The sequence below is a fragment of the Scomber scombrus genome, chromosome 17, assembly GCF_963691925.1.
Source record: "Scomber scombrus chromosome 17, fScoSco1.1, whole genome shotgun sequence".
Lineage (NCBI taxonomy): Eukaryota > Metazoa > Chordata > Actinopteri > Scombriformes > Scombridae > Scomber > Scomber scombrus.
This window is the reverse complement of record NC_084986.1, coordinates 7,165,739-7,287,634: the sequence shown is the minus strand read 5'-3', so window position 1 is coordinate 7,287,634 and position 121,896 is coordinate 7,165,739. Positions and strand designations below refer to the sequence as shown.

At 38.9% G+C, this 121,896-nt stretch overlaps 5 protein-coding genes and 1 long non-coding RNA gene across 6 annotated transcripts; 5 read left to right on the top strand and 1 right to left on the bottom strand.

Moving 5' to 3' along the window:
- Nucleotides 1–6,697: 6,697 nt before the first annotated feature.
- Nucleotides 6,698–8,655, top strand: lft1 (lefty1). Its single transcript, XM_062437634.1, has 4 exons — nucleotides 6,698–6,962; nucleotides 7,193–7,439; nucleotides 7,627–7,866; nucleotides 8,331–8,655. Exons 1-4 carry the CDS (start codon nucleotides 6,698–6,700, stop codon nucleotides 8,653–8,655), a joined length of 1,077 nt encoding a protein of 358 aa, XP_062293618.1.
- A 2,894-nt stretch (nucleotides 8,656–11,549) lies between these two features.
- hnrnpub (heterogeneous nuclear ribonucleoprotein Ub) lies at nucleotides 11,550–22,526 on the bottom strand. The gene is made up of 14 exons (XM_062437084.1): nucleotides 21,885–22,526; nucleotides 20,344–20,458; nucleotides 18,147–18,226; nucleotides 17,637–17,776; nucleotides 17,433–17,532; nucleotides 16,420–16,532; nucleotides 15,933–16,196; nucleotides 15,719–15,838; nucleotides 15,484–15,612; nucleotides 15,223–15,391; nucleotides 14,791–15,072; nucleotides 14,403–14,680; nucleotides 14,076–14,216; nucleotides 11,550–13,846 (listed from the first exon to the last, which is right to left on the bottom strand). The coding sequence occupies exons 1-14, from the start codon at nucleotides 22,387–22,389 to the stop codon at nucleotides 13,796–13,798; spliced, it is 2,487 nt and encodes an 828-aa protein (XP_062293068.1). The 5' UTR covers nucleotides 22,390–22,526; the 3' UTR covers nucleotides 11,550–13,795.
- A 2,998-nt stretch (nucleotides 22,527–25,524) lies between these two features.
- kif26bb (kinesin family member 26Bb) lies at nucleotides 25,525–53,725 on the top strand. Its single transcript, XM_062437781.1, has 15 exons — nucleotides 25,525–25,584; nucleotides 25,798–26,157; nucleotides 28,615–29,106; nucleotides 30,843–30,964; nucleotides 31,165–31,336; nucleotides 39,072–39,281; nucleotides 39,724–39,817; nucleotides 41,511–41,782; nucleotides 42,247–42,424; nucleotides 42,578–42,728; nucleotides 43,243–43,402; nucleotides 43,584–46,761; nucleotides 49,312–49,481; nucleotides 52,377–52,527; nucleotides 53,526–53,725. Exons 1-15 carry the CDS (start codon nucleotides 25,525–25,527, stop codon nucleotides 53,723–53,725), a joined length of 5,970 nt encoding a protein of 1,989 aa, XP_062293765.1.
- A 17,718-nt stretch (nucleotides 53,726–71,443) lies between these two features.
- LOC133997133 (uncharacterized) lies at nucleotides 71,444–72,987 on the top strand. The gene is made up of 4 exons (XR_009927263.1): nucleotides 71,444–71,479; nucleotides 72,348–72,369; nucleotides 72,454–72,523; nucleotides 72,972–72,987. It is a non-coding gene; the product is annotated as an uncharacterized LOC133997133 (long non-coding RNA).
- A 31-nt stretch (nucleotides 72,988–73,018) lies between these two features.
- cnstb (consortin, connexin sorting protein b) lies at nucleotides 73,019–77,481 on the top strand. The gene is made up of 4 exons (XM_062437780.1): nucleotides 73,019–73,070; nucleotides 73,125–73,243; nucleotides 76,996–77,140; nucleotides 77,273–77,481. Exons 1-4 carry the CDS (start codon nucleotides 73,019–73,021, stop codon nucleotides 77,479–77,481), a joined length of 525 nt encoding a protein of 174 aa, XP_062293764.1.
- A 3,804-nt stretch (nucleotides 77,482–81,285) lies between these two features.
- sccpdhb (saccharopine dehydrogenase b) lies at nucleotides 81,286–90,452 on the top strand. The gene is made up of 12 exons (XM_062437586.1): nucleotides 81,286–81,512; nucleotides 82,402–82,514; nucleotides 82,606–82,686; nucleotides 82,880–83,009; nucleotides 84,064–84,113; nucleotides 85,180–85,310; nucleotides 85,977–86,094; nucleotides 87,738–87,857; nucleotides 88,296–88,352; nucleotides 88,741–88,852; nucleotides 89,514–89,595; nucleotides 89,743–90,452. Exons 1-12 carry the CDS (start codon nucleotides 81,323–81,325, stop codon nucleotides 89,840–89,842), a joined length of 1,284 nt encoding a protein of 427 aa, XP_062293570.1. The 5' UTR covers nucleotides 81,286–81,322; the 3' UTR covers nucleotides 89,843–90,452.
- The last annotated feature ends 31,444 nt before the right edge of the window (nucleotides 90,453–121,896 follow it).

Sequence of the window (121,896 nt, the reverse complement as noted above, 5' to 3'; positions counted from 1 at the left end):
ATCTTTGCACAGAAGGAGGACTGTGGATTGGATTTTGCCCTGCATCACTTACATCATAAGTGCATTATGAACTTATGGTTAGCATGAACAGTAGAAATGATTACAGCAAGAAAAAACATGTTTTATTGTTCATGTGGGCTCCTGACTGTTGTCTCTGTAAACCTATATACTTTAAGAGTGCATAGGTTGCCTGCATGTTTCACAATGGCATATTGTAAATGCATAAACCTGGTATTTTATGGCAGGTTATATGTATTTATTGTACATGAGCAAAGTAAAGTACATGAAGGCAGGGACTGACTTTATCGTCCACATGGCAGCATAGTTTATACACCTTCATGGATGACATCATAGACGATAACGATGTGTAGGCGTTTAATTGTCATTCAGCGTTTAATTGTCAAGTTATTCAAACATAATAAAACACAACTACTGTCGTACTTTTCCACCTCACAAAGCTCTCTGGAAGGTCAACATCAAGGTGTGTCAAGTTTGTCCGGGATTTTCTGTCTCTTGGACTCTTGTTCTCACGGGTGAGGGCGGGTGAGGGCGGCTTAATGCTGCGAGCAAACTAACCAAGGTAAACAGGCCTGTGGGCAAGAGAGAGGATTTTGGAGGTCTGATGTGTTACTGCTGGCCGAGTGAGTCAGACGTTTCATATGTGCTGATCACCAGATGAGAATTAAACATAGATCAGGAGAGTGTGAGTGAATCACGCAGGGAGCATTTTTCAGTGAATCAAACTACTATGTCTTACAACACAAAGCACCTGATCAGCATGTTAGCTTTTATTCACAGTGTGCCACTCTGAGCTGACTTATCATATTTGGTTTGAAAAGGTCCCATCTCTTTGAAGTGAGGCGCTTATCACCGTTCAAAGTACATCTGTTCAACAGCCTACATAACTGCTGAATGTCAGAGGGTAGGATGGCAAAGATAGAAGTGTGTGTGTGTGTGTGTGTGTGTGTGTGTGTGTGTGTGTGTGTGTGTGTGTGTGTGTGTGTGTGTGTGTGTGTGTGTGTGTGTGTGTGTGTGTGTGTGTGTGTGTGTGTGTGTGTGTGTGTGTGTGTGTGTGTGTGTGTGTGTGTGTGCATGTGTGCGTGTGTATGTGTTACCTTACACTAAAATAATATAATACACTTCTATATTTCAGAAATATTCAAATTGATTCTTCCTGCAATCCTTTTTCGTGCCAGGGAAGAGGGGGAGGCACAAAGAGGCACTGTAGTGGAATACACACACACAAAACCTACACATATATACACACACACACATATATATACACACACACAGAGAACAACTTAGCATGCAAGATGTATCCAATAAAATTGATTTTTGATGGTGACCTAGTGTAATTTGAAACATACTGTCTTGGCATGACTGTTTATGAAAAACAGTCAAAAAGCAGTTCATACATGCTTCGACGTAACCACGATGAGATGATTGATTATTTGGGTTGAGAAAATGTATTCTGTGTGCTGCAATGTAGTAACAACATCATAAAAATAGTAAAGAAGGGGGGGGGGGGGGGGGGAATTGTACTTATTCTCTGACTATCTTTCACAACGTTTTACGACTCCATCGTGCATGGCCACGCAAAACCAGGCCAGCTTATTAAAGGGGAATGCACTCTAAAATTGAATTGACATACATTACATCTGTTATAATGTGCAGCACAGTTGTAATTTGTGAATGTCAATGAGGCTCTTTTACTACTATAATCATATTTATTTAATGTTTCCTCTACTTCGTAACTATTTTGGACATTGTTTTGATACTTTTGACATGTATTTATATATATATTATATATATATATATATATATATATATATATATATATATATATATATATATATATATATATATATATATATATTTAATGCATCATTATACCTGTTGTTCTGTTCTTTGGTAATAATGTAATTTGATTGGGTTTCACTGGGTAATTATTGAACTGACAGTTGTTTTCAGATGTTTATCACCCTGGTTGGATTGGATGGTTAATGATTATCAAGGAGCCTTTCAGCCTGTTAGTATATAATCGTACATATAGGTGTGGCGGCCATTTATTTTTGAAACACTTTGCCCTGAGGAAGATCTGACTGCGATTGAAATGTTACCCTTTAATACACATATGAGGTTTAGAGTCTGTGTGCAAGTGTTACTTTTCATCAATTATTCACAAATTAAACTCCAGAGACAACAATGTTGATGATGTAATGACAGTAAATCACGGAAAGCACCACTAATGGCAACAATGGGGATTTTAATGGGATATAATGGCCTGTTCCAGCTGGAAGCCTTACATTGAAGAAAAGTGTAAAATCTCAAAATATTCAATGAGACTTAGAAAAGTGAGACAATGTTTTATTTATTGAGAACCTTTCAGGCACAGAGGAAATTCAAAGAGCTTTACATAAGACAAATAAATGTATAAGAACTACATTTAAAAACCCAATAAAAAAGGAAAAAAGAAAATATTACATTTTCGTGTTAAACATCAGATAAATTAAATACTTTATATAACAGCATGTTTGAACTGAGGACGTCTTCAATTTAAGTCTCAATTCTGGTTTTTAGTAATAAAATTGTGTCCAAATTTGCATGACTAGCAGTGTTTAAATGCTGTTTTTAGTGTGAATTTTCCCTTTAAAGCCTCCATGTGGTTGTTCAGTGTTACCATAGCGACCTCTAGTGGACAAACTACCTTCCCACAGCTGTTAAACTGGTGTATTTATACATTTCTGTAGCTGTTTGCATTTCTTGCTTGGTCTTTTTTTCGTCAGATTTTCACTAATTTAACATTTAAATCATGTTCAGGTTGATTTGTGAACACAAATGCACATAAACAATGAACCATAGCCAATATATATGTGGTTCAAGCCTATAGATTTTGTTTTAATGGTGTCTTTGTGTCCATCTGCTTTACAACAACACACGTCCTGCACACTTGAAAGTCTAACCCTTCCTCCTGAACATCAATTAAAAGTTAATGAAAATATTAATTGTTTGTCCTATCTAATCATGTCTGATCCCATTTGGTTAAGTCTACACTGCTGGGATTAGCCCTCCATGTCTGCACTGATTGACGCGTCATTAGCTGCGTGAAATGCAATTAGACTGTCCTGTACTTTGTCTAGATGTGGAGGCCATCGAGCAATAATCGTATTGTCCTGGCTCCTTGCACAGGTCTAGCGCTTTCTCCTCTGACAGACTGATCGATGATTATTGGCAGACAGCTCCACGCATTGATCCAGACTCTGTAGTGTATCTATGGACTTTTGCGCTTTAAAAAAGAAGTCGTTTGTGTGTGTGTGTGTGTGTGTGTGTGTGTGTGTGTGTGTGTGTGTGTGTGTGTGTGTGTGTGTGTGTGTGTGTGTGTGTGTGTGTGTGTGTGTGTGTGTGCGGGGACCATTAAGGTGCAAACTAGTGCGGTCCATTTCCCCAAATATTTGATGTTAAGATAAAGCAAGGCAATAGTAGATCAGGAAGTCGGTGACAATACCTACAGCCATGTGAATAATGAGGAATTTGCGCTGACCACCAACACAAGTTCAATATTGACTTTCTGGAGCAGCACCGCCTTGTTGTCACGCAGGGAGACGTTTCTAATGAGATGCCTTGCTTTGCTTTAATGTAATGTGTAAACCACACTGCACCCACTTCTTCCTCCTCCTTAAAGGCGTCATCTTTTTTTTTTTCTTTTTTTTTTTTGCACTGTCTCCACAGCATCTAAACTTCCCCAAACAGCAGTTCTAGCAAGCAAAGGGGATTTCATGTTTCACAAATGGAAGGGAATGACCTATAAATTGGACTGCTTTTGAATGCAAATGGATGGATGTTAATTAACACCTGTGTTGTTGATTGAAGGAGCTTGTTGGCCTTTGATTGAAAAGAAATGGCACCTAGGAGTATCAGAAGTAGCTTTGAACTAGGAAACCTGTCTTTGATTGACATGGGAAGGAAGAAAGACTGAGAAATATCACACAAAGGGCATCTTAATTTCCCGAATTAGGGGTTGTAATGTGAGGGAGAGGGGATACCATATGTATTTTAGGCTCTGGAGAAGAGGAATTTAGACTGGCCTTTGGCTGGACTGGACTATAGATCTGCTGTGAATTTACATGTCTGCACTGTTGTTTCTGTCATCAGACAATCTGATTGACCAGTTTGTACCTCACTTTGTAGGCCTTTGATGGAGATGAGTCTGAGTTATAGACCTTATACTGTTCATATTCAACACTCATATCTTAAATAACCCCTGTGGAATTAAGTTTTTGGAAATAAAGGTTGCCTTTTTTTCATTTGCCAATACTTTAAAGATATAATATTGTGATTATGTCCTCAAAAACATGACACAACTGTATGCCACTGTACTATTATTTTATGATGGATGTGTGCTGCGTTATTTTGTGCATATTTATAATTCTGTGTGTATGACTTTTACAACATATGTAGTTTTATTCTATGTTTAAGGTTTTAACATCTGTCAAGGGACAATGATTAACAATTCTGGATCATTAGAAGCTTTCTCTGTTGATCAATGAGCAGTGTTCATGTCAGATTAACTAATTAAGTAAAAAAAAAAAATCAAGGTTTAATTTTCCATTATTTTGTGATTTGGATGAGTAAAATAAATGTTTTTTTAAATGACAAATGTCCCACTTTAGAATGAAACATTACTAATAAGATATATTGTTATATTATGCACAATACAAACTTTACATTACTGTTGTGCACGTGCACATTTTATACCAAAAGTTGCAAACAAAAAGATGCAAAAGGAGCAAATTTAATCAAACAAGCATCATATTTCCAGTAAAATTGCAATGAATCAAGTTTAAAGGCAAAAACAACAACTTCATTTAATAAAAAATATAATAAAGTAGGTATTATGTCTGTAATAAGAGCAGTGTGATATAAACTGCTGGTCTTAACTCTACACACATGCACATACCTGTCTTTGCACACATACAATTGGATTGTTTTTTAAAATGTTTTTCCAATTCAGTGAAATATTTGACTAACGCATGCTGTGATTGTACTAAACATGAGTCGTGTCATATGGTATCATGTCTACAGCACTAATTAATATTTCTGGCACTGTAAACTGGAGTGAGCGGGTCTGGCAGTCATCTGTCATTTGCTCTTCCTGTGTGCTCCTTCAGTCTGTCTGACATCTCTGAGCAAACACAGCCCAATACACAACCACAGGCAGGGCCTTCTGGGCAGCCAGTGAGAGCACCCCTCTTCTAATGTTTGTGTGACAAAAAAGGCAAGGCAAATCCTCGCAATGGAATCAGATAATCACCAACCTGTGAAGAGCCTGCCCCAATCCACATCCACGCCGGCCCCCCGGCCCCTGGATTAACTGTCTGTTTGGCTAATAATTTTAATCTGCTGGAGAGGGCCAAGAATGGGTGACAGGGCTTGGAATAAACATCTAATCCTATACTCCCCTCCTCCCATCTCTCGGAGGCCTGCGTCCCCCCCCCCCCCTTTTTTTTTTGTTTGGTACACCAAATGAACAAATTGGATGGCCTTCTGGTTTTTAAGCAGGTCCTCCTGCTCTCAGTCCATCTTTGCTGGACGAAAATGCTTTTACAGCCACCCAGACAGAAATAAGCCTGCTGTGTGACAGACTGTTGCCAGACTGCCCCGGCCTGACATCGTCCAGAGGAATGTACACGTCAGAGCGTGGGGTGTGTGTATAGACAAGGGTGCTACAGAAGAGAGGGCACTACAGGTTCACAGGGTCAAGAGATGTCTGTCTGGGTCTCATGTGTGGCAGCAGAGGACACACTACGGGTGGTACGGAGGGGAAAGTTTTCAAATTATGGAGAAGTAAAAGTGCCAAGACAAAGATAAAACCAAAACAATTTGTTAAAATAAAGGAAATAATCACCACTTATAATTGTCCCATTAACCTCTCCCTGATTTACTGGAAATAAGAGCAGCAAGTCACCTAAAATCCAGATGAATGTCAAACTCATTGGTGATGAGTTAACCAATAATTAGGGCTGATCGGATGCAGGTTTTTGAATCACAATGCTGATATTTGTAGTCAATTATATTTTTTGTTAAAAGTCATTTTAAGTTCGATATATTTCTGGACAAATTAATGCACAAAATAGTTGTTTCTGCTGCAATCTTATTCATTTTAGGAGAGAAAATCTGAATCTGAAATAACAAGTAGACCAAACCATGCACCAATTTAAATATTGTGATGCCTGATTTGGCCTTTAAAAATATATCTTAAGAATTATATAAATACATCAAATGCACACATAAAACCTCAATTTGATGCTCGGATTTTGCCAATTCAAGATCAATCTAAATGAACGTGTTTATTTACACTATAAAGATCAGATTTTAGACCCTCATTCTGGCTTCAAATGCAACACAGACATCAAGCATAGTTTTAGTGGAGCTATGGTGAAATTACACCCACACAATAAGGATGGCACTCGAGTCTAATTGTTGCTGTTTGAAGTATGGCCACTTAGATATCCTGTTTAGGATGGGGCTGTATTGTCGCACCTTTGTTCTGATAAGGGTCCCTGCCCCCATCGACAAAGTGCGAACGGCTGGGAGGGCCGCAACAATATAAGGGGCCGGAGAAGTGTCAGGGGGCCACTGTCTATCTCTGGGTGACTTGTGCTACCGTGCTGCTGTCGATCACACTGAAGTTTTCCTCATGGATTTCCTCCGCGCTTGTGTCCTGTGCACCGTATTCTTCGGTCTCAACGAGGCTTTTACGCATCAGGATATGAAGGACGCTCTGCTGCAGAAACTGGGCTTGGATGAAGTTCCTAAGATCCATAAAAGGGATTTGGAGAACCTGGTTATTCCGGCGCATATCAGAAATAAGTACACTTCCATGCTGAAGATGCACCACAGCAGGAGACGCAGGTCTTTGCCGAGCCTGGCGGGCATCCTGAGGGGAATCCCTGGCAATGCTGGTAAGGACCTTCCCCATTATTAAAATATATAACATGTAATTATGTAGCAATTAATAGGAAAGTGGCTTTGGCACCGATGCCAGTTCAAGTAAACAGTTATTTCTGTGCGTAATTGTGACAATTGATGCGTAAAGACAGTTTTACGCACCGAATTACCTTTACCAAATAGAAATTTCTGGATAATTAAAAAAAAGAATGTCACCTAATTTCTTAAATGCTTTGTGCTTTAGATATTTCTGGAGAGTATGTGTACTCTGACACCACCCGGAATCGCATGGTGTTCGACATGGAGGCGAGAATCCCGGAAAACAGCGAGGTGACCATGGCGGAGCTGAAGCTCTACCAGAGGGCTTCTTACCAAAAACGCTTCGCTGTGGAGAGGAAGAACCACCGGCCCGTTAACAACGCCCGGGTCAGCATCTACTGGGTGGAGGTGCTGCCTAACGGCTCCAACCGGACATCGCTGGTAGATTCACGGTAAGAGATGTTTTTTCGCTCTTATGACGTGTTGTAAAAATATATTCACTGTACTGCAATTAAGAGGCGACATCATTACGCCTATAATTAAATGTTATTCATCCTCTCAGTGGTTGCCAAACAGACAATCGGATCAGGAAATATCAGTTTTACCTTCTTCTAATTAATTGTCTCTCGTGTTTCACAGGTTGATCCCCATTCACGAGACTGGCTGGAAGAGCTTTGATGTGACACAGGCGGTGCACTATTGGTCCAAAACCCAGCAGAAGACACCTATGCACCTGGAGGTGTGGATCGAGGGCGAGAGACCTGGCAGCTACGCGGCAGAGATGGCCAAGAGTGTGCGCTTTACCACCCAGGAGCAGACGGACAACACCTTGGGAAAGCCCGAGCTCATCCTCTACACACTCAACCTCGAAGAGTACGGGTAAGGGCGCGAGCGTTTGATATACAGGATATTGTATCAGTGTGACAATTAGCCCATATCCTCCTTCTTTTTTTTTGGTACCTGTCAGCATTTGCATTCGTTATTAGAGTTGTAGCAGGGTGGCACAGGGGCGTTAGTTTACTCATTCTCATTGTTTGGAGAAAGTTAACAACACATTACTGACTGGCATCAATAAACAACCTGCACGTGCTCTAATTTGTATTTTGTCATCCTGATCTTTCTTAAAAAACTTTTTTCAAAGTTAAGACTTCTACATAGATATATTTTAGATCTGATCTGAACAGATTAACCAACTAAAAAAAACACATAAATCATAATTGGATAAAATCTTCGCAGGGGTGTAGCTAAGAGATTCTGGGCCCCCTTGATGAAATGCTTTGGCACCCCCCACCCCCCTCTTAAATGAACAATTTATCTAACTGTCTTTATCTTTTCTTCTGCAGCTCTCGTGGCGACTGCGATTCCAACCAAAACAAAGACACCTGCTGCAGGGAGCAGTACTTCATCAACTTCCGTGCGCTCACCTGGACACAGTATTGGATCATCGAGCCGGCGGGTTACCAGGCCTTCAGGTGCACCGGAGGCTGCAAGCAACCCAAGCGCAACTACGGATACGGGGAGAGGAGGTGCACGGTGTCTGAGAGCGCTCCGTTGCCCATCATGTACCTGGTGAAGAAGGGGGACTACACAGAGATAGAAGTGGCAGAGTTTCCCAATATGATCGTAGAGAGGTGTGCGTGCACAATGGACAATGTTTCCATAGTATGAAGTTAAGCTGATGAAAAACTGCTATAATAACTCTATAATGACTGAGAAGTGTTATAGTTTCATTGGGGAATTGACATATTTAATGGTTTTTAACAACACGTCTAGTACTTTCTATTTAAATAGACATTTATCGGGAGTTTCACACACAACACTAAACTCCATTTCCTTTCACAAGCACTTTTATATATTTTGTAAATTTTTGATATCCTTTTTTATTTTTATTCGAATTTGTATGAGTTGCGTCGAATAAATCATTCAAATTCTGTCTGATATGTTATATTTTCAAGCTGTACATAATATGGATGAGTTTATGTTTGGAAAATAAAATATTTTGTTTCACTTAAAGCTTCTGGTCGTCTTCTTCTTCTTCCCTGCTGTCTGTCTGCAACTCAAGCCCCCTTTTCACATTCATGACGGCATTCACATGCAGTTACATACAGCTGCCGGGCTCCTCTTTCACCTCTGTATTTACACTTATAGGAAATTGTGGAGCAGAGCAAATAATTTGCCTAATGACTTATAACACTTGTTACACTGAGGGCACGCTGTCGACGACAATGAGGGTCGAACCTGCCTGTAATGCTTTATTTGCAGTGGGAAGAAGCTACACGGCCACATACAGAGATACATGGAGTCAATTCACATTAAGCGAGAATGGGGGTCCTTGTGTGTTTACATCAGGCTTAGACCGGGCCAAACGTTGGTAATCAGGGCCAATGCCTAATGCGCTGTTTGCTGTCTGAGTGGGGGGTCTTGTCATTCACTAATATGCTGCTGATGGAGGTAAACATGCAGGCCAGCCGAAGACAAGCAGCTGTGTGTTTCGGAGGGAAGTGGATTCCCATCATGCACCTCCGGCAACACCATGACGCACGTGAATAGAGGGAACGCAGGTGGCGTTGTAAAGAAACATGAATGTCAAAAAAGATCATACATACTGCTTTTAGATAAACATACACTCTCTATCAAAAGTCCTCACGCCTTTTTCTTTTAACATTCAATCAAAGTAGGTTTAATGAAGCTTTTTAACATTGAAAAACTAAACTTAATATCAATGTGAAAACAGATCTATACAAGTATTCCCCTCACCTTTAAATCAACACGTCACTGATGCAGCTGAGTCGTTTTAGAAAGTCATAATTATTTAATTAGAGAGTCAAGTGCTTTCAATTGATTGTAGTATAAATATTCTGCAAGGCCAGTAAAATGGGATCAGAGGAAAACTTAAACCATTAAAGGAAAGGAATAATCCAAGCGACTCAAGTGAAAGGATGAAAGAACATTTCCAACATCCTTTAGAGTGCTGTTAAATCAGTTATTAGGAAATGGAAAGAGAACAGCTGTAAATCTGCTCTGAGGAGCTGAGCTGAAAAACTGAGACAGTGCATGAAAAGGTGGACAAAGAGAGACCTGTGAAGGAGTTCAAAGCTCCAGAGGCTCATATTTTAGGGACTGTGGAGGGATAACATCAGTTGAGTAGATGCTTCACCAGTCAAAGATTGGTGGGATATTCTAAAGTTAGCAGGAAGAAGTGTTTTATAGTTTGATGGGAGCAAAAATGTAGCTTCCTGGCCATCAGAATAAATGTAGTGTTACACTGCAGGCAGCGTTACGTGATTTAATTACAAAATAAATGTAACTGTAATCCGTTACTGAGAAAAAAATGTGTAATTAAATTACAGTTACTTATGAAAATGGTTGGTTTTCCAGCAGTCACCAAAAAAATGTCACTCATGAAAATGTGGATGATTACAAAGGGGGTTACATCTGAAGTCAGACCTTTAAGATTTTGCTCAGGAGGGTTTTTTTCTTCATTTTTAAAATATTTAACATGTTACTGAATAAATATATTGCTGTTTTTAATTCTTTGAAATCAACATTTTTTATTTTTTGTTAATAAATCATGATGTGGGCTTATTTGGAGCACACTTGGGCTTAAATGGTGTCACAGTACCAATTAAGCCCATGCCAGACTTTAGACTTTTTTCATCAAATATTTTTATTTTATATTCCAAAATGTACATGAACTAATGAATACATTTTCAAATGAAAGATAAATCTTGCTTTATAAGAAATGATCTCCCTTATAAATCATGTCAGTATCCATGAAAAACACCTGAGCTTAGATTTAGGTGCTTAATGGATACACTTACCCTAACAGCTGAAAACATGTGTTAGAAAATTAGAAAAGTATTCAAATGTAATAAGTTACATTACTTTGATTAAGTACCTAAAACAAGATATATTATTTATTATATTTTAAATAGAGTAACTAGTAATCTGTAACCTATTACATTTCCAAAGTAACCTTCCCAACCCTGGTGGAGTGTATTTGTAAAATAAAGACATAGAATGAATGAATACAAAACGACAAATCCTATTGTCTCCAACTAGAATATCACGAGAATCTGCTCTCCAGCGACCTGCTGCACCAACACCACAACAAAGAACAAGCTGCTGAAAACCAGAGACGGGCCAGGGGACCATCACAGCTTCTCTGCAGCAGGCTTTGGGAGGTGATGAATGTAATGAAATGAATGCAGGGAATTTCAGATAAACTATTGAAAAGTGACATATAGTCTGGCTGAAAGTTGCAATCTTTGAATTTGTTTTTATAAAGAAAGACAATGAGCAAAAGTATAAAAGAACAATGTTATGTTATCCAGATCTTTATCCATACCAGACAGCAGTTTTGCAAATAATAGGAAAGGGATGCAACTATTGTAGCTAAATACTAACATGGAGAGTATATTTGATCAATTTGTAGGGATGTTTTCACTTGGACAATAAAGCCACATTAAATCTACTTTAACACTTTTAAGGCAATAAAAGGTTGTAAAAACAAAACTCCTCCAATGACAACTTTTCATATACACTGTAACAAACAACAAAGCCACTGTGTACCAGCTTCTTTAACTTTAATAGAGTTGAGACAAATTTTAAAAGAAAAAATACAATCCCAGATTTTTGAAAAAACACAAATATCAAAAAACTGTCCGATAGAAAAAGACAACAAATCTCAAAGCTTTTGCACTGTTGGTTTAATAATAAAAGACCTGATATACAACCTGCAACATAAAGCGATTAAAAAATATAGTGTCTGTTGTTTTTTTTTGCTTTTCTTCTTCTTATAGATATTAGACTGTAAACTCAAAAGCTCGCATTCTGCTAGATTTGTATGTATCCAGTACAATTAAAACAAGAGGGCAGAAACTCTCCAGACATTTAAATATAGTTCATCACACAGCAGTACTCGGGCAAACTAACACTTTCTTCATCACAACACAGTTATTACTTGGAAGTCAATTAATGTACATTCGTGCATGGTTTGAAATAGTGGTGAAGTATTTACATGTTTAAATATCAGCATGGGCAGGAAATAAATCTTAAAAAAGACAAAATAAACCAAAATTTAAAAAAAAAAAAACAACCAAGTGGACAGAAACCAGTGTATATTCTGTATTAATGGTCTGTTTTCCAGCTCGGATGTTGAAACACGAGCTGGGTGTCCTCTGCCAGGATAATGTGGTGTGGCACATTATGCGAGTTGTTAAATGAGGAGCTGCCATTCATTGCCGGGCCACACAGTTACCAACATGTTAACTCTTAAGAATGCCTTGAAAAACCATTTAGCAATACCTTTTTAATAAAAAAAAGGTGTGGAAAAAGAAATAAGTTGATCTGCTTCTTTTCCTTCAGCCTGAAAAAGGATTTAATGAACAGTTTGGTGGTTTCGATCGCGGGTGTGTTGCGACACTGTGTAGCCCTTCGTTTTTTTTGGTTTGCTGGTGAAAAAAATGGGCGACCTCTGCCTGCCTTCAACCACTTTTTGTGCTGAGCTAGCATCAGAAATGTACTTTGTTGAAATAGTGGTGTTAATTTAAATTTGAAATAAAAGCAAAAACTTTTAAATAAATTTGTGGTTCTGAGTTTTAATTGATCAGTGCTTGCTGTTTTCAGAAGTTTCTGCACTTAAAAAAAAAAGGAACCGTTAATAAAAGACAAATCTAGGAAGAACCCCACTTTCTCCTGAAAATCAAGTGTAGTCAGTGCCCTAATTTTAAGAAATATAAATTAAAACAATTCTTTTTAAAATAAATGTATTACAAAAAAAAAAAAAATGGCTTACTTATATCCTTAAAATGGCTTGGCCAAATTACTTTCCCAAAGCAATGTACATTAGAATAGCTGGAGTGGAGGTGACGTATCAAAGACAGGACCACTTAGAGGAATACTTTCCTAATGAGGTGTCGACTGGGGCCGGTAGCAGGGCTGATGTCCTTATTGTTTGAAGTAGCAAACCAGGCCATCGCCCATTCAAAGGTCTTTTACACACCTTTGAACTGAATCAAAAGTCATAAGCCAGGAAGAGATGTAAAAAAGCCAACGAGTTGTTTATTGTAGGTCTATGGAGTTTAGGTTACAGGTTTGATGATGGGAACAGAAGACAAAAAAAAAAGAAACTGTAATTAATTTGTTTCATTTCAACTGTTTGACAGTCGAGTCTATTGACAGTCTAACAATAGTATCCAGCTAACCGTGCTGCTTCTCGCTAAGAAGACACGGTTCCTTTCAAAAAATCATTACTGTTTCTTAAACTTCTCATACAAACTACGCAAACACAAATATTTACAATTTGTAATTAAAAAAAAAAAAAAAAAAAAAAGCACAGATAAAATGCACAACCCTGAAAAAAAGGAGAAAAAAAAAAAATCTGAACATTTAGCCAGACTGGCAAAAATGTTTCTGGTTCCTGATATTACAAACATTAGATTTTTTTTTTTTTAAAAGCACATCATTTAAAAGTGGTGAAAAAAGGATAATATACAACAAAGAGAAAAAAACCAAAAACAGATGATTGAATGACACTGAACCCACGTTGTACATGTGTGTACAGTTATATAAAGATCAATTACACTCGGGATACAGCCTGGTCTCCTCTCTGATGTGGAATGTTGTTTCTCCAGATCGCTTTAAGTCTTTGTAGGTTTAGTTGGTGGGTTTTAAATTTGTTTGTTTTTTTTAAAAAGTGGGCTTTAGAAGAACAAAAAAAAATAATAATCAAACAGCGGGGTGGAGGGATGTTCCGTGGCTAGTGGTGGGTCTCAGTGTCGGCCACCAGTCCGTTAGAACAAGTGTCTTAATAATATCCAGGCTGATACTGCTGGCTCCACGGCTTCTGGTTCCAAAACTGCACAGGACACACAAGACATGCAAAAGTTTACTAATATGACACAATTTCACATTATCTACCTTCAGTTTTCTATATTTCATTGCCTTTAGTTAAGTTTGGTGCTGCACTTCTGACACTGCAAAAGTCAGAGTTTAAAGCCTATAAACGCGTACTGTGAAAGTCGATACTTTAACTGCATGTTAGGAGAGATTTTAGAGACTTTTTAAAAGCAGTCGAAATTACTTACCCCTTGCTGCCAACTCTGGTTGAAGGCCTGAGCCTTGTCCATGCCGTTCCTGTTGCCGCCAAAGTTGCCGCTATTCCTGTTGTTACCGAAGTTGCCGTTCTTGTTGCCAAAGTTGCCACGGTTGCCTCCCCTCTGCTGGAACTGTAGGGGTAAAAAGAAAAATATGTCAGTTGAGTATAGAGATTATTGAAAGAGTGACTGCATATGTTTTTAAAGCTGAAAAAAGATTGATTGCATGTTCACATCTTAAAATATTTGAATGCTACAGACGACTGAAATCGTCTCAAACTGGACCACAGGAAGTACAGGTGTCACTGTCTAACCCACCTGGCCGGGATGTCCCCTGTTTCCACCGCGGTTCATGTTGCCTCCACCTCCTCTGCTCATGTTCCCCCCCCTGTTCATTGGGCCACCTCTGTTCATGTGACCTCCCCTGGGGCCCATGTTACCACCCCTCATTGGTCCACCTCTGGGGGATCCACCCAGGCTGGGAATGGGACCGCCACCTCGGTTGAAGTTGCCACGGTTGGGGAAACCTCCTCTGAACGCTGGTGGAGGCAGGAAGCCGCGAGGGGGGCGACTGAAGCCACCGCGGGGGCCGGGGGCTGCAAACAGAACAGAAATAGGAGAAATTAGATTGAATGGCCCTTTACTGCAGGCAAGCTTTAACACCAACGTGGCACTCTGAGCTGTAATCATGTGTTCCCAATCCTACCTCCTCTAAAGTTGCCTCTATTCTGGAAACCTCCTCGGCCACCACCTCTCTGGCCAAGTCCACCGCCACGGCCAAACTGGTTCTTGCCTCCCCTGCCGCCACCACGGATGCCGCCACCTCTCTTTGGCGTTGTGCTTCCCTGGTTGGGTTTCTTCTCAGCGGGCAGAGCCGTCTTGCTTTCCTCTTTGTACTGTTCCAGCAGCTTGGCACCGTCCTCCTTCTGAGTCTCAGCAAAGACGACCTCATTGAAACTCTCTCCTTCCTCGGGCAGAGAGAAGAAACCTGAAAGAGATGGAAAAGAGGGATGAAAACACACATAACCACATCTGGAAAAGAAAACCAACCAAGAGACACCAAGAAGAGGTTTTAACTACATACAGCTACACTTAAATTCTTTGTCACATCTTTAAAAGATTTTTTTTTTTTTTTTACCTTTCATTTTGAGGACAGCGTGCTCGGGAACTTCTTTGCCGTCACTCTCAACCTTCTTCTGGACTCTCTCCTTGAAGTCGTCGTCAGAGGGCAGGACCACCACAGCCTTACGCTGGAAGCCTGCGAACAAGCACATCTTCCTCTTCTGGCCTGGGGCAGACAAGTTAGTCTGGAGAAGAGGAGAAAGATGCTCAGTTATAATGTGATTATCATACAATTTATTTCACAGTCATATCTGTATCATGCTGGTGAGTCACTTACATGATCCAGGATGTAGTTTCTCTTCTTGCGGGCGGCGATCTCGATGAACTTGCCCAAGAAGAGCGGTGCTCGCTGGGAGATGGCGGTCAGTTTTGTGATGTCCTTTGACTGACGTTTCAGGCTGTTGATCTGTAAAACGAGTGAAATATGGTGAGAAGAATAGCAGGAAAGAGGTTGTATGTCAAGATTGCACTGTGTTACTGAGTAAAGAAGCTACTATTATATCACAACTGACCATCATCTTGTCCACAATGGTGTCACTGCCCAAGATGTAGTATTTGCCGGGGTTCTCCTGGACATGGTTCTTCACCCATGTAGTCTTTCCTGAGCCTGGCAGGCCGACCATCACGATGATCTATGCATGAAAAGAAAAGAAAAGTCAAGATACTTGAAAAAGTTAAATTTGCTACAAAACACAGAAGTGCATGACTGATAATGACTGTGCTGACCTCGCAGTCGGCCTTGGTCTGTGGCCCCTTGAGCCCTCGGACTCTGTCGTCCACTGCGATCTGCTGCAGGAAGGTGTAGCCCTGAGGCTGAGGGAAGTAGGGAGTCTCCATCTGGCCAAAGTTAAACTCCACGGCGCAGTTGTGGCAGATGACGTGGGGGAAAAGAGCCTGGCCGTTCAGGCTGTCCTTGCTGACCTGGAATGCGACAGCTGGCTCTCCGCCGTTCTTGGAGAAGGACAACACCAGCTCATCACCCTCAAAGTCCTGAAGAAGGAGAAAAGATGGTTTATTTGTGCACTGGAAAGACACTGAAAAAACATTTATATCTACTAATTTTCAATATAAGAAAAGGCTGCGGTTGTTATTGCTCTTATCTTACAGAGAGAATGACTAGTTCTTCATATTTCAATTTTCTCTGAATGCATACTTTAAGTATATTTTAATTCTAAGCTAAATACAAATAGCAGTTGATCCAACTGTGTCTTACAATAAGGCAGCAGACGACATCATTCTCCTCATAGGTTTCTCCAAAGTCCTCTGTCACACAGTTGGTCGTCTTCTTGCCCTTCCCAGAGTATGCGTAAGAATGCTCCTCCTCACCTAAAACGTAATGGGAGAATATATTCAGTGACAGTTAGCAGAAGCCATGATATTTCTTAATTACGACACCACTTCTCAGTCACTGGGACTCAAATGGTGTGTGAATCATCCGTGCTGGCAGTAGGCCAGTCACCATAGCCACGATGCGGCCAGAACTGAGGCCATTTCACATTAATGTGTCATGCTGCTTATTAACCACTAGAGGGATCTCAGGACAAGACCGGGATTCAAAAGAGGACACCAGCCTCATTGTTCAATGTGAAGTAAGCCAATTTATCTACACACCCAGTGCAGTTTGATTTGGCCAAGTTTTAACTTTTAATACAAGGTTTACTTTGTTGCTGACATTAAATGAATAAAATGCACCATTAAAGCAAGATAGTGTGCAGGATTTGGAATGAGTGAATGATAGCAGATGGCTTCATTGATTTGGACATCTTAAAAAAAAAAAAAAAGCCTATTATGTTTCAGTCCTTAGACAGTCGAAACATCTCTTGCACACAAAGACTTGAGTAGTTTACCGTGTATTGAAAATAAGAAGGGACACCCACACAGTGTCTTCACTTGCTCAATAAAGACAGTTTAATGTTGTATATATTAGACTACCTTTTCTAAGCAAGTGAAGACAGTGTGTGGATAATCCCTTCTTTTAGTCCTTACAGGCAAAAAGGAAGCTAAAAACACCCACATATTCTTTAACAGCTAACATCTGCATGTGTTATGTGACCAAGTATGAATCATTCTGGCAGTGAGTTAAACAAAATGTTGCCATGGGTGGATGGAAAGTGTATGACATACCACTTACATACCCAAGATACTGAATGCATGAATGACACTGCCAACAGTACGCTTGGAGAGAGGGTGAAACTGTAGAGCTAAAGTGAGAGTAGAGACACTAACCGAGCAGCAGTGTGCCGGTAGCCAGGGACCAGCCGACCTGAACGTCATGGATGTCCATGTTCTTACTGGAAATGTGCTTCACTGGAATCTTCTCTGTAATCTGTTGACAATAAGCAGGAAACACATGTTGTGAAGTAATGAATTCTTTGAGAATGATGAACAGGTTACCTCAAGTCCCACCCAGTGAATCTATTAGAGCTGTACCTTCATCTCAAAACAGGCTTTGCCTTTGTTCACTCCATAGGTAGCCTTGCCTCCGGACCAGAGATAAGCAAAACTTTCCATTGTGAGAGATGAGGCGCTGTAACGGTCCCGTGACACCTTAAAGTGCAGGTCGCAATTGTCTAAAGAAAGAGAGAAAAGACATTCAATATCTGTATCTATGACAGTAAGACGTGTTTTATAACAACCTTTAGTATCCATATTTATTTTTTAGACATTACATATGGTTTCTTATCTTGCTATTGGCTTTATTTTACTGTACATTGCTTTATTACTTTTATGCTTACATTGAGCTGCTGGAAACCTGAATTTCCCATTGGGATCAATAAAGTGACTATATTTCTCTATCTGAATATCAATATGTACTGCAAGTGTAATTAATGTTCAAGTTAGTTATCATTAATTATTGGACATGTTTACATATAGAATCTGCATACATTGGAGAAAAAAAAATGCATTGGTGTAGTCATGTTATATTTAAGAATCACTTACAGGTATCCAGGCAGACTTTTGTGTCGTCAAACTCCTCATCCTCTTCCTCCAGGGGCGGCACAGGAGACTTAAATGAGGCCCTGAAAAGAGACCACATGCAGTCAATTGGAGGATTCGCAATCATTTCAGCTGCATGGGTACCATTGCTGAAAAAATATAAGTGGAGGGGAAAGAAGTAAGAAGACTAGTGTAAACAATACAAAAAAAAACACAAGATAAAAAACTGTAAATTGGGCAGGCGAGCCTCCAAACTTTCTCTTTTGGGATTGTCAGCTGTAGTGAGGGCTTTGTCAAACAACACTTACCTTGCAGTATCCAGTGAAATCTAAAATGTGAGAGATACACAGAGAGACAGCACCTCCGCTAGCCTTAGCATGCAAGGCTATCCCATTGATTTAAAAAAAAAAAAAGTGATTATCAGACAGACTTCCCCCCCCTTTTCACATCAAAGTGTGTTTATGGTCTCCAGCACTGCTAGTGGGGTCAGTCAGATAGTGATAGTGATTTAAAGTTATATTTAACTTCCAGTATGTGGAATCCTAAATGAAAAGGTCATGACTATCTCACACTGTGCTGTGTAGCTATATAAATGATGCAGTTGTCATGTTTAGCTAGTCTGAAATGAGCATTCATTATACATAGAGCTACAGCAACTTACCAACTCTGTAGCTTGAGAGATTAGATACTTAAAATCTCTAGTTTAATAAAAAAAGGGGGAAAAAAAGGAGCTAGTGAAAATGTTAAAAAAAGGAAAAAAAAGTCATGCTTAAGCATTTTGCCACCTGAGGCAGTCCAGCAGCAGTAGCAGTTGCAGTACTAGTAGAGAGATTATTTAGGATTTTGGGGGTTCATCATCCCATTCTCATCTGCAGCAGTCAAAAGGACATCTGCCATGATATTTGTCCTCTAACAGCCTCGAGTGCTGTTACAAATGGCTGCTATGGGGAGATTTATGGTAGCTCTGGAGGACATTCTGTCTTAACTGGAGCATATGGTCAGTGCAGCCAGCCAGCGGGTCACACATACTGGCTGCATGTGTGTGGCTGCCCAGGGGCCTACGATTTCACATAACGTAGATTGATACACTACAGTATTATAAGGGGAAAAATACGGTAATGGGAAAATGAGGAGACTGGACTTTGACTTGGAAGTGAAAGGCATCTTTGAATTATATAAAAAAATTCTTGGCTTTCAGGAGGAGAAAAAAAAACATTTGTAGAGGCAGCAATATTCGTGAAGAGTCCCAGGCGTTTCCAAAAAGAAAATGTTTTTTTTTTAAAAAAAGGAAAAAAGTGATCCCATTTCCTGCCAGCTGATCCTCAAACGGTTAACAGCGCAATGAAAACAAAACACTGACCAAGAAGTAGGTACATGTATGCACACACACAAACACTCACATACACGCCATGCATGATGTCACCTGCACAAGGGGTAGAAAAAGAGCCTCGTAAAACACACACACTCACCAATGATGACATACACACAAGACATGAACCATGAGACAGAAATAGCATTTTGACGTCATACAACCAGTGAAATTAAAAACAAAAAACGAAAATAATAATTAAAAATAAAAAAATAGACCATTGCGAGGCAAAACGATGGACGGTCAATAGCGAGTTCCTCCGTGGACGTATCCAAAACACTTTGGGAATTTGTTTTTTTTGTTGGTGCTACCCTGCAGCAAATGGACCCCTCCTTCCACGCCTCTCAGCTATTCCTTCCCCAACCCTCCCTCCCTCCCATTGAAAAGTGCACATCTGCTACTTTCCTCTGGGTTCTCTTTGAGCAGCCTTGATTCACCTTGAGGACACAACCGGCTTTTTTTTTCTCTTTTCTTCAAAACAATAATAAAGTGGCATGAGGAACAGATGTGGAAAATTCATAAGAGACTTGATAGATGCACTTCTGCTACAGAATGCAGTCCTTTATATAAAAAGACAATGTGAGTGGGCACTGTAAAAGGGTAAATGGTAAGGTTCTTTTTTAAAAAGTAGACAGGGATGACCCTCAAGACATATGTGTGAAAGTAGGGTTATTAATAGATGTATAATACTTGAAAAATGAGGGTTTTCCTCTTGCTAGTTATATATAAATATATATGCGCATTGGCACTTAAAGCCAATACAGTTCAACAAAGCTATGGATGGCACTTCAGGGATGCTGAAGGCCATTTTTTGCTCTGTCCCATCCTTACCAGCTGTATTTGTTCTCTTCAATAAATTCAAAGTAGCCCCTTCCATGTTCCTCCCGGCGTCTCTTAACACCCTTCTTATTCTTCTGATCAGCATTCGTGTCTTTGTCCGCATCCCCTTTGAAAATAGAACAAACATATAGAATGAGGTGCTCCTTTTTGTGTGAGAGAGAGGTCGGACTGGCAGTGGGGTTCTGGCCCACAAAGCCCGTTCATTAGTTACATAGAGTCGACCATAATTAATCAATAATAATGATAATAATAATAATAGTAGTATGAAAAGAGGTAACTAAGAGGCAATACCTCAGGATTACACAAATACAGTCATACTCAACAAGCTTTAAATGACCAGATAGTAATTACAATGCAAGCTGGTCCAAAAATGAACAGTGTGAACAAGTGTTTGCTGGGGATGTGGGGGTAGAGAGGAGAAAACAAGTCTCTGCAAAAGAAAATAATGGGGACATTATATTAACCCAGCAATATAGGGCTTAAAATGTATAAATATATATATACACACTGTTGTCAATAAGCTTCTCAAATAAGCTTTAATTGTGGGTCAAAGTGTACTTGTTTGCTGGGACAAATGCATCATGCAAAGGTAATGGAGAAACCTATACCCCCCCCCTCCCATCCTACCCTGAATAACTTTAGATGCCTCATAGTAAAACGTTGTGCATATATATTTCTTTATATTTCTCACCTAACAAACATGAAGGGGTTTTGTAATCAAACCGCAGACAGACTCAACCACGTGTTAGCTAGACAAGCAGCTCCAATGCCTGAATGTGAGCTGACTCAGGGGTTCCCAACCCTTAAAAAAAAAAATCAACGTGTAGACACTTTAACCCCCTTAAAAATCTTGGAAATGTGGCTTTAATGTTGTAAAAGTTGCCCAAATCTCTGCAGTAGCTATTTTCACACATTTCATTGCTATGCCACGTTTAATATGACTAACCTACACTGTAATTAAAAAAAAAAGTAGGTCACTTTCTTAGCTAATCTCTTCCAACATGGGGAACCACTGACTGAACTAGCCGACCAGCTAAGCTATTAGCACCACAAGACAAAGAAAGAAAAAATGACGTTAGCCTTGCCAAAGCTAACATGCTAACCAACAGCGGGGGCGCAACGCAAAAACCCCCAAAAAACTTTAATTAATTTGTGATAATTAATTTTTACTCTACTTCGGCTCATGCAAAAATGTAGTAGCAACATCCACTAATGTAATAAATGCTCTTATATTAACGCTATTCGGCTGAATTGTCTCATTTTAATGTTATAAAAAGATGCTAACCCGGTGCTAATGCTAAGGCTAATGTTAGCTGGTCGGCTAACTAGTGCTAGCATGGAATGGTTAGTAAGGTCACGCCATTTGTGTACCAAAAAGATCTCGGAGCGGAGGGGTTTTGGCGTTTTCAATCACGCAATTTTAACGCTATCGACATATTTAAAACCGACTCCCGTTTGCGTTTAATATAAAAAAAACCGACACCCAGCCACAGTCCATCCAGCCAGTCACATTTTCTTTCCAGTCGACTCACCCTCAGCAGCAGGCTCCCCGGGCTCACCGTCCTCCGTGTCTATCTTCTCCATGTCATCCACGTCTCCCTTGAGCATAGGATCCATGTCGTCCTCCTCCTCTTCTTCCTCTTCTTCCCCTTCACCCATCTCCTCGTCTTCTGCAGCAGTAACAGGAGCAGCAGCAGCAGCGACATCGCCCTCACCGTCACCACCATTCTCAGGCTGTTGCTCCTCTTCTTCTTCCTCCTCCTCTTCTTCTTCTTCCTCATCGTTGTTGGCCTCCATGCTTTCTTCAATAGGGCCCTCGCCTTCTTCCTCCTCGCCCATGCCTTCTTGGTCGCCGGCTCCGTCCGCAGCAGCCGCCTCCGGGTCCAGTGGGGAGTCTCCGGCCAGGGCCTCCTCATCCAGCGCGGCCTGCAGGCGGTCCATCAGCTCGGCCTTCAGCCCCTTGTCCGACAGATCGCGCTTCTTCAGCTCGTCCTTCAGCTCGTTCACTTTCAGCTTTTTCACGTTGATTGAGCTCATTGTGACTGTGTTTGTGTGTTCTTTTGACGACAAAATAGATTTTAAATAAAAGTCACAAAAAAACACGACGACAAATAAATAACTGGGCGCCCCTTTTGTTAAACGGATGAAGCTCAAAACTGCGCCAAATGGCACCCGCTGTCCGACCAATGTTTTACCGGCAGAAGAGCCTGCGGTGTGGGGGAGGAGGATGACGTGCGCTACCGTAGTCACTGGGAGAGCGGCGCAAGCGTGTTTATATAGCCCGCTGACCATCTGTCACTACCGTAAATACACTAAACAAATCCTCTGTTGTGGGGGAAAAAAAGTCTTCAATATTATGCTCTATGCGCTTTAAAGCAGGGGCGATTGTAGGATGAGACCTTTAGGGGGGCTCAGCTCAGCTCCTAATGAGAATTTGACATACAATGCAAGTATTTAAAAAAAAATACAGTAGTAATTTATTCATTTTTAGGGGTGCTGAGATCAAATTTAGGGGTGCTAGAGCGCCCCTGCTTTAAAGATTCCTGCAGTTTATAGTTTTAAAGGGTTACTTGGGTTCATTCCACCCAAATATTGCTTTCTGTCTAACTACTTACAGTTTTAAAGGTTCATTCCACTCAAATATTGCTTTTTGTCTAACTATTTCTAGTTTTAAAGATTCATTCCACCCAAATATTAATTTTGTCTAACTACTTATAGTTTTAAAGGTTCATTCCACCCAATTATTAATTTTGTCTACCTACTTATAGTTTTAAAGGTTCATTACACCCAAATATTGCTTTCGGTCTATCTACTTATAGTTTTAAAGGTTCATTCCAAACAAATATTTCTTTCTGTCTAACTACTTATAGTTTTAAAGGTTCATTCCATCCAAATATTGCTTTTTGTCTAACTATTTCTAGTTTTAAAGATTCATTCCACCCAAATATTAATTTTGTCTAACTACTTATAGTTTTAAAGGTTCATTCCACCCAAATATTATTTTCTGTCTAACTACTTATAGTTTTAAAGGTTCATTCCACCCAATTATTCATTTTGTCTACCTACTTATAGTTTTAAAGATTCATTCCAAACAAATATTTCTTTCTGTCTAACTACTTATAGTTTTAAAGGTTCTTTCCATCCAAATATTGCTTTCTGTCTAACTACTTAAACTAATAGTTTTAAAGGTTTACCTCACCCAACAACTAGCCTAAACGTATTAACAGGGTTGGGATGGTTACATTGGCAATGTAAAATGTAAAAGTTAATTGTTTTTTGTTGTTTTTTTTTTTAATGTATTCTGCTGTTTGTTAATTTAATTAGCTCTGTCTTTTGTGTCTGTGCGTGTGTTTATGCCTGCGATGCCTGTCTGTTTTAGTATGTGAATATAATTTGATGGGTGAAGATAATAAAATTCCTATGACAAATGATTGAGATTGTATGGAAGTTAAAGGTCAAGCGAATTAAAGCAGATCAAATTATGTAATTTAATTTCTGTAAGGAATGACAAATATGTCGAAAAGTTATGTTTGTATCCCTGCTCACTCCAATAAAAAAAATATGGGAAATGTAATAAGTTACAGAATACTAGTTGCCCTATTTAAAATGTAATGTAACTATTTGAATTACTTTATTACATTTGATTACTCTTCTAATGTTCTAACAAATGTTTTTAGCTTTTAGCACCAAAATCTAAGTTCAGGTGTTTTTCATGGATACTGACATGATTTATAAGGGAGATCATTTCTTATAAATCAAGATCTATCTCTCATTTGAAAATGTAGATTTTGGAATATAAACCCTAACCCTAACCCTTAATTGGTACTGTGACACCATTTAAGCCCATGTGTGCTCCAAATAAGCCCATGTCATGATTTATTTACAAAATATAAAGAAATATATTGATTTCAAAGACTTAAAAACAGCAATATATGTATTCAGTAACATGTTAGATATTTAAAAATGAGGAAAAAACCCTCATGAGAAAAATCTTAAAGGTCTGACTTCAGTTGTAACCCTCATTTTCATAAGTAACTGTAATTTAATTACACGTTTTTTCTTAGTAACTGTAACAGATTACAATTACATTTATTTTTTAATAAAATTACGTAACGCTGTTACATGTAACTTGTTACCTCCCAACTGCGTATCAATCATAAAGAAAATATAAGATCACTTTTTTTGTTTGCAAGAAAAGTCACATATGTCTGCATGTATGTATAGTCTCGGGAAAGCCTGCATATTTTCACATTTATTGCTAATTTATTTACACAAAGACTACTTACTATATATAATATTTAATACTACTACTGTGTCAATTTGAAATTTTTCCAAAAGGTGGCTCAATAAAAATACATCTTATCTTATCTTAAAGAACAATAGACCTATGTTATACAGCATAGTCAAGAGCTTGACCCATACTAAGGGATTAAAAGTCATGATTACTTGGCCTCTGTTGCAACAATTTTGACCTTTGAGGTTTTGAGTCCCCTAACTTTATGGAGGTGAAATACCTAACTGTTGAAGTGCTCCTTTAAGCTTGAACTATCCCCCTCCCCTATTATTCCTTCCTTGAGTTATAATTATAAAATAAAAATGCTGTATATGTGCAGACTTTTCCCATGTTTTGCATAGCTCAGCAGGCACATGATAAGGAATATATTGATGTAAAATGTAACCATGATGGCTCCTGGATTAATACTGAAGGCTGTTACAGGAATTGCATGTCTCCATTTACATAGCCTGGTTTATATGAGTATTCATTTGCAAGAAGGTGCACAACAAAACCCATTACATAACCATACAGTATGAGCAACTTGTGTACAAGAGAGCAATCATACCGCTGAAATTACAACTATTGACTGTTCAGCGCCTGATCCAATTGAATGTTAGTCTGAATACTTGCTCCTTACCGCCTCCCTGAGGAGCTTCTAATAATCACCCAAGTAAATCCAAGCGCGTCCTCCCGTGCGCTCACTCTCTCTCCACTGTGCCACTGTCATCACTCCACCTCTTGACACAGTGTCTCCAGCCTCTTACTTTATTATATTCTTCATTTAAGCCTGTCATGAGTGAAGTATTTTTGCTTTTTGAGGATGGAGCTTCGGCTAAATTAAATAAAAGTGCGCCCTGCCTTTGTTCGGATATCCTTTTAAATATTAACAAGTTGTCATGTCATCTCTGACTCGGAGAGGAGACAGATTTCCTGGCTCGGTCAGAGGAACACAGTGGGTAAGTCAGATTTATTCATTTTAAGAAGAATTTTGTAACATTTCTAAAAGATTACATTACTCTATAAAGACTTTTAAATGAGAACAATATTGTTGCACTGCTTGAAAAAAAAAAACCCCATTGGGTGTGGTTACAGTTGTCCACGTCGATTGATATCTAATTTCCCGCTGCCAAAGCCCACTTACATCCTTCTTAAAATGATTTCTTTCTCAGAGCTCAGAAGTGCCGCATCACATTGAGCCCACCGGCTTTTCAGCAAGTATTAAAGGGAAAGGCTCCGGCTGCCATCCCAAGGAGCGCCCCACTCCTGAGGGTGCCGGAGGGTCCAGGGGCGACCCAAATCGGAATATGTGCCAAAGAGCAGACGCTGTCCCGTCCTACAAGTCTCTCCCTGGATCCGTAGGAGCCCGCATCATGTCCTTAGGCAGTGGCACTCTGTGTAGAGGCACTATGAATCCTGGCTTTGGGAGGTCTGATCGGAAAGTTGCGTGTTGTGAGAAGTGCTCAGCGACCCTTGTTGCTCTGAAGAAGCAAGCTCTGAGTCTGGCTGTGCACCATCACTTCTCTTGCAAGGTCAGTAACCACGATGTCGTGATGGGAGAGGAGCTGGTCAGGCATGTAGTGCAACCAAGCCCAGTCTGCTCACTTTTAAGCTGATGCAAATCTGTACGGAGGAACATTTCATTGTTAAAATGTGGCTTGGTCTCCAGTGTTGGCACAGAGAGAAATCATTCAGGCAAAACAAAAAAAAACATCTCAGAGATTTTCAGCAGGTGGTAGTGTTGTGTAATAGGTGACAATATAATAAAAAATACATTGTGATACCACTGCATACTCTTTATCTTCATGTGATGTAAGATTTTATTTTAAACACCCAAAATAACTGGATTCACAAGCATGTTCGATAATTGTTCAATATAAAAACATGAACACTAGCTACTATACTTCAGAATATATATACAGTGTATAATCTAGATAAAATTAGTCATTTAAAAAAGAAAAGAAAAAAGTAATTTAATTAAGCAAAAATGCACCAAATTTGGGTTCTGACATGTGACTATTTGCAGTTTTTCTTAGTCTGCTATGTGAACTGAAAAGGAAAGGAAAATCTTTGTGGTTTGCAGTGCTGATCAGATAAAACATACAACATGATAAGTCTTCTATTTTCTTATATTTTACAGAACAAATGATTATAATAGAAAGAATGTATTGATAATGAAAATAATTACTAGTTGCAACCTTAATATAATCATGCACATGTAGACTTTCTTGATGAAAGTAATACTTTTTGCACATTTTCTGACAATAAAACATGCGTTAGTGTGAATGTGGGCACATAGTGCTATCTCTGAGAGGACTGCACTTGTGTACTTTCCTCCCCCTGTACATTTGTCACCACTAACATTCATCAAACACACTCCAATCGACAAAGTAAACCAGTGCCATTCCTGTGCGAGTGGTTTAAAATGGCCATGAATATTTCATTTTGACATCCCTGTGTCGTCTCCGAGGTCCCGTCCATTGAGGAAAGACTATTTATTTTTGTCCCCTTAAGTGGGGATGGGGCGCAGCTATAGCGTCATGTTTTTAGAGAGACCACAGGGCCAGCACAGCACACACAGTGCAGGCAGGAGAGAGATGGGATCTTGTGGCCACAGACGGTCAGTAGAAATCTGATAACTCAGCCAGCTCTTTGCACGTTTATCGATCTGAGCGCAATTTCTCAAAAGCATCAAGGCGCTATAATGTCATCTTTTTATATGGGGTTGCAATCTGGTTAAGATGGCAGGTCCTCATATGCCCATTTGGCTAGTTCAGCACATTGCTTCTTCTATATACTTGTTATAATTTCTCTTAATGGAAAAGCTATTCATCAAATCCTGAAAGCTGCAGGCGATAGAATTTGCAGTTTGTTTTGCATATTTCATGTTTTAAAAAAAAGGAAAGAAAAAAAACAGGACGTACTTGTCAATGAATTTGATTTCACACATACATTTATTCTGAAGCTCTTTTGGAGTTTGACTGGTTTTACATAAGATCTGAGAGCTCCTACAGTACTCCTCTGGGGGAATATGGGTCACTGGTAATGTGCTGGCAGTTTGCAGGATGGATGGGGAAAGGGCAGGGAGGGAGGGATGGAGGGAGGAAGGGAGTGTGTTGGATGTTAGCAGGTGTCAAGGGCAGACCAAACAGGATGTGACACGAGAGTGTCTTTGTCAGGATGAAACGTGATGTGAAAAGTGATGGGCTGATTTCATTTTGTTGCATTTGACAGTGCGAGTTTGGAGGTTGAACTCAGATGTCAGAAATGTTTGTCTGTTTTTTGTCAAAGTTGTCAAAGTTTTCTTAACTCAATTTGATTAGCTGCAGTTTATACAACAACTGTCTACAACACTGAGGCCTATCTTTAAATCATCATGACAAAATGATAACAGGGAATGACTGCCCAGCCGTTCACAGAAAATAAAAATCACACCAATCATTCTCTTGTTTATGAAGTGTTTTACAGTACCTAAGCCAAATATAATGTTTCTTGAATAATTTCTGCTTGATAGCATGTTCTTCTCCAATATTGTTTATAACATGACGTGGAGATTCATGACATGTTTCACTTATATTAAAGGTGCAGTTAGGGTTTTTTTGCTTACCACACTAATAAATATAACAGGGGTGGTATTAATCAATACAACAGACTCCATTATTACTTTGCTAAGTGCTAAGATTGCTTGCAGTGTCTCCCCACGACTCAGTTTTCATATGCTCAGTAATCATTCATGTAATTCTCAAGGCAGAAATCAAACAAAGCAAATTAGCTTCATTATTGTGTCCTCACAGGAAGTTTGTGATGGAAGTTTTTGCTTTGATTAGGTTTGTCTGATTTGTTGAAAATGGAGCAAATGTCAATTACAGGGAAGTGTAAATCGTGCAGGAGTAAATACTGTAAGTGAGTACTTCCAACACTATCTGGCATGTCAGTCTCCAGCTTGTAAATGTAAAATTATTCCTGCTGCCTTTTCTCAAATTCAGGAGGATTCAGGTGACCTGTGTGCGTTCCTTCATGAGAACCTCCGCATCCATACCCGGTCCACCACAGAGGCCAGGGACAGAGAAAGGGAGCAGGGAGAGTGTGGAGTCTGCGGCACAAATGTGATCCAGCTCAAGCAAGAAGCTGTCCACCTGGCTCTGAGCAGGGGTCAGTCATTAGCTAACCCTCCCTTTGAACTCGGCCTCAGCGCTGGCACACTGCTGGGACAAAGTGAGACAAAACATGGAGACAGAGCTCCAAGAGAAGCTGCCATGGCTGTGCACCAACCACGCAGTCGGACCGACAGCCCTCACAGTCCCCGGACGCCTCGGAGCCCCAGGACGCCTCAAAGGACCCCTCAAACCCTCAGACGGAGGGGACCCAAGCCCCCCAGCCACGATATGGACCGCTGGGTAGAGCAGCAGCAGCAGCTGATCTCTTCTACCACTAAAGCTGTGTCCAATACTGATGCTGTCACCATCTACCCTAACCATCAGGTACCCTAAAAGCCTTCTCTTAGCACTAAATCACACATAACACATCCCCAAGTGTGTATCCCCCTTGTAATTAGCTATACGGGTAAAGTACATCTTTACGGGTGCACATGTCAGCAAGCCAATGATTCATAGTGCCTAATCAGAGCCTATTTAGATCCCATGGCTGAGGACGTTGTTTAAAAGTACTTTTGCTAATGGAATGGAATTGGGTCATGATTTACCCTTGTCATAAAAGCCAGCCAGTCAGAATGCACTTGTGATCAATAGTAGTGGGAGGGGAGGGGCGGGTAGTCATATTTAACAGGACGACTGGTGAAATATGCATTACTGTGATGGAAGTCATGCAACATCGAGACCCTCCCACCTCCCCCAAATCCACAATAATAAAAGGTTCAAAACCTGCACAAGGAGAGTTTTAGATGTTTTATATGATATTTGTGGCTCAGCTTTGGTGGATTTTTTTTTTTTACAAATCTGTTGAGTACATAGGATAAAAATATCATATTGAAAGCATTATTGTCTTAATCTGCTGTTCCTAATTGACGTGTATAATCAAATTCTACACTAACAGAATAACAGATAACAATACAGCATCATGTGAGCGCATTGTTACAAACTGCATAAGAAATTAGCCAGGCCAGTCCAGTATGAGAGCGGATCAATATGGGTTCGTGCGGCTGAGGCGGAATAATGCGAGAGGAGTGAAAGTGGAGAGGAGATAGGAAAGAGGAGACAAAAAGCAGGGCAGAGGGAAAATGGACAGTAGAGAAGAAGAGAAAGGGGAATAAAGTGTTTAAGATTGGAGGCAAGGAGGAAGGACTGGAGGGAGAGGATGATATAAAGAGGAGTGGGAGGACGGAGGAAGGAGTGGAAAGGATAAAGATGAGAGTAAATACAGAAAGAAAGCAGAGTAGTGAGAAGGTAAAAAAAAAGAAAAAATCCAGAAGATGTGCGTCAAAAAGAAAAGTGGAGGGGTGGGGAAGTCCAGTATCTTCACATATTACCTATGGCTATTCATATTGCTCCAAGTCTCCTTCCAAACCAACTATTACTGTAGGTCTTCTGCTGCACTAATTGGCAGTTCATGGTTGGACGCTATCAGAGGAAAAAAAAGAAGAAAAAAAAAAGCCTGACGTTGTTATCTTGCCCTAAAAAGCTGAGACACTGATGAGACATGGAGCTTGAGAGCGGTATATGAGAGCACTGTAATACTAAGATGTTGGCTTCCTGGCCTGCGGCGAGACGCTGTGAATCCATTTTGGGCAGCTGCAGACGCATGCTGAAAAGGTCATGAAGAGTCCGTGTTGCATGCACACACACACACACACACAAAGACAGTCGTATCAGCTATAAATGAGTGCTAAACACACACCTTGGAGCTACCACTGCATGAGTTAGGAGTTGCTTTACATAATACTGCTTGACTGAGGGTGTGTGTGTGTGTGTGTGTGTGTGTGTCAGAGGCAGTGACAGTATGTTTACCGCATCTCCTCTGAGTCATGTTTTAAACTCAGACAGCAGTCACTACAACCATCACAAACTATTCCTCACACTCCACATGCAGCTAGCAGCTAGTGTGTTTAACCCAGTGAGCTCACAGCGTGGATGCCCTACTTAGGCTAACACACTCCACGCTCCTCCCCTGAGTAATTCCTGTGATAATAGCCCCTTTTGGAGTGGGTGCAGGATGGCAATTACAGATTTGGATTTTTATAATGAGCGTTCTCTCCTTGCAGGCTGCAGATGATGCCACATTAAGCCTTGGTGATGCTGGGATCGTACAGACAAGCTCCAAAATGCCTCACATCTCCAGGGTGGTGAACATCGCCAACACTGCTGCCATGTCCTTTTTGGCCAAGTAAAGCTACTTTTATCTATATAAAATCACTTCCTGTTCTCTTGACAATACTTTTTCAGTTAAGTGTTAAATGAACATTTTTAAAATCAATGTCGGTTTTTCATTTTTTCTCGCCTGTTTTCTCTGCAACATTTCCATATTGGTTACACAGTAGGCTAAGTTTCAGTAGTGTGACATGCCACCTCCCTCCTTCCCTGCAGGGCAGCTGAGAAGCTCAACCTGACATCGAGGAAAAAAGGCCAGGCTTCTGATCCGGCTCCTGCTCATTTCTCCACCTGCTTCAGGGAGATGGTCCAGAAAAACCCACCGCCCGTCCCCTCCTGCCTGCTCCAAGCTGCCACCAGAACCAAAGACTCGCCCAATGTTGGCAAGGTAGACCTCCGAGCTTCACATACTTGTACATGTAGATGCAGATCGCATTTGGTTTGGTTGAAATTAGGTTATAGTTCCATCTGCTATTAATCTACCCTGATTTTAATTCACATTGGAGTATAATGATAGGCTACATCTACTGATTGGTTGACTGAAGGCGGTTAAATCACAAGTCAGCATTATAGCCCCTAAAAACTTGATTTCACAATATTAACATTAAATATGAATGAGTGAATAAAGAACAATAAAAGAAACCCCAAAACATCCTTAATGTTAAAGGTCATATGCATCAAAATGCCGCCAGTGCATATCAATATAATGAAACACTTGTGCTCTAGCTGCTCTCCAATCAATATACATACAGTATATAGTTACACAGTTTTATATCCAGTATACAGTAAGTGGCTGCCTGCTCCTAATTGCAGACTATTGTAAAGTTGTATTGCCTGAGGATAAAATCGGGACTTTTGAAAAACTTTTTACTTTTAGGTATTTTATGCCTTTATTTGAAAGCAACAGCCAAGAGATGACAGGCAATGACATGTAACAAAGGTTCCTGGCCAGACACAAAGCAGGGAAGTTGCATCACCTCTAGGCGCCTTGCATAGTTTGATCAGATTTGATTGACAGTTCTGACAACATATGCAAAGAGATCAACAACTGTCATCACATTTTGAATTCAATGTTACTAAAAATCCTGAATTGGTGCACAAGTGACAAAACCTTTTTCTTCTGAGCCTTGCCCATTTTAAACCAGTGAGAAAAGCAACGGCTTCAGCACAGACAGAAATCTGTCATGTGAAAAAAACTAAATTGTTCTACATTTGGCTGAAAGCTGTGTATTCATGTATGAACAGATGCTCATAGTAAGTTTTTGGGGGCTTTTAAATATTTTACCAATCCATATTTGCAATATTTAAAGTTTGGTTGCTTCTGATGGATTGAACATAAACCTTCATACGCAGCCTAAAACTGTATTCACTTTATATTTATATTGTGGTTGGAAAACAAGGCTCTCTCATTAAAGGGGATCTAATATGCTTTTCCTTATTTTCAGTCATATATATATAATGTTACAATGTTGAATGTTCATATTAAACATGACCAATGTATCAAATAACGAGGTAAACATATGTAGAAGTTATCCCTGTGAGCAAAAAGCACCGGTTTCAGACTGCTCTTAACGCTCAGTTTCCAACAGTTTTTTCTACTTTCACCCCAAAATGACATCAGCGTGTGACAGATGTCTTTATATGGTTATTTGCTCCACACATAGCGCATCATTTCATGTCTTCCCTGCACACATATTTTTCCGTTGTCTTGGGGGGGTAGTCATGCCAAACTGTGAGTCAAGTCGAGCTGGCCCAGGTGTTGGAGGTGTGCTGGTTCATCTGCAGCTCTTCATCGTACGTCATCCTCACTGTGGCTGTTCCTCCCTGCACTATTTCTAATTGATCTACTCAACAAAGAACTCCAAATATGTCTATATGTTGTTGTTTTGACCGTTTTTTAGTGCCGCTAACAAAGCTCTGCTAATTTGGTAAGGAACATGTTTAATTTCCTGTAAATTGTTCACAATAAAAATGTTAGTCCTCTCATCAAATTGCAAATACTTAATGTTAATATAGCTTTTTACAAGTTTCAGTCTAACCAATGATGATCTGTCCCATTTGCCACGTGACTTTAACAAAGACCTTTAGGCTAAAATGTGAATTATGTGCTTATATCACTACTTTTTGCAACTTCATGTGACGTTGGTAGTTTGGTCTCAATACCATCACAATTTATTATTGTTAATTTAGGATTTCAGAAATGCATGTTAACTTATGATCTATCTTTAATCTAGACATGTATGTACTGTATACTCATCTTAGCTGAAATTGCTTATCTTTGAAAATTGTGTCTATCAGAGGAAAATTACAGTCACATGATCAAGCCCCCAAGGTATTTAGTTCACTTTGTATCTTTTATTGTAATGGTCTAGTTTGGTGGGACCATCCTCACCCACAAACACCATCATCGAAGTGTTTTTTTTTACCACCCATACTGCAGAGTAAAGACATCACAGTCAATTTAGAGGAGATCCTATATCAGCCCTCCTTTATGATACACTGTAATGTGGTGCTAATGCCTCCATCTTGTTACTCCACCTCCCCACCCCTCACCTCCTCTGGGAGAAACGGGGTAGATCAATATGACTGCCTGCTCTCCCCCTATATCTCACAGATGGACTCTTGGGTTTAGTCTAGAGTTACAGATAAGGGCTCAGATAGACCCGATTGCCGGCCACACCTGCCCGAGCACTCAGCAGTGTGAGCCTCTGTGAGCATGCAAAGAATATATGTGTGTGAGAGCTGAAGAGGATTTTCTCTGCTTGTAAAAGCGTCTGTTGAATAATTTAACCCTCATAAATAGAGTTTGACACATGTTCAATAGGGTTAGGGAGCCACTTCTTGCATAAGATATTAAAATTATGAGGAGGGGGAGCTCCCTGGTAGCTGAATGGCTACTGCGCATGTCACATAACTGCAACATCTAGCCAGTGACCTGTGTTGCATGACATACCCATCTGTCACCACTTGTTTCCCTTGTTTCCTCTTTTCTACCCTGTATCCAAAAAAGGTACAAAAAAAAAATCTATAAAAATAAATATGAGGAGGGGAGAGAAAAAAAATCCTTCACAGGCGCTGGGAAGTTATCACGTGACAGATGGAATATGGCTTTCAGATTTTCATACTCTCTGTGACGGATGATGTCATTGTGGTGTAATGCAGTCCTGCGCTATTTCAAGTAAACCACATTTGACAGGCACACAGTAGTGCTTGCAATCTTACAGACCTGAATCCTTATTATGAATAATTTTAGAATCCATTTTCTAACCTTAATACATCTCATTGTGTATTGTGAGGTATATGTTGCCTCGTCTTCCTGGAGGAGCAGAATAGACGAGGCTTGTTAAAATGCCTGTCAGAGTCAGGATCTAACTGAATTTAAGACCTCAATGCCCCTTCCTGTAGAGTGCATTAAGGAATTAATGTCATGACATGCAGAAATATAGCAGGAGGTATGCATCGCCATGCAGCTGTTACCTCATGTATAGTTTCTGTATCTGCGCTAACTAAATCAACTGGCTGTTCAGTGCTGCCTAAAAGACATATGTTTGCCTCTCAGCCAAATGTTTTTCTTCTCGACTGTCAGCCCAATGAAATTTTTATACTGTATGTGTTTGCAAATTATTTGTTGGTATGAATCAAGCGGACAGATTGTCAAATGTATTAAAAGGTATTAAATGGCCTCCCTGGGTGTTCCACTTGTGAACCTTCACAAAAGCAAAGTACACCCTCCTAAGTTCACCGTCCACCGTGCTCAGTCCTGATCCTTCCTGACATTTACCACTTTGTTTTTCCAAGTGTGGACTCTTAGAAGATTAGCCAATGGGCTAAAAGGGATCCAAATAAATCAAATCAAAGGTTCCCCTTTTCCATCCGAGGTTTCTCAAAAGCTCCCTCCCACGGCTGAGCAGCAGGGGCTCAGAGCTGAAGTCAGACTTTTTTATTTCTCCCTCTGATGATTACATTTGAAGTTTGGCTCCTGAGTTTAAACCCCTGTTTTGTAAATGTAAAGGCTTAAACTACTTTTCAGAAGAAATGTGTAAATTGAAGTAAACTGAAGTAAAAATCACCCTAGCAGTCAGCTTTAAGCATCAATTTTTGTGGCATAAAAACAGATTCATTACAGAGTTTTCTCAGTCTACAAGGTGTTTTTCGGATATCTTGGATATTATGGTTTTTTTTGGGACACGAAGACTGTGTTGGCTCAAACTTGCTGAATTTATTATGAGGATATTTTTGAACCGTGCTGTTCTGAAACTCATAAGTTTTTTATGAGTTTCCGTTTGTGACACATTGCTGCTGGTCTTTGTTTTGAAAAGTTAAAGTTGATGCCGTTCATTTCTTAGCTGAAGGGGTCACAGGCTTCTCCTGAAATCACTTACGTTGCTAAGTAAAAGCAGAAGACCTCACTGCTCACATTTAATAAATAATGACATTTTCTTTAAAGGTGTTTCAGAGTACTTCAAAGTGTTTAGCCTTTACCTGCATACTGTATATGTATACAGTAGGGATGTGCATCTCCATCACTGAGGCCGATGTGATACGCATCCCGATATGCATTGCCAACGATCCCATACATTAAAGATACATACGAAGCAAACACCAATACAATATGATACAATTCACTTCTACTGGGATGCAGTGCAATGTGACGTAATTTGATTCAACACCATGAGATTTAATGCGATGCAAAAGAACGATGCTATGCTATTCAGTATGGTTCATAGAATTTGATTTTAATTTCGTAAGCTTACAAAAAAATCATGAATTAACTTAAAAAGTGCTATTTTTACCTCACACCTCACCTCACCTGCTGTTTCTTTAAGACCTCTAAAAGAACACTTGGACCACAATAACTGTAATTAAAACTATACGAGTTAAAGTTCTGCATTATACTCATTAAGGAAAGGATTTTTACATTTTCAGAATGAGTGAAGGAATCAGGGGAGCGGAGTATCTCAGGATGTAATGTGTGGTGTTAAAAGAAAAACAATGAGAAACTAAAGAAGATGCACTTGACTCAAGCAAGTCAAATTTCACATTGGACAAGCAAATGTATTAATTCACTTGCCAATTAGGCAAGCGGTAAACAAAGCAACAACAACACAACAAACCCTAACCCAACATTATGCTATAAGAAAAAATAAGAGAAGTTAACTCCAGATGCACCAAACGTTCTTAACCACCCAAATCTGCTCTTATCCAGTTGTGATGAAAGATGAATCGTATTTGAGGTTAAATTGGAAACATGCGGCTGATTGTGTTATTAGCATAGGTAATAATGCCCTCTAAACACTAGCCTATATAAGTGTAGGTGTTGTGCTGCGTGCAAAAGATGCCACCAAAGAAAGGCAGCAAGAAGAATATGAACCTTAGCAGTAATGAAATTGACATATGGTTAAATAAACTTAAACATTATAGTCCTAGTTGGGATCAATTGGCCAATAGTATTTCTAGCTCACAATTTTAATAATCCTATTATTATATCATTATTCATGTGTTTTTTTATGTTCCTCAAATTCAAATCTTTCCTTTTGTTGGACAAACCATTTTTGAACTGTGAAAACAAGATGTTTTCTAATCTTGGTATGAGTGCTCTCGACCACTCGTAAAATCTTCTCATAGCTAAGATAAGAGCATAAGAAAACATCGGTGAATCCCGGAAATCAGTGGGCACTAAAAAAATAAGAATAAAATGTAGATATGAACGAAAATAAGAGAAATATGTTCGTAAATGGCTTTGTGCATGAGGCCCATTGTACCATAAATGATGTTCCCGTTCTCTAGCCCCCTCCCCTTTGTGCGCGTCGGATAATATTGGCGTGAGCCGTTGTCCAATCAAGAATTGAGTAGGCTAGTAGTGTGATGCGTGAAACAAAAATCCCTCAGGATTATGTGAACACTGTCAAATAAAGGAATCAGTGGAGCGTGTACATTTTCACTGCCATAAGCGAGAGAAAAAGAAACACTAAGGAGGGAAATCAAGAAGCTTCGACTGGAAGAAATTAGTGTAAAGAATGTATTTGCCATCGGGTTTGGACGTCTATTCCATTATTTTACAGAAACTGGGCTGATCAAAAGAATTTAGTGTTAAGTGAAATATAGGGGACGGGTCGTAACACTTTCGATATGTAAGAGTGTTTGCTGCTTAGCGTTCATAACACTCAGTGACCTTCAACTATTTTATTTACTTAAACAAAGATTCAACATGACATTTAACTTTAGTCTTTGTTGTTATTTGATAACCGCTAATAAATAAAACAATGTGTATAGGGGCAAGTAGAAATTGACTTCGGGCAAGTAGATTTGGAAGTGGAAAAAACACATTAAGGTTGAAACCTGTCAGGTGTCAGATGATGGAGATCATTTTTTTAGTTTTTAGTAATGAAGAGAAGTTTTTAAGGTTTCCCAAATAACAAAAGTCAAAGCACAAGACTGAAACTCAGGATATAAAAGCAAAGGTTTTCTTAAGCCATTCAAAGGCTGTTGACCTCAGTAACTGCACCTTAACGTAACAGGTGAGACACCAACCAAGAAAAAAAAAAATGTCAGTGTAAATATCTTAATACTTTGGAGGCTATTTTCCCATTCCTGACAAAAAAGCATATTTGGGAACAACTCATACGTGTTGGCTCAGTGGATGTTTCTTATTGTTTTAAACCTTGAAAGATGTGCTGACTAGAAGTAGAAGTAGCAGTAAAGTACAATATATATCATAAAAAATCCAAATAATCATTCATTTTGGTTCAGTAGACGTATAAAGAATCGTACAAGTCTCCATTTAAGAACAATTATACTATAAATTATGTTGGTGTTTGGTGTTTTAACATCTTATTCCATGTGCTCATTCTTTAACTTTGAGAATCTACCCCTCTAAAGGTCTCTCTATGACCCTGATTGTGTTTTTCCCAAATTTTATCCGCTGCACTCTTTTTTAAATCGAGGCAATTGCATCCTTAACGGTCATGCCAGTGAACCGTATGTGAGGCGCATATAAAATAGTTGTGCTCACTCCTCCTTCAGCAACACTTTAATGTCTCAGCCTGTAGCTGCTGACTAGCTGACTGTTGGCTGGATGCATTCGTATGACAGTAATAGGATAGTATAAATATTAGCCTAGTTAGACTGGAAAGTGTTTAATGTCATGGTAATCCATTCAATAGCTGTTGATAAAACAAAAGCCTCATGGTGGTTCGACAAGAGAGTGAGGGGATCACCCAAGCCAGTAGAATTCATACTTTTAACACCATGCCTACATACTGTAAACATACGGGTCAATGACAGGGTTTTTTGTGTCCATGTGGTTTAGTCAAATTTAAGGTATTAATATTTTAGAATAAACGTATGAAAACCTGGCATACATTCTTTTTTTTGTGGACTCAGCAAAAAATGTTCTGCTTTTAATCCATTTTGAGAGAATATATTAGATGATTATAGCAAAAATGTCTAAGTGGTGTAACCATAAAAACGTTGTACCAAATAATTAAACTTGCTTAAAACACTAAATTCTCAATAAAACACCATATCAACTAGTTTGGCATGATCTTACATTATAACTTTTTATATTAAATAAAGTTAATGGAATACAATTAAATAATATTAAATTTAATCTGGAGAATCATGTTAATCAGGAACCATTTTAATGTTTCTAAATGGAGTAATCATTTTTATAAGTACACTTAAATACACTGTAGGTGGATCACATATTTAATATTTTTCATTCTTTTGTGGTTGCACAATTTGACATATTCAGGAGCATTCAGTATTTTGGTAAAAAAAAATGGGGCAAATGTAATTTCAAATAATATAAAACCAACAAAAATACAAAATGTACATTTTAACAAACCTGATGCTGCTTTTAAGATATTTTTGAATCGCTCACCTCACCACCATTATTTGTCACTGACCCATACATAGCAATACATCCAATAATTGTTGAGATATTTCTGTGATATTTAAGTGGTCGACCAACTGACTGACATTGCCATCCCTAGAACCATACAGTCATTTTAGCTAAAAAGCAGCAAATAATAATGATTATATGAGTCTAATTTAATCAGATTAAAAGATTTTTACTGGGTATTCAACAGTTTTCAATGTGCTTCTCTCCTTTTTTCTCACAGGTCAAAGTTGTGCTTAGGGTGAGTCCAACACTGTCACAGGGCCAAGGCCAGCCACCTGTTCTCCGAGTCGACCAGTCCAAGAAAAGGGTCACCATAATGGAACCAGTCGGCCCAAGCCAACCACACATGACGATGACACTCGGCAGGGATGGCAAAAATCCTCTGAAGATTGTAAACTTTGATGCCACCTATCCTCCAGAGTCCAGCCAGGTTTGGTTTTTCGTTATGATTCCAGCTGAGTGTCATTTTGAATATTTCTATTTGTGCTTGCTTGATACTGATCTGTCTTGATGGTTTTACACTGACAGATATAGCACATTGATAATGTAACATGAGTTTAGGGCATTTTCTGTTTTCTCAATTATTCAACATACTTTTTTTCCCTCCTCTGTACACTACACACCACCGTTGGTTTGCTCTTCTCTAACTGATGACCTGAAAGCTGATAGGGCCTGGATAGCCCCCACAATTACACAGTCCATCAATTATATTCAACTTTCTTCAAGCTCCGCTTACAGTATTTGAGCCCAAGGGAATCTGCAGAATCAGTATGCAGCCCTCCTCTGCTTCGATTCTTTCGTTTCATTGGATGTACTCTTTCAGTGCGGAGATGAATCATAAGATGCTCGCTGTCCTTTGTTCTCCTGGCCAGGCCGAAGTGTGTGCAGGCGTCCTGGCTGATGTCATCCGTTGTGTACTCAGCGGCAGCGATGGATGTGTTCTGGGTTTGGGCTTTGCTGATGTGGGTGAGTAATCGGTCACAGTGAGGGGCCATGGGTTAAAATCTTAAAATGAGAGTGGGACGCTTTTATCTGTGCTTAAGAGCCATCCATCCCCCTATTCCGCTGCACCCCCTGTCCCACTGCTGCTATCATTCACCCTTTCTTTATCACTTAAACTCCCCTCTCCATTTTCTCTCTCAGTCCTCTTATCAATCTTGATATCCATCTCCAGCTCTCTTGTTCTTTTGCTTTCACTCGGGCCCTATTTGTCTGTTTTCCTTTCCTTTTTCCAAGAAAAGTCCCGCCACTTCAGCTCTCTCCTTTTTAGTCATTTATCTTTCACCTGTTACTTTGTAAATAAAAGGTTACTCATCAATTATAGAGGACATATTCTTTTTTAAAAGCTTCCCATAGCTTGATAGACATTCAAGCATACTGCCCCGAAAAGACACAAATATTTTATTTTGCTGAAGGTCTGAGCTCAGCAGGGACTGTAAACAAAATGGACTGTAATATGCTGCTATTAGAGAGATGGAACCCTGCACTTAGCGTCGCTGAAGGGTTTAATAGATTTGCGGCAGACACACACACACATACACACACATATGGGGCGGGGGTAAGGACAGGTTCTCCTTGGAGCAGCTTTTTCACATGACGCCATTCTCCGTAAATCTGATTGAATTAGTCGGCCAATACAGACTACATGTGGCCCACAGCCAGGGGACATCAATCTCCTCCACAGAATACTATCCTGTCTGACTAACGGCAGGCAGCTCGGCCTTTAATTGGAGTAAACCAATTCTCTTATCCTCATTCAATTAGGGTTTGGATAAGACTAGAGAGGGTAAAACAGGCCTATAACTCAAAACTAATGTGGGGCAAAAGTGCAAAAGGAGGTACAGTATGGCAGGAGTCCATAAGAAAATCTAAATGTGTTTTTGGGCTGTCTTCATTCGTGCATTCTTGTGAGTTTACGTATTGTGCTTTGTGTAAGCCATTGCACCACTCTTATTATACATACTTACCTATTTATTCATTTATCTGGGTCTGTGTGTCTGTGCATCCATGTTTCTATGCTGTCATACTGCACTTTGGTCCTTCACTTCCACCCCCCACTGTGCAGATGCCCTAATCTAATTGTAGTTTGAGTTTCCAGTACAGTCAAAAAAGACAGGAACCCTCAAGGGCTCCCCACCTGCGACCGAGGCCAGTTGTGTTATCTCCAGATAAGCTGGAGATACCGCTAACAGGATTCAAAACCCCAGATATTTCAGATATTGTCATGGTGGATGGGAACTTGCACCACCTTGCTTCCTAAAACCCACCTTATTTTCTGTCTGATCTGATGATACTACAGGAATACTCAGTGGTGGCCTTTAGTTTCGCCCCTGCTAAATACATGTTCAAGTAATGAAAAAAAGTTGCTTGTGTTGAGTCTGAGTGTGTGAGCCGCCAAAACACCTGCTGTGATTGACTACTTGTGATAAAGAGCCATTATGCTTGATTGTGCTCTATCACAATTTTCCAAAACAGACCATTAAATACACACTGTTGCACTAAAAGCATTGTACAGAGATCGTGGTTCTGAAAGTGTATTATTCTTTGTGATATTGGAGTGCAAATGTGTATATAGGACATTATGTGCATGTATGTATATGTACACATATTGTTTGTATGCATATCTATATATATCTGTGTGATCTGTTGTCTGCCTCAGGGTCTTGGTCCAGCATGGTTGGGAGTGATGAGAGCATCTGGAGGCTCGGGCTGATTCCCTGTGCCATCTCGTGGTTGTACAGCGCAATCGAGCGGCGGAGGGAGAAGACCTGGACAGATCTGACTGTGTCGGTCTCAGCTATAGAGCTCTGCTGCGGAGAGGAGGACACACTGAGGGATCTGCTCGGGGAGGTCGTCCCCTCATTAGGCAATATCCAGGACAGCCCAACAGCCCATATTAGACTCCAAGAGGACCCTGTTTATGGAATACAGGTAGAAGGAAAATTGGTTGATTTAGGGAAAAATATGCTTGTTAAATGACAGGAATAATTTAGAGCATTTGTTGTTTTCTGATAACAGCTGCATGAACACGACCAAACATACATGTTTTTAAATATTTGAGTTATTATTATTGGCAGAACAGTCAAACCAGTCTTTGTAAACATAAGCCAGAAAGTCCCAAATCTGGAGACCAAGCGGGCCAAGGCTATACTTGTTGCTGCTGATAAGTGATGTATGTCTTGGCTCTGCTTCACTGGCAATGCTTCAAACACTCAATTTGGGACTTTACACAAAAATGAGTGGCATTTTTATAGCTGTTCTAACAGTTGTGAACAAGGAAAATGTGTTCATATTCTTAGAAACCCCTTCCTTCCCTTCCCTGTAAGTTAGATTTATGTCAATGTGTATTTAGATCGTAAATTAATTGACTTTATGATTATCTCTTGCTCTTCCAGCTACGTAACCACAACCGGGTAAAGGCCCCCACTGCTGAGCGGGCTGCTTCTCTACTGGACGCCGCCATTGCAGCGCGTCGACACACAGATTTCACTACTTTCTTGTCCGACAGCTCCATAATGTTCTTCACTCTCCACATCCAGCCCCCTCGTACAGAAAGCAGCACCATTGGGAAAGGTACTAAGGAAATATTTAGTAACCAGGGAGGCTTGTCTCCCCATGAGTTATTTTCCATGGCTACCCTAACCCTAAGCTCACTGCTTATTCAATTCAGTTCAATATTGCTCTGTGATATTATTTTACACTCTCCTCTCTGATTTCCTTCCTTAGGATCACGTGGCCCCACGAAGCTGACCCTGATAGACGTTTGTAGTGGTATGAGGGGAGGTGGACACAACAATAGCAAGCATAAACTGCCTCATTCAGAACTGGGCCCTGTTGTTTTGTCTCTACTAAGTGGAAATAAAACCATCACCAAAAAGTAAGAATTAAGCTATGAAATAGTATTGGTGTTAAACATTTTAGTGTGCATTAGTGTACAGTCATCTTTATGGGGCACTCAGGGTTATTTTGGTTTGGTTTTAGAAACTTGAGATTTATAAAACTATGTAAGAAACTGGGGGTGTGGAGATTGGAATAAGTGCCCATTTAATAATCTAATAAAATATGTAATACAGTTGCATTACGGGAAGTGTAGGATTTAGTGTTTTTGAGGTTGGTAATAAGAGATCTAAAGCCTGGATTTTTCTGACTCTGAGGTCCAATACTCAATGAAGTACTGCACTCATATTCTGACTGTGCATTGAAGTTATAAATGATTGCTGGTTTTATAATTTGGTTTCCAAAAAATATCAGATTATTCCTTTTAATCCCAATTTATACTTTTTTAGCAACCAAGAAGAATTAAGAAATTGATAGTTTATGCTGCTTTGATGTCTAAATGATGGATGCATCCTTTGAGTTAATGTCTGCAAATTTGCTCTAACTCTGTACAGGACTAGTAAGTTGACTCTGCTCCTTCAAGAGTCCTTGGGTCATGTAAATTGTCACACTACAGTGGTTGCTGAGGTGGCTGATTCACTGACACACCTACAAGAATCCTTATCCACCATCCAGCTGGCTTCTCGCATCCGCAGGACACAGAAGAGGGCGAAGGTACTATACACGTCCTACAAAGTCATTTTGTTCATAACTTACAAACCTGGTTTATATATGTATCGTTTTACCATGTGATTGTTTCCATTGCACCTCTGTAATTTCTTTACTGATTGATATTTTGGAGCTTAACCATAGTCCATTCCTAAAATTAACACCACAGTTTATCTTCATTCAACAGCAGTCCACCTCATGTTCTCCTTGTGGGAGGAGTTTAACTAAAGAAAAGAGAGGGCCACAGTCTCTATCCCTGCGGGCGTTCCACTCCACCGAAGAGGTAGATGTTGACATCCGTCATTTCCGTCTGCGTGGCGAGCTAGATGAACGCTCCAGTAGTGACCAGTCCTGTGACACAGTCATCCAAATAGACTCAGATGGCTTGGTCCAATCCAAGGCGGCCCCAAGGTTTGCACAACCGGAATTTGTGCCCATCATACCCTCCTTGCATCCAAACAAGACTGACATGGATGACCCAGAGTTTACCGCTCTGCTCCAAGAGCTCCTCAGAATTCCTCAGCTACAGGGGGAGAAGAAGAAAGATGAAGCTGTTCAAGGGCATATTGAAGTGCTGAAAGCAGAAGCTAAGCAGCCGGAGAGGGACTGTCTTAAATGTGACACGTTTGCTGAACTTCAAGAGCGCTTGGGCTGCATCGACGGAAGTGAGATAACAATGGATGTGCTCAAGTCTTGCTCAAAAGATCTTTCTGTCACCAATGTCACAACCAAAGCACAACCCCAGAAAGAAACAGGAAAACAGACAGACACTGAATCCTCGGAGGCACCACCGACGTTGATTCGGGGGTTAGGCTGTAATCCAACTGCTGTCGGAGAAAAGCAGACAGATGGTGCCTTCCCTGGAGACAGCTTTCAGCGAGAGGATTCAGGTCTATATGACTGTGAGGAGTGCAGTGCAACCAGTTCAAGTGAGGAGCTTCTGAATCAAACTCTCAGTCTTAACATGACTTGTCGCTCTGAGTTGCCCAACCCTGGAGCTGTTAAGTCAGGTGATAAACTCTCTTCTCAGGACTTTGGTGTGGATGCTCAGGGCCTAGCTGCTAACAGTTCCCTTGCCTTTCCACTTGAGCCTACAAGTAAACAGGAGAACCATGAAGCTGCTGATTGGTTCAAACCAGACAAAAGGACCTCACCAGTTGGCAAGAGTTCCCCCATATCTCCTTCCTCTACCTGCTCCTCTTCAAACTCCTTGGCTACCAGTGTTATAATTGGGGACAGCTTACCTATTCGCCCCAAAGAGGATGTCAAGGAAATGAAGGCCACTATCACTGTAACTGTTCAACAACCACTGGACCTAAAGGGTCAAGATGAACTCGTCTTCTCTATGGTAGAGGAAGTGACCATCAGTGGAGCCTTAAACAGAGGGAGGACAGGCGGGAACATTATTTGTATCAGAGACAATGCCCATTCACCGGCACATGCACAGTGCTCTGCAAGCTCTCAACCAATCAGGATTATCAGCAATGTCAGCGAAGAATCTGCAGCTGCAGGTTCTTCTAATACAGCCAAAAGTGCTGTCATTGAGCCTGTAGTCACAGAGGCTAGCATTGAAAAGCCACAACATCAGCTCAGACGGGAAAATAGGTGCCTACCTTCATTTATAAATCCCACACTGATCGATACAGATATGGATTGTGATTTGGATGGTGTGAAAGAAAAAGAAAATCCAAATGACACTCTCACAGGAGTCAAGACACAGTCGGAGCTCAGAGGGAATAACGCCAAATGTCAAGAAGACGCAATGACTTTTGAGAAGAACGGTGGCGCTATTGCTTCTAAGACATATTTCAAAAAGCCTGCCAAGATATGTGACTCACCTTTAAGCCAAATTTCCTATGACTCAATGGTCTTTGAAGATTCAGCTTTCTGTGATGAAACTGCAGAAAACAAAACAGGTGGAAAGAGACCAAGAAATAAAGATAAGAACCACCCTAGAGACAGGGAACATGTTTATTCCACTAACACTCCAAGGGGCTTGCTGGGGGGAGAGCTCATTTGCAGACATGTTGGGAATACCCCTAGGGGAGTTGGTGTTTCACCTGGTTGCCAAGAAACCGCCCTGGCTTCCTTTCAAACAGGTAGTCTACCCAGACGCTTGCAAAGTGCTACCCACCAGGACAGCTACCATGGCAGTCACGTGGCAGACAACCACAGAGACCCAAGGGGGGTGACATCATCCACTCCGTGCAGCCCAGGGGTAACTCTCGAGAGGAGGCAGGGCAGACAGTGCTCCCCAGCTAATCACAGCCTCTATGCCTCCTCTTCTCTAAAATATGGAACAGAATATAAACAGGAAGCTAGTTTCCCTCCCAGAAAGGGTGTTGGATCATTGTTTGAGACCTCCAGCGTAAGCATGAAACATGATAATATGAGTGGGAGGCAGAAGTCACCCAGTGAGGACAGTGGCAGGCTTTTCAGTGCCAAACTGGAGCAGCTATCTTGCAGGACTAATTCCCTTGAAAGGACCCCAAGAGACTTCCCGACTTTGGATAGAGGCAGTAATAACAGCTCTATGAGCTCTAAGGGAAGTTCAAAGGGAAGAAGTGAAGGGGCTTGTAAGGGAGGTTATAAAGAAAGTAGTGAGAGAGATTGTACCTTACCAAGGGCTAGCAGGAGCCCCAGGAAGAACCCCCGGTCTGACCATAGTCATCATTTCTTCCCTTCTGAAAACTCTGTAAATCAATCTGCTAGGCAAAATCATTCCAAGCTCTCTGCTGTGGGGAAACTCAAGATGGCTAGCCCCAAAGTCCGTCGGCTATCTGCCCCCAGCATCAAGAACCTCAGTCTCCCCCACAAAAGCCTGCGACAGTCCATCAACCGAAGTGCCAGTCTTTCCCCGGATGGTAAGACTGCTGGCTTTGAGCGAACGTCTTCCTTCCTTTCCTCTTCCCCTCCACGGTCTTATCAATCTATCAGTCGGACTCCAAGCCAGAGCTCCACATGCTCATCCACAAAATCTGCCATCCAGGGGTTTGTCAGTGGCCGGATCTCTGACCTCCTTAAGGAAAGGTCCACCAGCCCCACTTCAGGAGGGATGGACGAAATGCTCTCACTTCCTTCACCATACAGCCGGGTGACTGAACCCCGTGTGCCCAGTCACATGAGCGGGCATGCCAGTGACACCACCAGTGTGTTGAGTGGTGATTTGCCACCTGCTATGGGAAAGACCTCCCTGCATTTCTCTAACCGGAATAGCATGGTGAGCAGCGGCTATGACAGCATGGTGAGGGACAGTGAAGCCACAGGCAGCAGTACCTCTAACAGAGATTCTGTCAGCGACAGGAGCGGCTCTGTCCTCAGTGTGGCTTGCAGCAGCAGATCATCCCGGAGAAGAGGCAACACAGGTAAAATAAGAGAAATAATAGACCTGAATTGAATGACTTTTTGTTCTGGATGGATCAAAACCTGTAATCAAAGTTCAGAGTGCTCATCGTGTGTTGTTGTTAGGTGTTAGTTTTGAGGTCTGGTGTAAAAAAAATAATCTTACCGAATTGACCATTTTAGATTGACTAATGCATCCTTCATCGTAACCATTGCTTTACATTAATTCCAGTACAATGTGACCGTCATTTGAGCAAACAGCATGTCTTCTTTTACTTGTCACCATTTTATCTGTAAATCATTTTTTAAATTCTTGAAACGTAATGGAGCTAGTTAAACGAGTCACAGACTTAATAAAAACTGATGGTTTGGTACTACGATGACCCAATGGTGTGCAGACGCATTCATTACAGGTGTTTGTGGGAAGGAAGGAAAAATAGATTAATTACTGTGATATTTTGCAACACAACAGTTCAATTAACTGTAAAATTATCAATCATATTTCCTTTGAAGGAGGAAAAGAAAATTACTTTAACCCTTACATACTCTTTGGGTTCAAATTTGACCCAATTTTACATTTCTTTGACCTGGACTTCTCACTAAATGTGACCCACAGTATACAAAAATGGAAATAAAAAGCGTCTTTTTTAATTTTTGTGCAGCTCCTACACATTTTATATATGAAAATGTACAAATTTGTGTGTGTTTATTAAAAACAAATTCAAAACCACCATTCAAACATGTTGTATTCATCATATTCTATAAAATGTTCTCCTGGACCATAAAGTAGTGACTGTGAATGTCTTTTTTTCCCCGCATAGATAAATGTAATACACAGTGTTTGCTCTCTGAAAGCCCCATTAAGGATTAATCAAACATTTATTAATGACTGATGGGGAATTTATGAATGTGAATTAGTGTAAAGATTAATTATGAGTCAGAATATGAACAGTATGTAAGGGTTAAAAAGGCAGTGTGTGAGGTTTAAATCTAAAAAATGTAGCAGAAATCTGTAATATCATTTCTTGAAAATGACACTTCCAACCCATGAAAAACACATCTGTATGAATGATAGTTTCATCATCATATTTTCTTTGGTTTGCACTCTGACCACATAACATTTTAATGTGACATTAACAAGAGATGACACACATCTGTAGAATGCAGCCAGACCATGTTTCCTTACCGGCATATAAAGCGATTTTGCGCAGAAGGTCACATCATTAATATATGAACCCAGTGATGGCACTCACTAATGGACGCATAAATGCAGAAAATAAAAGCCGTTGGTTGATAAATTATAAAGGTGGGTGTGTGCATACCAACAATACTAGCTAGTGAACTTGAAAACTGAGATATATTGAATAGCTTCTTTGTGTTGAAAAAAAGATGTTGACACAGTGATAATACTGCTAATGGAGCAATAATATTGGGAGACAATATGATGCTGGATAAGCATAATTTAAAGTCTCTAAATGTAATATGTTATTCATTGGGTGACTCAATTCTGTTTGTACCTAGTTTCTCCTTGAGTGCTGCCTTATGTAATTAACTCTACAGACTGATGAAATCTGTACACATATCTTTAGAGATAACACATGATCTTAATATCTTTTGATCTCAGTGATATAAAAAACATAAACTATCTATCTTTTTTTGGTGCTAGAAAATAAAGTCTAGCCAGTAACAGTCAACTACAGCTTGTCTCCAGCGTTGAGTTATATTAATAATGTGGTAGCCTTGGCAAAGCTGTCTTCGCCCTCAGGCATACTGTGTTTTCAGTCTGCCAGAAGTGCACACGTCGAGGGTTTCGAGGCCACTTAGGGACACAAGCCTTGATACAGTTTATCATTTATTGTTCCTGTGCAGTGTCCTGCAACTGTTTTCATTTATCAACACCAATACCAACCCAGTGGCTCAAAAATACTTGGTTTCTGTCATCAGCCACTTTGTGGATCCACAAGCACTGGCACACAGGCTTATTAATGTGAAAAAATATGGCCTTGGATCTAAACAGCATAATATTGGGCTGCATTGCCTGATGAATCTCAAATTCTACACTTAAAATAAACTAAATTAAAGTTTAAAGAGATTGTTTGCTTTTTTTGAAGTGGGGTTGTATGCGGGACTTGTACATAGCCAGTGTTTTACTTGCAATAATGGCAGTCTGCTAAAGGAAAGGGCTGTCAGACGGCAAGATAAAGTGGTCAAATATTCTAAATATAGTGTACTCTTAAACTTATATTCCTTTTAGCTGGTCCCCAACAGTACATTGCTTAGCTTGCATCCCGGTACTCCTGTGTGCTTCTCCAAACTAGGGCGGTGCCGATCCCCATCTGCTGCTGGGTAATACACTGACTATGGATGAGTACCTCATACAACCCCACTTAAAAGATACAAGCTATGCCTTTAGCTGGAGTATAAATAAATCAAAATTCAACTGGAGTACAACAATATTTTAAGTATGGCATCTCTGTGCATACAGTAGAAGGTTTCAGGGAGAGGAGAAGAGAATGAAAACAAATTGAGATACATCTTTACCTCACTGCACCTTCTGCCTCTCCCTTCTGTAGGTACTCACCAGCGTCTTCTTTCCCACGATACATCCCTCCCAATGAGACGCTCGGCTAGTGGTCTGCGATCTCGCTGGGCGGACCGTGGAATCCCAGAGGCCTACGAGATCAAGGTCTATGAGATTGACAATGTGCAGTGGATGCAGAAAAGAGCAGGTGCTGGCAAACAGGTGCTGGGTTTATTTTGACATTTTTTACGAGGTTAAAGGGCATTGCTTAAAATATGACCTTTCATCAACCTCTACTGGTAATCAGCGGGAAAATCAACATCTGTAGAGCATATCTCCATCCAATCTCTTTTAGGTTGTTCAAAGTCACTTTCATCATGTTGTCATTAGGTTTGAAAATGAGCCCAAATCATTTTGCCATTAAAGTTGCTTTGTGTTTTGTCAGGACTAGGATTAGGTACTTAGATCTCTTATTCAACATTTAATCTCTATTTGCTCTTATATAAGCAAATAACAGTGTAGAAAACGTTCAAATGACTTAGCAAGCTTCTCATTTTCAACCCCCCAGGAGCAAACATTTCACATTTCAAATGATAAACGTCACAGCTTTTGTCAATTAATGGCTGTTACTAAAGGAAAATTCTGGTATTTTTTAACATGGTTATGGCTTATTCTCATAATTGTGGTCATATTGACTATGTGTGTCATGGTAGCTTGCCACCTTTGTTGTAGAGATTCAGGAAAAACCACCCTAAAGCAAAACTTTATTGGGGCAAGCAGCGGCACCTATAGTTTTACAAATAAACTTAATTTGTGCATTAATAAATGTAAACACTAGCCTCCGAGTCTGGCCCAAAGTAAACACAGAGATCAGGCCCCCTGGATTATCTATTGTAGCTAACCGCATAGGAAGAGCTACTAGCAACTTGCAAGCTAACCAAACTAGCTTATCTTATTAAGAGGCACTCACAGCATTTGGAGAACATTCAGTAGCATTTTTTAAAAAATTGGTCAAATTTAAAAGTCTACATCTTTTATTTCAGTGTGAGATTCATTCAATCGACATTTTATATATGTATTTTTACAGGGACAATGCACATGAATCAACATCACAGTACATTTTAGTTATGTAGGCTATATCTTGAGTTATTAAGCATGTTGAACACTGAAGTTATTTAGATTTAATTAGGGACTCAGAGGCAACATCCATTGCCTTGCATGGCTATTTGAATCCAGTAATGTTGCAAGATCATTTCATTTTATTAAGCTTTATTAATCCACAATGTGGAAAATTGTCTTTGGCTTCACCACAGTCAACATGATTTACAACACAATCAACAGTAAGAAACAGCTAACTGGGAGAGCTTAGAGTCTTTAGCTTCACGACAATCAACATTGATTACAAATTACGGCAATATTAAAAATTAAATTAAAAACAATGAATATTAAATTAAAACGATAGTAGAAAATCAGTCATTTGTGGATGAAACATAGGCCTCAAATCATAGGCAATTAAATATACAGTTCAGTAGACCCATTAGAGAACAGCGAGAGTGGTGAGGAAAAGAGGGTGGCGGGGGCTGGGGTTTGGGTGGTTGCCCTGTAAAATTTTCCATGTATCTATTCATTTAACAATTTCATAATGTAATTGCACTTAGGACGAATAATTTCTTGCATAAAATTTTGGTGGCTCGTTTCTGAAGCACCTTCCTAATGGGAGCACTTCAAATTGAGGGAACACTGGACGGGACGGGTCATTTGTTATGTCAAGAGCTTTCATTTTAGTATTCAGTACATGCTTGTTGCTAAGTTACGTCTGTGGTTTCCCTATAATTTTACTGTCCATATTAACCACTCTGTCAGTTTCCATTTCCATTTGACATCCAAGTGTCCCTGCCATGCGACCATGTTAAAAGACAAAATACTTTCCACCAGATTATTGTACAATATTCAAGAATATTATAGCTCACCCTGAAGTCATTGAGCTTCCTGAGTAGGTGTAACCCCCCACCCCCCCCACCATAATCCGTGTTATCTATAAACCTGAGGTGGCTAAAGCTCCTAAATATTTAAAACAGTTAACCTTTTCAACAGGCAGCCCTATGATTCTTTGTGTCCCATCCCATCCCATCTCTTATACTGGTTTCATCCCAGTAATTTTGGGGGGTCAGCAGTGGTTTATATATGTAGAAGCAGTCGTGAAAAAGAGCACTCTCAGTAAACTGACCCTGGTTAGAGTTGCGGTTAAATAAAAGATTACAGCTTGCATTTAGAGATGATTCAAAGAAAACATGTATGAAAACAAAATCTGGTGCCTGTGTTGACGTTATGTCCCCTGAGAGAGGTCTGGCCTCATGAGGTCTGATTCCCCGCCTCCACCAGACTCAGGCACGGCAACTTTGATACAATTTTAATGACCACATGGGGGGAATTGGGTCAATGCTGAAGCGAAGAACAAAGAAGACTTCAAGTAAAACAAATAGAGCACATTGTAGATAAAAGAGTTATAAATACAAGATAAACATAAATAGTACAAATTGAGCACATATTGAAATTACAGCATCTTCAGTCTGATAGTTATCTTTAATTAATTATTTCATGGGGGCGAAGAAAATTATTAAAAATCTAAAAATAGTGTAATATCCCAGTTTCATATTTAGATGTTCCTTTTAAATAATGTGCATGTATTGACCTTTGCATAAGTCTCTTTAGTGTAATAAGGTTAGTATAATCAGAAAGTAATTCCATTTAGTAGCCTACAGATCTGTCTTGATTCACTCCCCAGAGGTGCAGTCCCTGCCCTACAACCTCTACCAGCTTGTGTGTGCATGCGTGTGTGTGTGTGTGTGTGTGTGTGTGTGTGTGTGTGTGTGTGTGTGTGTGTGTGTGTGTGTGTGTGTGTGGAGGAGTCAAACCAAACAGTGTTACAGCCAATACACCAGATGTTATCATGTGTAATGAGGACAGTAAAGAAGTGAGTGACTGTTTTGGTGCTGGGGATTACTTTCGTCCAGAGACATTAAATTATTTATTTTAAAATACAAGGTTTTAAAGTATCACATGCTGTATGAACATAAATAAAAGTAGAGAAATGTGTGCATGTGTTTGTGTCCTCAGGGGCCGGCATGCTTCAGTGCCAAGCTGAAGTTTTTGGAGCACCGTCAGCAGAGGATATCAGACGTCCGGGCCAAGTACAACAACCTGAGGAGAGAGCTGGAGCAGGCCAAACAGAACCTCCTGCTGGAGCCCGCCAAGTGGAACCAAGAGTGTGAGTGACATTACGCTTTCAAAATGTTTTCCACTTCTAAAACTCACTGTAACACAACCTGATTCTTTATTAATTTTAGCGGTATACAGTAAGTAGAGGTTGTCACAAACGTTCAGCTCAACCATGTAAAAATCTAACAAACTAGTTTGTTGCATGGAAACATCTCAGCAGGGGGCAGTATCCCACTCAGTCCTCATTGCCATCTTTAGTTTCATCCTTTGCATTATCTGTCACTTCCTATCATAGCTCTTTTTTCTTCTTTGTTTTTAAAATTGCTGTTATGCAAGATGGGTTGCAAGCAATTATGCACTGAGCTACATTACCATCTCCTTGCCTGAGGAGTGACCAGGGCATCAAGCCCAAAAACTAGAACAAAGCTGTGAAACAATAAAGCATTAAATCTACACTTAAATCTAGATAACATGGACTTAATTGGTGGATGTGGTCACTGTTGAAATGATACATGCATGAAGGTCCCTTTTTATCTGAAGAAAAATAAATCATAATCATGATTCATAATCTGAGAATCTGATTCATAATCTGAGAATACAGATTTACACATGAACCCTTTTTTTTCTCAGCTGACCCCAGAGCGGACTCCTCATTGCCATCTTCAGTCTTTTCCTTTGCATTATTTGTAATTTCATATCACATCACATTCTACTTTGCTCTTATGCAAGATGGGCTGCAAGCAAGATATGTACTGAGCTACATAACCCTATCCTTGTCTTTAGGGGTGACCAAGGCAACAAGTTCAAACTGCAACAAAGACAAAGCAAGTCTTACAGTATGAGAGTGTGTTGAAATATGATTATTTTGGTGGTTTCATTCCAAAACAGTTTTGTAATTGTAATTGTAATTAAGAAATCTCAGCATTCTTATAGGTAGTTTTGGCTATAAAACATCAAAAAACACCACATATCTCCTTTAACTACAAGGTAGCGTTTAACCATACAATGACTAAAGTGTTACATTACTGTCTTACTTCTCTTCTCTAGTCGACCTATGGCAAACTTTCGAGGTGGACTCCCTGGAGCACCTGGAGGCCCTTGAGGTGGTGACGGCTCGGCTTGAGAACAGGGTCAACCTCTGCAAGGCCAACGTCATGATGGTCACCTGCTTCGACGCCTCCACCAGGAGACGGCATAGGAAGCGGCGGCGAACAGCCACAAAGCCGAAAGCCTTCAAAGCAAATTGAGCTGATGTATAGTGAAACATACAGCAGTTAAATTAGAGTAAAGGAGGGACAACAAGACTCCTACATTTTAACAAGTAAACCTGACTTCCTTATCTATCACTGATCTTTTTTTTGGACGATGAATTAAAAATATGCACCGCCCCTCTCCCTCCACATTTTACCATAACACACTCTTTATGTTTTCAACTGCCAGATTAACCAGGTGCTACAGATCAGATACTGTCCACAGGGAGGTCAAAGGTCAGAGCCAGAGCTACAGTCCTACAGACATTTGCAAAAGTCTGCCAATTCCTACTGTCCAATTTGTAACTATTCTTACAACACTGGCAGACACATTTGGGACTTAGGCATCTTGCTCAAATCATTTCCTGACCTCAATATGCACTGTTTGCTCAATAACGATATGCAATTTATCTATTCGTCCTTTAAATAACCTGGAAACGCAATTTGGGTATGCTTTTTTTTTAAAGCATTGTACAGTACGGTATATTCAGAACAATCAATTCAGCTCAGTGCAGCATGAAACAAGACATTTTTAGTGTAAGGACAAATATTATAACTTTTCCTCTCCTGGTAGAGAATCTGCGTTCTTGTTTCTCTCCAGTCTTTCTTTGGGTTTATTGCAGCAGGGTATCTGATATACTGTAACTACTGTAGATACTTATCATAGCATATTGTAACGTGTGCAGGACTACTCCCTCCTAGTTAGCTGACAGCTTCAATATAACGCACTTTTGTAAATTTGTTTACGGATCAGATTTCACTCTGTTTATGCAACGTTACAGATGATTTAATTCTCACCTCAACATCATTCCTCACTCCACTTTAATCTTGACACAGATCTCATGTTCACACTGTTGCTCACAGGCAGATGACTATGCATTTTGTAGAAAGATAACTCAATTACAATACAGCCTACTGCATACACATAACTGGAATGACTGTTTTCCTTTAGTTAGTGTTCATGTTTTTACACATAATCCTGTTTCATTTGAACAAGAATTGATGTCTTAGTTACACTAATGAAAGTGATAGATGATGATAGTCTGCCTTAAAATTGATCTTTGACATGACATAATGAATAGGAAGTCTGGCCATCACAGTTATTTTCTGACTGAGTGTTCAAAAGGGAATCCCATTGTACCCTGATGCCATTTTGTATATAGATATTGGTGCTGAATAACATATTGAAATACAATTTCAAGCCTTGTAAACTAATGTAAAAATGCTTCCAGTGATAAGAAAGATGTTTTTGAGGCAAATAAATTAAGTTTAGTAGGAATAAAAGCTGTGAAAACAGTGATTAAACTGTCTGAGAGGAACAGTAAAGGATTCAAAGACAAAGTTTAAATTGGTGCCAAGAAAAACACCAAAGTGTTTTTTTTTTAAAAAAAACTCTCTACACAGAATAGGTGGATAATGATCAATAAACTTGGCTTCTAAAACACATTAGTAAACGATTGGGGGCAGAATAAAAAAGTGTGGATTCTGCTCTCAGTCTAATGGAGGAGTAATTACATTAAAGGAATAACATCATCGTGTCTGAAGAGCCTCGTGGCTCTGCAGCCACTGAGCCAATAAGAGAGGATGCACTGATGCATACTAATCAATGCTAGGTTTTCTACCTAGATCAATGCATTTAAACATATACAGGGAACACACACACACACACACACACACACACACACACACACACACACACACACACACACACACACACACACACACACACACACACACACACACACACACACACACACACACACACACACACACACTGGATGTTTGTTTTGTGAATCCTATTAATCAGCATGTTGTTCATGGCTGTTAATATATGACCACCGCTCTCAGTTTTCTTTTCTTCTTCTGTGATTATAGACATTGCAAACTGTGCATCCTTTGATTTGCAAACATTAAAGTCATGATGCTGTTCCTAATCATGCCTCCATCTCATTTGTGTGTGTGTGTGCAGTGATCGGAAAAGGAGGGCATCAATTTTATGGATGTGTGATTAAATGCATGCTTGTGTGTGCAAACAGAGAGAGAGAGAGAGAGAGAGAGAGAGAGAGAGAGAGAGAGAGAGAGAGAGAGAGAGAGTCAGAGTGCTGCTTTGATGTACTGTATGTTGTGATGCAATAAAAGAACAACAGCAGGATGACTTTTCAAGCCACAGAGCAAGTGAAGTGAAGTGAGTTCAGCCCTAAAGCGGCCCAATTATAATGTCAGACTCATTACAAAAGAGAAACAGAAACTGGCAACACTCACACATACGCACACACTGCACATATGCTTCCTTTCCGCGACTTTTCCTGTCCTCTCTTTCTGCTCCACTTCCTCATTGTTTAGCCTTATTTTTACGTTTCCCAGAATCAGCAGTGCAGAAGTGAAAACTAAAGACCTCCATTCAGTCTATGTGTGTGTTCAGATGTGGGGTGGGGGAAAAACAGGGCATGAAGATGAGTGACACCAAAACACACATGTTTGTTAACATGGACACAGACACACTGCAGGGCATTTAAATCTGTAACTATCTGGGTGATATTTCCTATTTGGTTGAATGGAATTTTTTGGAAATACACTCAGCTGGCTTTAACTCGTTTGAACATCTGAAGCTATATCAAGATGAAGATTTCATCTAATTAATGAAAACCAGAACACAATCATCCCATTTCTCAATCTTAATGACAGCAAAGAAACTAAAAGCCTTGTAGCATAATGTGGATAGCAGCTGCAAAATGTCACATAAACTTTTAAACATGAATTAACATGTCATTTTTGCAAGCTTATATATATATTTGTGTGTAGATAATACAAAAAATAAAAAAATAATAAAAGTAATAAAAAAATAAAAGTAGGGTTTTTTGTGTTTTTGTTTTTGTTTTTTTTTGTTTTTTACAGTAGTCTAATTATTAATAACAAGTGGTGTATTTTTATGTGACGCTCTTATTGATGAATAATGTATTAATTTAGCACATTCTTCTGATTATTCCAAATATCTAATATCAAAATACACATGATGCTAAATGTAGTAATAAACTCATTATTCCTAATGTCATTATCAGCTGATATAAAATTCCATGCCACTAAATGGTCTGGGAATTCAGCACATTCATATATTCATATTTGATACACTTTATTGACCACATTATGTTTTTTTCTGTATTAAACAGTTGCCACATTAAACCGAGAAGTATTTTTCTCAAATCCAACAGGCTCCCCATCATTTGAGGTGTTGTGTAGTTCTCTTTTAATATTCACTATTTCTAGAAAAACACTGCATTGCAATGATCACACATATAGATGTTGGTGTCCGTGACATGCTATTATATTAAAAAGCAAAGTTCTGATGCACAAATCTGTTTTCAGTTTTTGGACTTTTTCTCTAATCTTTGATTTTTGGTGAAATATTGGATCATTTGAACATTTATTGAAATGAAACCATGTGAGAAGTTTAAAGGGAAAAATCCCTATTTGGTGGAGCTGTTAACAACTCTGAAATGTGACCCTGGTTACATCTTTAACAATGTGTTGTATTTTAAAAGCTTGTTATATTATCCATTAGGTCAAATCTTCATCTGAAAATGAACTAAACCTGTCAAATAAATGTAGTGGAGTAGAAAGTACAATATTTCCCTCTGAAATGTAGTGAAGTGGAATTATAAAGTAAAAGAAAATGGAAAGTAAAGTACCTCAAAATACTTGAGTAAATGTACTTTATTTTCCACCACTATGATAACAATGGAGAAGAAGAGGAAGATGAGCATTATCCAGTTAGGAAGTGACAATCAGACTAACATAAATACTCATATTTGTCCATAATCTATTAATGAATGATCCATTTTCATGCTCAGCTTGAGTATGATCTACTGATTATGTTTTGTATTTGACATTTGTTTCTGTTTCTGTTTGTTTTTTCTGTTAGTTTTTGTCACATTTTGTCATATTTAATTATCTTCTCATCATATTTGTTTTTTGTTAAATGTTTTGCCTAATCGTACTAACATTATATTATCATTAAAGACGCGAGATGGTTCATCTTAATTGGTTATTCCTAATAAAGACTTTCCAACTGAGCATAATGATTATCTGACATGTACGTTCATCTTATGATAAATTCAGTTATTCCACTCTGCTTATATAACAGGAACAATAAACACATATGGACGATACACGTTTACTATTTCCCTTGTAATCCAACGCACAGTTTATCAGTTTAACACCCAATCATATGACCGCTGCTGTTACATAACCACTGCTGACACACAGCCACGAGCCAGTGAGCCACATCTGCCAGAAGATGGCAGCCTCGGCCACGCGCTCGCAAGGATAGATAAATAAATAAATAAATAAAACAAACGTGACATGCAAGGGATATCTTTTTTTTTGCAACGAGGGGGGAAGCTGGAGGAGAGAGAAAAAAAAATCCCCGGATTGGACCGTAAACAAGAAGCATGAGAGAGTGTGAGAGACGGACAGATGGCTAGGCTGAGATCTCTCCTGATGCAGGCCGACAGAGAGAGAGGAAAACACCGCGACGCTGCTGCTGTTTGAGGGCGTTGATGTCCAGACACCATCCAGCTGTGTGAGTACACCTCTCCATCCTCATGTCCTGTGTTTAATGTCCTGTTTTATACGTGTCATCAACTTACATAAACAGCTTCTGTGCTCTTTTTCTTTTTCTCTTTTGCCAATATAAAGCTACAGCGGTTTTCAGAGGCATGGCAACATAAGCACTTATTATAGGAGGGATAGGATGTTGTAGAAATCGCTATAATAGTGATAAAACGATAAAGAATAAACGCTATAAACTCGATAGTCTACTTCAAGGCGCGCTGTTAAGCTCGTACGTGTCCATGTGGTGAGTGTAACGTGATAAAAAAAAAGAAAGGAAAGGGAAAGGGAAAGACTCATGAAAATTTAATGTAAGCAGAGGAAAAGAAACCTTTAATTGAACGCGAGGTTTCTCTAATGCACTAAAGCGTCAGCTGTGCGCGCCCCCGATGCACATGTTCGCTGTGCACGACGCAGACACGCGCACACGCAGGCGCACACAGCCACCCACTTGTGCGACATTTTTTATTATTAGTAGTTTAAGTAAGTATTAGGATGATTCACAACAATATAACAACGATAACTCTATTTATAGCATTCATTAAAAACAACCATTACAAAGTTTGTTTATTGACCTATAACAGATATATTGGTATCAGTGAATATGTTTTCCAATATGTGCTGTTTTTTTTTATTGACAGCTTATTCTAATTATTAAATTCACAGAGAAGTTCAATGTTTTAGTGCACTGATGTCATTTTATACGATAACGTTTATTGTTAAACTGTAAAATATCATACCTTCATACATTACATTTGAGGGATTTATCTATATATTCTGTACATACAATATTATAGGCCAATATATCAGCCCTATTACACAGTGCCTCACAAATAAAAAAAAAAGCAGTTACCAAATAAAATAACACATAAAACAATTAAAAGTAAAGATAAAATAATGCATTTAAGTAGATGGGGACAAATTACAGTAAAAACCGGTACAGACTTGAATGTTTGACCCCTACAGTGATGGGATCTGATGGCTCTATTATGCTGTGGAGGGCACATTTCTGGCATGATTTGGGTCCACTTGTCCTCCATAGAGGGAAGAGTCATTGGAAATCAATACAAAGTTGCTCTGAGACATCCATCCAGAGAGCACGAGGGGTAACTGAATGGGTTGATGAGTGTGAAAATTATGTGAATCAGATGCTCATGGCCTTCCCAGACACCAGATCTAGATCCAGCTGAACACTATTGGGAGATCTGAGACCAACAACCACCGTCATTAATACACCAAATAAGGGAATAGAGTTTAGAGACACCTTACGAAGGCTCTATATGCTGGTTTTCCCCTTTAATTTAACACCTATCTGTAAGAGTAACAGATAAAATAAGTAACTTTTAAAATAATTAAGCAAGAGTCATATGGTAGAAGTAAGCTATGAGATATGATTTCAAAGAAGGCAATATATTTTATAGTCTAGGTTCCTCAGCTAAGCAAAGGGTTGGAGCCTTAACAGCGAAAAGCCCCGTGGCCCTTGGCTTAGAGCCATGACCGGGGAGCAGCTACCAGGGTCTTATCAGATGATTTATAAGCTTAGCCAGGTAGCTCTGTGCTGTACCATGCAGGCCCATGAAAGTCAAGACCAATGAAGTAAAACTTTAAAATCAACTCTGAAACAGACAGTGAAAGGAAAGTTAAGATAGGGGAGATATGATTGTGCTTTTGTTGATTTGATTAAACCTACACCCAGCTGAAGCCATGCAATCATGTTCATGTGCAAACACTGCATTACAATAATCCAGACCCAAAGTGATAAAAGCATGAATCATAATCCTTGAATCATAATCACAATTGAAACCAATTAGACAATTAGCTTGCAGAAACATAAAAGCTGCCTATGTTTTTTCCCCCTGTGAGCCTTCCTCAGATTGCAGCTTTAATTAAGTGTTCACATTTGTCACAAAGTACAAAACTGGGTGTGAATACAGCTGAACGATGGCTGGTCTGAATAGACATCTGACAAGAGATATTAACAAGCTCTGCTCAATGAGCTGCTCAGTATATGTTTAAAGGAGATGGATCATTTTGTTAGGCAAAATTAACTAATCAAATGACTGTACTCTGCTTTTTTTTTTTTTTTTTTTTGCATATTATTCTTGTAGTTTCTTGTGATGAATTATAGCTGGTGACCAATTTACACAGCATATTTAAGACTGATGTGTCTTCTTTCCTTCAAGGCAGCCGCTCTTCTCAGCTTATTTCTGTACAGTTTGAAAACAAAAGCTTATACGTGATAGGGAAGTCATGTCTTCTTTTATTTTTGTCTTTCTTATGTGGTTAAGAAAGTTAACATGATGCTCAAGCTGTGTAATAGTGAATAGTTTAAAAGTTTTTGGAAAAGCTTGTTTAAAGGTTGATACCACTGTTATATTTGTAGGGTAAATACAAAGCTTAATATATATATATATATATATATATATATATATATATATATATATATATATATATATATATATATATATATACTGGGAACAGGAAGAGACAGGTAACAAGATCAAATCAGCCTACCTGCACGTCTAAAACTCTCTTATGAGCAATGTTGTATCTTGATCTTTACAAAATACAAAAATTCATGTTTTACAAGGTTTTACAAGCAGTTATGAGCTGGACTATTTCCTGGCTAGGTGTACTGACATGCAGCCTTTTTCAATTGGCACTTTTGACCATGCTGAATCAAACCATGCAGCTTTGATTTTGCATTTCCATTACCAGTTTAAACACATCAAGTCTCGCCCTTAATAGACCATCTCTGATCAAAGTGCACCCAACCGGCCTCCAAGCAGGTTGCGGCGACATCAGATGAGCTTCATCATCATTCAGGAGGGAGCTGGCTAACTTTTGGTTTAGACCTCCGCTAACTTGAACAGGATCAAATGATTCGATGGCGTTGCTGTTCTGTACTTTCCAAATGTGATCAGACCAAATGGGACAAATTCTGACGGTGAAATGAGTCATTTCGTGGGTGTTGTGATGCTCAAACAAAAATGTATCCACCGTTTTACAGTCACTCCTTTCACTTCCTGGGGGCTTTAGGAAACAGAGCTAAAGAGGCCACTGCTTTTAAATGTCATAGATACAAGACAAGCATTTCATCAGTTAAAGACATTGTTGTGCTGTGCTAGAGCAAACCAGCCCGACTTCCAGTCTTCACATCAAACTACCTAACCAGTTGCTGGCTCTAGCTTCACATTTACAACGACACATGAGAGCAGTATAGATCTTCTCGACTAACTCTTGGCAAGAAAGCAAAAAAGACGCATTTGCCAAAATGTTGAACTACTCCTTTAAGTCTCTGCAAAATTGACATTCACGGGACTGGATGATCAATGTATCAGAACTCTAGTATATAGTACTAACTGGTCAGCAAGTATTGATTTAGATAAACGTAAAAAACAGTAAAGTTTACATAGCATGTAGCAATTTACAGGAGAAACCTCACATTGTAGGAGCAAACCATGAACTGTCGTAACGTATTTAACTACAGTTTACACAGATTATTTGTTTGAGCGCTCCTGCTTCACTCTACACATGATTCAGTTTCTGCTCCCAGCGTTTGTACTTTATGTCACATTCCATGTTATAGACTTCATGACGTTCACATGACTGCTAACATGCTGCGTGAAGGCATAGTATCACACAGCTTTCACGGCGTCCGACCACTCAGGCTGAAAATGTATGTTTCATGAAGCGGAAATATATTTATCTATAGCATGTAAGCCATTGCCTGTCCGTTCTCCTCTGGTGCTGCAGAGAGAGGAAGCCATGGTTGTTGGTTTTTTTTTTGCAAGCGTGTCAAGAAGCTCGAGTTTAAAATGGAACCAAAACTGCAAGCGTTTGTAATTTGGTTCCCACAAAGGAGGCCGAGACAGACGGATGCAGGTGTTTATCTGTTGTGTTAAAAAACAGGGAACTCTGTCTCTGAATCTATAATATAATTAAAAAAAAGAAGATTGGAACTTCCTTAAAAGAACATTTCACAGGTTTTGCTAAATGTTCTTACGAAAATAATCAAAGCGACAGGACTGTTTAAAGGTTAGAGTGACTCCCCTGTAAAAGGTCACTCATCCTGATAATGTCAGCCTTTTGTCAACAGCTACAGGTAAACCCTTGTGAACTTGCTGTGAAATGCCGCAGGCAAGACACTAAATCCGACCTTGTCAGGCATTGTTATTCTGGATATAAACAGCAGCTAAAGTCCTGTAAGTGGAAACTTTGGCTTCCATGTTTCCATGCACTACTCTGTTTCATGTAACGTGATATATGAGAAGGTTTCCTGGGGCTGAAAGTTGAATTTGAGAATTTGAGAAGTATGCAAAGAATACTTAAAATTCTAATGGTAAACAGATGTGTCATAAGGCCCAAAAGCTCTAAGAGTAGGACTTCTGCCCTCACATTTCACCTTGACAGAAAACCTATTAATATTTAAATTAGTTTGCAATAGTATTCTGACCTGCCTAAGGCGGCAACTAACAATTAGCCTATTTTCATTATCAATTAATCTGTCAATTATTTTTCATGATTAATCATTTAGTCCAGCTCCTCAAGATTTTTTTACCATGCTAACGGTATGACTCTAGAGTGAGTCTGTCAGTCCCCCAAAGTGAAACATCTCAGCAACTCTTGGGTAGATTGCCGTGACATTTTGTGCAGACATTGATCTCTCTCACTGGATGACCTGTAAGAACTTGATGGTCTCTTAACATATCCTCTAGCGCCATCGGGCCAGATTTTCTATTTGTTAAATACTTTTGTCTACAAATACCTGCAGTACTAATAACGTCCCTATCATCTATCATCTTACTTTGGGTTTAGTGCTAACGTTACCAGAAAGAAATGGAATATCCGACTCGTGAGAGGGTCTTTTTACAACCAAACGCTGAACAAGATGCTTGAAGGCAACCAAAATGTTACAATTAACTTTCATGAACTGAAAACACACTTAAGTAGAGACGGCTACAGCAACGCCTATACTAAATCTGGGGTTACGTCACCTAACAATCTTGTCGCCATGGTAACGACTTGCCTGTGATGACACCACTTTACAGGATTTCTACAACATGTGGTCTTGATCAACTCAAATGGTGCATAGACATGACATGGTTAAAAAAAAAAAAAAAAAAAAAAAAATCAGCTGATTGGCGAGTCACATCTTGACAGAGGCTTATAGATATGATAGTTTATAGTAATATCCCATATGCTGACTAACCAGAGCAGGATTGCTAATGTCTTCAATACAGACAGCTTTACTGGGGCTGAATTTTGCTTACAAGGTGGCCTCTGTTAAAAGGGCACATTTCCATTTCATTGCAGCCACATAATTAACATAAATCACAAATCCTGGGGGAATTAAATTAATACATGCACATTACTCAGAACCCTCCTTTCCCTGAATCCAAGTTACAAAATATTCCCCTTTCTCAGTTAAAAAACTATTTCAGCTTAACCAATGTTCACAGTTGACAGCTCCTGGGAGAATGTTTTTCCTCATGTCTAAACCTGGTAGAGAAATGTGGAAGAAAAGATCATAAATAGGATCTGCTTTCTTTCTGTCATTGCTGTAACATACTCATTACTGATTATTCTACTCCGCAGACTACTATGAAGTTATTTTCAACCCCGGGAGTTATTCAGAATGGAGCACTCTGCCATGCCTCAATGGGCAGTCATGGTTTTGACACAAAGAAAACCCTTTCAGTCAATGACATAACCGCCATTTCACCAATAATGCTGCTTCTCTTTGCATTCAACTCTCTCTTCCTTCTTTGTTTACGTGTCCTCTCCCTCTCAGAACATACTGCATGCATGAGGCATACATTATGTTCTTCATTTCAAAATGTACCCAATTTTTTTGACAGCTTGCTGGGAACACTCGGAGGAAGCTACTCTGAGACTTCTATGTAAGAGGGAAGAGAAAAAGAACAATAAACCAAGCAGAAGATTGTGGAAAGTCGACAACAAGCAGGACCTTCATTTTCCACAACAGGCTAAGCTCTGCCTTCGTAGCCTATGGTAGATATTCTCTCTCATCTCTCTATCCTCTACCACCCAGGAGAGGCGACAGGATTAAATCACATGCTCCGAGGAGTGATCACAAACCTCATTCTCCAATGTTTGACACGCCCCTGAATACTTTCTAGGAGCTTAGAGCAACATAAACTTTCCCAAGTAATTTCTCTGCCTATCGCACTCAGAGGAAGCGCTCTGATAAAAGTCCGAAACAATTCATGTTTTTTCAGTGAGGGCCACCACAAACAAAAAAAAAAAACACAAAGACCCAGCCGCAGCCCATTGGAGGGTCTCAAAGCAGCCTTAGGGGACTGTTTACTTGAAGGAAAAGACCAGACAAAGTGACGGAAGTGATGGGTAACAAGAACTCCATGCCGCCGAAAGGTCCTGACACTGGGACTCTACATAAAGAAGAAGAGGTGTTCATCAACAGTATGACAGGTACAATACTTCTATTTCATTTTAATCAAATACACAATGTGCACCTTAAAGAATGTGTCTTTTTCTGCAGTATATGCTAAAACGACTGGTAATAACACAATAAAATATACTACTCATTCATTAAAATGCCTCACAGATATAGTTTATCATCTTTAAAAGACCCCAGACTGACTTTAAAAATCTCATATCACAGCAGAGAGACACAGTAGACTGAAGACACACATTATTCTGTAGCTGACTGAAAGCTTTTCAGAACAAATCAAAGCTCAATCTATCTGTACGTCCACACATTGTTACAGTGCGCCGGAAAAAACCAAAGCTTAAGATGATCCGGATGATACTAAGCTGTAAGAAAGCCACTGTCAATACTCTTGGATGCTTGTAATGTACTACACAGCTGGAGTTGAGAAGCTGTGTTACGTAAGAGTTGCAGCGTACAGCTCCAGCTAATAGCGACTAATAGTCACAGTAATGGCTGCAGGCGAGGGGCTGACAGGCTGTCACCGATGGCAACCTGCTGAGCCGACAGCCTGTTTGTCAGTCGGCTTTAGCATCTACCACGTCTTCTGGGGTTGCCATGACTCGCACACACACACACACACGCACACACACACGCACACACACACACACACACACACACACAAGGTAGCAGGCTGGCACACATGTTGTCGGTGTTGTAGTAATTGGTGTGCTACTTGATGTTGTTTTATGAGCTGGTTAAAACGGTTGTTTGACATTTTGTGAAATATGCTTACTTGCATTCCTGCCAAGAGTTAAAAGAGTTATATGATAAGATCTTATATTTGTACAGTAAATATTAAGCTAAGACAGTTGGCCTAGCTTAGTTTAAAACTTGGAAACCTGGAGAAACAACTTGTCTTGTTCTGTCCAAAACTAACAAAAATCTGTCTACCGGTGCCTCTACAGCTCACTAACATTATATCTTGTTTGTTTAACTAGCACAAAAAACTATAAAAAAAACTACTTGTATGTCTTCATGCTCAGCTAAGCAAACTGGTTTCATGTTTAACTGTGCGGATATGAGAGTGGTATGAATCTTCGCTTTACATAGCCCACACTGGGGCAGCTGAGGCTCTGTAGGTAGAGCAGGTCGTCCTTTAATTGGGAGTCTGCATGTCAAAGTGTCCTTGGGCATGGAACTGGACCCCAACTTGCTCCTGAAGCATTGGTGTGTGTGTGTGTGTGTGTGTGTGTGTGTGTGTGTGTCCTGATGTTCAGGCTGGCACTTTGCATGGCAGCCTCTGCTATCAGTGTATGAATGTGTGTGTATGTACCATGCAGTGTAAAATACTTTGAGTGGTCAGAAAAATAGAAAGGTGCTATATAAATGCAGCCCAATCGCTATTTACCATTACATCTCATTTTTTGCATGTAAGTGAGTAGGTGTATTTTCCAAAATGATACTAATATGTCCTGATTTTTACTGCTTAATGTAGTTATAGCATTCTGGATCCTACATTTCCTATAATGCAACCAGTAGCATTTATCTCTGGTAAATACTAGTGTCTTTTAAACTCACTCCTCCTGTTTGTAAGGGTTCATGGACTGCATACATATAGTGCCCTTTTAGTCCACTCAAAACTTCTCAAATTCCAATATTCACCCATCAGGAGGAGAATCTAATGCACTCACACACACTCTTGGGGTGCATTAAAGAGGAGCAGGGGATCAAACTCCCAATCTCCCCTTAGTGGACAACCTGCACTACCTACTGAGCCACAGCCGCCACAATTCAGAGTCTGTTATAAATTAGTAGTATCTCCGAACATAAGCTGCTCACATCACAATGACATCATCAGGGTTATTTTCCCCAGAGTTGACAAAGCTCCACCAAAGCCACTGAAGACATTACACAACAGTTTTTAAAGGTTAAGTAGTTAAAGTAAACTGACTGGTCTCTGTTAAATAATCTAATGTTCAAGCAGGCAGTACATACTTTCATATCAGTTTATGTTTATTTCACCACCTGATTACATCTACCGTTTAGAAATGCAGCGCACAGCAAAGATACAGATCAGTTTACAAATTGAGGTGTATGTCTGAAACATTTCGTACATTTCATTCTGTTGTTTACTTGTGTTATATGTTTCTAGGAAATGTCTCCAGAGATGGACCGCCGGGCCCCAGCGCAGAGCTGCTGGCCTCTCTGCAGTCCCTTGGAGAAGACAGCGATTACACACTGCTGCCACACTCCCTGCACCAGGTGTGTAGGTGTGTTTGTGTGTGTGGTTGAATAGGAGGATTTTTTTTCTCTCTCTCTCAAATCCAAAGGGAATATGTGGCTTTATTTAGTCAGACTGAACAGCTTCATGTGTGGGTGTGTTTGCATCTACATAATGTTTCTGTACGCTTACATCTACAGCATGTGTATGAGTGGCAGTTCTCCCGTGTGACCTGATTTCAAAGTCTCTGTTGTTCTCTGTTAAAACAAGTCCCAGAGCTGGTGTTTCTCCAACACATCAAAATAGCCTATTAGACTTATGATGTTAGCAGACTGGGTTCCTAAATTAAAAAGGTCAGCTGTCTGAAAACGTTAATCATTCCCTGCAACTGCTCAAGGAGACATTAGCAGTATAGGAATTGAAGCAAAAGAAAAATGTATGCAACTGCTCTAGTCTGCAGGCGTGGAGATGTGAACTGGTAACCCTCCTCTCTCTTTTGTTCTCTTGTCTAATGTTGGGTCCGATGCCGCCCTCCCCTCCCGTAGATCACAATTACGCTTTTCAAAAAGACATGCTAATTAGAAGTGTGATAAATATAGTTTGTCTCTGTCTCTAGTTGAAAAGGATCGCGGGTGGAGATCTTTTGCTCTCATGCTGCTTGTGCAACTCTGTGTAGACCACAATTTTCCTAACACCACACAATCAAAAGGATGATTTTGTCTCAGCTACTCCAGCGGCCTGAGAAGCTTGTAGTTTATTTTGCTTTGCTGCCAATTCCTGTAATCACTGGAACAAAGGCAGAGCTGTTTTTCTTCAAAAACCAAGAAAATAAAAGGAGAGGCAATGGAGTGTAATCACGGTTACACTCAATTGACAAAAGCAGTTATATGATGTGTTATTCATTATTTTTAGCAATTAATTTGCCGGCTGTACAACTCATTTCGTACAGCGCATGACAGTAAAGTATCTGGTAATAAATTGAGCACGTAGGCCTACTTTTAGCAGGAACATGGTCAGCGTCTTTCATACTCCATGAGACATGAAGGTCCATATTTGGTCATATCTGCTAGCACCTGCTATTTTTGTGTACTCAATATTTCATGGCCTAAATTCACAAACTAAATATACCAAAACAACAAGTCAGGAAAATGAAGACAAAACAATAAATCAAAGCAGCAGAGGGGTGTCGAAAGCAACCCATTTTAGGCTATCTGGTAGATTTGCACATCTGACCCCGATGGAAGGTTTGTCTCTTGGTAAATTAGGATCATGATGAATGCAGGACACAGCTACAAAGGCAAACATTATCAATTAAATAAGAGAATGCATAAAAATACACTAGATTACAACAGAGCTGATATCTGTGGATGAAGCAGGTTCCTACTATGAGGCAAAAGTGGGTCTATTTGGTTAACTCTGAGGATGTGTGAGGGGTGACTCATATTCTTACATCTCTTATTGAGATACAATAAACAGACCATGCACGGAGAGAGAAAGCTGCATTATTATCCATGCTGTGCACTTGGACTGCACAATGGTTTGTTTCAAAGAGTGCTACACATGTAAAAACTCATTCATCTCAATCTCAAACTGGAGTTTGGCTGAACAGTCTTTTTTGTTACTGGCTAAATGTTTTCTAACTAACTGTGAAGGTGAGAGAGCTGCTGTTTATTTAATTTCATATTTATAGATAACTATATCTTAAGAAGGAGCCAAGGACTGCAGGCAGCTGAAGAGAATATCTGAGGGGGAGAAACAGGCTTCTGGTGCCGCAAAATTTTTTTTAATAACATAAACATGAGGTGGCTTTTACATTTACTACATTTTTAGATAGGTTTTAAAACACAAAATAAACAATTAAGCAATAAACACTAAAATCACATGCTTAAAACCCCTCTTAATGATCCTGTTAGCTAGTTGTCATAGTGAGGCAACATGCTTTCTGGCTTTTCATGACTTTTCATGATAGTTGCCTGTCCAAGCAAGTATGGATGGGAGAGATTTGTCACTGTGAACAGCAATCAAGCATTCATATCAGTAAGTTTATGTTTATTTTACCACTTGTGCACAGCAAATTTAGCAAAGATCAGAGTTTACAAATTGCGGAGATAACAAACATTATCTCAGTTCTGAGATAACTGAACCAATATCGACCAAAATAACTAAAATCAGGCTGTGCAGTGAAAAAAGTACTCGAAACAGGAAGATAACTGTCGCACATAAAATGCTTCATCTGCAGGAAAAAGCTGCCAGACGTAGTAATGGTGACAGCTCGAGAGCACAAATATGTTTGTTTAAAAACAACTGAATATATGATATAGCCAGATTTTTGTGGAGGTAAAAGTGTCTTATGGGAAAAAGGCGAGAGAGACACGTTAATCCGGACTATAAGTAGTTGCATGTGACTTCACAGGTTGTCTGCATGGCTCATGGTATGACGCTACCATGTGATCCTCATCTTTGAAGGAATTTAGAGAAACAAAAGAATAACATGTACTTTTGGTTGAGCGGCCTCATTAGTGTCTGTGACAGTTTAAAGTCACTGTTTGATGCCTCACGGGTTAAAATGCTGGTGATGCTTGCCACTGAAATAATGTCACATGACTGTTATTTTAAGTTACGGTAACACAGAAGCTGTGCATACTTCACCTCTTGTTAATCAGTTTCCTCATCTGTCTTTTCAGATCGCCATGGCCTACTCAACCAAAGAGGACTGTATCCTTCCAAGTGCACAGTGACATCATTTTGTCCGTTTTTTTATGCATTGTGACATTTGCCAATCACTAGTATTTTCCAGCAGAGTCGTGACTGAGTCAGAGTGGCACATGTAATGATTTTTTTTTTTTTTTTAAAGAGGGGGATGGGGTGGAGAGATTTTTCCACTCTCCACTTTGGAGTGTTTCCATTTGTGTTGTTTGAAAGGAGATTTACCTTCAATGGGATTCATCAAGTAGAGCAGATCAGGAGGTTTCCAATTGTCATTTCTTCTATTCAGGGGTCTGTTCTGGTATAATGAAGGCTAATGCATTTTTAATAGGACCCTAAAGAGACAAAAGTAACAATATTCAGCTATATCAATATTCAATTCAAATATAAGCAACAGGGTAAAAAGCTGTTTACGTTGCTGTCAATCAAGTCTGAGTCTGTCTCGTTGTTGTTTTCTATATTTTATTTTCTACCTCAGTTTCTGGGTGTTTCCTATACTTTGGCTGAAAGCCCTGCATTAGTAGTTTCCTCTGGTTCTGTTTGTGCTATCGGCCTGGCAACAGCTGTTGGTCTGGCTGCGAGGAGAACGGTGTGTGTTTACATGTTTTAGTGTAAAAGGGAGGGAGAGAGAGGAAGAGAGCCAGAATTAGGTGAGAAGGATTATTGTATGGGCGGAGAGGAATCACGACATAGAAAGAGAATAATGTCCGGCAGAAACCCCCCCACACACTGCAGACTGTGAGTGTTGAGTGCGCAATAGCGGTTGCTGGTGTTGATTGGGAAACATTTTTATGGAGATGACACACCACAGCAATAAACCTCAGCAATCATTCGTGCAGTGTCACAACTGGTTATATCAGTCCATCTTCAGTTAGTGTAGATAAAATGATATGATCATACATGAATGAATGTTAATACATTTGTTGATCCCTCTATATTTCCTTTAGCGCCACCATCAGGTTAAATTGGTTAAAATTGTACAATACTTTGCAATACACCTGCAAAAACTCATAACATTCCCATCAGCCTTTGTGTTGTTTGTGTGTTTAGTGCTAATAGGAAATTGTTGTATGTTTTAATGCCAACAAACTAAAACCTAACAAGGTACTCTTTGCTATTTCTTGCTTGTAATGTTGATGATGTTGTTATGTAAATGCCTCTCTAACTCACTTTGGGTGTAAGAAGACCTCTTAAATGTTCAAATTTAATTTATTTGTTACCTTAGTAACAAATCAAAACTTGCTGTCTTAGCTTAGTTGCTTATGAATAAAGCCTCATTGTCGTCTCTCCTAGCAGCCCTCATGTTTCGTGTAACAATTTTTAAAATGTCACCTGTATATAAAATTGAGTGAACAGTCTCATAAATCCATTTATATGTTTGCATGTATAAAATCTGACTGGTTTCATATTAGTCTGAGTTGTTTCTTTAACTGGAGATGACACCAGACCAGTGGGCCATCCAGTTCCTACAGCTGGAGAAGATCTACCATGAACGTCTGCTGTCCAACCTCGCCGCCCTGCAGGAGAACTGGGGTACTGCACACATCTGTTGATTTGTTGGTAGTGACCTAACACCAAAATATAATTCTGTGCAATTAGGGTTTTGAATAAACGAGCGTGAGAGACAGTGTGAGGAAAATGAGTGTAAGTGCATTTATTATGCATACACATGTACTCCACATGTGTTCTCAGAGAGCCAGTGGAGAGAGAGGAACGCTGAGAGCAGTCCGCCCGCTGATACAGACACCGCCAGTCAGAAACACATCGAGACTCTGAGCCAGATCTGCAGGACGCACCTCGGGTAAGTCATCACAGCACCTGCACACATTTATTTATGTAATCAAGGCACACTTGTATCTAATGAGCTTGATGTTCATTGATGAAGCAGACATATCCATGAGGGAGGAACATGAATCATAAACAGCCTTCTTATCATGTGAACAGCCACAATAGTTCTTTCCCAGGGTGTGGTAGGAGACAACAACAGACTTTCCACACTTTTCAGTATTTCTTTGTCATTATAATGCATGTATTTAGAAGATTTGTGCAAAATGTGTGTATTCTCATGTCTCAGCTCATGCGTAGAAAGCAGACATCCCCGTAATAAACTACTCTGAGTATCTGAACTAGATTCCATTCATGCCTCTCATTTCCTCCCATTACCTTCAGGCAGAAACCTTTTAGCACCTATTTTGCTTCACTGTAATCAGCTGCTATCTTTGGACGCACTAAGGAGTCACAGAGTAAGCCAACACACTGATAATGCATAAAGACACACTGAAGAAACAGAAACACATGGGACTGAATAGGAAAGTCAACATTTTTGGCAAGCAGAAAAGATTTCTGCAGGGCAGGGACTTCCGCTAGACAGACACATACCACATGTCTGCATGCCAGACTCTGTTGTGTCCCACCTATGCTGTGACCCCTGTGGTATGTTATTGCAGCCCACAGTCATGTGGTGCAGGTGGATTTGATTCAGCTCGAGAGCAGATGCCAACTCCTTCTATAAAAGCCTGCAGAGTATTTTAGCTTTTTAAAATGTTACGTCACACAATGTTAACCTTGTCTCTCTCTCTCTCTGTCCCTCTCTGTTTTCTTTCTCCTCCTCCTCTGTCTTGTTTTTTTTTTTTTTTTGTCTCTGTTTTCCTCTCTTCGGCATCACTCAGACCATCCATCAGCACGGAACAGGTAAGACATGAATCTTCCTCTTCATATATTGATTTTAGATTCATTTCAGACTTTTCATCAAACTGTTCAACTTCGACTCAACAGAACACACCAAATACAACGCAGGAAGACATTCAGAGCAAAACGGAGACACAAGATTCTTGTCATGAAAAAGGTAAACATGTATTACTTTATATATACCGAAAATATATGAGTCTACAGCCCTGCTAGCAGCTCTATGGGCCTCAGTAGTCAGGCACAGTTAGCTAAATACTCACATCAGCCTGCTAATAAGCTCACAATGACAATGTTAACATGCTGGAGTTAAGCAGGTGTAATTTTTTTTTTACCATGTTCACCATATTAGTTTAGTGTGTTAGTATAGTTGAGTACAAAGTATAGTTGAGCCTGTTGATGGAAGGTCATTAGTTTGCAAATATTTAGTTATGAAACAAAATAGGACGAAAGTCTCTACAAAATTGGACTGCAGTCAAATAGTTGTTGAGACATTTGAGTCTGTCCCAAAGTGGTGGACCAATGGACCGGCAGACTTGTGCATAACAGATTAAATATCAGTTATCAGTAGTTCATGATCAGTGTCCTTTGTTCCCTCCATGTTTCAGTCAGCAACCCTGAAACCACACACCAGGATGAAGAAAAGGAGCAGATCATGAGCTCAGAATCAGAGCCGTCGTCACTGCAGACAGATCACCGGGTGGAAGGTGAGGAGGAAGATGGAGAGGAGGAAAAGACGCTTGAGGAAGGACAGGAAGCAGAAGAGGAAGGGGAACCATGTGAGGAGACGCCAGAAGAGGAGGAGGTGAAGGTTGAGTGGCCAACGGGAGTCCCCCAGGCTTCAGACAAGGACCTGGCAAAGCTGTCCCACTCAGAGGGGGTAAGAATACACTTTGTGTGTTTTTCTGCTTTTACATCTGATATTCTCATTTCTCCCTGCACTTCTTAATCTCTTCTCATCTTAACTTCCTGCCTTCTTTCCTGTCCTTTCCCCGACTCTATACATGCATCTTTTCTCTTCTGTTTTTACTGACGGTTACACTTTCCGCCTGCGTAAAATAAGACTGGATTTGTTCAAGCACCACGTCCTGACCCCCAGCTCTTTGTCTTTGCTCGGACACTCCCACAGAGGATCTCTGAGGTCCCTTTGTGAGATCATCGTCGACTTTTCTACGTTCAAAACCCCCCGCCCATGTTCAATCGTGTGGCCTGACACTTAGGAAATGTACTCTGCCAAATGTGCTTGATTATTGAGCTGGGGCCAGAGCCAAGACATCATGTCCTGGCTGAAACTCTGAGCTGAAGGGGCCTGGTTCTTCCTAGAGGTGGGGGTGAAATCAGAGCTATTCCAAAAAACAAGGCCTCGCTTGATGGGGTCAGGACCATAAATGTTATGTAATACAGTGGAGGTTTGACTGGGTGGGGCATGGGTGGTACTCCTTTCTTTTGCAGTGAGTCTTTCTTCAAGTATTGTAATTCTCTTTCTTAGTAACATTATAAAAATGTAAGCATAGTAAAAAAGTCCCTAAAACTCTTATCAAACTTATGAGTCATTTGTAGGTTTTGACAAATTGTGGCATGAATTACTTGCTTATAGTGGTGTTGATGCATCAGCTGAGGCTATTAGTCTTGTACCCATCTGGTGGTTTTCCCAACAAAAATGAACATCAGCAAACAGGCTGAACTAACAGGAACATGCGAAGCCACAAAAACAGACCATTTTTTTCTCTGGCAGCTTATTCAGTCCTCAGCTGGCAAAAGCAGCGACCTGCTGAAGAAAACTGAGCAGCAGCAGCAGCAGCAGCAGCAGCAGCAGCAGTAGTTTATAGCCTGTATAATAGATCTCTGTGTTGACAGTGAGATTTGTGAAAAGGCCACAGTGTCCCTCTCAGATGCCGTGGAGTACAATAAAGCATTGGAAATATATGAAACACGTGTTCTTCAGTTGTGGATGGTGATTTTTTGTAATGCTGCTTTGCGGTTGAGGATGTTTCTGTATATCCAGCTGCGGTTTATTTCTGTCTGGCAATCGACCAGCCAGGACTGATAGCCTCTGCTAATGTCCGTGCATAAATACCACAAATATTACTTCAGAAAATCTGCCTGTAAATACTATTTTTATTTGACAGCTCCTTGTGTTACGAGGAGTTTGTTTTGCTGCAATCGTTATTACCATCCTGCGAATATCATACAATTCTTAAGATATGTCCAATATTTGTTAAAAAACACAAGTTGACATTTACCCTTATTTGTCTAATAAAGACAGTTAGTCTCTATTCTTATTTATATAGAAATGAATGCTAATGATGCAGTTTGATAGTTGGAGACACTGAATGTACAATTTTGTGGACCCATATAATATATAGGATTAACTGTGGTTGCTCTCACATTCACTTTTATTATCTTTACTTAATCAATTCTCTATGGCGAGACTCCAGAGCTGACATCTGGTGTGGGAGAAAGTTGCTCCTGCTCGTACTCACAATTATTGCTTTGTTTTTGACAGTTTTCTTAAAGCGTAGCAGCATTTCTCTTTCACATCACAATTTACACAGTGGTAAAAAAACACAAAATCCTGATTTGAAAGGGGGCTTAGCTTGAGCTTAACCTGTGATCTATCAGTAAGACATGACACCCCAATCCGCCAGTCTGCCAGTGCAATATCTAGCATGCTACTGACCCACTGACCTGACTGAATAATTGACCTATAAATTATGGCAGCAGATGAGGCGTACAGCTTGAGAAGTCGCTCAGTTTCACTTGACAGCATACGACTGTGCTGCGTGTTGTTGTTTCTGCTCTGTGGTTTGTGGTTTATTTGCAGATTATGATCGGGTCAAAAGATTTTCATTAGGATGGGTGGTGTTTAAAGCACTGCTAAGATCATGTGTCTCCTATTACTGACCTCTGTTGACTGTATAGTGTAACTACAGCTCTAATGTTGATAAGAGGTTCCTGATGTGTTGTATATTTAGTGCAAGGAATATATTCTATATATTTAAAGTGTTGTGTCTTTCAGAGAGAGGCCTTTTCTTGACCCTAAGCCAGACATCTACTAGTGCCCCTGAATAAATCTTTTTATTCTAACATATTATTAAACTTCAGAATTTTTTTTTTTTTTAGAACATTTTAGGTAACATTTAGTTTCATTCAACTTCACATAACTTCTGGATCTGTGTCATGTCATAAACAACATATAGTCTGTCATTGAACACCTTTTTATCCACACTAGTGTGTCTGCTATGAGTCTTATTCTGGTTGTAGTCATACAAACATAAAAAACCTGGTTGTGCATGACTCATCAACATCCCAGACACAAGTATTATCTGATTTATGACTCTTTATATAATCCAGTATTAATTTTAATCCCACTTTTGACTACTTTTTATGCAACTATCAGCAGATCTTTTAGGCCAGCATTAAATTAATGAAGTACTTTAGATATGCTTAAATCACTCTGCATTAATAAAACATAATTTGACAGTTTTACTATAATGTTTTGTGTAGTATTTTCTCTGATATCCATAGAGAGAGGATGTCAGTGTAAATGTGTTGCAGGAAGGTGTGTATGGGATTTAGATTTAGACAAACTTCAACCTCAGAATTAATAATATACTTTGGCCAACAACAGCATCTTCTCAGTTTTCAGAAGTGTTTTAATCTTCTTCTTAATAGTTTTCATGCTGCTGACCATACATTTACTTGGAGTATAAGGCTGGAGATAGTCTATATTACTCTATGGTATTGTAAACCACTTCAGGAGATGAAAACCAACAATATTTAAATCTGCCTTTCAATATCCAAATTCTGGCTGCCCATTGGTTGCTACTGAAATTTCCATCTTTGAAAGTAGGGCCGGACCGATACTGGATTTTTGGGGCTGATGGCAATACCGATATTAGGAAGTAAAAACATTCTGGTAAATATATCAGCCGTTAATCTTATAGTATATACTGAATATACACATTAACTCACATTGTTTGCAATCATCCCTCAAATGTGGTTATCAAACACTAATGATAAAGATATACATTTAAAAAACACAGAACAGTAAAAACCCATCTATGTATATATTAGAGTTGAATTAAGAAAAATGATCAAATGAACATAAAATGCTGCCCATATAACTTAAAAAATAAACCAAAATAAAAAATATATTTGTGCATATCAAACAACATATACACCAATATCAATATATCTATTATAGGCCAATATCGGCTGACTGATCTAGTGGTTGAACTCTATTTGAAAGATTCACAAATATAAAGCTTTATTTTCTGATAAAGACTCAGATATTTCTAAAACAGCTCAGGGCACTGTAGCTTTTTGCAAATATTACTAAAACAGGAGTAAATAGTACAAGTTTTGGTGACTTTTTTCAGGTAATACACATTTGATGCCTTATCCTAGTGAGTATTTATGGTAGCAAGTCAAGATGATACGAGTAGGACTGACACAAAATAAATGGCTCATGCTCATTATAATGAAAGAACATGTCAGCCAGTGCAACAGTTTGGCTCATTGATGTGTTTTAATCAAACAACTCTTTGGTTTTTTCATAGACTTTGTTGACTATAGGAAAACATTTGAAAATCACCAGACTTAACCGTTCTGTTTTTTTCTATCCTCTAGAGTTCCTGCCCTGATGGTCTGGTGTCTATCTTGAAGAGAAGGAGAGCATCGCTGGATGGACTGCCTCCACCAGACGAAATAACAAAGAAACAGAGCTCCAAACGCAAAGTTCGATTCAGTGAACCAGAGGACGGCGTAGAACAAGGTAGAGTTTAGCTCCCCTATAAAATATACACATTCATGAATGCTTTTAAAATCTGTTTGCTACCGACAAAACATTCAAAACATTCTGACACCATAAAGAAAAATATTACAGCTGTCTATTTTTTACTTGTAGATGAGGTAGGCGGAGACTCCTGCCTGATCCTGCTGCTGCTGTGTCTGGTCACCGTGGTGATCAGCATAGGCGGGACCGCTTTCTACTGCACCCTGGTGGACACTTACTCCAACATTTGCACCGACTTCACTCACAACGTCGAGTTCTATGTCATGAACATGCGGCGGTTCTTTGAAGGGCTCGGGCACTGGCTAAACCCCCGGACTTAAGACCCTTTCATCTGCAATCTAGACACATTGAGATGTTTGTGCTGTACTGGACAGTGTAAATTAGAAGAAGAGAGACGATGAAGCCGAGTTCCTGAGCTTCAACTGGGACGTACAGACTTTAATCTGATGCTGCCATCCAGAGGGTTTAAATGCTTTGATTTCTTCTACAGTCGGCAACAGTTGACTCACTTAGAGTTGTGAATCTGATCAAATGGACTTAGATTTATGTACATCGAACCGGGTGCTTAAAGCAACAACAAACACCAAAAACTGTCACACTTCTTCAACTCAGAAGAAGAAAAAAAAATCATGATGTGTGCATGTTGTGAAATGAGAGTTTTGGGGGAAGAAAACCCCAAAACAAGTCTTGTTTACTGCTGTCTGTATGAATATTTCATCTTAAACTGACCCTTACAGAGACCACACGAGAGGGCTCACAGCTCTCAATGATATTTATATTTTAACAGAAGAGGTAGTTTATCTGTGTATTAGTTTTCCTCACATTTGTAGCGGTTAGTGGCTGTAGATAATTGTGTCTTTTTGTTACAGAAGGTTTCTTGTTCTGTCCAGTTTTGGTTTTATTTGGACTTATACAGAGAGAAGCTTTCATTATAATCATTAGGATCATATGTGTGTGTGTGTGTTGTTTGTTTGTTTTCGGACGAGTGCGCTGATTGTTTATTGATTTTTTTTCTTTTAATTTTGTAAAATTAATAATTCTACTTAATTTATATACCATAGGGCTGTACAGCTATATCATACACATTATACACACTTTGAAAAGAGGACAGAAATATTTTATTTTTTACAAAAACACTGATTCCAGATACAGATGATCCTGAAAAAAAGGATCATTTCATAACTGCGTTTTTACCTCAGTACAAGTTGTTACTCTCAACATTCCTCTTACCATCTTAAGGTGACCAGTTCAAAAAAAGAAACATTATAGTATATATGTGATATTGTTCTATGTACAAAGTGCCCTATTATAAACAAAGCACAGCATCATAAAGCAGTCTATATGAATGATGCTGTACGTGTAGGTTCAGGAAGAGTGCAGCTCTTGGTATGAAGATATCAAGTCTAACACCTCACAACAATACATGTTAGTGTAGTCATCAGTATGCAGTACAGTCATTTTACTCAGGCTACTTACTTACCCCTGTGTTTATACTTTTGGTGCTCAATGTTTTCATGTTCATCCTTAAGTATGTAACCCCAAAATTCCTGGTCTGCGTCTGGATTTATGATCATATCCAGCCTCCTCTTGCAGTATGCAAACAGTCTCACCATGATATTTTTTTGGATTGTGTCTGCATAGGAAACTGAATCACATTGAAAAAATACATCAGCAGCTGGTTAAAGATGGAGCAAATTATTACTGTGAATAGAACTTATCTCTACTGAGTCGTCACGTCTTTATTTACACCTAGCTTTAAATGTTTTATTGGCTTATAAACAAAATCTTGAGGCTTTTTTAAAAATCTGCATTGGAGGTTTAATGTCAACTGTACATGGGTTATGCTGTGTTTGTATCATTTAGTCCAATAGCAGAGCTTTATGGACCAACAGTCTATGTTTCCTGACTGGCACAGGTAGCACAACAGAGATTACACCTGTAAACATGACATTTTATGGAATGGAGACAATTAAATTTTGATCAGCATGTCCATTTATCCATTGCTTTGTTTACTGATTTCAACACATTTTAAAAAATCTCTCTTTCTGAGCGCCAGATATTTGCAAAGTGATGAATGTTACCTCTGTATTGTCTCTGTGGATATTGTTTACCAACAAGTGTTGCATTATGCAACCCACCTTTATATGTTTCTTGTTGTGTCCACAAGGGAATACAAAAAATTGAAAGTAACATTTGCCATTGTGTGTTTAATTTTTTTAAACCATTTTGGTGGTTAATTTAGTGGGTGGCTAAAAACAGTTGCACCTTTAAATACAATATCTTTGAATAATCAACATATTTGGTTTAAAGAAATAGTTTCACACATGCTCAAATAGAGTAATACCTAAACATTGCCACAAGATGTCACTGTACACCACAGAATTAACAATATTTAGTCTAGAATATTCATCCACATATCACTGCAGTCGCACTGCATTCAGGACCTCTGATCCACCTGAGGATCTTATTCAACATACACACGGGTGACAAATTTAATTTAATACACTTCAGCGTTGATTCTACAGTCTCTGAACTCTACAGGGGCGACCAACACCATTCTTCCCTTATTTGGTGTTTTGGTGATGGTGGTGGAGAGTGCCGTCTAACATGTTTGACCAAAATCTCCCATAGGTGTTCCATTGGGTTGAGATCTGGTTATTTTAAAGGCCATAGCATATGATTCACATAATTTTTTAATAAACCGTTACCTATAAGAGCTGCTGGCAGTCCAATGTAGGGGCTGATCCTTCCTTGACTCTCTGGTTGCGGTCTCACAGTAGGTTTCTAAGGTTTGGGCTGATCAACAGCTGCTTTAAAGGACAGAAAAATAAAAATAATTGTACTTTTATTCTACACATTCTGTTATCCAAACATTCAACTCTTCTACTTGTGACACTTCGCACTGTTCATGCCCAAAATTTAAATCTGGACTGTTTGGGTTTGAACTTGGTGATGCTAGTGTCCACATACAGCATATGTTTAATGATGCAACCACACATAAAATTTAGCAGTCCAGTTTGTACATCACTGATAACATGCATTAAAAAGTATTTCTGAGTTGTACTGAATTATCTTACCACAGACATTGAGGAGGCATCTTTGTCACACTGAACTCGTTGTGTAAATTACAGAAATACCGTTTTTCTCTGAATAAATTAAACACTTAAAAATCCTCAGTTTCTTAAGTGCAGTGGTGTATTTTGTCACAAGATGGCACCAAAAGACTGAAAGTTTGTCAGAGCAGGTACACATTAAAGTGGAACTAACAAATATCTACAAATACAGATTGCACCCAAAATGACATGAAGCCTCACACTTCCTGCACAAGGAATATAATAAGTTTACTTCAAATATTTGATGTAATAAAAATATAACTTTTAGCATTTTAATAATGCTTCATGTGTCTGTATGCCAACAATGATGACATATTGTTTATCTGGGTCAACAGAGAAGGTTAACCTCAAGTTTGTGTGTATCAGAGAGAGCAATAAGATCAACTTCTGAATGGAGAGCTAAAAATCAGATCAAACATCTGAGATCTTTTATGTGTCTTGTTCCTATTTAAAAATTAACTCTGAACTAAATCCTCTCATTAAACAGGTGTGTTTTCTGCATGTACACACTCTCTTCTTAAAACATGTTGAAATCTAACAAACTGGTGTGCGTGTGCATAATGTAATTTTTTGCGCTGTTATTACAGGGGAAATATTAACTATCTGAATGTTAGAATATAATGCAAAACGTAACAAATTAATACATAAAACTGCTTAATTGGGAGAGTATGTATATAAAATCAAATCATCATAGTCTCCACTGTTTGTATATATTTGAATGTTATCTCAATAAAGATTGGAGGGGGGAAAAAATCTGTTTACGACCGTTTACGGCCTAATGAATCGTGTCTGGATCATGCTCTGAATGGTAACCCTGAATCTGCGAAACTCGAGTTATTTGTCATAGTACAAAATAATGATGTTGCATAATGTGAAAAACAATGTAAGTTAGGGTCTAGTTATGTTTGGGCACAGAAAACACTCGGCTATTATTAGGGAAAGATCCTGGTTTGGGTTTAATGATCAATCTCGCGAGATCTTTCGCCAATCTATGGTTACCCTGCACGCACAGGAGAGTCTCCAGGGACCTTGAAGTGTAACACAAACAATGACGGACGCAGCCTTTGCCAGACCGTACCACATTATTGTTTTCGGTGCCTCCGGGTTCACCGGGCAGTTTGTGGTGGAGGAAGTCGCCCGATGTGCAGCAGAGAGTCCCGGCTCCCTGCAATGGGCCGTGGCCGGGAGGAGCAGACAGCGTCTGGAGGGAGTGCTGAGACGCGCCGCGGGGAAGCTGTGTATGTGCTTGACCGAGTTTACTGTAGCTGAGTGTGACCACCACACTGTCTGCTGTCAGCATGTGTGGACTGCTGCAGGATACTGAACCCAGTTGACTGACAGAGGCAGCAGTGTGACTTGGTCTGACTTGTTCTGGTTTTGGTTTTATGTTATAGCTATAATCCTGAACCTTGCTCCAAACCTACTATATGTTAGTTGGTGGAAGCACATTGCTGACCAGTGCTGGAAGGAGTACTTAGATCCTTTACTGAAGTTACTGTAGCTACTAATATAGCAATGAAAAGTCCTGCATGAAAAACCCTATTTAAGTATTATGAGTGATGTAGTTAAAGTATAACAGTATATGTACATAAGTATTATGAGTGATGTAGTTAAAGTATAACAGTAAAAGTATAAGTATTATGAGCTTGATGTAGTTAATGTTTAACAGTAAAAGTATAAGTATTATGAGCTTCATGTAGTTAATGTATTACAGTTAAGTACATAACAGAATAGAATAAAATGTATTTTCATTGCACAAGTACAATGAAATTTGCCTTAATATAAACAATAGAAAATAGACTAATAAATACACAAACACACGTACACACACATCCACCCCAAATCAATAAACATACACATTTGAGTATAAGTATTATGAGCTAGATGTAGTTAAAGTCTTACAGTAAAAGTAGTGGTTTGGTCCCTCTGACTGATAGATTATTATATAAAACCAATGTTTTCATCTTTAGCAATGTGTTATATTTTAAAAGCTTTTCAAATTATCTAAATGTAGTGGAGTAGAAATATAAAGTAGCATCACATGGAAATACTCAAGTCAAGGAAAAGTACCTCAAAATTGTACGTCAGTGCAGTACTTGATTATCACTTTTTCTCTCTTTTTGTCAGCTATGCCGGAGCTGAGGACAGATGTTGAGATAATAATCGCTGATGTGTCTATCGAAGAATCGCTGGCTGTCATGTGCCAACAAGGCCAGGTGATTCTCAACTGTGTTGGACCAGTAAGTATTTTATCCAGGTGTCATCAGAGGATAAAACACTTTGAGTAACACGTCACACTGTGTCGTAAACATGATGTCTTTGTTATCTCAGTACAGATTTTACGGTGAACCAGTGGTCAAAGCTTGTATAGAAAATGGGGCTCACTATGTGGACATCTGTGGGGAACCTCAGGTAGGGTGTCATTAAATGTGTAATTGTTTTGACACTGTTTTTGTACCTGTGTGTCTCACAGCGTGTTTATTACAGCTCTTTAAATAGACTGATAACGTCTATTTTGCATCTGCAACTGTGCATGATGCGTCTGTGTGGGAACATTCAAATGAATCCTGTTTTTTTGTGCATGTGTCTCTTCTGCTCTCTGTAGTTCCTAGAGCGTATGCAGCTAGAGTACCACGCCAAAGCCTCAGAGAGAGGAGTGTATGTAATTGGCAGCTGTGGCTTCGACTCCATACCGGCAGACCTGGGTATCCTCTACACACAGAAGCAGTTCAAAGGTAGTTTAAAAAAAGGGGGGGCTCATCTGGTAGTGAAAAGAACTCGAATCTGTGTCTGTGAATCAAAAGCCTGGAAATAGTTTGCTCATTGAACAGGATGTGCTGTTTGAGTCAACAACAACACTACACTCAACAGGCACTGCTGTGTTTTATTTTATGTTAAATGCTTTTATTTTGGATTGTCATCTTGTTTGCAAGGGATTTCGTTTATTTTCTTCTACATTTCCACATAAAAAATACATTTTTCATATCAAAACCCTACCATGGAAAACAATAAGTTATATGCTTTGTACTACTGTTAATACAAAGACTGATAGTGGTAAAATAGCTTTGTCTTTTGTTTAGTTGGACTAATGCATTTTACTGTGTTTTGAATACTTAGAATTTTAAAGGATACGTTCACAGTTTTTCCAGTTTGTCTTAAAACAGCAGTCAGGTGTCCATATGAACACTGAAAGAGGTTTTCGTCGCTGTAATCATTCCTCCTGTTCATATTGGCTATTTAAAGATCACTTTCAAATGTGTTTTCAATGTAAATGATGGATGCCAAAATCCACAGCCTGTCCACACAGTTATTTAAAAGTAGATGTGAAGCTTATATGAGGCTTCAGCAGTCTGAGTTAGTCATATGAAGTGGATATCTGCCACATTTACAGTCTTTTTAGCATCAAATTCCCTCTTAGTGTTTCCCTGTTGAGCTGTGGTGGAAGTATAGTAACAAAAAGAGGGACTTTGGCATTAAAAAGACTGTAATGTTGAAAGATATCTGGTTGATTTGATTCATTTGGATGGCTTAAGCTTCATATTAGCTTCAGATCAACTTTTAAAATACATTTTTGCACATAGGGAGGACTGTGGATTTTGGTCTCAATCACTTACGTTGCATTATGACGGTATCTTCTTATGGTCAGTATGAACAGGAGGAATGATTACGGAAATAATAACTTATTGTACTGTTCATGTGGGCACCAGACCTTTATTTTATTTTAAGTTATTTTAAAAAAGTGAAACCATCCTTTAACTGAAAGCTGTGTGTGATTTGTTCTGATTTCAGGAACACTGACAGCAGTGGAGAGCTTCCTGGTTATCAGCAGCGGGTCTGAGGTAATCTGAACAACTACAGCTTCTCTACTGCATGATGGAAAATGTAGTCACTTCATGGCACCTTTAAATAGTAAAGTGACGATTTTTCTGTTGTAAGTTTTCGGCATCTTTTTAAAGGCACAGTAAAGGATGTGGCTCTGTGACTGTAATGTCACAGCACCAGTGATCAAGAAATAATAAATTAACTTTTTACCTACATCTAGACAATTATTATCATCATTCTTAGTATTCAGTTTGCAAGACTTGGGCATGAGTTGATTAGCAAGGGTAATCACGAGGGGATGTGACGACCAGGATGAACTTGAAATAGCTCTCATGAGGTAAACAAGCTCACATACAGCAACACTATACATAATAATCAACTATATACATTATGGAATTACTTATTTTATATGTATGCACACCAAAAGTAGAAAAAGGACAAGCTACTGCAGGACAACTTGAGAATTTACATATTCTGCACTATTCAAAAGGTGGAATTGACTGAGTTATATCATTGTAGGCTATTCAGTTGTAGAAATGGACCATACCAAAGAATAAATGGGTTATAGCATTAGCATAGGGGGTAAACAGAGAACAAGACGCCTGTGACACAGAAAGGTAATTTAACAGAGGCTCTAGGGAAATTGTGTGACAGTTTATACAGTACCAGTCCCATTCCCTTGCATGAGAAAGCGTGTCCAAATGTTAGACTGGTACTGTATGAAAAAGAGCAGATACAGTGAGTAGAGCAGTTCTGTCCTCCTGTTATGAGATTGTGGTGTTATAGTATACCCATTTTTAATTTCCCTTGGAACTTAATATGCTGATATATAACCATAATATGCTTCTGGCTGGTTTTGTGTTTCATAATTGATGACTTCTTTACTGACTACTGTTGTAATTTTCTCATGAGTAAGTAAAGCAGTCCCTCACAGGCTCAGGTCACTTGAATGTGTCAATCAGAAGGAATTGGTTGTCTATTCACATTAAAGTTTTAATGAAGAGGAGAAAATGAAAGGGGATGTTTGGATAGATTTGGTTTTCTGCACCATGACAGAATTACAAGTGCTCTCAACCCTCGCAGGGGTCGTCTGGCCATGATGCAACTTGGCAGTCTGCTGTGTACGGCTTCGCAGACAGCGGATCCCTTCGCCAGCTGAGGAAGAAGTTTGGCCACAAACCGCTGCCTGTGCTGGGAGCCAAAGTAAAAAAGAGGTAAAAACTGAGCAATTACTCTCTGGCAAAATGTCATTATTTTGAGAAATAACATTTTTATTGGAATGTGGGACTTGGCAGAGATAAATCAGAAAAGGGGATAAGGTGTGTCCCTCAGTGCACAACTCAAAGGGATTTTCCCACTGAAACTGAAACTGATATATGTTTTTTACACTTGACCTACACTTCAATAGTCCAGATTGAAAAATGGAACATTATTCCAATTATAATACCTTCATTTATCACGTAGTGCTGATTGAGCAAATGCAGTCGCCACCAAAAAATTTTGTGGTGCAGATGTTATGTTTAAAAATGATAAAGATAAAATGTTTTTTGACTTTTTAGGTCTTTGGGCCATAAAACAACTGTAAGCCATTATTTAAAAACGCAGCACATTTGGAGGTAAAAAGGCTTCTGTGAGATAGCTGCGATTTACAGACTATTACTGTCTGGCAGACTGACTTACATCCTGTGTAATGAGATTTTATTGGAACGTGGAGCCTGGCAGGGATGGAGAGATGGATTTAGAGGACTATCAATGGATGAAATGAGCTTGTGTTGAATACTACTGTGCTGATGCTGCAAGCCCAGAGTTAGATTCGGTGACTCTAGACTACTTTTCTCTCTCTTTGTGTGTAATTTGTGTGAATGTGTGTGTGTGTCCAGGGGTTTTGTGTCTTTCAGCAAGGAGATTGAGCAGTACGCCATCCCATTCATGGGTTCTGACCCCTCGGTAGTAAAGAGAACCCAGCGTTTCCTTTACGAGGAGGAGCACCAGTCACCAGTAAGATCCCGTGCACTTGAATATGGGGTGGGATCGGAAAGTAATGAAAATAGGACCCCATGTGTCCCCTTATTTATTATAGTGGTGTAGTTAAAGCTACCTTGTAGATTCTCTTGAAACACAGTTACACTCTTACAAGAATCCACACAGATTTGTTGAATGCATTTTCTTACTCATTACTCATTCGACTTAGAGTATAATACATGGACATGACTTTGATCATTTTTTTGAACTCCATATTGCCACACTTCACATTAGCAGCTAAGAGGCTATTCATGTCACATTGGCTTAGCGAGTAGTGTCCTCCATTCCTCACTGTGCACATCCTGAGTGGAGACTGCAAAATCGAATGGTTCTGCTTATATGGAATTAAAGGTAAATAACTCTGTCCTGGACCATAATGGCAGTCTGTTTTTACAGAAGTGTAGCCCCCAACCTCCAATCCCACCCCCTTCCCACTTACATGATTATGCTATTATATTATCATTATATCAGTGGTTTAAACTGATCTTCAAATGACGATAATATTGTTTATTGCGATTATTTCTGAGACAATATATCGTCAAACAAAAGTATTTATCGTGACAGGCCTACCTATATCAGTGTCGGCTGTGATGTTGATACAGCTCAAGCGCACATTGCAAAAAAGAGGTTTAAATCCAATTGAGGTTATAAACCTCTTTTGTAAGGGGGAACTGGTCAAGAAGGCTCTTCAAACTATATTTGCAATCATTTAAGAAGGTTATAATCACCTCATCCTTCAAGCTAATGTGAATTTTTTCCTCATCTAACAGCTCATTGTGCTTTCCAACCCTTGGGGTATTAAACTACACTTGACAACGCTTCCATGTAATCAATAATTTGGCATGCCCTCTTCCAAGCAGTAAATAACGGGCATGCTTTGAAATGTCTTGCTTTGCCTGAGCGTGCCTCGGGACCAGAAAGATTAAGAACCAATAACATCTCTGCGCTATCCGTGTCCCTCAGGAACGCGGTTTGGTACGCTGCATTAAATGACACAAAGAGTTTTAATATTTAGAACACATCGTCCTCCTTATCTTTACTATGTGGAGGCTTCTGTATCCTGGCTATAAAAAGCTAGAACCTGTTTCTCCCTCCTGTACCTGTAACTAGGTCAGCCATTCCAGCAGCTGTCACTGTTTTGATCACAGCCAGAGACGCAGGCCTTAATGAAACTATCTCATTATGTTGTTTAGACCACCATCTACCAGCGGAGTGGAAATATGATGAGTCATCTGTGGTGATTCATCACTTTCCTCCCCGCTGCTCATTACTCCCTTTGACATCTCATCTGGTCCTCCCTCCCTCCTGGCTGTTTGCCTTTTTCTCCTCCTTCCTCCTGCCTTAATCTGATTCTGTATTTCCTCTACGTCCTCCTCCTCCTCCTCCTCACCCCTTCTTCCTCATACCCCCTTTTACTTCTACAACCCTCCTCCCTTTCTCTTTCTTATCACTTCACTTTGATCTCCTATCCCTTCTTCTGCGTGTCTCCCTTCTTTCCTCTCAACTTTCTCTTCATCTCTCCTCCTTCCCCTCACCTGCACCTGTTATCTTTTCCCTTTCTGTCACCTTTAATTTCCCTTTTTATAATCTTGCACATCCTCCCTGTCCTCCATCCACAGATCCAGTACAGTGCCTTCGTCGGGGTCGGCGGCCTCTTCTCTGTAGTGAAGTTCTTCTGTGGCGGACTGCTCTTCGGGTTTCTTGTCAAATTCAGCTTCGGCAGGAAACTCCTCACTACGGTAACTACATCACTCCTCAGACAACCTCTTTTTTTTTTTTTTTTATATTCTGTCCAAAGCAGATAATCTCTTGGATGTGGAGTTGATTTGCGACAGGAAAAATCTTTAAGACGCTGACTTCACATTCCAAGCATCTGAATGTGGATGAATGTCACAGTTAGGTGTGGGTGTTGTGCTGAAAAGCTTACCCACAGCTACTCATGTTAAATGCAGCAGCAGACTGTGGCAACAACTGTGATACTCTGATGCCTGCAAGTAGAGACATATTTCAAAGCACGGATTATGCAGCTGAAACACTTCATTTATCTGCACTGCAATTCAAAAGCAAAAGCAAAGGAGTTATGGAGTGTAAACGGTGTCAGTACATTGAATATAAATGTGTAAAGTGGTGTACAAGCGACTTATATTACATTCAGTTTCTTTCTTTCTTTTCCAAAGTTTCCACGGTTTTTCTCCTTTGGCTTGTTCAGCAAGGCTGGTCCAACCGAAAAGCAGGTAAATGAGTTGATTTAAGTACTGTTAATATATTAATGAGTTGAGTTTAAAGCTGCCTGAACTGCTTGCAAAATGGATTTAATTTACATTTTTTACATGTATTTTTGGGGCTTTGAAATCAAGTTAAAGCAAGAACATACTTTAGCGTGATTGAGCTAGTATTGCTTATGTAACGGTTGTGGTGAAAAGAAGTGGTTGTACTGAATTACTACCACAGCATGCTTTATAGTAACAACGATTCCCTGGTGACCATCAAACATGTATTGATGTGTTGTGTATTGTTCAGTATGTCGTGCTGTGAAAGCCTGTTTGATTCTCATTGATTGGCCCACCCAGTCAGTTGCTCGCTCATTAAGTTCCTCTCTCGTCACTCACTCTCCCCTCTCAGATAGAAAACACCTGCTTCAGCATGACATTTTTCGGAGAGGGTTACTCAGAGGGCACGGACCCCTCACAGGGCCGACCCAACTCTAAGATCTGCACCCAGGTCATAGGAGCAGGTAAGAGCACCACAAGTAGGCTAGTGTCATCATATACTGTTGTTTACATACTGTAAGTCAGGGGTGTCAATCATACAGCCCGTGGGCCAGAACAGGCCTGCCAAGGGGTCCAATTCGGGTCCACTGGATAACTTTGCAAAGTGTGACAAATGTCTTTTACTAAATTGGCCCAAATTGCACAAAAAATGTTATACTTTTGTATAAGTGCTACAAATGTTTTGGCTTTTTGTTAAAATTAATAGTTTTACCAAGATTGTTATGTTATAAATAGTTGTGTAAGTAGTTATGATTAGTTCTTGTAATTTTCATTTTCAGTAAAATACATTTAAATAATTATATGCTATATTTATATTATGTCTTGGGTCAAATATAACATGATATTGTGCAAAATAATCTGAAAGAAACACACATAATACAGTTGAAATTGCTAATTTTTCATAGTGAGTAAATGGTTTGTTATAGTAAAGATATTATACATTATTTGTAGGTTATTATGTGATGGTTTTACTGGTTCGGCCCACTTGTGGCCCTTCAACTAAAATGAGTTTGACACCCCTGCTGTAAGTAGTACTTTGAAATGTACCTTTTTAAACAGTATTTTGTGCTGTCAACAATATTTCTGCAGCTTTTTAGCTTCATGTTACTTTGTTCTTGTTGACAGAGCCTGGTTATGTAGCGACAGTGTCTGCTATAGTGCAAGCAGGAGTAACCCTGCTGAATGAAAAGCACTCGCTCCCCAAGAGGTCAGTTTAGTCTCTTTTCCTTCTCTCATGCTACTTTTACCATGTCCCCCACTATGGGAAGAATTTATGTCTTTCTCTCTGATATACAGTTTATGTTTGACATCATAAAGCAACTATCCCACCTTTTCTCTTCATCTTCATTTTCAGGGGAGGGGTGTACACTCCAGGAGCTGCCTTCTATAAAACCAGCCTCATCCACCGCCTACAAAATCACAGCATCAAGTTCTCAGTGAGAAGCTACCAGTAGCTCTTTAACAGTGGCTCCTGTGAAGGTGAGGCCACTTTACAGTCACAGTGTACTTTATCTGTGCTGATATTCACTACAGATGTTTAATTATCTGTCATGCAGTGATTATCAAACTTTTTTTTTGTTTTGGGACACAAATATGAAGGTTGTAATTTATTAGAGGTCAGAGTGATCTGACCGTCTGTAACTCTGAAACAGAGAGAGGTTTGTTGTCTTGCTCAAAGACACTTCAGAAAACACTGTACACACACTGAGTCCAGCTGTGCCTTTACCAAAGATACTTTTTCTTTCTACTTTCTCTCTGCAAAGCAAGACCTCATGTTTTTAATCTGGTTAAATGAAAATACAATTTCATTGCTTGTTTTACTGTTTTTCTGAATGAAGAGATGAAAATATATCACCAAGTTGTAAAGTTTATTTATTACAGATGGCAGGTAGATTTGTACTTAAATGTACAAAAAAAGAAGAAAAACACTAAACTTTATATTTAAAACTTGACAAATGATGATAATTATAATATTACAGGAAATATTTTACTGTATATTTGTTTTATTATACATTTGAATCATGAATATCAATCAATCATGTAATAAAGTACTGCTCAGACTCATGGTTTTGTGTCCTATGGTTTAATTCAGTTTAAATCACCGATCATTTTATAACATAGGCTGTAAGGGAGATCCCAACCTCTTTTAAACTGGATCATATGGAAATGTCTGGTGGTAGATGACACAGAGGCCGACTAGAAACAGGGAGAGAGAGAAAGGAATGACATGCAGCAAAGGTCACTGCGAGTCTCGGCGTATGTGGTAACCACTCAACCGCCAAAGTGCTCCAGAATATTATGGAGTATCATAAGACATATATGGAGACACGTTTATCTCAACTTCCTCTAAAGTATCTCATAAGTGCGTAATCCTTTCTCTTATTGATGAGTGAAATCATAGTTTAAAATCTGCATTTTGCTGTATACAGATAGCAATAAAGTTTAAAGTAATTAATGCACAAATACCCTGTCAATTTATTATATTTATTAATTACATTCAGATTTTCGTTGCCTGATCATATAGTTCCCTCCTGACCCGATACTATATGTTTTGTGGCCTGGTATTAGTCCACAGCCCAGGGGTTTGAAACCACTGGGTTACTTAACAGATGATGGATTCAACATGTCAGTGAGGGGCGGACAGTATTTTAAATGAATTGAGCTTAATTAATCAAATTAATTTAGAATGCATGCACTCTGTACATCCTCTGATTTATATACAGTTTTCAGTTATTAAGGTTGATCTTTAAACATATTAGACATCGACACTCACCTAAGCTAAAGCATAAATCTATAAAATCCTATAAACAAGAACACACACAGACACACACACACACACAATAAATATCCTGTCTTTTGCATCCAGTGAGGCTGCAGTCTTTCTCCCACATGTACCAAACCCTTTTCTGCCACCAGGTGTCAGTATTTCCCCACCTACTAACCCCTGACAAATATTTACACTGCACATGACAGTAGAGGTCATTTCATGCCTTTGAGGATGCAGAAACAGTGCGTGGCCTTAATTAAAAGACCGTGGAGGCTCTGTGAGAATCAGGGGAAATGGGGACGCGATCACAAGAAGGTTATTATGAGGCAGCAGACATCTCAGATCTGTAAATATCAAATATCAAGGTTAAAAAGAGCTGGCAGCTATTGTCTCTCTCTCTTTTAGTACTCTTTCTCCTCGCTGTGAGTCATGGTGAGTCCTCTTTGTGGCTCATCTGCCCCCCCCCCCCCCCCCCCCACACACACCCCCCACACCCCATCTGTCACCACCACTCCAATAAAACAGCTCCCCTTTCACTAAACAGCAATACACAAACACAGAAAACTGGTTTCAGCTCAGTGTGTGCAATAAAAAAAGCGCACACAGGTTCCGCTGACAGAAAATGTCAATGGAGTAGTTTCTGTGTTAAATAGCTTGTAAGTACAGTGTGATGAGAGGCTGCTGGAGGAGTGGGTAGGGTGGTGTTTTTTGCCCTGTGTTGGTGTATAAGAATGAGAGAGAAGGAGAGAGATTGCAGTGGTTTCCCTGTGCATAGCAGAGAGCAGCCCCACCCCTCTCATCTGCCCCGGCACGTCTCCAGTCCGCCATTGTGGCTGTGTAGATATTCATGTCATGTCTCTCACCTCAGCCAGCTCCTCTCCACCTTCTCCTCCTCCTCCTTTTAGATCTGTGTCTCCCTAATGATCTGCCTGCACTCTCAAATTCACATTTGCTTTACTGGCAACACCATCATTAGGTACAGTATTGCCAAAGCTTATTGTTACAATGTTTACAGTGTAATTATTCAGTATGGTTGGCTGGGTTTAGACCACAGGATTAAACCACAGTGCACCTTCACATCCTGATCAAAAGGCACATTTTTCTTACTTTTTTTGAACATAAGCTTTTGGCTTAATGACCTTTTCCTAAAATTGTTTCAAAATGGTACAGGGAGGAAACTTTTGACATAACTAAAACAGTATAAAAGCATCAATTGCTTAAGTGTAACAATGCGTACATGCTGATGTTTAGCAGGTATAATGAATGCTAAGGAATTTGCAGGATCTTGGCCAAAATACGGGAGAAAATGATGATGGTACTAGATGGAAAGTTATGTGATCACCAAAGTCATAACAACTCTCCCTGAGTGGGACATGAATGTCTGTACCAAACTTCATGATAATCAATCCTTGTTGAGATCAAGCAGCTTCTACCGTGACTTGATGCTGAAGCCAATGCAGAAATACATCAAGGTGCCACTGACAGCTGCTAGATGCTCCAATTGACTTCCATTCAAAAAGCTTCAACTTCTCTCTAGAAACACTATCTATCTAGAAGTACAAAGTAGATCATTTTTTTCCTTATGGGGTCATTATTGTCTCAATCTCTAATTTCAAGCCCTCTAATAAATGCTCTGGCGATAATTTTTTGGAAATCACTGCTCTGTTAATAGAACTTTGCAGGCATTGATGCTTGCTTTGAGCGCGTTGATTGAAAACTGTGATTGACTGCTGGCTCACTTGCTGCTTTTCCCGGCTCCAAAAGTTGCATTGAGTCGCAATTGTGGCAATATTTCATTAAGTTTAATGTCACTAGATTGCGATGCACACTTTAGCTTAAGAAGCTGGTGTTAGCCCAAGTGTTCCCATGTGTGTTTCCAGAGCGTTAAAGGCAACAACTCCTTATTTTACAGGGAAATGAAAAAAGATGGTGCCGACCGTCAGCTTCAAACCGGCTCCAATTCAAACCAGTGGGTGATGTCATACTTCATTATATCAATCTTTATATACAGTTTATGGTTGAGACATTTCACCAGAAAACTGCAAATGTCAATCTTAAGTTGTCGCTAGAGGAAAAGTCAGGGGGGGTCATCTGGGGGTCAATGTCTGCTCAGAGATTTCACGTCAATCCATCCAGTGGTTATTATGATGGTTCAGTCTGGACCAAAGTGGTGGTCTGATGTGCAGCTAGCGTGGCGAAAAGAGACCCCTAAGACAGAGGTGTAAAACAAGGTTGACATATTATTCCAACCTGGTTTAATATATGATTCAGAGTGCAAGAAAAATGACAAATATCTTACACATTATTACACTATCCACTTTCTGTGTTCTCTCTCTGAGAATCTTTCATTGTGTTTCTGTTTCGTTTTCTGTCTCGCTATGTTTCTGTTTGGCCTCTTTTCCTCCCCATCTCCAGTGGGACGTTGTGTTCACCCCCTCCCTCTCTCTCTATATATCTCTCTCTCTCTTCACATAACACAACTTACTGTAGCGTTTCATAAGATTCCCCTCCTCCTCCGCTTTCTCCATCGCTTCTCTCCCTCCTCAGCCCCTCCTTTAATATAAAAGCAGGCACTGGCAGATTGTTTTGCCTTCTTTCTCTGATCTCTAACCCTCTCCACTACATACACTTGACCTCCATATACAACCTCTTGAACCCTTGTGCTCCTCCTACGTTTCCCAGTTTTCACCAGCAATTTTACACATCCAGTTCAGTGAACACTGGAGGGGATGGTCTAACAAAAGATTCTCATCAATTGTGTTATGGAAAACGTATGATCCAGCGTTTCAGTCGGTTGACCCATTCAGGGATTAAAAATATAAAAAATGGGGAAATCTTTGCCTCTGCTGTGTTAATTTTTATCATTCTTTTAAAAATGTATCTATTGCAAGTCCCACAACTTTGATGCAAATCGCTGGAAAATACGGATCACAAATTGTTTGGTTGAATTGTGCTTCATTTTATACTTATTTACCAGAAATTTAGATTAGATAGAATTAGAATTTAAAGTTACCCTTCAGACTTGTGTTAGGACATTTAATAATAGACTGCTTGTGTCTGATATCTTTCCACAAAAAATATACACCTTCTTTCTCTACGCTTTCAGTGTAGTTTGTAAGGGTTAAAGGCAAGGATAGGCAATGATGTGTCATGCAATGAAAAGATACAGCACATTGCTTTCATTCCTACACCAGTTAATATGGCTGTCTGCATGTACACAAAACATTTAATTCCACTAATAACCTGAATAATAGATCAATCTAATCACAAATTATTGTATTTGACATCTTCATCAGTGTAAACAGGTTAATCCCAAAAGAAATCTTCAATTTTAAAGGAGTAGTAAAAAACATTTATAACTCTGACATCTGATTGATGTGGAAATATGTGGGATTACTAGATTATGATTCACAGCAGGGGCTGGGGGTCACCTCTGTCATTAAATAAGAGTGGCATATTCTAATAAATATATAGTTTCAGTAGAAGGCAAAGCAGTCTTTTTTAATAGTAATCGTGCCAAATGCTACACATGTTTTCAAAGTGCTGCATGTCAGAACCTTTGTCTTGTTTACCTGCTGTGGAGAGTGTAACAACGTATCTTATCTCATCATTTAATTAACACATTTATTTTCCTTGGAGGTGTCAATTAAATGGATTTAATTTTGGATTAATCTGGCTCATGTAACTACAGTTGTAAAACCAGAGTGGAGTATATCTGATTTGATTTGAGGGTTACACATTTACAGACAAATGCATTCAAACAAAGGGAAGCTGTTGTATGATATAGAGATAAAATGTTTCAAAAGTACTCAATTTAGTCATGTAACTATAAATATATCAAATGCATATGAGTCCTATAATTATCACCTGTGACTCCTATGTTAAAGACTTGTATATACATATTTCTGTGCATGTTATAAAAGTGAGCATTATGCGTATGCATGTATATGTACATATTATTTATTTAATTTTTTCTTCATTTATTTTCTCTCTCTTTCTCTCTTAGATCATTTATGTGGTTATAATTTCTGCATTCAACATGGGCCTGTGATATATAATGAAAAGATTGTAATGATGCTGTCTGTTCAAGTATATCAAAATGAATACAAAAAACTTTGGTAAACCATTAGTTCATTTATGAGACTGTCTGCATGCATGAGATGTGAGTGTGTTGCAGGAGGTTGATGTTTCTGCAGGGCATCCTTTGCTGACTCAGAAAAAACTGAGCTCCACACTGTGTCAGCGACAGACAGAGAGAGAGAGAAAAAGGGAGAGTCTGCAGACACAACCCCGGCGTAGAATAGAGGGGAGGTACCAGGAGAGTCTGGGAGAATGAGAGCCGAGTGAGAGGAGGATAGAATGACAAACGAGGCAGCGAGGGAGTGTAGGTGTAGAGGATGAGGGGAGCTCACTGCTAGAGCTCGGGGGGTTGCCTGCGGAACAATGGAGCACACATCCCTCGGCAACTGTCCCACTGTGACCACGCAGAAGTTTAATTACCTGGATTTTTACCTTCAGGACAGAAGAGCAAGTCTGCAAGTTTAGACATCCACTGCCAGTAAGATTCTCCTGTTTTTTCACTAGTGGACTGTTAATTTAATTATTTAAAGTGTAGAGAATAGGACAAAAAATGTAATTTAGTCTTCACTTCACATGAAGAAAGCTGTGAGATGCAGTTGAAAGCTCTGGAAAAAAGTGAGCAAATGGACACCAAGCTAATTTTATTTATTTATTTATTCATTTTTGTGTCAGACTGCTGCTTCCAAGGTCAGGAATGTTTGTAAAAAAAAATATTTATGTGCCCCCCCACTATTGTTTTCAAATGTATATCAGGTAAAATCTGCTGACATTTGACATAAATTATCTTTCTATGTTTCTATGTAACTTGCTGTCCTGTATAATGCTTCTTGAATGCATGAGGTGACATTTGGGTTGTTATGAACCCCCCCCAAAAACAAACAAACAAACAAACAAATAAACAACAAAAAAACTAAACAAAACAAAAATAAACTCAAGACGTACGCAGCATGATACATCTATATATTATATAGTTCAACAGACTTTTTTCCAATCTGCAGCTTTGCGATGGAAAAATGTGAAATCACAACAAAGGTATTTTAACCCTGAACATATTGTTCATATTTAGGAGAGTTAATTCTTTAGTTTGTGGACTTTTTGTTTGTGATATTCAACTTTGTGAGACACCTCTTCTTTTACATACTCAAAAAAGAAGAAGAAGAAAAAACAGATTCAGAAAGGAGCTCTTTGCTGTGGAGACCACTGATCTCTTTTATACTTGAGTCCATTTGAAAATGGTAAACTTACAGAAAGACAGATTATTGTCATTGTTCACAGATTCCCACCATAGTGCACAGTTGAAGAAGATTTTACAAGTGAATATAGCTGAATTCAGTAGCGTGCAGTGGTGTTTCAGTCAGGGCCAGCACCAAAATAAAGTATTGTATGCCGATACAGCCAACAGAGCAGCCGCACACATATAGGCCTATGTCCTACAATACATACACATTGCGAGTCCAATGTAAGGCCACTATTACGCAACAGTACTTAATCGACACCGACATGACAGCTGATCAACATCCGCAAGTATCAAGACACCAATGTGCAGCATCGCCATCAGATCATCTTCCCTTAGGTCACTGCCCACTTTACAATGCATATACCATGTGACACAACATCAAAAACCGCACATACTGCCCGACTGCTCTTAGAGGAAACTTCTAAATCACTTCAAAAATAAAAATCAATTTCTATAACAGACACAAACATGCTCCAAAAATGGTTCTAAATTTACTTCACAAAGAGAGAGCGAGTGAGAGAGAGAGAGAGAGAGAGAGAGAGAGACAGAGAGAGAGAGAGAGAGAGAGAGAGATATTAGCCCAACAGCAGCGCCAATCTGGTCCAGAGAAAGTTTTAAAACAAAAACTAGCACTCACCAATTACTTGTAGATGAAATCCATCCTGCGAACCTTCATGATGAAAAAGGCACCCGAAGCAGGTCTGCAATCATATCTTTATCAACCGATCTTGCTGTTAAATCAACCGCCATCACTTTTCCAGAATAACAGACAGTGCGTCATCACGCACCTGCCCATGGGCCAATCAGCCAAGCTCATTTGAATGATGACGCCCAGGCCAGCACTAGAAACTCTGCTTGACATAGGGCGTTCTGTCAATAACACATCAAAATTGATTGATTGGCTGATGATACGGTCACTCAACGTTACACATCCAATAGCAGCGTCCAGCTCGATCAGAGGCTAGCAATGCAACTACTGCTGGCCCCAGCAGAGGAAAGGAGCTGTGATGCGTTTAAAGGACATAGGAGATTTGAGATCCACAAAATTTAACCATTCGTTTTCTGGATAAAGTTGCATACTGAACAAGTAATTGACTCCAGATACATTTCAGAATGACCTTTTAATTATGGAAAAAACAGGAAAAATACATTTTTGACAGGGCTAGCAGTGCTAGCCTTGCTGCCCCTGACTGCACACCACTGGCTGAATTGAATGTGATTTTACCAGGGGTGATTGTAAACCCTTTTTAGGGGCACTCTAGCACCCCTAAATTTGATCTCAGCACCCCTAAAAATGAATAAATTACTTTAAAAAAAAAAATACTTGCAGGGCATTGTATGTCAAATTCTCATTAGGAACTGAGCCCTCCTAAAGGTCTGATCCTACAATCGCCCCTGAATTTTACCAATATTAAATAGTACTAACAATAAAGATATTATAGATATATCAATATTGTAATTAATGTAGTAGCTGACACAGCTGCAATCAGAATCTGTGCAGTGAAAATGAAAGACTGAATATACACTCTCTCTCTCTCTCTCTTGATCAAAGTTCTTTCTTCCTCTTTCTCATTTTTTTCAGAGAGTAGATTAAACAACATTTCATTGTTTGCATTATTTAATTTATTTCCATCCATTTTCAACAAGCCTGTCAATTTGCTGGGTTTGTTGGAAATTGAAAGTTGAAAACTAATGGCTACTGGATTTGACCCCATTAGTCACATACACAGGTTTCTCCCAAAGAACTTACTAAGACATTTTAAAAAACCCAACAATTACATACATTAAATGTTCATTGATGTTATACTGACATCAATGAACATTTAACTAGACTGACTTACTGTCTCAGAGTGCATGTTAGATCTGCTGGGGAGGTTCCTCTGTTACTGCCAGATGCAGAATAGAGATATGTGAAAGAGCTAATCATCTTCCACAGCTGTCACAGTCAAAGTTTGCGTTTACCCCTGAGAACAGAATAGAAAAACAAAAGTAGGAAATGGGCTCCAAATTTGGAGAAAAAAAAAAGTACTAAAACGCAAACTTTGCATGTTTGTGGTTTCACTTTTGTTTTAATATGGCATTTATTGAATTTTTAATTTTTTTGATCATTTCTCTGAATGTGGCTGATCAATTGTTTACTGGCGCAGTGGCTTCAGTGCACTCTCCCAGTTCAGCCTGTTTTCGCTGTCTCAACTTTTAAATCATGCCTTAAGGAACATTTTTAAGAAGGTAAGACAAGTTTATTTCTACATAATATACATTTCAACAAGAAGGCAATTTTAAGTTCTTTAAATAAAACATAAAAACTTCAAGAACAAAACTCATTACTTTAATGTTTAATTGTGAGGAAACACTAACCAGCAAATGTCCAAACTCCATTTCATATCTGTTTATTAACTATCTTTATACTTCGAAAGTATAAATTAAAATATTAAATGTATTAATGATCCAATATTAATTAATGCTGATGGTCAGGAAAAATGCGAAAATGGGTTTGTCCCACCAAGATGAGCCATGAGTCAAGAGTTAGGACTTAAGACCTCTATGCACTAAACATCTGGATCAAACTCCCAGAAAAGTTGACGTCTAATGGAGGCTGAAAACTTTTCTCCTTTCATTTAATTTGGAGTATTCATTCATATCTTGGCTCCATCCATCCTTCCATTCTTCAGTCTTTCTGTCCCTCCATATATGTCTATCTGTATTTTCTTGTGTTTAATTTGTCTGTGACCAGCAGGTGTCTGGCCAGGTAGCATGTGTACTGTGCAGTGAGTTCATCAAAGTGTTTTCACTGAAAATAGTTGCTGCTGCATCTGGAAGTTGGGTTGGTTAGAGTAGTGAGACTACACCGAAACACGCTGTGAGCCACAACAACTAAAACAATTATTGATAGATGCTAAAAGCTCTGTAGATCTGAGATGAACTGAGGAGTTGTTTGATAGTTTTCAGTGAGTCACTACAAGTGATATATTTCATATTTAGTTATTTGATCAATTTGAAAACATGAAATTTGACTATCAAAGGTGAAATAGTGAACTATTTAAACATCATAATATACATGGAGTCAAGCTTTTTGTAGAACTGAGAGTAGTTGCCATGATGAAACAGAAGTGACACAAATAACCATGAGTAATGTATTTAAGAAACAGAGCAGTGAGGCCAATGTTTAAAGGAAGAATGATCTGAGCTGATGTTATCTACAGCCTGAGGGACATTTTCAGGTATGGCATCATAAGAGTGATGGTAATAGAGTGATGAAAACATTTTTATTTTGAACATGGAGAAATACACACAATAAAAACAAACACAATTCACATGCAAAGTTATCTTTATTGAAAAGCTGTTTTTCAGAATCAAGTGACAGAAAATTCAATCTTTAATTAATGTAGTAATCAATGTTGAAAAAAAATAGACAATTAACACCAAATTAAGCTATAACACCCATAACCAACAGATAGTTTCTTACAGTATCAGCTATACCACAGTGATATAAAAACTTGATTTATAGATGACGAAAAAGAAAAAAGATGACAAATGATTGTTGAACTTTCCACTTCAGTGAGTGTTGAGAATGCTCTGCTCTGCAACCATGGAGGCTTTCTCAGGTCTTCACTGATTAAAACACAGGTATTCAATTTTGCCTGGATTGCCTGAGTTGAGATTTTTTTCGATAACAGTCGCACCAGCCTTCTCATACCACTTCACAGCATCTTGGTTGACCAGCACAGTCATGGCCTTAATGGGTTTTTGGAATTCCTCTTTCTTGTACCACAGGTACACCGGGACACCTTTGCTTCCCTCGTTGAGGTTGACACTGACTGACGTGTATTTTTGCTGCTGGAGGGCCGTAAACTCGCTATCATTGGTGGAGATATTCAGAGCTGTGAGTGCACGCTCGGGGTCAGTGGTCTCACGGTACCAGATGAAGACATAGGCTCCTCCTCCATCCCTGTTAGTATCTTCATCGACACGGATGTAACTATTCTTAAAGTGGTCCTGGTCTGATCCGAAGGAATCAGTAGCAGTGACGTCACAGATGTAGGTTTGTTTCTCTCTCTTCATCCAGAGATGGATCCAGCTCCCTTTTGCGTTACGGTTCAGATCACAGGCCAGTCTCTCCCAGCCAGATCTAACCATATCACCTTCCAGCTTTGCATCTATAGTGAAATCAATGTCCACTATGGGAGTATCGTACTCTGTCTGCCCTCTGTAGTACCAAAGGTAGATGTGATCACCTCCATTTCCAGCATTGAGATCTTTATCAATCTTTGTGTATCCTGCGGTGATCAATCCAGCATCAATCATATCTTTGAATGTGACTTGAAGCCTGGTGATTGGTGGTACACCACTTTCTTTTTTGTACCAAAGGTAGATGTACCTTCCTGATGCCCCTTCGTTCAGATTAACATTTATTTTCTTGAAGCCTTTTGCTTGGAGATTTTGCTCCTCAGTCTCATAATGGGACACATCCAGATGTGTGATGTATGCCATTGTGGGGAACTGCATTAAAGAAAGACAAACATGAGTAAACAGAATATGTCATAAAATGAGCAGCATCATTTTGCATGTTCAGGTGAGTTCCTGTATAATTATGACAAAATAACATTAAAGTTCTTATACATAGCTGCCAACACTCCCGTTTTCCCGGGTTTCTCCCGTATTTTAGACCCATCTCCCGCCGCCCTCCCATTTTGTCTTTTCTCCCGGGAATCTCCAGTAATTTACAAGCCCAAAATGTGTTTGTAAATAATAATAATAATAATGAGAAGCGCACATTAACAAAGGCTTTATTTATTTTATCTTAAACCGGAAGCCGCCGCAGCTCCGTTAGTTTGACAGAAGCTGAAACACGCGGCGAAATGTTTTTAATTAAATAAAAGTGCACATTTTCCAGCCTGCGTCAGACAATGCTGACTAATTATTAAAAACCAGGATGTGTTGCGTGAACTATCGTCATCTTAACCCGCTCGGCAAACATTAATATCCCCGCACATTTTCTGCTGTGTGTTGCGTTAAGCGGTAGATAAAGGCTGCTTAATTAGTTGTAATAAAAATAGAAACATGAATAAATAAAGACCAAGTAAGATAAACACTAGTGGATAAATACCAAATATTAATTTGTATACTATTTGTATAAACAGTTTATCAGCTATCTTTATAAAAAGGTCAGATCGAAGACTTTGTGAAACAAGTCCATTTTAAAATCCCACCAATAACATAAAGCTTTACATGGACAGAGTCATCAATGAACATTAATTACTTACTGTCTCAGAGAGCTTTTTAGGTCAGCTGTGGAGGCTAATCTGTTGAAGAGTAGAATGAGATGGTTAGGAATAAGTTCAGCATCTCTTTATATACAGTCTGTGGTAAAACTATCAAAGGTCAGAGCCAATCAGAGGTAGAGTATTGGGGTTGGTCTTCAAAGAATGTGAAGGTGGTGGCACCTTCGTGTGAGGCAGCTGGCACCTGATCAGATGCACCTGTCACCGCAAGTAATCTCTAAACCGCCAACAAATAGTATGAGAATACTGCAGCAGGGCTGTTAACCAGGACCTGCTGGTCAACACACTACACCCATTTTAAGTTCTTTACAATAGCTTCCTTATCAGGTTTAGACTGATTTTAAGGTTATTGTTCTCACATATAAAGCCCTGCATGGACAGGCACCTGAGTACATCTGTGACCTTCTCCAACCCTATATCAACAGTAGGTCACTCAGGTCTTTGGATCAGGGTCTACTGGATGCCCCTCACTCTTGATTGAAAACAAGAGATGATTGTGGATTTGAAGTGTTGGCTTCAACTTTATGCAACTCTCTTCCTTTAGAAAAGTCTTCAGTTTCTTTAGAAGCTTTTCAAAGGCAACCAAAGACCCATATTTTCAAATGTGCCTTCTTCTCACCTTAAGAGGTCTAGACATTTCTCTTTTGTATGTCTGTTTTGGGGTACCCTGTTGCCTGTGATTTGGTTATGTGGATTTTAATTTGTGGTTCATGTTTCATTGGTTGGTATGTTTTATCGTAATATTTTTAACTTTTATTTTTGTGAAATAAAATTTCCCACTTAAAACTTGAACAAACTGACGGTGACACATTCTTTTCTTTTTTTTTGTAATTCAAGTTTTTATTTCTTTTCTCTTTGGTGTTTGACAGTACAACATTTTACATTGTGAGACATTTCTTGTTATACATACTACATGGACCATCAATGGCATAGAAAAACAAAAATAAAATACAAATACATTATAAATAAAACCACTCGTATAAAGGGCATGTTGATAGTTACATAACTAGGTAGAATATCCATACAGCAGATTATAATGTTAGGTACACTCAGAGGAAGGTATTCATGCTGCAAGCTCATCAGGCAGTGCGATGTGAGTGCAGAACAAGTCCCAGATTGGTGCCTTATTCTCATTTCCAATGTTCATCCTGTTTAACATCAGTTCATATGAATCTGTCTTTATCATAATGTTTACCCACTCTTTCAGTTCAGGGGGTTTGGATGTTTTCCATAATTTAAGTATTGTCAGCAAAAGGGTTCTGGGTTTAAACACACTGGCTGGCTAAGTTCATTTTTGGGTCCCATTTTATTTGCTTTAAATATGCTTCCCTTAAGTCATGTTATTAAAATGTAGAGGTTTATCACTGACGATATGTTATACTGACAATATTCAGCTCTGTGTCTCTTTTAAGTCTGTTAACTCCAACAAACTGTCTGTGTTACACAACAGTCTGACTGACATTAAGGATTGCATGTCTCACAACTTTTTACCACTTAATATAAAGAAGACAGAGGTTTTTATCATGGACTCAGAAAGTATAGCCACCAACAATGTTTTACAGTATTTGGTCCCTTTCCTCACTGTTTGGTTTAATTTAAACCATTTCCATTACTTTGAGCTAACTATTTCAGCTTTTTATCCATTACAGTTCAACCTCCCACAGGTGAATGAAGGGTTGATAATGTAATCAAGTGCCTTGAGATAACTCTGTTGTGATTTGGCGCTATACAAATAAAGATTGCTTGATTGATTGAATTTCAAGGAACTCATTGTGTAACTCCCTTGTATGTACATATGAGTAATGATGAAATGCAATAAAATCTGTTGTTTTTGCCCTTTCCTCATGGCAGGTATGACATTTTCTTAATGCTTGTCTGTTTGACAGACAGCTTCACTGTATCATTTTGAATAACAACAAAACGAGATATAGGTGTCTACTTTTCAAAATGAGCTCCTAGCAGGCATGTTCAGCCTACACTGCAGCAGCTCACAACAGGCAAACTCTCCTCTCTCAAGTGCACAGCTGTGAAATGACTGTGTTGTCATCCAAAGATGAAAAATGAACAATAATGTGATAATATACATGCAATTACTCAATAGGAATATATGCAGGAAGTTATAAAAAAGTTTGTATTTATTATTATTCTTTAACATAGATAGCACAAACTAAATAATACCAATAATAATGATAATAACATGTTTGTATAGCACCCTTCAAACAAGAAATGCAGTTCAAAGTGCTTTACAACTAAATAAGATGGATAAATAAAAATAGTAATAATGGTAAAATACTTAAAATAGCAAACATAGTGAAAACATAGAATAAATAGAATATTTAAAATCAAGTAAAATAAAACATTGTAAAAGAAGTGCAGTAGTGCATCAATGTGAAAATGACTGATAGAAAAACTAGTGAAAGGCTAAAGTGCAGATATAAGTGTTTAGCTTTCTTATGAATATATTTGCGGAGTATTGTGTTCCATAGTTTTGAGGTGCAATTGACAGAGGCCGCTTCCCTGATGTTCTTTCTTGGCTATTGCTGTGAACCTCAAATAAACCATCAGAGTGTGATTGTAGTGTTCTTTAAGGCAAATAGTTAACAAGGGAGTTAGCCATGTAGCTTGGTCCTAGCCCATTAAGGGGTTCTGCCCTCCCCGTTGTGCATTAATTCCTGATAATGGACACTTCGCCAGGCATTACCCCTTAACTTGTAACGTCCTTGTTTAATTCGTTTAATAGGTTTGGCTAGCTTTTAACCTTTCGAGGTGTAAACTGAAAACCTTGCATGACTCTTTTTCATTTCTATAGAGCTACACTTATCAAAAGTGTAGAATGACCTACCATGTATTAACCTTTAGTCATTTCATTCATCCAAAAAGAACTCCAGCTGCACACATCCTGTTAACTGTCTATCATGATTTTAAATAAAGATTATGCTTTTTCAGAGCAGTTAGGGAAAGAAAGGGGGATTTTGGGTGGACTGTCTGCCACTTCAATGATAATCTACATGTGCTTAATGCTTAAACTGAGTGTTGTTCTCTGCAAATATCACCCTTGACTTTAGAGAGGGGCATCAGAAGCCTCTCGACTGGCAGGAGCAATAAAGACAGACACGGGTGCGACTGGTTTTTATTACTTTTAATATACATAATATCCACCACTTGACACACAGCTGGCTATCTCCACCATTTATTGAATACTTTACATTAACTATTCCAACCATTTATCCTCTACTTTCCAATGTTTCACCATTTATCTGTTGCTTTCAGTAACTGTTTAAACCATTTCCATTACTTTGAGCTAACTATTTCAGCTTTTTATCCATTACAGTTAGCTAACTGTTTATATTTCTCTGTCTGATAGTTTTCAATGACTCAATCACAACAGGTTCAGGTGACATCTGACTCAACACATTTTAAATCAAACAATCAAGTTGTAATTTCAACTGTTGTCAAATTAGTTGAGCCACATTGTCTCCATGTACCCCTTGGAACCACAAACAATTTCAATTTCAATAACATTGAAAACAAAAAGTATGTTCCTATGAATCTGTCCGATTTGTCTTTTATGTGACTGGGTTAATGATTGTAAATCATCAAGTTCAAAAAACAGTCTACCTCCCACAGGTGAATAAAGGGTTGATAATGTATCTTTTCAATAACACTTTTTAATACGGCCCATGGTTTGCTCTATGCTCTATGTGTAAAGTGCCTTGAGATAACTTTGTTGTGATTTGGCGCTATACAAATAAAGATTTCTTGATTGAATTTCAAGGAACTCATGGTGTAACTTCCTTGTATGAATCAGTACATATGAGTAATGATGAAGTGCAATGGCAGGTATGACATTTCTTAATGCTTGTCTGTTTGACAGACAGCTTCACTGTATCATTTTGAATAACAACAAAACGAGAAATAGGTGTCTACTTTTCAAAATGAGCTCCTAGCAGGCATGTTCAGCCTACACTGCAGCAGCTCAAATCAGGCAAACTCACCTCTCTCAAGTGCACAGCTGTGAAATGACTGTGCTGTCATCCAAAGATGAAAAATGAACAATAATGTGATAATATACACACAATTACTCAATAGGAATATATGCAGGAAGTTATAAAAAAGTTTGTATTTATTATTATTCTTTAACACAGATAGCACAAATTAAATAATACCAATAATAATGATAATAACATGTTTGTATAGCACCCTTCAAACAAGAAATGCAGTTCAAAGTGCTTTACAACTAAATAAGATGGATAAATAAAAATAGTAATAATGGTAAAATAATAAAAATAGCAAACATAGTGAAAACATAAAATAAATAGAATATTTAAAATCAAGTAAAATAAAACATTTTAAAAGAAGTGCAGTAGTGCATCAATGTGAAGATGACTGATAGAAAAACTAGTGAAAGGCTAAAGTGCAGATATAAGTTTTTAGCTTTCTTATGAATATATTTGCGTAGTATTGTGTTCCATAGTTTTGAGGTGCAATTGACAGAGGCTGCTTCCCTGATGTTCTTTCTTGGCTATTGCTGTGAACCTCAAATAAACCATCAGAGGATGATTGTAGTGTTCTTTAAGGCAAATAGTTAACAAGGGAGTTAGCCATGTAGCTTGGTCCTAGCCCATTAAGGGGTTCTGCCCTCCCCGTTGTGCATTAATTCCTGATAATGGACACTTCGCCAGGCATTACCCCTTAACTTGTGACGTCCTTGTTTAATTCGTTTAATAGGGTTAGCTAGCTTGTAACCTTTCGAGGTGTAAACTGAAAACCTTGCATGACTCTTTTTCATTTCTATAGAGCTACACTTATCAAAAGTGTAGAATGACCTACCATGTATTAACCTTTAGTCATTTCATTCATCCAAAAAGAACTCCAGCTGCACACATCCTGTTAACTGTCTATCATGATTTTTAATAAAGATTATGCCTTTTCAGAGCAGTTAGGGAAAGAAAGGGGGATTTTGGGTGTATTGTCTGCCACTTCAATGATAATCTACATGTGAAAAATAATAATGATCTGCTCAGTTAATTTAGCTGATTCAATGATATTTAGTTAACATATTTTATATTGTTCAATTCAAAACATATTAAAACAAATATAAACAAAAAATCATTTTATATTAATTACATTTTTAATAAAATGTGTAAGGAAACCATTTTTGCCTATAAATAAATAAAATAAACAGACAAAAAAGATGTTTCTAACCTATCAGTCATATTTCAATTGGAGAAAGAAACCTTTTGAAACATTTGAGTACACATTCAAAGGATATTCAAAGGAGTGTCACACTCCCAGACAATCTTCATACTACATACTTTTCAGGAAGTTCATCACAGCAGAAATTCTTGAGTTACTGATGAAGCAAACACATTTGTAGAATGTACAAACATCTGCACATCCTAATAATGTTAACTGCACTGTTAAGGAGCTGGAAATGTTGATTGACCTCTACCTGCACATAAGTCTTGTGCAGGTAGAGGCTAATTGCTGGGAAATGATGCTTACTGTTAAAATGACACAACGTGTGCCATTGTGGCTGACAACATGTCACACAACCATTTCAGACCTTGCTGGCATCTCTACACTTCACTGATAATACTGATTTGTCAAATAAGCAAGAAGAAGATACGTTCTGGAAGATCCATCCATGGCTTGATATGTTTTACAGACGATGCCTGGAGATTTTTATTCAGTTTTCAAAGGTTTCTTTCTCCAATAAAACAACTTTTTTCTTGGGCAGTGATATTTTGCTGCCCAGTGTTCATCTTTGGTTGAGGTATTTCATCTGAATCACCTGACTCATTTGACTCATCATTCTCCATCTATCTTGGTGCAAGTGTAATCAGGGTCTTCATCAGGGTCTTCATCTGAACTACCTTCACATCCTTCAAACTCTCCCTGGATGACTGCAAGTGGATCCTGAACACTGTATCACTTCTTGTTAACCATACTATAGAAAAAAATAAAATTGCATTGAAATATGACTAATATAGGGTATTTATTTACTAATGGGCGGAAATGGTTTCCTTCTACATTTTTTTAATAATTGAATTTATATAACATAATTTTTTGTTTATATTTGTTTTAATATGTTTTGAAATTAATAATATAAATATATATTAAATATTAATCATCAAATTAGCCAAATTAACTGAGCTGATAATCCTAATATTTTCTTGCAAACATTTTTGTTGTAAAACAAATCTGAAAAAAAAAAAAATTGTTGTTAAACCTTTGTTATAAGTCAAGTGTAGTCAGTCAAGTTATAATGTAGCAGAAATTCAAATAAAAAGACACATCTTTGTTACCACACAGAAAAAGATTGACAGGCTGATTTATGAATAAATGAGGAATACATTTACCGTTAACGCCCAATGTGACATATATGTAACTTTTCAGATCTCTGACACTACAAACATTGTTTTTGAAAGAAATGTCAGATTTGTGTTCTTTGTGGTCCATTTAGTCTGTGTTATGTCGCCCATAATTTTCCTTGAAGCAAAAATGGGTCCGGGTTCTTATGGGTTAGTTGAGCCACATTGTCTCCATGTACCCCTTGGAACCACAAACAAATGCAGTCTTATGATGTTTTCAATAACATTGAAAACAAAAAGTATGTTCCTACGAATCTGTCCGATTTGTCTTTTATGTGACTGGGTTAATGATTGTAAATCATCAAGTTCAAAAAACAGTCAACTTCCCACAGATGAATGAAGGGTTGATAATGTAATCTTTTCCATAACACTTTTTAATACGGCCCATGGTTTGCTCTATGCTCTATGTGTAAAGTGCCTTGAGATAACTTTGTTGTGATTTGGCGCTATACAAATAAAGATTTCTTGATTGAATTTCAAGGAACTCATGGTGTAACTTCCTTGTATGAATCAGTACATATGAGTAATGATGAAGTGCAATGGCAGGTATGACATTTCTTAATGCTTGTCTGTTCGACAGACAGCTTCACTGTATCATTTTGAATAACAACAAAACGAGAAATAGGTGTCTACTTTTCAAAATGAGCTCCTAGCAGGCATGTTCAGCCTACACTGCAGCAGCTCACAACAGGCAAACTCACCTCTCTCAAGTGCACAGCTGTGAAATGACTTTATTGTCATCCAAAGATGAAAAATGAACAATAATGTGATAATATACACGCAATTACTCAATAGGAATATATGCAGGAAGTTATAAAAAAGTTTGTATTTATTATTATTCTTTAACATAGATAGCACAAACTAAATAATACCAATAATAATGATAATAACATGTTTGTATAGCACCCTTCAAACAACAAATGCAGTTCAAAGTGCTTTATAACTAAATAAGATGGATAAATAAAAATAGTAATAATGGTAAAATAATAAAAATAGCAAACATAGTGAAAACATAGAATAAATAGAATATTTAAAATCAAGTAAAATAAAACATTGTAAAAGAAGTGCAGTAGTGCATCAATGTGAAGATGACTGATAGAAAAACTAGTGAAAGGCTAAAGTGCAGATATAAGTTTTTAGCTTTCTTATGAATATATTTGCGTAGTATTGTGTTCCATAGTTTTGAGGTGCAATTGACAGAGGCTGCTTCCCTGATGTTCTTTCTTGGCTATTGCTGTGAACCTCAAATAAACCATCAGAGGATGATTGTAGTGTTCTTTAAGGCAAATAGTTAACAAGGGAGTTAGCCATGTAGCTTGGTCCTAGCCCATTAAGGGGTTCTGCCCTCCCCGTTGTGCATTAATTCCTGATAATGGACACTTCGCCAGGCATTACCCCTTAACTTGTGACGTCCTTGTTTAATTCGTTTAATAGGGTTAGCTAGCTTGTAACCTTTCGAGGTGTAAACTGAAAACCTTGCATGAAACTATTTTTTAAGACACTTTTGAATTTCTCCTTTTGTCAACCCACTTGTCACTGACCCATACAGAACTTTCACTTCATGAACTTCAGAGTTTCAATCTGTTAATTCTGTTAAATATATATTAATAGTCTGCATAAAATAAGTGGAAGCACTGCTTTACCAACAGCTGAAGCACACATGAGGACATATCAGCATTATTTTCACTTTACCGTTGTCACCATGTCCACAATATTTGGATTGAACACCTAATTTCTATTTTACTGCTTCAACTGTTTCAATCATGCCATTCTGTCTTTCAAACCCACTATAGTGCAACTCATCACCTCCATGGTAACCGGAGAGAGTTGTCCAAAGTTTTACAACCACCTGCTGGCTCAATCACCACCAACATCTAGCCTGTCATAACTGCTAATGCCCTGATTTATGCTTTACATTGATTGAGTCTAATAGCTAAAAATCTTTCTCTGTTGCTATCCTGAATAAATATTTTTATACACACTGAAATAGAAATCCTCAGGAGTTCCTGAGCTTACCAATGCACAGTTTGCAGCTTTATAATTTAACAGGATTCTCATATTGATTCAGGATAAATGAAAAGCATGGTGTTTCTTTTAATTGTTATGCCGATGATACACAGTTGTACCATCCTGTGAAGCCCATTGAGCCTGGATCTCTGAGTTCTCTTATTGACTGCCTTAATGACCTGAAAAATTGGATGGCAAACAATTCCCTACAGCTGAACTCAGATAAGACAGATATAAGACAGAGATCATTGTCATCGGGTCCCATTATATGAGAGAACAAATCCTGCCATCTGCTGGTTCCCCTTTCAAAAAACATCAAGATTATTGCAAATAATCTCGGTGTCTGGTTTAATACTAATTTAAATTTTGAGCAGCACACCACAAAACTTGTGCAATCGGGGTTTTGTCGTCTTAGAAACATTATTAGACCAATTGTTACTGCTGAGACCGTTTTACATGCTAGATTATTGCAACAGTCTTTTTACCTGCTTGAATCAAAAATCTTTAAATAGACTCTAGAGTCTAGAGTCTAGACTGTACATAATTCAGCTGCCAGGCTTTTAACCAGAACTGAGAAGCTGCATCCTATTATGCCTGATTTAGTATCTTTACGCTGACTTCCAATATGTTTCAGGATAGATTTTAAGATTTTATTGATTACTTTTAAAGCTTTTCATGGTCTTGCCCCCAGATACATTTCTGACCTTTTAATACCCTATCCACCAGTCCTTACCTTGAGATCCTCGGGCAGAGGTCTACTGTTTGATCCAGAGGCCACTAAAGGTGTGGGCGATTACAGTCAGGGCCCCGAGGTAGAGGTTAACTCGGGTACAAAATGAGAGACCCGAACCCTAACGGACCCGGAGAATTTGTTCCGAGATCCGAGTGAGTCCGACATTTAATAAAAAATTAGGTGCCCGTGGACCTGTGAAATGTGTTCCGATGTCCGTGTAGTTCCGAGATAATTTATGCCCGACCCCGTAAAAAGGATGAATAATTGTTGTAACTGTACCTTGTCTGAAATCATTTCAGTTTTGTGCGACACCCATAGCTCTTCTAATAGGATGTAAAGAGAACCTTTCATCATGAATTTGCCACCCTTTTCAAAAAACAAACATATAAGGAAACCCTATTTTTAAATAAATGAATTTACGGACTATAAGTAATAATAGACTACACTTTATTGTATTTCATGTAGTTAACATAACAACGCTGACTGACCAGAGTCAGACCCGTACTCGGTGTCTCTAGGGTTTTCTCTGTTTTACACATTTTTGCGAACAGATCCGGTACCCGAGGTTGTAAAATCCAATCCGACCCGGACCCTATTTGACTACAGAAAAAATGGACCCGGACCCATACGGGTCTCGGGTCAGGGCCGTGTAATTTCGGTCGGCCCGATCCGAGTTAACCTCTACCCCGAGGCTCTGGAACGATCTGCCTGAGGAAATCAGGTCGGCTGAGTCAGTAATCTTTTTTAAATCTCATCACAAAACATACTTTTATCGGAGAGTCTCTCCTGATTTTATTTTAGCTTTACAGTTCCTATAAAAAGTATTCACCCCCTTGAATGTTTTCCCCTTTTATTGCTTTTATAAATATAATCATGTTCAATATAATTTGGCTTTTACATTTTTAAAATTTCTTTTTTTTTTTTCTTTTTTTTTTTTTTACAAAAAACAACTCTTTAATGTCAAAGTGTAAACAGATTTCTACAAAGTAATGTTAATTAATTAAAAATATATACTATGTAAAATAAGTGACTGAAACTCAAGCCGATGCTCACCCACTCTGACCTGGAAAAAAATGATTCATGCTTTCATTTTCTCCCGTTTAGATTACTGCAACTCTCTCCTTTCTGGGTTACCTCAAAAATGTCTCTCTCGCCTCCAACTAGTTCAGAACGCAGCAGCTTGGCTTCTTACTGGTTTTAACAGACAACATCAAATCACCCCAATCCTCGCTTCTCTTCATTGGCCCCCTGTTTATTTCAAAATTGATTTCAAGATTTTACTGATCACTTTTAAAGCACGTCTGGGTCTAGCTCCAAGCTACATAACTGACATGTTGAATCCGTATGAACCGGCCCGCAGCCTTAGATCCTCAGGTGGGGCCTTTCTGGTTGTTCCAAAGTCAAGGCTGAAATCTAGAGGGGACCGAGCTTTTGCCATCAGGGCCCCTCGGCTTTTGAACAACCTGCCCGAGGAAATAAGGCTTGCAGATTCGGTACCTTCTTTCAAATCACTTCTCAAAACTCATTTCTACAGACTAGCTTTTATGTGATTTCGTTTGTTCATTTGTTCGTTTTGTTTATTGCTACTGTCTTTTATTTAATTTAATTTTTACTTTGTCTTATTTATTTTTACATATTTTTATATTCTCTTTATCTCCTTACTGTATTCCATTGTCTTCTACCTTCATCTTGTTAATGTCGGTCTTGTTACTGCTCTCTGTATTGTGTGTCTTGCTTTGTATTGTAATGCTTTTGCCTTGCCTTGTCTATCAAAGTTATTATTATTATTATATTATTGCATAAATATTCACGCCCCCTTAAAAGTGACTGACCTAATTCAATAGAGGTCTAGCCAATTATTGCTAGTATTTTCACAAATAGTGAAATGGAGATCACCTGAGTGAATGAATGTGTCTCAAGTGATTACAGTAAAACACCGGTGTCTGTAAGGTCCTGGTTCATCAGTACTCCTGCTACAATTACACCATGAAGACAAAAGAACACTCCAAGAAAAGGTTATTGAAAAGTGAGTGAGGGGATGGATACAGAAACATTTCCAAGTCACTGAACATCCAGATCCTAGAGGACAATCTGATTCAGTCTGCAAGAGAACTGCAAGCATGGGAGAAGATTTATTTCCAGAAAATGGTTTAAAGACAACAAGGTGAATGTTTAGGAGTGGCCGAGTCAAAGCCTTGACCTCAATCCAATAGAACATTTGTGGCTGGACTTGAAAAAGGCTGTTCACGTCTGATCCCAGTGCAACCTGACAGATCTTGAGCAGTTTTGCAAAGAATAATGGAGTAAATTGCATTGTCCAGATGTGCAAGCCTGATTGAGACCTATCCACACAGACTCAGTGCTGTGATTGTTGCCAAAGGTGCATCTACAAAACACTTAACACTTATTTTACATTATATATTTTAATGAATTGATAATACTTTGAAGAGTTTTTGTGATTAAAAAAGCCACATTATATGACCATGATTTCATTTATAAAAGCAATAAGAGGGGAAAACATCAAACGGGGTGAATACTTATGTTAAATGTATATGTTAATTTGTTTACATGTATTTGAACACAAAATAAAGGATTATCTTTAGTCTACCAAATAGTCCCTTACAGTATATGTGAAGATGTGTATCATTATAAATGTCAGTATTGTGTGTGATTTTCATGGGAAAAACACCTTTATTGTAACAAAATAAAACCAGTGACCAGATGTTGTGTGGTAGTCTCCATCCATTCTTTCATTCTTCAGTCTTTCTGTCCCTCCATTTATGTCTGTCTGTATTTTCTTGTGTTTAATTTGTCTGTGACCAACAGGTGTCTGACCAGGTAGCATGTTTGCTGTGCAGTGAGTTTATCAAAGTGTTTTCACTGAAAATAGTTGCTGCTGCATCTGGAAGTTGGGTTGGTTAGAGTAGTGAGACTACACCGAAACACGCTGTGAGCCACAACAACTAAAACAATTATTGATAGATGCTAAAAGCTCTGTAGATCTGAGATGAACTGAGGAGTTGTTTGATAGTTTTCAGTGAGTCACTACAAGTGATATATTTCATATTTAGTTATTTGATCAATTTGAAAACATGAAATTTGACTATCAAAGGTGAAATAGTGAACTATTTAAACATCATAATATACATGGAGTCAAGCTTTTTGTAGAACTGAGAGTAGTTGCCATGATGAAACAGAAGTAACACAAATAACCATGAGTAATGTATTTAAGAAACAGAGCAGTGAGGCCAATGTTTAAAGGAAGAATGATCTGAGCTGATGTTATCTACAGCCTGAGGGGCATTTTCGGGTATGGCATGATAGTAGTGATGGTAATAGAGTGATGAAAACATTTGTATTTTGATCTAACATGGAGAAATACACACAATAAAAACAAACACAATTCTCATGCAAAGTTATCTTTATTGAAACGCTTTTCCCCCCCCCCCAGAATCAAGTGACAGAATATTCAATCTTTAATTAATTTAGTAATCAATGTTGTAATGACAATTTAAATTGATTGATTGAGAGCAAATTAAGCTATAACACCCATAACCAACAGATAGTTTCTTACATTATCAGCTATACCACCGAGATATAAAAACTTGATTTATAGATGACGAAAAAGAAAAAAGATGAAAAATCATCGTTGAACTTTCCCCTTCAGTGAGTGTTGAGAATGCTCTGCTCTGCAACCATGGAGGCTTTCTCAGGTCTTCACTGATTCACACACAGGTATTCAGTTTTGCCATCATTGCCTGAGTTGAGATTTCTTTTGATAACAGTCGCACCAGCCTTCTCATACCACTGCACTGCATCTGGGTTGACCAGCACAGTCATGGCCTTAATGGGTTTTTGGAATTCCTCTTTCTTGTACCACAGGAACACCGGGCCACCTGTGGTTCCCTCGTTGAGGTTGACACTGACTGACATGTATTTTTGCTGCTGGAGGGCCTGATGCTCAGTATTATCGGTGGAGATATTCAGAGCTGTGAGTGCACGCTCGGGATCAGTGGTCTGACGGTACCAGATGAAGACATAGGCTCCTCCTGCATCTCTGTTAGTATCTTCATCCACACGGATGTAACTATTCTTAAAGTGGTCACGGTCTGATCCGAAGGAATCAGTAGCAGTGACGTCACAGATGTAGGTTTGTTTCTCTCTCTTCATCCAGATGTGGATCCAGCTCCCTTTTGCTTTACGGTTCAGATCACAGGCCAGTCTCTCCCAGCCAGATCTAACCATATCATCTTCCTGCTTTGCATCTGTAGTGACCTCAATGTCCACTATGGGAGTATCGTACTCTGTCTGCCCTCTGTAGTACCAAAGGTAGATGTAATCACCTCCAGATCCAGCATTGAGATCTTTATCAATCTTTGTGTATCCTGCGTTGATCAATCCAGCAGCCAATATATCTTTGAATGTGACTTGAATTCTGGTGATTGCTGGTACACCACTTTCTTTTTTGTACCAAAGGTAGATGTGGTTTCCGTCTGCCCCTTTGTTCAGATCAACATTTATTTTCTTGAAGCCTTTTGCTTGGAGATTTTGCTCCTCAGTCTCATTGATGGACACATCCAGATGTGTGATGTATGCCATTGTGGGGAACTGCATTAAAGAAAGACAGACGTGAGTAAACAGAATATGTCATGTTTCATGTTAACTACATACATGTATACTATATTCAGTACATGCAACAAGCACACAAGCTGTCCAAGCCCACAGCTTGTGTGCAAATTATGTCCATGGCTGATTTCCTCGGCTCTGATGAAAGTTCAATAAGGAAGATCACTTTCTTCATGTTCTGCCTTCATTTTACTACAGTAAATGTTGTTTCCCACTGTTTTAATTCACCTTGTTCCTTCTGCTTTCCTATGCTGTCAAACTACCTACATTGACAATTCTAATGTAACCACAGCTAACCAATGCTGATAGATAGACAGACAGACAGACAGACAGACAGACAGACAGACAGACAGACAGACAGACAGACAGACAGACAGACAGACAGACAGACAGACAGACAAACAGATATATAGATAGACAGATATATAGATAGACAGATAGATAGATAGATAGATAGATAGATAGATAGATAGATAGATAGATAGATAGATAGATAGATAGATAGATAGATAGATAGATAGATAGATAGATAGATAGATAGATAGATAGATAGATAGATAGATAGATAGATAGATAGATAGATAGATAGATAGATAGATAGATAGATAGATAGATACTTACTGTGTCAGATAGCTTCTACGGTTTGTTGGTAGAGGTCCTCTGTTGAAGAGTGGAGTGAGATGGTTAGGGTAAAAATCTCTTTATATACAGTCTGTGGTAAAACTATCAAAGGTCAGAGCCAATCAGAAGTAGAGTAATGGGGTTGGTCTTCAAAGAATGTGGGTAGGAAAAAAAACAACAACAACACGGGCACGAAAGAAACTTGAATGTACTTTTCGCACGAAGGTGAGGCAATTGGTGTGTATTACACATTTTGGTATGTAATACACACACATTCATCAGCTGGCACCTGATCAGATGCACCTGTCACAGCAAGTCATCTCTAAACCGTCAACAAATAGTATGAGAATACTGCAGCAAGGCTGTTAAGGCTGTTCTTGTTCTCACATATAAAGCCCTGCATGGACAGGCACCTGAGTACATCTGTGACCTTCTCCAACCCTATATCAACAGTAGGTCACTCAGGTCTTTGGATCAGGGTCTACTGGATGCCCCTCACTCTTGATTGAAAACAAGAGATGATTGTGGATTTGAAGTGTTGGCTTCAACTTTATGCAACTCTCTTCCTTTAGACAAGTCTGCAGTTTCTTTAGAAGCTTTTCAAAGGCAACCAAAGACCCATATTTTCAAATGTGCCTTCTTCTCACCTTAAGAGGTCTAGACATTTCTCTTTTGTATGTTTGGTTTGGGGTACCCTGTTGCCTGTGATTTGGTTATGTGGATTTTAATTTGTGGTTCATGTTTCATTGGTTGGTATGTTTTATCGTATTATTTTTAACTTTTATTTTTGTGAAATAAAATTTCCCACTTAAAACAAACTGACGGTGACACATTCTTTTCTTTTTTTTTGTAATTCAAGTTTTTATTTCTTTTCTCTTTGGTGTTTGACAGTACAACATTTTACATTGTGAGACATTTCTTGTTATACATACTACATGGACCATCAATGGCATAGAAAAACAAAAATAAAATAAAAATACATTATAAATAAAACCAGTGCGATGTGAGTCCAGAACAAGTCCCAGATTGGTGCCTTATTCTCGTTTCTATTGTTCATCTTGTTGAACATCAGTTCATATGAAGCTGTTTTTATCATAATGTTTACCAACTCTTTCAGTTCAGGGGGTTTGGGTGTTTTCCAGTATTGTCCTGGCAGCCGTTGTGATCCCTGCCATGATTACCGCAAATTATCCACTTGTTATGTTGTGCATTTGGCTTCCGTCCCCTAATAGGCAAAATGAATGGAATGAACATCCCTTCTTCATATAAGTCAGCAACATGACATAGTCCATTAAGGTGCCATTCCTTCCAGTATACTGATGTCTTTCCAATGCTGATCATAGGGTTATGCCACAGAGAAGAATATATTTGTTTACATTGTGATAATTTATGCATTTTATGTATTTTGGTCCAGATCTTTTTGGAGTGAGACATAATAGGATTCAGTACATTATGTGAGGACTGGGATAATCTATCAATAGGAGTAAAAGGAGATGACAGATTATTTTTGGTTATCTTTATTCCAGTGTTTGGTTAGTTTGGCCATTTCAAAGGAGACATAGTATAATCTCGGGTCTGGCAACCCCAGAACTTCCCTTCTTTTCCTGTCCCATAAAAAATCTTTAATTATTGTATCATACTGTTTAAAGATCTGAGGAGATATAGTTACTGGCAACATCATGAGCACATAATTAAATTGCGGTGCAACTTTGATCTATCATGTGCATCAAAGGAATGTTTCACAGTAACAGACATTAATGTTAGTGACACAGACAAATCAACAAATTAAGCATTAATTAATGTATAATGATAAGTTATTGAAAAGTTCATCTTATTGACACATTCTTGGATAAGCATGTGCATCAGAAGAATATTCCTCAGAAACAGACATTAATGTTAGTGACACAGACAAATCAACAAATGAAGCATAAGTAAATGTATAAGGATAAGTTATTCAGAAGTTCATCATAATGACACATTCTTGGATAAGCATGTGCATCAGAAGAAACAGACGTTAATGCTTCAGGCTGACATCTGGCACTGGCTCAAGAGATGGATCAAGCTGAATTTCCTCATTGAAATGTTTGTATTTCTTCCTGGTTCTTTAGGGCTTCTTAAACTGGATTCGGCCTGTTGGAGATGACATGGCATGATCATGTTTAGATGGCTACCCTTTTGTATGAAAACTTCCTTTAGTTCCAGTGACTGCCACCATTCAGTCCTCTCTCCAGTCAATTACATTTGTATGTGATGGTTCTCCAGCAGGATGGCATGGTGGTGCAGTGGTGGGCACTGTTGCCTTACAGCAAAAGGGTTCTGGGTTTAAACACACTGGCTGGCTAAGTTCCTTTTTGGGTCCCATTTTATTTGCTTTAAATATGCTTCCCTTAAGTCATGTTATTAAAATGTAGAGGTTTATCACTGACGATGTGTTATACTGACAATATTCAGAGGTTTTTATCATGGCCTCAGAAAGTATAGCCACCAACAATGTTTTACAGTATTTGGTCCCTTTCCTCTAATTTAAGAAATGTTGGTGTAATAATTGATCAGGAGATGAAATCTGACCAGCAGGCTGACATGTGGCAGAATATACAAAAAAGGAAATATATTTGAGACATTTAAACATTTTTGTTGAAATTACTTTCATGTTTTATGTAACATTTGACCACAATATGTCTTTTATATTTAAGAATAAACTCTTTCTGTTCTCTGAAAGCTTCATTAAGGATAAATCATGATTATCTGTGACTGATGAGGTCTTTATGAATGATTTGTGGTTCAGAAGTTTGGTATAGAGACTAATTATGTGAGGAAATACTGTGACGAGTCAGATTATGAACAGTATGTGAGGGTTAATTTATCTGAAGGAAATTCAGTGCAGGGCTAGTAAAGAAGACAGGGCTGGGCTGATGAACATAACACAGGACAGGTGTGAAGAGGAGCACATGAACACTGGAGGAAGGAACACAAGGAAAATACAGAGCCAACCAAGAAAGTCAAATAACAAACAAGCACAACAAAATGACTCAAAAGACCACGCATCAAAAATGTCCCTTAATAAAACAAGACCAAGAATTCCATAACTATGAGTCCATGACATCTTACATGTATTATTTGCATAAAATAAGCACAACTGGTTTAACAGCAGCTGCAGCACACAAAAAGACATATAAGCTTTATTTTCTTTCTACCACTGTTAGCATATTTGGATTGATGTGTGGTGGATTTGTATTTTAAAACTTTCGGTGCTTCCCACAGTTGAACTCATTTCTCTCTCACTCAGCCTCCCGCCCCCATTTCTCAAAGGGTATGAGAGGAGCTCATGTGATTGGCCATTACTGAAGCTCTCCCCGCACCACATCTGGTGGTACAAAGTTTTTTTATGAGATGTTTTGTTGGAAATCTTTGAGCTCATACCATTCCTTTTTTAATCATTTGTAAAATCTCAGGTATCCAGAGTGATGAAAGTAAATGATGATAAAATCATGCAGTGCATTTAAGAACACCATCATTTTTATTTTTATTCTGCAGGAAACTCGATTAGTGTCAATGTTCATCACACCTTATCAAAGCCTGATTCAAACAGTCTGCAACTGAATATCAGTCAAAATAATCTTAATGACTCAACTAAATTCAACTTATTATATTAAGAGGGTGAACTTGATTTGTAACTTAGTGAAACGAACACTTTCAAAACATTTGGCTTCATTAAAATGCAAGTACATTTTAATTTGTTTACATGTATTTGAACACAAAAGATTTTTATTGGAAAAACCAATGACCAGATGTTGAGTGATGAGTGTCTTCATCCATCCTTCCGTTCTTCAGTCTTTCTGTCCCTCCATTCACGTCTGTCTGTATTTTTTTATTTTATAACTCTATAATCAACAAGTCAGGATAGATGCTAAAAGCTCTGTAGATCTGAGTTGAACTGCAGTGACTCAGCGAGTCACTGCTTTTGATATCTTTCACATTTAGTTATTTGATCAAGTTAAAAAATAATTGATAAGAGTCATCAGTCAACAATCATCTATTGAAATATCAACATAAGTCAATCTGACAGCAGTGGGCCTGAAAAGTTATTAGTTGCCAAAACCAAAATAGAAGTGACACAAATAACATGAGACATGTTTTTTAAGAAACACGAGAATGAACACGAGATAACAACATTTTTATTTTGCTATAACATGGAGACATAAACAAATTGAAACAAACACTTCACAAGGTTAACATTTTTTTTTTAGAATTAAGTGACAGAATATTCAATATTTCATTAATGTTGTAATCACAACAATCTGAAAATATAAAATGATTGATTGACAGCATAATTTTGCTGATTGAGGGCATCAAATTCACTACGATTAGTGGAGATTTGCAAAAGCGGTGAGTGCACACTTGGTGTCAGTGGTCTGACGGCACCAGATGAAGACAAAGTCTCCTCCTGCATCTGCATTAATATCTTCATCCACACAGATGTAACCTGAAACAGCTTGGTGTTCGATCCCTAGGAAACAGTGGCAGTGACATCACAGATATGTGTTTGTTTCTCTCTCTTCACCCAGGCGTAGATGAGGTTCAGCACATACCTTGTACTGTCTGTGTAATTGAAGAATAAAATCATTATTTCTATAATTTCCTGCATTATTGTTTTGATTGTGTAACTACATGTATTATATAACTATTCTTTTGTTAGTTTTTCGTCCTCAGATGATAATACAAGCTCTCCATGGCTGTGCTCTTGAGAACAGTTTTCCTGTTATGAGCTGCTGCCATAATTGCCATGAGCAAAGGGCAAAAACATTTGGTTTCATTGCACTTAAACCATATTTATATGTACTGATGTAGACGAGGAAGTTACACCATAAGTTCCACGTTTCACATTTAATCAGTAAATGTGGCGTTAATTTAAAGTTTTATGCTTTTTGTTCTCATTTAATTAAACAGTTTTTACCTCCACCAGTGACCAGAAGTTGATGTGTGATTTCCTTTATCCATCCTTCCGTTCTTCTTTCTTTTTGTCCATCCATCCATGTCTATCATGCTTTATTTGAGTGTGACCAACATATCTGAAAAACTGTATTGGCATGAAATTTACTCCCAAGAGAATGAACATATTGATTTTTTTGAATATATACACTTTCACTTTGTCAAACTTTCCATTTTCAGCATTCGTCTGAAAATTGGTCTGACACATTCGTCATTAAAGGACAATGTTAGCTATGACATTTTACAAAAAAACCCACTGATCTTGAATACATATTGACTTTTCCAAAGGACCACCATCAGGCCAGATTTTTGTATTTAAGGTTCGTCCTATTTGCTGGAGTATTGAACAATGTTTCCATTGCGTAAGAACGTTAGAGGATGGTAATGATTGTTCCAGGTATTAGTCAAATCCTCAGGTATTACCAGGGAAACTGAATTATGGCTTGTGAAAAATGTTCAGATGCATTCAAACATAAATTAATGGTCTTAATTCTTTGGCGAGTGACCATAGTATAGTATAAGCAGGATAATGCCCTTTGAGGTGTCCATAATTAGGAATTAATGGACTCTGTGGAGGCACCTGTCCTCCGCTGTGTGTCTGACTGTTCTGCCCTCCCCGTTGTGCATTAATTCCTGATAATGGACACCTCGCCAGGCATTACCCCACAACACTTATCAAAAGTGTAGAATGACCTACCATTAATTAACCTTTAGTCATTTCATTCCTCCAAAAAGGACTCCAGCTGCACACATCCTGTTAACTGTCTATCATGATTTTTAATAAAGATTATG

What these genes read in the sequence shown, in the direction of transcription:
- kif26bb (XM_062437781.1), top strand. Translation starts at nt 25,525, where the DNA reads ATGTCATCTCTGACTCGGAGAGGAGACAGATTTCCTGGCTCGGTCAGA. An exon ending in GCCATGTCCTTTTTGGCCAA is followed by an intron (nt 30,965 to 31,164) that starts GTAAAGCTACTT and finishes CCTTCCCTGCAG; the next exon opens with GGCAGCTGAGAAGCTCAACC. An exon ending in ACCCTGTTTATGGAATACAG is followed by an intron (nt 41,783 to 42,246) that starts GTAGAAGGAAAA and finishes TTGCTCTTCCAG; the next exon opens with CTACGTAACCACAACCGGGT.
- hnrnpub (XM_062437084.1), bottom strand. Translation starts at nt 22,389, where the DNA reads ATGAGCTCAATCAACGTGAAAAAGCTGAAAGTGAACGAGCTGAAGGAC. An exon ending in CGGGGAGCCTGCTGCTGAGG is followed by an intron (nt 20,459 to 21,884) that starts GTGAGTCGACTG and finishes CTATTTTCAAAG; the next exon opens with GGGATGCGGACAAAGACACG. An exon ending in ACAGGGGACATCCCGGCCAG is followed by an intron (nt 14,217 to 14,402) that starts GTGGGTTAGACA and finishes TTACCCCTACAG; the next exon opens with TTCCAGCAGAGGGGAGGCAA.
- lft1 (XM_062437634.1), top strand. Translation starts at nt 6,698, where the DNA reads ATGGATTTCCTCCGCGCTTGTGTCCTGTGCACCGTATTCTTCGGTCTC. An exon ending in GGGAATCCCTGGCAATGCTG is followed by an intron (nt 6,963 to 7,192) that starts GTAAGGACCTTC and finishes TTTGTGCTTTAG; the next exon opens with ATATTTCTGGAGAGTATGTG. An exon ending in ACATCGCTGGTAGATTCACG is followed by an intron (nt 7,440 to 7,626) that starts GTAAGAGATGTT and finishes CGTGTTTCACAG; the next exon opens with GTTGATCCCCATTCACGAGA.
- cnstb (XM_062437780.1), top strand. Translation starts at nt 73,019, where the DNA reads ATGAGCTCAGAATCAGAGCCGTCGTCACTGCAGACAGATCACCGGGTG. An exon ending in AGCTGTCCCACTCAGAGGGG is followed by an intron (nt 73,244 to 76,995) that starts GTAAGAATACAC and finishes TCTATCCTCTAG; the next exon opens with AGTTCCTGCCCTGATGGTCT. An exon ending in AGAGGACGGCGTAGAACAAG is followed by an intron (nt 77,141 to 77,272) that starts GTAGAGTTTAGC and finishes TTTTACTTGTAG; the next exon opens with ATGAGGTAGGCGGAGACTCC.
- sccpdhb (XM_062437586.1), top strand. Translation starts at nt 81,323, where the DNA reads ATGACGGACGCAGCCTTTGCCAGACCGTACCACATTATTGTTTTCGGT. An exon ending in CACACAGAAGCAGTTCAAAG is followed by an intron (nt 83,010 to 84,063) that starts GTAGTTTAAAAA and finishes TTCTGATTTCAG; the next exon opens with GAACACTGACAGCAGTGGAG. An exon ending in CTGGTCCAACCGAAAAGCAG is followed by an intron (nt 88,353 to 88,740) that starts GTAAATGAGTTG and finishes CTCCCCTCTCAG; the next exon opens with ATAGAAAACACCTGCTTCAG.